Raw genomic sequence first — 115,720 nt, 5'->3', positions numbered from 1 at the left:
GCTCCAGTCCTTAATTCCAGCCTATATCTGAGCCCCAATTCTTAATCCTAAATCCCAAATCTGAGTCCCAATCCCAGCGTAAATCTGAGCCCCAATCCCTAATCTCAGCTCCAATCCTTAATCCCACCCCCAATCCTTAATCCCAGCCCAAATCTGAGCCCCAATCCCTAATCCCAGCTCCAATACTTAGTCCCAGCCTCAGGAACCCATCCCAGCCCCAATCCCTAGTCTGAGCTCCAATCCTTAATCCCAGCCCAAATCTGAACCCAATCCCTAATCCCAGCTCCAATTCTTAATCCCAGCCCAAATCTGAGCCGTTCCCAAACCCACACGGAGGCGTTTTAGGACATGGAAAAGCGCCCAAATCGCACCTCCACGCGCGGCTCCGAACGCATTCCCGGCCCCAAATCCTGAATCCCGGCCCCACGCGCGGCTCCAGTCCCAAATCTGACTCCCAGTCCCAATCCCGGCTCTGAATCCTCAATCCCACGCCTGAATCCCCATTCCCGGCTCTGAATCCTCAATCCCACCCCTGAATCCCCAATCCCGGGGGGTTCAACCTCGCGGGTTGGGATAGGGACCGTTCCGTAGGGAAAGCAAACGCCGTCCACAGGAGCAAAGAAAACCACGGAATTCTTCCAGCGCTTCCCACCAGAGGTGGGATTTGGCTGTTCCCGGGAAAGCTGTGATTGGGGAAGAGAAACACCGCCGCTCCGTGGGTCCTTCCCCCCTCTCCCTGTGTCCGGGGCCTCGGAATGCCGGGGCGGACCGGGAATGCCGGGGCAGACGAGGAGCCGGGAGCCACCGCGGGGACAGAGTCGGCACAGCCCCTCCGGCATCGCCGTTCCACCCCGGAGCCAATCTCATCCCTTCCCTTCCTCGAGGAATGGGAATCCCAGGACCCAACAGCCCTCGCGGCCCGGGACATCCGGAACCTGTCCCGTTCCCTCTGGAATCCTTCCCGAGCCCATCCCGTGTCCCAAATCCATGCTGAGTCCATCCCGAGCCCTTCCCAAATCCACAGTGACTCCAAGTCCATCCCATGTCCATCCCATGTCCATCCCGGCGCTATCTCAAGACCATCCCAAATCCCTCCCCAATCCATGTTGACTCCAAGTCCATCCTGACCACATTCCGAGTCCATCCCAAATCCATCCCGAGTCCTTCCCAAATCCATCCCATGTCCATCCTGACGCTATCTCAAGACCGTCCCAAATCCACCTCGACTCCATCCCGAGTCCCTCCCCAATCCACGTTGACTCCAAGTCCATCCTGACCACATTCCGAGTCCACCTCAAGTCCATCCCAAATCCACCTCAACTCCATCCCGAATCCACAAGTCCATCTGGAGCCCCTCCCCAATCCACGTTGACTCCAAATCCACCCCGAGTCCATCCCACGTCCATCCCGACTTCACCCTATGTCCATCCATACTCCATCCCAAATCCATCCCGAATCCACCTCCGCTCCCTCCAGAGCCTCTCCCAAATCCACAGTGACCCCAAGTCCATCCTGAGCCCATCCTGAATCCACCCTACGTCCACTCCGACTCCTTCCGACGATGCGGAGCGTCTCCTGGGCTTCTCGGCAGCCACATTCCCGGGATGCTCCGTGTGGAAGCTCCGGAGAAGGGCCGGGATAAGCGCGAGCAAAGGCTTTTTATTAGGATGTGGAAAAGCGGCTTCCGAGGAGTCCGAGCTCCGGAGCCGGAGAGGCAGTGCCGGCATGGTGGGAATTCCCAGAGGAAAGGCGGCCACCGGGATCGCTTTGGTGGGATCCGCAGGGGACACGGATCCACAAGGACACGGATCCACGGCATCGTGGGACAGGGATCCGGCGCTCCCCAAGGGATGCGGATCCGGTGCTCTGAAGGACGTGGAGCCACAAAAAACGAGGATCTGACACTCCCTGGGATCACAGGACACGGATCCGATGCTCCGGAGGGATCCACAAGGGCTGCGATCCACAGGGAACAGGGATCCCATGCTCCGAAGGATGTGGATCCGGCGCTCTGAAGAGCAGGGATCCAGAACGGACAAGGATCTGATGCTCCATGGGATGTGGATCCGGTGGTCCGATAGTGATGGATCCAGGAGGGACAGGGATTTGGTGCTCCATGGGATGTGGATCCGCTGCTCTGAAACTCCTGGATCCATAGGATGTGGATCCGATGCCCCACGGGACACAGATCTGCCGCTCCTGAAGGACGCGGATCCACAAGGGACATGGATCCGATGCTCCGAAGGTCGCGGATCCAGAAGGGACAGGGATCTGCTCCTTTGAAAGTCATGGATTCAGAAAACACATGGATCCGGCGGTCCGAGGGCCCGGGATCTGCAACGGATAAGGATCCAATCCTCTGGAAGTCAGGGATCCACAAGGGATGGGGATCCGGTGCTCTGAAGACCACGGATGCGGAACGGATGGGGATCCGATCCGCTGCTCTGAGGGACGGGGATCCAGGAGGGATGGGGATCCAGGAGGGATGGGGATCCAGAAGGGATGGGATCCAGAAGGGATGGGATCCGGTGGTGTGAAGGTCACAGATGCCGAAGAGATGGGAATCCAGAAAGAACAAGGATCCCGTCCTCTGAAGGTCACGGATGCTGAATGGATGGGGATCCGGAAGGGATGGGGATCCGGTGCTCTGAAGGTCACGGATACCAAAGGGATGGGAATCCAGAAGGGACAGTGATCCAGTGCTCTGAGGGACGGGGATCGGGAAGGGACAGGGATCCGGTGCTCCTGAAGATCACGGATGCCAAAGGGATGGGAATCCAGAAGGGACAGGGATCCGGAAGGGACAGGGATCCGGTGCTCTGAAGATCACGGATGCTGAAAGGATGGGAATCCAGAAAGGAGGGGGATCTGGTGCTCCAAAGGTCATGGATGCCAAAGGGATGGGAATGCAGAAGGGATGGGGATCCGGTGCTCTGAGGGATGGGAATCCAGAAGGGATGGGGATCCGGTGCTCCAAAGGTCACGGCTGCCGAAGGGATGGGAATCCAGAAGGGATGGGGATCCGGTGCTCTGAGGGATGGGAATCCAGAAGGGATGGGGATCCGGTGCTCCGAAGGTCACGGCTGCTGAAAGGATGGGAATCCAGAAGGGACAGGGATCCGGTGCTCCGAAGGTCACGGATGCCGAAGGCCCAGGGATCTGTTGCTCCGCAGAGTGCGGATCCGGTGCTCGGCGGGATGGGGATCGGGAAGGGACAGGGATCCGGTGCTCCAAAGATCACGGATACCGAAGAGATGGGAATCCAGAAGGGACAGGGATCCGGTGCTCTGAAGGTCACGGATGCCGAAGGGATGGGAATCCAGAAGGGATGGGGATCCGGTGCTCTGTGGGATGGGAATCCAGAAGGGACTGGGATCCGGTGCTCCAAAGGTCACAGATGCAAAAGGGATGGGAATCCAGAAGGGATGGGGATCCGGTGCTCTGAGGGACGGGGATCCGGAAGGGACGGGGATCCGGTGCTCCTGAAGATCACGGATGCCAAAGGGATGGGAATCCAGAAGGGATGGGTATCTGGTGCTCTGTGGGATGTGGATCCGGTGCTCCGAAGGTCACGGATGCTGAAGGCCCGGGGACCTGTGGCTCTGCAGAGTGCGGATCCGGTGCTCAGCGGGACGAGGATCGGGAAAGGACTGGGATCCGGTGCTCCAAAGGTCACAGATGCCAAAGGGATGGGAATCCAGAAGGGACGGGGATCCGGTGTTCCGAAGGTCACGGATGCTGAAGGGATGGGAATCCAGAAGGGATGGGGATGCAGTGCTCTGAAGGTCACAGATGCCGAAGGCCCAGGGATCTGTCGCTCCGCAGAGTGTGGATCCAGTGCTCAGCGGGATGAGGATCGGGAAGGGACAGGGATCCGGTGCTCCAAAGGTCACGGATGCAAAAGGGACGGGGATCCAGAAGGGACGGGGATCCGGTGCTCTGGAGGTCATGGATGCCAAAAGGATAGGGATCCGCTGCTCTAAGAGATGGGAATCCAGAAGGGACAGGGATCCGGTGCTCTGAAGGTCACGGATACCAAAGGGATGGGAATCCAGAAGGGATGGGGATCCGGTGCTCCGAAGGTCACGGATGCCGAAGGCCTGGGGATCTGTTGCTCCGCAGAGTGCAGATCCAGTGCTCGGTGGGATGGGGATCAGGAAGGGACAGGGATCCGGTGCTCCTGAGGATCACGGATGCCAAAGGGATGGGGATCCAGAAGGGATGGGGATGTGGTGCTCCGAAGGCCCGGGGATGCGGTGCTCCGGGGATTGGCGCTGCAGCGGCCGTCGCTATGCGGGACGGCGCGGCTCCGGCTCCGGCTCCGTCGTCTCCGTCGCCTCCGTCGGGTGCTGTGCAGGCGGTGCGCGGCGGCGCTCCGTCAGCGCCGGCATCAGCCCCACGTAGGCGCTCAGCAGCCGATGGCTCGCGCGGAGCAGCTTCCCGGCACAGCCGTCCACGCAGCGCTCCTGCCGGAACGGACCCCAACGTCCCACCGGAGCCACCGGATCCGGGACAGCCCCAACGGGATCTGCTGGGATCCGGGAGGGCCCCAGCGGGAACTGGGAAAGACTAATGGGATCCACACTGGTCCCACTGGGAACTGGGAAAGCCAATGGGACCCAGACTGGTTCCAGTAGGAACTGGGAAAGACTAATGGGATCTCCGCTCTCCCAGTGGGGTCTGGGGGGGCTGCTGGGATCCCCAGTGGGATCTGGGGGGGCTGTGGGGCTGGGGGGGTCCTGGTGGGATCTGGGGGGTCCCAGTGGGATGTGGAGGGGCCATGGGGCTCAGGAGGTCCCGGTGGGATCTGGGGGGAATGCAGGGCTTGGGGGGTCCCTGTGGGATGTGGGGTGTCCCGGTGGGATCTGGGGGGGCCGTGGGGGGTCCCGGTGGGATCTGGGGGGGCTGCAGGGCTTGGGGGTCCCAGTAGGATCTGGGGTGTCCCGGTGGGATCTGGGGGGGCCGCGAGGCTCAGGGGGTCCCGACAGGATCTGGGGGGGCCATGCGGCTTGGGGGGTCCTGGTGGGATCTGGGGAGTCCCGGTGGGATCTGGGGGGGCTGCGGGGCTCGGGGGGTCCTGGTGGGATCTGGGGGGTCCCAGTGGGATGTGGGGGGGCCATGGGGCTCAGGAGGTCCCGGTGGGATCTGCGGTGAATGCAGGGCTTGGGGGATCCCTGTGGGATGTGGGGGGTCCCAGTGGGATCTGGGGGGGCCGCGAGGCTCAGGGGGTCCCGACAGGATCTGGGGGGGGCCACGGGGCTCGGGGGGTCCTGGTGGGATCTGGGGAGTCCCGGTGGGATCTGGGGGGGCCGCGGGGCTCGGGGGGTCCCGGTGGGATCTGGGGGGGCTGCGAGGCTCAGGGGATCCTGGTAGGATCTGGGGAGTCCCGGTGGGATCTGGGAGGCTGTGGGGCTGGGGGGGTCTCAGTGGGATCGGGGGGGGTCCCAGTGGGATGTGGGGGGGCCATGGGGCTCAGGAGGTCCCGGTGGGATCTGGGGGGAATGCAGGGCTTGGGGGGTCCCTGTGGGATGTGGGGGGTCCCAGGGGGATCTGGGGGGGCTATGGGGGGTCCCAGTGGGATCTGGGGGGGCCGTGGGGCTCAGGAGGTCCCGGTGGGATCTGGGGGGCTGCGGGGCTCGGGGGGTCCCAGTGGGATATGGGGGGTCCTGATGGGATGTGGGGGTTCCCGATGGGATCTGGGGGTTCCCGACGGGATGTGGGGGTCCCCCGGGCGTCACCTCGCGGGCGCTGAGCAGGCGGTGTCCGAGGCCGCAGACGCAGCGCTGGAAGCAGAGCTGCGAGAGCTGATTGTACGCCAGCAGGAACCCCCGGAGCTGCGGGGACCCCGTCAGGAGGCACCCCAAAACCCAACCGCACCCCAAAACCCAACCCAAACCCAGCAGGAACCCCCGGAGCTGCGGGAACCCCGTCAGGCGGCACCCCAAAACCCACCCGCACCCCAAAACCCAACCCAAACCCAGCAGGAACCCCCGGAGCTGCGGGAACCCCGTCAGGCGGCACCCCAAAACCCACCCGCGCCCCAAAACCCAACCCAAACCCAGCAGGAACCCCCGGAGCTGCGGGAACCCCATCAGGCGGCACCCCAAAACCCACCCGCACCCCAAAACCCAACCCAAACCCAGCAGGAACCCCCGGAGCTGCGCGAACCCCGTCAGGCGGCACCCCAAAACCCAACCGCACCCCAAAACCCAACCCAAACCCAGCAGGAACCCCCGGAGCTGCAGGAACCCCGTCAGGCGGCACCCCAAAACCCACCCGCACCCCAAAACCCAACCCAAACCCAACAGGAACCCCCGGAGCTGCGGGGACCCCGTCAGGCGGCACCCCAAAACCCACCCGCACCCCAAAACCCAACCCAAACCCAGCAGGAACCCCCGGAGCTGCGGGAACCCCGTCAGGCGGCACCCCAAAACCCACCCGCACCCCAAAACCCAACCCAAACCCAACAGGAACCCCCGGAGCTACGCGAACCCCGTCAGGCGGCACCCCAAAACCCACCCGCACCCCAAAACCCAACCCAAACCCAGCAGGAACCCCCAGAGCTGCGGGAACCCCGTCAGGCGGCACCCCAAAACCCACCCGCACCCCAAAACCCAACCCAAACCCAGCAGGGACCCCCGGAGCTGCGCGAACCCCGTCAGGCGGCACCCCAAAACCCACCCGCACCCCAAAACCCAACCCAAACCCAGCAGGAACCCCCGGAGCTGTGCGAACCCCGTCAGGCGGCACCCCAAAACCCAACAGGGACCCCAAAACCCAACCCAAACCCAGCAGGAACCCCCGGAGCTGCGCGAACCCCGTCAGGCGGCACCCCAAAACCCACCCGCACCCCAAAACCCAACCCAAACCCAACAGGAACCCCCGGAGCTGCGCGAACCCCGTCAGGCGGCACCCCAAAACCCAACCGCGCCCCAAAACCCAACCCAAACCCAGCAGGAACCCCCGGAGCTGCGCGAACCCCGTCAGGCGGCACCCCAAAACCCACCCGCACCCCAAAACCCAACCCAAACCCAGCAGGAACCCCCGGAGCTGCGCGAACCCCGTCAGGCGGCACCCCAAAACCCAACAGGGACCCCAAAACCCAACCAAACCCAACAGGAACCCCCGGAGCTGCGGGAACCCCGTCAGGCGGCACCCCAAAACCCCAACCGCGCCCCAACATCCAACAGGGACCCAAAAAAACACCCCAAAACCCAACAGGGACCCCAAAACCCCACCCGCACCCCAACACCCAACAGGGACCCCAAAACCCACTCCAACACCCAACAGAGACCCCAAAAAACACCCCAAAACGCAACAGCCCGACCCCTACTCAGCCCCCCCAGACCCATTTCCAGCCCACAGGACCCCCATTCGGCCCCCCCAGACCCATTTCCAGCCCACAGGACCCCCATTCAGCCCCCCCAGACCCCTTTCCAGCCCACAGGACCCCCATTCAGCCCCCCCAGACCCATTTCCCGCCCCCCGGGACCCCTCAAACCCACCCACCCACCCCCCCTCAGTGCCCCCCGGGACCCCCATTTTCAGCCCCCCTCACGCTGCGGAGCTGCTGCTGCTGCTCAGCCTCCGACTCCATCGCGTGGGGGAAGAAGCCGCTTCCGCCCTCCCCGAGCCCACTTCCGGTCTCACTTCCGCCCGGCCGCGAGCCCACATCCGCCCGGTCTCGAACCCACTTCCGGTAAAGGAGCCTAAGCCGCTTCCGGTCCCCGTGGCCGACGGTAACGCCACATCCGGTCGCGGCGCTCGGGCGCTTCCGGTGGGACCCGGGCCCGGGAGCTTCGGGGGCCCCGAGGAGGTGGGGGGGGAACTGGGAGAGACTGGGGCTGAGGGGACTGGGAGGAACTGGGGGGACTGGGAGGCACTGGGAGAGGGGGGGCAGGGGGAGAGCGGGGAACTGGGGAGAACTGGGGGGACTGGGGGGGACTGGGAGAGGGGGGGCAGGGGGAGAGCGGGGAACTGGGAGGGACTGGGGAGAACTGGGAGAGACTGGGAGGAGGGGGGGCAGGGGGAGAGCGGGGAACTGGGGGGACTCGGGGGACTGGGAGGAACTGGGAGAGGGGGGGCAGGGGGAGAGCGGGGAACTGGGGGGACTCGGGGGACTGGGAGGAACTGGGAGGGGGGGGCAGGGGGAGAGCGGGGAACTGGGGGGACTGAGGTGAACTGGGGGGGACTGGGGCGAACTGGGGGGACTGGGAAGAACTGGGAGAGACTGGGAGGAGGGGGTCAGGGGGAGAGCGGGTGACTGGGGCGAACTGGAGGGACTGGGAGGAGGGGGGGCAGGGGAGGGTGGCAAACTGGGGGGACTGGGGAGAACTAGGGGGGCTGGGGGGGGCAGGGGGAGAGCGGTGAGCTGGGGGAACTGGGGTGAACTGGGAGGAGGGGGGCAGGGGGAGAGCAGGGAACTGGGGGGACTGGGGAGAACTGGGAGGGACTGGGAGGGGGGGGCAGTGGGAGAGCGGGGAACTGGGGGGAGTGGGGCGACCTGGGAGGAACTGGGGTGAACTGGGAGGGACTGGGAGGAGGGGGGGCAGGGGAGGGTGGCAAACTGGGGGGACTGGGGAGAACTGGGGAGGCTGGGGGGGGGGGGGGCAGGAGGAGAGCGGGGAACTGGGGGAGCTGGGGTGAACTGGGAGGAGGGGGGCAGGGGGAGAGCGGGGAACTGGGGCGAACTGGGAGGGACTGGGGCGAACTGGGAGGGAATGGGGTGAATTGGGAGGGGCTGGGGTGAACTGGGGGGGAATGGGGTGAATTGGGAGGGACTGGGGCGAACTGGGGGGACTGGGGAGAACTGGGAGGGAATGGGGTGAATTGGGAGGGCCTGGGGTGAACTGGGGGGGGAATGGGGCAACTGGGAGGGAAGCGGAGGAATGGGGAGAAATGGGAGAATGGAGGGAAAGAGGGGGAAGAGAGGAAAATGGGGAGAACTGGGAGGAACTGGGGGAAACTGGGGGAAACTGGGGGGATAGAAAGGAGGCGGGGGGAGGGAGGGGAGTGGGGGGAACTGGGAGAGAGCCAGGGGGCACTGGAAGGAATGGGGAGAACTGGGAGGGAATGGGGGGAACTGGGAGGAATGGGGGGAACTGGGAGGAATGGGGGGAACTGGGAGGAGTGGGAGGAATGGGGGGAACTGGGAGGGAATGGGGGGAACTGGGAGGAATGGGGCAACTGGGAGGAATGGGGGGAACTGGGAGGAACGGGGAAGAGTGAGAGGAACTGGGAGGGATGGGGGCAACTGGGAGGAATGGGGGGAACTGGGAGGAATGGGGGGAACTGGGAGGGGATGGGAGAACTGGGGGGAATGGGGAGAACTGGGATGGGAGGAACTGGGAGGAATAGGAGGAACTGGGAGGAACTGGGCCGAGCCCAGGGTGGCCCCGAGCCAGGCTGGAGCGGTGCCAGGCGGATAACGGCGCCGGATTTGGCCGGAATGCGCTCGGACCGGTCGAGGCGCGGCCGTGGCGTTGGGCCAGGAGCGGATCCCGGCGATCCCGGATCCGCCAGGGGGGCCAACGGCTGCGCCCGGAATTCCCGGTGATCCCGGATCCGCCAGGGGGGCCAACGGCTGCTCCCGGAATTCCCGGCGATCCCGGATCCGCCAGGGGGGCCAACGGCTGCTCCCGGAATTCCCGGCGATCCCGGATCCGCCAGGGGGGCCAAAGGCTGCGCCCGGAATTCCCGGCGATCCCGGATCCGCCAGGGGGCCCAAAGGCTGCTCCCGGAATTCCCGGCGATCCCGGATCCGCCAGGGGGGCCAACGGCTGCTCCCGGAATTCCCGGCGATCCCGGATCCGCCAGGGGGGCCAACGGCTGCGCCCGGAATTCCCGGCGATCCCGGATCCGCCAGGGGGGCCAAAGGCTGCTCCCGGAATTCCCGGCGATCCCGGATCCGCCAGGGGGGCCAACGGCTGCTCCCGGAATTCCCGGCGATCCCGGATCCGCCAGGGGGGCCAACGGCTGCTCCCGGAATTCCCGGCGATCCCGGATCCGCCAGGGGGGCCAAAGGCTGCGCCCGGAATTCCCGGTGATCCCGGATCCGCCAGGGGGGCCAACGGCTGCTCCCGGAATTCCCGGCGATCCCGGATCCGCCAGGGGGGCCAAAGGCTGCTCCCGGAATTCCCGGCGATCCCGGATCCGCCAGGGGGGCCAAAGGCTGCGCCCGGAATTCCCGGCGATCCCGGATCCGCCAGGGGGGCCAACGGCTGCTCCCGGAATTCCCGGCGATCCCGGATCCGCCAGGGGGGCCAAAGGCTGCGCCCGGAATTCCCGGCGATCCCGGATCCGCCGGGGGGGGCCAACGGCTGCTCCCGGAATTCCCGGCGATCCCGGATCCGCCAGGGGGGCCAAAGGCTGCGCCCGGAATTCCCGGCGATCCCGGATCCGCCAGGGGGGCCAACGGCTGCTCCCGGAATTCCCGGTGACCGGGAAGCACCAGGGGGGCCAAAGGCTGCTCCCGGAATTCCCGGTGACCGGGAAGCGCTCAGGGGGGCCGAAGGCTGCTCCCGGCATTCCCGGTGGAGGCATTCCCATCCTCTCCGTTCCCGGCAGGCCCCGAGGATGTCGGAAGGGCTCTTGGGCAAAGCGGCCACCATGGAGATTCCCATCAGCAGCAACGGCGACGCCGGGAGCCTCCCGGAGGACGACGGCTTGGAGCAGGTCGGGAAGAGCTGCCGGAACGCCGGGATGGGCTCTGCCGCGGCACCGGCACGGCCGCCATTCCCAACGGGATGCTTCTTCCCGGCAGGATCTGCAGCAGGTGATGGTGTCGGGGCCAAACCTCAACGAGACCAACATCGTCTCCGGCGGCTACGGAGGCACCGCCGAAGGCATCATTCCCACAGGATCCATCAAAGGTACGGAGCGGCGCAGCGGAGAAGGAACCCATCCCGGAGCCTCATCCCGGGAAAAAGCCGCCCCCGGGGCCGGGATCGGAGTGGGTGATCCCGGTTCCCGGGGGACGCCGGCGGCTCTGCCGGAGCACCGGGAGCACCGGCTCCAGGCGGGAGGTGCTCCAGGGGGGATCCCAGCTGGAGCGGCTCCAAAGCGGAGCGAATCCGGGGCGTATCGGAGCGGGTGGAGCTGAAGCGGATCCAAACTGGAGCAGCTCTGGAGCGGATCTGAGCCAAAGTGGATCCAAACCGGAGCAGCTCTGGAGCGGATCTGAGCCAAAGCGGATCCAAACCGGAGCAGCTCTGGAGAGGATCTGAGCCAAAGTGGATCCAAACCGGAGCAGCTCTGGAGAGGATCTGAGGCAAAGTGGATCCAAACTGGAGCAGCTCTGGAGAGGATCCGAGCCAAAGCGAATCCAAACCAGAACCGCTCTGGAGTGGATCCAAAGCGGATCCGAGCTGCAGCAGATCCGGGGCCGATCCAAACTGGAGTAGCTCCCGAGCGGATCCGAGCTGGAGCAGATCCGGGGCCGATCCAAACTGGAGTAGCTCCTGAGCGGATCCAAGCTGGAGCAGATCCGGGGCTGATCCAAACCGGAGTAGTTCCCGAGCGGATCCGAGCTGGAGCAGATCCAATCCGGATCGGGTGGGGCCCATCCGCCGCGGTGCCGTTCCCTCTTCCCGGTGTCTCTTGCGCAGCCGCTGGCGGTTCCCGTCCGGCTGCCGGGATGGGGCCGGGATGGCGGCTCTGGCGCTTCTCCCACTGCCGTCCCGACCCTCCGCCCTCACCCTCCCATCTGATCCGTCCCATCCCGGTCCCATCCCATCAATCCCGTCCCGACCCTGTCTCCACCCATCCTGTTTCCATCCATCCCATCCCCATCCCATCCCGGTCCCATCTGCATCCATCCCCATCTCCATCCCATCAGCATCCATCCCCGTCTCCATCCATCCCATCTCCATCCCCATCTCCATCCCCATCTCCATCCCATCAGCATCCATCCCATCTCCATCCCTTCCCTGTCTCCATCCCATCAGCATCCATCCCATCTCCATCCCTTCCCTGTCTCCATCCCATCTCCATCCATCCCATCTCCATCCCTTCCCCGTCTCCATCCATCCCATCCCCATCCCATCCCGGTCCCATCTCCATCCATCCCACCCCATCTCTATCTATCCCATCTCCATCTCCATTACATCTCCATCTCCATCCATCCCATCTCATCTCCATCCCATCCCATCCCATCCCCATCCCTTCCCCGTCTCCATCCATCCCATCCCTGTCCCATCCTGGTCCCATCTCCATCCATCCCATCTCATCTCCATCCCATTCCATTTCCATCCCGTCCCATCTCCATCCCTTCCCCATCTCCATCCATCCCACCCCATCTCTATCCATCCCATCCATTCCCATTTCCATTCCCATCTCCATTCCATCTCCATCCCATCCCATCTCCATCCCATCTCCATCCCATCCCATCTCCATCCCATTCCATCTCATCCCGTCCCCGTCTTCATCTATGCCATTCCGTTTCCATCCCTGTTTCCATCCCATATCTCCATCTATCCCATCTCTCTCTCCGTCCCATATCTCCATCTATTCCATATCTCCATCCCCATCTCTGTCCATCCCATATCTCCATCCACCCCATATCTCCACCCCATATCTCCATCCATCCCATCCCATATCTCCATCCATCCCATCCCATATCTCCATCCCATCCCATATTTCCATCCATCCCATATTTCCATCCATCCCATATCTCCATCCATCTCATATCTCCGTCCATCCCATATCTCCGTCCATCCCATATCTCCACCCATCCCATATCTCCATCCATCCCATATCTCCATCCATATGGTTTCCACGTTCATCTCCATCTCCATCCCCCCCCGGCTCCGCTTCCAGGCTCCCTCCTCCCTCCTCCCGCACCCCGAGGTCCGTCGGTGATTCCGAGCGCGGCGGCCGCCGGACGGATGGCGCAGCCGGACGCCATCCCAGGTACCGCGCCGGCATTCCCGGGAGCCCTAGGAGCATCCCGGCGTCAGGGGGCGGCTCTGAGATCCGGAGGGATCTCCGTCCCCGGCTGCGAATCCTCATCGCGCTCCCGGGAAGGTCGGGATGTGAGGAGACCCTCGGAGCTGGGATGGGCTCCGGGAATTCCCCACTCGGCACGGGATGCGGCCGGAGATTCTGGCTCTGGAGTGTGTTTGGGGCGGTGGAGCCTCATCCCGGACCGGGAAGCGGAGGCGGTGGGAGACGCAGCCCAGGGCTGCTCTGGAACCGGGATCAGATCCTGGCCGGGGCGGGATCCGGGATCCCTCGGGATAGACGGAGCGGAGCGGGATACGGGGATCCCTCAGGAAGCGGAGTGGGATGCGGGGATCCCCCGGGATAGAAAGAGCGGAGCGGGATATGGGGATCCTTTGGGATCGGAGTGGGATGCGGGGATCTCTCAGGATAGACGGAGCGGAGTGGGATGCAGGGATCCCTTGGGATTGGAGTGGGATGCAGGGGTCTCTCGGGATTGGAGTGGGATGCAGGGATCCCCCGGGATAGGAGTGGGATGCAGGGATCCCTTGGGATAGGAGTAGGATGTGGGGATCCCTCGGGATAGACGGAGCGGAGCAGGATATGGGGATCCTTTGGGATCAGAGTGGGATGCAGGAATCCCCCAGGATAGGAGTGGGATGCGGGGATCCCTTGGGATAGGAGTGGGATGCGGGGATCCCTTGGGATAGGAGTGGGATGCGGGGATCCCTCGGGATCGGAGTGGGATGCGGGGATCCCTCGGGATCGGAGTGGGATGCAGGGATCTGCAGGATAGAGTGAAGTGGGATGCAGGGATCCCTTGGGATAGATGGAGCGGAGCGGGATGTGGGGATCCCTCGGGATAGAGGGGATTGGAGTGGGATGCAGGGATCCCCCGGGATAGATGGGATCCTGGTGGGGTGCAGGGATCCCAGAGGATTGGAGTGGGATGCGAGGATCCCTTGGGATAGCTGGGATTGGAGTGGGATATGGGGATCCCACGGAATAGACAGGATCGGAGCGGGATGCAGGGATCCTACAGGGTGGACAGGATTGGAGCGGGATGGGGGGATCCCATGGGATAGGCAGGATGGGAGTGGGCTGCGGGGATCCTTGGGGATGGACGGGATTAGAGCGGGATGCAGGGATCCCTGGGGATGGACGGGATTGGAGCGGGATGTGGGGATCTCTGGGGATGGACGGGATTGGAGCGGGATGCGGGGATCCCTGGGGATGGACGGGATTGGAGCGGGATGTGGGGATCCCTGGGGATGGACGGGATTGGAGCGGAATGCGGGGATCCCTGGGGATGGACGGGATTGGAGTGGGATGCGGGGATCCCTGGGGATGGACGGGATTGGAGCGGGATGTGGGGATCCCTGGGGATTTACGGGATTGGAGCGGAATGCGGGGATCCGTCGGGATGGATGGGATTGGAGCGGGAATTGGTGCAGAAGTGGGAATTCCGGGGTACGTTTTGGTTCCAAAGCCGGAGGATCTTTGGCGGCAGCGGGAGATTCCCGCCGGGATGGAGGCTTTGCCGGGTTGGTTCCGGAGCTGATCCGCTGCCTCCCCGCAGGCTCCGGGCTGCTCCCGCCCCATCCCGGCTCCGGCGCCGCCGGAGAGGAGATCGTGCGCGGCATCGCCGGAGAGAAGTTTGACATCGTCAAGAAGTGGGGGATCAACACCTACAAGGTGAGAGCCGCTCCCGTCCTTCCTGGCCGATCCGGAGCCTCCGGGATGCCTCGGCCCCTTCCCGACGGATCCGTCCTCAGGGATCCTCTGGGATGCCTCGGCCCCTTCCCGAGGGATACGGAGCCTCTGGGATAGCTCGGCCCCTTCCCAAGGGATCCATCCCCACGGATCCTCTGGGACAGCTCGGCCCCTTCCCGAGGGATCCGTCCCCACGGAGCCTCTGGGACGGCTCAGCCCCTTCCCAAGGAATCCTTCCCCAGGGATGCTCTGGGATGATATTGGATCCACTGGGACAGCTCTGCCCCTTCCCGCTGGATCCAGGGGCACAACGCCGGATCCTCTGGGCCGGCTCTGCCTCTTCCCTTTGGATCCTCTGGATCCATTGGGATAATGCTGGATCCACTGGGTCGGCTCTGCTCCTCCCTCTGGATCCTCTGGATCCATTGGGATGATGCTGGATCCTCTGGGTCATCTCTGCCCCTTCCCTCTGGATCCATTGGGACAATATTGGATCCACTGGGCCACATTGACCTCTTCCCTCTGGATCCATTGGGATGATGCTGGATCCACTGGGCCACATTGACCTCTTCCCTCTGGATCCACTGGGATGATGCTGGATCCACTGAGCCGGCTCTGCCCCTTCCCTCTGGATCCACCGGGCCAGCTTGATCCGTTCCCTCTGGATCCACTGGGATGGTGCTGGAAGCACTGGATCAGCTCTGCGCCCTCCCTCTGGATCCACTGGGACCATGGTGGCTCCTCTGGGCCGGCTCTGCCCCTTCCCTTTGGATCCTCTGGGATGGCTCTGTGCATTCCCTTTGGATTCTCTGGGATGGCTCTAGATCCACTGATCCGATGCTGGATCCTCTGGATCCTCTGGGCCGGCTCTGCGCATTCCCTCTGGATCCTCTGGCATGGCTCTGGATCTATTGATCCGATGCTGGATCCTCTGGGCCGGCTCTGTCCGTTCCCTCTGGATCCTCTGGGATGGCTCTGCCTGTTCCCTCTGGATTCTCTGGGGTGGCTCTGGATCCTCTGGTCCGATGCTGGATCCTCTGGATCCTCTGGGCCAGCTTTGCGCATTCCCTCTGGATCCTCTGGAATGGCTCTGGATCCTCTGGTCTGATGCTGGATCCTCTGGATTCTTTGGGATGGCTCTGCCCGTTCCCTCTGGATCCTCTGGGCCGGCTCTGCGCATTCCCTTTGGATCCTCTGGGATGGCTCTGCTCATTCCCTCTGGATGCACTGGGATGGCTCTGGATCCACTGATCCGATGCTGGATCCTCTGGGCTGGCTCTGTGCATTCCCTCTGGATCCTCTGGGATGGCTCTGCGCGTTCCCTCTGGATCCTCTGGGCTGGCTCCGGATGCTCTGGGCTGGCTCTGTATCCTCTGGGATGGTTCGGGATCCTCTGGGATGGCTCCGGATGCTGTGGGCTGGCTCCGGATCCCGTGGGATGGCTTGGGATGCTCTGGGATGGCTGTGGATCCTCTGGGATGGCTCGGAATGCTCTGGGATGGCTCGGGATGCCGTGGGATGGCTCTGGATCCTCTGGGATGGCTCTGGATGCTGTGGGATGGCTCCGGATGCTGAGAGATGGTTCGGGATGCTCTGGGATGGCTGTGGATGCCGTGGGATGGCTCCGGATGCTGTGGGATGGCTCCGGATGCTGAGAGATGGTTCGGGATGCTCTGGGATGGCTGTGGATGCCGTGGGATGGCTCCGGATGCTGTGGGATGGCTGTGGGTGCCGTGGGATGGTTCCGGATGCCGTGGGATGGCTCGGGATGCCGTGGGATGGCTGTGGGTGCTGTGGGATGGCTCGGGATCCCGTGGGATGGCTCCGGATGCCGTGGGATGGCTCGGGATGCTGTGGGATGGCTCGGGATGCTGTGGGATGGCTCCGGATCCCGTGGGATGGCTCCGGGTGCCGTGGGATGGCTGTGGATGCCGTGGGATGGCTCGGGATGCTGTGGGATGGCTCGGGATGCCGTGGGATGGCTCCGGATGCCGTGGGATGGCTCCGGATGCTGTGGGATGGCTCTGGATGCTCTGGGATGGCTCCGGATCCCGTGGGATGGCTCCGGATGCTGTGGGATGGCTCGGGATGCTCTGGGATGGCTCCGGATCCCGTGGGATGGCTCCGGATGCTGTGGGATGGCTCGGGATGCCGTGGGCTGGCTGTGGGTGCCGTGGGATGGCTGTGGGTGCCGTGGGATGGCTGTGGATCCTCTGGGCCGGCTCCGGATCCCGTGGGATGGCTTGGGATGCTCTGGGCTGGCTCCGGATCCCGTGGGATGGCTCGGGATGCCGTGGGATGGCTGTGGATGCCGTGGGATGGCTCCGGGTGCCGTGGGATGGTTCGGGATGCCGTGGGATGGCTCCGGGTGCCGTGGGATGGCTGTGGATCCCGTGGGATGCCGTGGGATGGCTGTGGGTGCTGTGTCCCGGCAGTGCACGAAGCAGCTGCTGTCGGAGCGCTTTGGCCGCGGCTCGCGGACGGTGGACCTGGAGCTGGAGGCGCAGATCGAGCTCCTGCGCGAGACCAAGCGCCGCTACGAGTGCGTTCTGCAGCTGTCGCGGGCGCTCGCGCACCACTTCTACAGCCTCGTGCAGACCCAGCGCGCCCTCGGCGACGCCTTCGCCGACCTCAGCCAGAAGGCACCCGAGCTCCAGGTACCGCCCCGGGGGGGCGACGGAAAGGGGGAAAGGGGGGGAAACATCCCTCGGCTCCACCTTCCTCAGATCCCTCTCAGCCACAGATCCCTGGCCCCCTCCGCTCTGGATCCCTTGGCCCCCTCAGCCCTGGATCCCTTGACTCTGGATCCCTTGACTCCTTTGGCCCCCTCGGCTCTGGATCCCTTGGCTCTGGATCCCTTGGCCCCCTCGGCTCTGGATCCCTTGGCTCTGGATCCCTTGGCACCCTTACCCCTGGCCCCCTTGGCCCCCTCGGCCCTGGATCCCTTGGATCCCTTGGCCCTGGATCTCTTGACTATTTTGGCCCCCTCAGTTCTGGATCCCTTGGCCCCCTTGGCCCTGGATCCCTTGGCCCCCACGGCCCCAGATCCCTTGGATCCCTTAGCCCTCTCAGCTCTGGATCCCTTGGCACCCTCAGCCCTGGATCCCTTGGATCCCTTGGCTCCGGAGCCTTTCACTCCTTTGGTTCCCTCAGTTCTGGATTCTTTGGCCCCCTTGGCTCTGGATCCCTTGGTCCTCTTGTCTCTGGGTCCTTTGGCTCCCTTGGCCCTGGATCCCTTGGCTCCCTTGGCTCTGGATCCTTTGGCTCCCTTGGCCGTCTTGGCCCCCTCAGCCCTGGATCCCTTGGCTCTGGATCGCTTGACTACTTTGGCCCACTCAGTTCTGGATCCCTTGGTCCCCTCGTCTCTGGATCCCTTGACCCCCTTGGCTCTGGATCCCTTGGATCCCTTGGCTCTGAATCCTTTCACTCCTTTGGTCCCCTCAGTTCTGGATTCTTTGGCCCTCTTGTCTCTGGATCCTTTGGCTCCCTTGGCCCTGGATCCCTTGGCTCCCTTGGCTCTGGATCCTTTGGCTCCCTTGGCCCTCTTGGCCCCCTCAGCCCTGGGTCCCTTGGCCTCCTTGGCTCTGGATCCCTTGGCTCTGGATCGCTTGACTACTTTGGCCCACTCAGTTCTGGATCCCTTGGCCCCCTCAGACCTGGATCTCTTGGATCCCTTGGCTCTGGATCCTTTGACTCCTTTGGCCCGCTCAGTTCTGGATCCTTTGGCTCCCTTGGCCCTGGATCCCTTGGCCGCCTTGGCTCTGGATCCCTTGGCTCCCTCGGCTCTGGATCCTTTGGCTCCCTTGGCCCATTTGCCTCCGGATCCCTTGGCCCCTGCCCACTTGGATCCTGCAGTTATACCTCACTCGGATCTCTCACCCCTTCCTGCTTGGATCCGTCAGATCCCTTGGCTCCTTCCTGCTCGGACCCCTCAGTTCCAGCTCCCTCTGCCCCAGCCTTTGCCTCCGGATCCCTTGGCCCCTTTGGCTCCGGATCCCTTGGCCCCTTTGGCTCTGGATTCTTTGGCCCCTTTGGCTCTGGATCCATTGGCTCCCTCGGCTCTGGATCCCTTGGCTCCCTTGGTTCTGGATCCCTTGGCCCCTTTGGCTCCATATCCATTGGCCCCTTGGCTCCTGATTTGTTGGCCCCTTTGGCTCCGGATCCATTGGCCCCTTTGGCTCCAGCTCCCTTGGCCCCAGCTCTTGGCTCCGGATCCCTTGGCCCCTTTGGCTCCGGATCCATTGGCCCCTTTGGCTCTGGATCCCTTGGCCCCCTCGGGTCTGGATTCTTTGGCCCCCTCGGCTCTGGATCCCTTGGCTCCCTTGGTTCTGCATCCCTTGGCCCCTTTGGCTCTGGATCCATTGGCCCCAGCTCTTGGCTCCGGATCCATTGGCCCCTTCCCCTTGGATCCCTTGGCCCCGTTGTCTTCGGATCCCTTGGCCCCTTCCCCCTTGCATCCCACGGCTGCATCTCCCTCACCTCCCTCCTCCCTTTCCCTCTTGGATCCCTGCGATCCCTCGGCCCCCTCCACTCCCGCCATTCCCGGCACGGAGCGAGGGGACGATGCCCCCCCGTTGCGAGGCCCTCCCTGATCCGCCCCCGCTTCCCGGTTTCCATTCCCTCCTCTCCAGGAGGAGTTCGGATACAACGCGGAGACGCAGAAGCTGCTGTGCCGCAACGGAGAAACCCTTTTGGGCGCCGTCAACTTCTTCGTTTCGAGCATCCAAACGTTGGTGCACAAAACCATGGAGGACACTCTCATCACCGTCAAACACTACGAGAGCGCCAGGTACGGAGCCGCCCCCTCCCCTCCCCTTCCCTTCCCTTCCCTTCCCTTCCCTTCCCGGGAAGCGCCGTTCCCATCGCAGCTCCCACCGCCATTCCCGGTTCCCTTGGCCCCTTCCCCCTTGGATCCCTTGGCCCCTTCGGCTCCGGATCCCTTGGCCCCTTCGGCTCCGGATCCCTTGGCCCCAGCTCTTGGCTCCGTATCCCTTGGCCCCTTTGGCTCCGGATCTATTGGCCCCTTTGGTTCCATATCCATTGGCCCCATTGGCTCTGGATCCCTTGGCCCCTTCCCCCTTGGATCCCTTGCCCCCAGCTCTTGGCTCTGGATCCCTTGGCCCCTTTAGCTCTTGATCCTTTGGCTCCCTTGGCTCCGTATCCCTTGGTCCCTTTGATTCCGGATCCCTTGGCCCCTTCCCCCTTGGATCCCTTGGCCCCTTCGGCTCCGAATCCCTTGGCCCCTTCGGCTCTGGATCCGTTGGCCCCTTTGGCTCCGAATCTGTTGGCCCCTTTGATTCCAGATCCCTTGGCCCCTTCCCCCTTGGATCCGTTGGCCCCTTCGGCTCTGGATCCCTTGGCCCCTTCCCCCTTGGATCCCTTGGCCCCTTCGGCTCCAGATCTGTTGGCCCCTTGGGCTCCGGATCCCTTGGCCCCTTCTTCCCCCTTGGATCCCTTGGCCCCTTCTTCCCTTTTGGATCCCTTGGCCCCTTCGGCTCTGGATCCGTTGGCCCCTTGGGCTCCGGATCCCTTGGCCCCTTGGGCTCCGGATCCCTTGGCCCCTTCCCCCTTGGATCCGTTGGCCCCTTGTGCTCCGGATCTCTTGGCCCCTTTGGCTCTGGATCCGTTGGCCCCTTTGGCTCCGGATCCGTTGGCCGCTCCGCAGGTTGGAATACGACGCGTACCGCACGGACCTGGAGGAGCTGAGCGCGGGCGCGCGCGACGCCGGAGCGCTGTGCCGGATGGACGCCGCCCAGAGCCAATTCCAGAGCCACCGCGACAAATACGAGCGGCTCCGCGCCGACGTCGCCGTCAAACTCAAATTCCTCGAGGAGAACAAGGTGGGAATGGGAATGCCGCGGGAATGGTCCGGGGAGATCCGGGGAGATCCGGGGTGATCCGGGGTGATCCGGGGAGATCCCTCCCGACACGGGAAGGGCGAGGGAGGCGCTTCCGCAGGGAGATGCCGGCACGGATGCCTCCACCGTGGGTTTCCGGGAGACGATCCCCATCCCACTGCTTTTCCGGGAGATGAACCCCATGCAGTTGTTTTCCCAGGAGCTGATCCCTGTGCAGCTGTTTTCCAGGAGATGATCCCCATCCCATTGTTTTTCTGGGAGCTGATCCCCATCCCGCTGCTTTTCCGGGAGATGATCCCTCTGCGGTTGTTTTCCCGGGAGATGATCCCCGTGTGGCTGTTTTTCTGGGAGACGATCCCCATCCCATTGTTTTTCTGGGAGCTGATCCCCATCCCGCTGCTTTTCCGGGAGATGATCCCTCTGCGGTTGTTTTCCCGGGAGATGATCCCCGTGCGGCTGTTTTTCTGGGAGACGATCCCCATCCCATTGTTTTTCTGGGAGCTGATCCCCATCCCGCTGTTTTTTTGGGAGATGATCTCCATGGAGCTGTTTTTCCGGGAGCTGATCCCCATCCCGCTGCTTTTCCAGGAGCTGATCCCCATCCCATTGTATTTCTGGGACATGATTTCCATGCAGCTGTTTTTCCGGGAGCTGATCCCCATCCCGCTGCTTTTCCGGGAGATGATTTCCATGGGGCTGTTTTTCCCGGAGCTGATCCCCATCCCACTGCTTTTCCGGGAGGTGATCTCTATCCCGTTGTATTTCTGGGAGATGATTTCCATGCAGCTGTTTTCCCAGGAGCTGATCCCCGTGCGGCTGTTTTTCCGGGAGATGATTCCCATGGGGCTGTTTTTCCGGGAGATGATCCCCATCCCACTGCCTTTCTCAGAGCTGATCCCCATCCCGCTGCTTTTCTGGGAGATGATTTCCATGGGGCTGTTTTTCCAGGAGCTGATCCCCATCCCGTTGTATTTCTGGGAGATGATCCCTGTGCAGCTGTTTTTCCGGCAGCTGATCCCCATCCCACGGCTTTTTTTGGGAGATGATCTCCATGGGGCTGCTTTTCCCAGAGCTGATCCCCATCCCGCTGCTTTTCCGGGAGGTGATCTCTATCCCATTGTATTTCTGGGAGATGATTCCCATGCAGCTGTTTTTCTGGGAGCTGATCCCTGTGCGGCTGTTTTCCCGGGAGCTGATCCCCGTGCGGCTCGGCTGCTTTTCCAGGAGCTGATCCCCATCCCGCTGCTTTTCCGGGAGATGATCCCCGTGTGGTTGTTTTCCCGGGAGCTGATCCCTGCGCAGCTGTTTTCCGGGAGCTGATCCCCATCCCACTGCTTTTCTGGAAGCTGATCTCTATCCCATTGTATTTCTGGGAGCTGATCCCCATCCTGCTGCTTTTTTTGGGAGATGATCCCCATGCGGTTGTTTTCCTGGGAGCTGATCCCTGTGCAGCTGTTTTCTGGGAGATGATCCCTATCCCGCAGCTTTCCCAGGAGCTGATCCCCATGTGTGTGGCTGTTTTCCCGGGATCTGATCCCCATGTGCACAGCTCTTTTCTTCCCGGGATCTGATCCTCGTGTGTGCAGCTGCTTTCCCAGAATCTGATCCATGCATGGCTGTTTTCCTGGGATCTGATCCCTGTGCAGCAGCTGTTTTCCCAGGATCTGATCCCCGCATGTGCAGTTGTTTTCTTGGGATCTGATCCCCATGTGCACGGTTCTTTTCCCAGGATCTGATCCCTATGCATGTGGCTGTTTTCCCGGGATCTGACCCCCTCGTGCATGTGTGTGGCCATTGGCTGTTGTTTTCCTGGGATCTGATCCTTGTGTGGCTGCTTTTCCGGGATCTGATCTCCGTGCAGCAGCAGTTTTCCCGGGATCTGACCCCCTCGTGGTTGTTTTCCCGGGATCTGACCCTCTCGTGGCAGTTTTCCCGGGATCTGATCTCAGTGTAGCAGCAGTTTTCCCGGGATCTGACCCCCTCGTGGCTGTTGTTTCCCCGGGATCCGACCCCCTCGTGGCAGTTTTCCCGGGATCTGACCCCGTCGTGGCTGTTTTCCCGGGATCTGATCCCCTCGTGGCAGTTTTCCCGGGATCTGATCTCCGTGTAGCAGCGGTTTTCCCGGGATCCAACCCCCTCGTGGCAGTTTTCCCGGGATCTGATCCCCGTGCAGCAGCAGTTTTCCCGGGATCTGACCCCCTTGCGGCAGTTTTCCCGGGATCTGACCCCCTCGTGGCAGTTTTCCCGGGATCCGACCCCCTGGCGCACACACGCAGCCGTTTGGCCGTTGTCTCCCGGGGCTGTGATGGTTTCCCGTGCGGTTTTCCCATGTTTTTCCATGTTTTCCGGCTGTTTTCCCAGTTTTCCGGGTGTTCCGCAGGTGAAGGTGATGCACAAGCAGCTGCTGCTGTTCCACAACGCGGTGTCGTCGTACTTCGCGGGGAACCAACAGCAGTTGGAGCAAACGCTGAAGCAGTTCCACGTCCGCCTGAAGGCCCCCGGAGCCGAGAAGCCCTCGTGGCTCGAGGAGCAGTGACCGCTCCGCTCCGCACGGACAACCGCTCCGGAATGTCCACGGCATGGACGGAGAAAAACCCCCCCGGGATGAGGGGCGGGAGCTGCCGCTACGGAGCCCTCCGCTCCGCTCGGATCCCTCGGCCCGCGTCGCTCCGTGGGTTCCACTCGGATCCCTCGGCTCCGGATCCTTTGGCCCCGGCGAGCTTGGATCCCTCAGATCCACTCGGCCCCAGATCCCTCGGATCCCTCAGCCCCGGATTCCTCAGTTCCGCTCAGATCCCTCGGCCCGCGTGGCTCCATGGGTTCCACTCGGATCCCTCGGCTCTGGATCCTTTGGCCCTGGCGAGCTTGGCTCCCTCGGATCCCTTGGCCCCAGATCCCTCGGCTCCACTCGGATCCCTCGGATCCCTCAGCCCCGGATCCCTCGGTTCCACTTGGATCCCTCGGCCCCCGTGGCTCCATGGGTTCCACTCGGCTCCGGATCCTTTGGCCCCGGTGAGCTTGGCTCCCTCAGATCCACTCAGCCCCGGATCCCTTGGCTCCACTCGGATCCCTCAGATCCCTCAGCTCTGGATCCCTCAGCCCCGGATCCCTCAGTTCCAACTCGGATCCCTCGGCCCGCGTGGCTCCATGGGTTCCACTCGGATCCCTCGGCTCCGGATCCTTTGGCCCCGGCGAGCTTGGCTCCCTCAGATCCCTCTGCCCCGGATCCCTCAGTTCCGCTCGGATCCCTCGGCCCCGGATCCCTCGGTTCCGCTCGGATCCCTCGGCCCCAGCCCGCTTGGCTCCCTCAGATCCACTCGGCCCCGGATCCCTGAGCTCTGGATCCCTGGGTTCCACTCGCATCCCTCAGCTCCGGATCCTTTGGCCCCGGTGAGCTTGGCTCCCTCAGATCCACTCAGCCCCGGATCCCTTGGCTCCACTCGGATCCCTCGGATCCCTCAGCTCTGGATCCCTCAGCTCCGTTTGGCCCCGGATCCCTCGGATCCCTCAGCCCCGGATCCCTCAGATCCCTCGGCTCTGGATCCCTCGGTTCCGTTTGGCCCCGGATCCCTCAGATCCCTCAGTTCTGGATCCCTCGGCTCCACTCGTCCCCGGATCCCTTGGCTCTGGATCCCTCGGCTCCATTTGGCCCTGGATCCCTCGGCTCTGGATCCCTCGGCTCTGTTTGGCCCCGGATCCCTCGGCTCCATTCAGTCCCGGATCCCTCGGATCCCTCGGCTCTGGATCCCTCGGCCCCGGATCCCTCAGATCCCTCGGCTCTGGATCCCTCGGCTCCGTTTGGCCCCGGATCCCTCGGCCCCGGATCCCTCGGAACCCAGGACCAAACCCCGGAGCTCCGGGCAGATTCCGACCCCGCGCGCGGCACTTGGGCACTTTCTCCTGAGATTCCCCCCTCCGGATCGTTTTCCGTGTTAATTTAATCCCCGGTAAATCACTGTCGGATGGATTCCCTCCCCGTTCCCGGTGAAGGTCTGAGCCCCCCCCGACCTCTGTAGCTCCGGAATAAAACGGTACGGATCACCCGCGGGGGCGCAGCTCCGCATCCCTCAGCTCCGCATCCCTCGGCTCCACATCCCGCGGCTCCGCATCCCGCGGCTCCGCTCGGCTCCCTCAGCTCCGGATCCCTCGGTGCCACTCGCATCCCTCGGCTCTGGATCCCTCAGATCCCTCAGTTCTGGATCCCGCGGTTCCAGTTGGATCCCTCAGTTCCAGATCCCGCAGTTCCAGTTGGATCCCTCGGTCCCAGTCCCTCGACCCTCTCCCTGTGGATCCCTCAGTTCAGGCTCCCTCGGCCCCCTCGGCTCCGGATCCCTCGTCCGTGTCCCCTTGGATCCCTCGGCTCCGGATCCCTTGGCCCCAGCCCACTTGGCCCCCTCGGCTCCGGATCCCTCGGTTCCACTCGGATCCCTCAGCTCCGGATCCCTCGGCTCCACTGGGATCCCTCAGCTCTGGATCCTTGGTGCCACTCGCATTCCTTGGTTCTGGATCCCTCGACCATGTCCCCTTGGCCCCTTCAGCTCCGGATCCCTCAGCTCCGGATCCCTCGGTTCCGGATCCCTCGGTTCCAGTCCCTCGACCCTCTCCCTGTGGATCCCTCAGTTCAGGCTCCCTCGGCCCCATCAGCTCCGGATCCCTTGGCTCTGGATTTCTTGTCCGTGTCCCCTTGGATCCCTCGGCTCTGGATCCCTCGGCTCTGGATCCCTCGGTTCCGGATCCCTCAGCCATGTCCCCTTGGATCCCTCGGCTCCGGATCCCTCAGTCCCAGCCCACTTGGCCCCCTCGGCCTCATCCGCAGCTCTGGATCCTTCGGATCCACGTGTGGGGAAGAGGGTGAGGTCTCCCCGGCCCGGTGTCCCCATCTCCCCTCATCCCACTATCCCAGTATCCCAGTATCCCCCCAGCCCCGCATCCGCTCATCCCAGTATCCACACATCTCAGTGTTCCCGTATCCCAGTGTTCCACTATCCCCAGATCCTAGGATCCCTATATCCCAGTATCACCAGATCCCAGTATCTCCGGATCCCAGTATCCCAGTATCCCCACATCCCATTGTCCCTATATCCAGCATCCCAGTATCCCAGTGCTCCAGTGTCCCCCATCCCAGTATCCCCCATCCCAGTGTCCCCTCATCCCAGTGTCCCCCATCCCAGTTTCCCCCATCCCAGTATCCCCCATCCCAGTATCCGCAGTGCCGCTGGATCGGTGCCAGGAACAGGGGGGGGGCAGCGCCGGATACACCGTCGGACAACCGCGGCCTCCGGAGGGATCCGGGGGGAACGGAAACAACGGAGACCATGGATGGGATGGAATGGCCACGGATGGGATGGAATGGCCATGGATGGGGATGGAATGGCCATGGATGGATGGGATGGAATGGCCATGGATGGGATGGAATGGCCATGGATGGGGATGGAATGGCCATGGATGGATGGGATGGAATGGCCATGGATGGGATGGAATGGCCACGGATGGGATGGAATGGCCATGGATAGGATGGAATGGCCATGGATGGGATGGAATGGCCATGGATAGGATGGAATGGCCATGGATGGGACCGGAATGGCCATGGATGGGGTGGAATGGCCATGGATGGGGATGGAATGGCCATGGATGGGATGGAATGGCCACGGATGGGATGGAATGGCCATGGATGGGATGGAATGGCCACGGATGGGATGGAATGGCCACGGATGGGATGGAATGGCCATGGATGGGATGGAATGGCCATGGATGGGATGGAATGGCCATGGATGGGGATGGAATGGCCATGGATGGGGCCGGAATGGCCATGGATGGGATGGAATGGCCACGGATGGGATGGAATGGCCACGGATGGGATGGAATGGCCACGGATGGGATGGAATGGCCATGGATGGGATGGAATGGCCATGGATGGGATGGAATGGCCATGGATGGGGATGGAATGGCCATGGATGGGATGGAATGGCCACGGATGGGATGGAATGGCCATGGATGGGACCGGAATGGCCATGGATGGGATGGAATGGCCACGGATGGGATGGAATGGCCACGGATGGGGATGGAATGGCCACGGATGGGATGGAATGGCCACGGATGGGATGGAATGGCCATGGATGGGATGGAATGGCCATGGATGGGGATGGAATGGCCATGGATGGGATGGAATGGCCATGGATGGGATGGAATGGCCATGGATGGGATGGAATGGCCATGGATGGGGATGGAATGGCCACGGATGGGATGGAATGGCCATGGATGGGATGGAATGGCCACGGATGGGATGGAATGGCCACGGATGGGGATGGAATGGCCATGGATGGGATGGAATGGCCACGGATGGGATGGAATGGCCATGGATGGGATGGAATGGCCATGGATGGGATGGAATGGCCATGGATGGGATGGAATGGCCACGGATGGGATGGAATGGCCACGGATGGGATGGAATGGCCACGGATGGGATGGAATGGCCATGGATGGGATGGAATGGCCATGGATGGGGATGGAATGGCCACAGATGGTGCCAAAATGCCCACGGACGCTCCGGAACGACCTCCGATGGGACATCCCACTTTCCCACATTTCCCCATTCCTTGGAAATCCACTCAAGCCCTTCCTCGTCCCTCCAGGATGGGCGGGATGCTGTTGCCATGGCAACGGGCGGGGACCACGGGATGCGGGGAGCGCCCTCCCACTGCAGAGCCCCATCCTGGGCGATACCATTGCTGCGCCGGGGGGGGGGGGGGTGGGGGTGGTTTAGCCCTCACCCCAATTTTCACGGGACCCCCCCGAGGAATACAACGCTCGGGATTTTGGAAGCATCGCTTTGCGACGCTTCCAAAATCCCGAGCGTTGTATTCCTCGGGGGGGTCCCGTGGGAAATAAAAGGGGGAGATACCACCCTCACCCCCCCCCCGGCGCAGCAATGGTATCGCCCATCGGCAGCGCTGCGCAGAGCGCACAGAGGATGCGGGAGGAGAGGGGAGGGGCGGCCGAGGGGGGTGAGTGGGGGTTGGAATGGGGGTGGAATGGGGGGGTTTGGGGGGTGTTGGGGGGGGGGGTTGGGAGGGAGTGGGGATGGGGAGGAAAGGGGGGGGAAATTGGGTCCTTCCCAGTGCCACCCCAGTCCCTCCCAGTGCCTCCCCAGTCTGTCCCACTCTTCCCAGTCCCTCCCAGTCCCTTCCCAGTGCCTTCCCAGTGTCCCTCAGTCCCTCCCAGTGCCTCCCCAGTCCTTCCAGTCCATCCCAGTGCCTCCTCAGTCCCTCCCAGTCCTTCCCAGTGCCCCCAGTCCCTCCCCAGTCCCTCCCAGTGCCTCCCACTCCCCCGAGTCCTTCCCAGTCCCTCCCAGTGCCTCTCCAGTCCCTCCCAGTCCTTCCCAGTCCCTCCCAGTGCCTCTCCAGTCCCTCCCAGTCCTTCCCAGTCCCCCCCAGTCCTTCCCAGTCCCTCCCAGTCCCTCCCAGTCTTCCCAGTCTCTCCCAGTGCCTCCTCAGCCCCTCCAGTCCCTTCCCAGTGCCTTCTCACTCTCCCCAGTCCCTCCCAGTGCCTTCCCAGTGCCCCCCAGTCCCTCCCCAGTCCTTCCCAGTACCTCCCAGTGCCTCCTCACTCCCTCCAGTCCTTCCCCAGTCTTCCCAGTCCCCCCAGTCCTTCCCAGTCCTTCCCAGTGCCTCCTCAGCCCCTCCAGTCCCTCCCAGTCCCACCAGTCCCTTCCCAATGCCCTCCAGTCTCTCCCCCTCCTCCCAGTGCCCCCCCGGTCCCTCCCAGTGCCCCCAGTCTCTCCCAGTGCCCCCCAGTCTTTCCAGTCCCTCCCAGTCTCTCCCAGTGCCCCCCAGTCCCTCCCAGTGCCTCCTCAGCCCCTCCAGTCCCTCCCACTCCCCCCCCCCCGGTCCCTCCCAGTGCCTTCCCAGTGCCCCCCAGTCTTTCCAGTCCCTCCCAGTCCCTCCCAGTCTCTCCCAGTGCCTCCTCAGCCCCTCCAGTCCCTCCCAGTCCCTCCCACTCCCCTCCCAGTCCCTCCCAGTCAATGGCGGTCGGGGCGGGGCCGGGCCTGGAGCGGTGTGAGCGGAGATGGGGGCAGAGGGGCTGTGGGGCACAGGGGGAGATGTGGGGCACAGGGGGAGATGTGGGGCACAGGGGGGGATGTGGGGCAGAGGGGGGCTGTGGGGCAGAGGGGGGCTGTGGGGCAGAGGGGGCTGTGGGGCAGAGAGGGGCAGAGGGGGGCTGTGGGGCAGAGGGGGGGCTGTGGGGCAGAGGGGGGGCTGTGGGGCACGGGGGCTGTGGGGCAGAGAGGGGCAGAGGGGGGCTGTGGGGCAGAGGGGGGGCTGTGGGGCACGGGGGCTGTGGGGCAGAGGGAGATGTGGGGCAGAGGGGCTGTGGGGCAGAGGGGGGATGTGGGGCAGAGGGGGGGCTGTGGGGCAGAGGGGGGGCTGTGGGGCAGGGGGGCTGTGGGGCAGAGGGGGGGCTGTGGGGCAGAGGGGGGCTGTGGGGCACAGGGGGGCTGTGGGGCAGAGGGGGGGCTGTGGGGCAGAGGGGGGCTGTGGGGCAGAGGGGATCTATGGGGCAGAGGGGGGGCTGTGGGGCAGAGGGGGGCTGTGGGGCAGAGAGGGTCTGTGGGGCAGAGGGGGGCTGTGGGGCAGAGGGGGGGCGGTGGGGCAGAGGGGATCTATGGGGCAGAGGGGGGCTGTGGGGCAGAGGGGGGGCTGTGGGGCAGGGGGGGCTGTGGGGCAGGGGGGCTGTGGGGCAGAGGGGGGGCTGTGGGGCAGAGGGGGGCTGTGGGGCAGAGGGGGTCTATGGGGCAGAGGGGGGGCTGTGGGGCAGAGGGGGGCTGTGGGGCAGAGGGGATCTGTGGGGCAGAGGGGGGCTGTGGGGCAGAGGGGATCTGTGGGGCAGAGGGGGGGCTGTGGGGCAGGGGGGCTGTGGGGCAGAGGGGGGCTGTGGGGCAGAGGGGGGGCTGTGGGGCAGAGGGGGGGCTGTGGGGCAGAGGGGGGCTGTGGGGCAGGGGGGGCTGTGGGCTCCTGTGGGGTCACGCCGTGGGTCGCTGTGGGTCACGCTGCTCCCCAGGCTGAGGGGATGGTGTGAAGGGTGCTGTGGGTCAGCGCTGTGGGTCAGAGCTGTGGGTCAGCGCTGTGGGTCGCTATGGGTCCATGTGGGTCGCTGTCGGCAGGCTGAGGCAATGGCGGGAGGGGGGCTGTGGGTCTCTATGGGTCGCTGTGGGTCTCTATGGGTCGCTGTGGGTCTCCGTGGGTCACTGCCGCAGGCTGAGGCGATGGCGGGAGGGGGTCTCTATGGGTCACTATGGGTCAGCGCTATGGGTCTCCGTGGGTCGCTGCCGCAGGCTGAGGCAATGGCGGGAGAGGGTCTCTATGGGTCACTATGGGTCGCTGTGGGTTGATGTGTGGGTCGCTATGGGTCAGCGCTATGGGTCTCCGTGGGTCTCTATGGGTCTCTGTGGGTCTCTTGTGGGGTCTCTGTGGGGTCTCTATGGGGCTCTATGGGGTCTCTATGGGTCTCTGTGGGGTCTCTGTGGGTCTCTGTGGGTCTCTGTGGGGTCTCTGTGGGGTCTCTATGGGGTCTCTATGGGTCTCTATGGGTCTCTTGTGGGGTCTCTGTGGGTCTCTATGGGGTCTCTATGGGGTCTCTATGGGTCTCTATGGGGTCTCTATGGGGTCTCTATGGGTCTCTATGGGTCTCTTGTGGGGTCTCTATGGGTCTCTATGGGGTCTCTATGGGGTCTCTATGGGTCTCTATGGGGTCTCTATGGGGTCTCTGTGGGTCTCTATGGGGTCTCTGTGGGGTCTCTATGGGGTCTCTATGGGTCTCTATGGGGTCTCTATGGGTCTCTATGGGTCTCTATGGGGTCTCTATGGGTCTCTTGTGGGGTCTCTATGGGTCTCTATGGGGTCTCTATGGGTCTCTATGGGTCTCTATGGGGTCTCTATGGGTCTCTTGTGGGGTCTCTATGGGTCTCTATGGGGTCTCTATGGGTCTCTATGGGTCTCTATGGGTCTCTATGGGGTCTCTATGGGTCTCTGTGGGGTCTCTATGGGGTCTCTATGGGTCTCTGTGGGGTCTCTATGGGTCTCTATGGGGTCTCTATGGTCTCTGTGGGTCTCTATGGGGTCTCTATGGGGTCTCTATGGGTCTCTATGGGTCTCTGTGGGTCTCTATGGGGTCTCTATGGGTCGCTGTGGGTCGCTATGGGTCAGCGCTATGGGTCAGCGCTGTGGGTCGCTGTTGCAGGCTGAGGCGATGGCGGGAGGGGGGGCTATGGGTCTCTATGGGTCGCTATGGGTCGCTATGGGTCTCCGTGGGTCACTGCCGCAGGCTGAGGCGATGGTGGGAGGGGGTCTCTATGGGTCTCTGTGGGTCGCTATGGGTCGCTGTGGGTTGCTGTGGGTCAGCGCTATGGGTCGCTATGGGTCTCTGTTGCAGGCTGAGGCGATGGCGGGAGGGGTCTCTATGGGTCGCTGTGGGTCAGCGCTGTGGGTCTGTGTCTGCAGGCTGAGGCGATGGCGGGAGGGGGTCTCTATGGGTCTCTGTGGGTCTCTGTGGGTCAGCGCTGTGGGTCGCTATGGGTCAGCGCTATGGGTCTCTATGGGTCTCTATGGGTCTCTATGGGTCGCTATGGGTCGCTATGGGTCAGCGCTGTGGGTCGCTATGGGTCGCTGTGGGTCAGCGCTGTGGGTCTGTGTCCGCAGGCTGAGGCGATGGCGGGAGGGGGTCTCTATGGGTCTCTATGGGTCGCTGTGGGTCGCTATGGGTCGCTATGGGTCGCTGTGGGTCAGCGCTGTGGGTCTGTGTCCGCAGGCTGAGGCGATGGCGGGAGGGGGTCTCTATGGGTCTCTATGGGTCGCTGTGGGTCGCTATGGGTCGCTATGGGTCAGCGCTATGGGTCTCTGTGGGTCGCTATGGGTCAGCGCTGTGGGTCGCTATGGGTCGCTGTGCGTCGCTGTGGGTCAGCGCTGTGGGTCTCTGTCGCAGGCTGAGGCGATGGCGGGAGGGGGTCTCTATGGGTCAGCGCTGTGGGTCGCTATGGGTCAGCGCTGTGGGTCGCTGTCCGCAGGCTGAGGCGATGGCGGGAGGGGGGCTATGGGTCGCTATGGGTCTCTGTGGGTCGCTATGGGTCACTGTGGGTCTGTGTCCGCAGGCTGAGGCGATGGCGGGAGGGGGTCTCTATGGGTCGCTATGGGTCAGCGCTATGGGTCTCTGTGGGTCGCTATGGGTCAGCACTATGGGTCACTGTCCGCAGGCTGAGGTGATGGCGGGAGGGGGTCTCTATGGGTCGCTATGGGTCAGCGCTATGGGTCAGCGCTATGGGTCTCTGTGGGTCGCTGTGGGTCAGCGCTGTGGGTCTGTCCGCAGGCTGAGGCGATGGCGGGAGGGGGTCTCTATGGGTCGCTGTGGGTCGCTATGGGTCGCTATGGGTCAGCGCTGTGGGTCGCTATGGGTCGCTATGGGTCTCTATGGGTCTCTATGGGTCGCTGTGGGTCTCTATGGGTCAGCGCTGTGGGTCTGTGCGCAGGCTGAGGCGATGGCGGGAGGGGGTCTCTATGGGTCAGCGCTGTGGGTCAGCGCTATGGGTCGCTATGGGTCAGCGCTGTGGGTCTGTCCGCAGGCTGAGGCGATGGCGGGAGGGGGGCTATGGGTCAGCGCTGTGGGTCGCTATGGGTCAGCGCTGTGGGTCGCTATGGGTCAGCGCTATGGGTCACTGTCCGCAGGCTGAGGCGATGGCGGGAGGGGGTCTCTGTGGGTCTCTGTGGGTCGCTGTGGGTCAGCGCTATGGGTCAGCGCTATGGGTCACTGTCCGCAGGCTGAGGCGATGGCGGGAGGGGGTCTCTATGGGTCGCTGTGGGTCTCTATGGGTCAGCGCTATGGGTCTGTGCGCAGGCTGAGGCGATGGCGGGAGGGGGGCTATGGGTCTCTATGGGTCGCTATGGGTCAGCGCTGTGGGTCTCTATGGGTCAGCGCTATGGGTCGCTGTGGGTCTGTCCGCAGGCTGAGGCGATGGCGGGAGGGGGGCTATGGGTCTCTATGGGTCGCTATGGGTCAGTGCTATGGGTCGCTGTGGGTCAGCGCTGTGGGTCTGTGTCCGCAGGCTGAGGCGATGGCGGGAGGGGGTCTCTATGGGTCGCTGTGGGTCGCTATGGGTCAGCGCTGTGGGTCGCTATGGGTCGCTATGGGTCTGTCCGCAGGCTGAGGCGATGGCGCGGCGCGAGGCGCTGGGGGCGGTGCTGGCGTGCGGCATTTGCCGCGAGCGGCTGCGCAGCCCCAAAGTGCTGCCGTGTCTGCACTCCTTCTGCGAGAGGTGAGTCACTGCCCCACGGCGCCCCACGGCGCCCCACACATCATCACCCCATAGTGCCCCACACATCCCCCCACAGCGCCCCACACAGCCGCCCACGGCGCCCCACACAGCCCCCCACAGCGCCCCACACACCCCCCCATAGTGCCCCACACAGCCCCCCACAGCGCCCCACACAGCACCCCATAGTGCCCCACACATCCCCCCATAGTGCCCCACACATCACCCCATAGCGCCCCACGCATCCCCCCATAGCGCCCCACACATCACCCCATAGCGCCCCACACATCACCCCACGGCGCCCCACACAGCCCCCCACAGCGCCCCACACACCCCCCCATAGTGCCCCACACAGCCCCCCACAGCGCCCCACACAGCACCCCATAGTGCCCCACACATCCCCCCATAGTGCCCCACACATCACCCCATAGCGCCCCACGCATCCCCCCATAGCGCCCCACACATCACCCCATAGCGCCCCACACATCACCCCATAGTGACCCACACATCCCCCCATAGCACCCCATGGCGCCCCACACATCACCCCATAGTGACCCACACATCCCCCCATAGCACCCCATGGCGCCCCACACACCCCCCCATAGCACCCCATAGTGCCCCACACACCCCCCCATAGCACCCCATAGTGCCCCACACATCCCCCCATAGTGACCCACACACCCCCCCATAGTGCCCCACACATCCCCACAGTGCCCCACACACCCCCCCATAGTGCCCCACACATCCCCCCATAGTGCCCCACACATCCCCCCATAGTGCCCCACACATCCCCCCATAGTGCCCCACACACCCCCCCATAGTGCCCCACACATCACCCCATAGCGCCCCACACACCCCCCCATAGTGCCCCACACACCCCCCCACAGCGCCCCACACACCCCCCCACAGCGCCCCACACACCCCCCCATAGTGCCCCACACACCCCCCCATAGTGCCCCACACACCCCCCCATAGTGCCCCACACATCCCCCATAGTGCCCCACACACCCCCCCACGGCGCCCCATAGCACCCCATAGCGCCACATAGCACCCCATAGCGCCACATAGCACCCCGTACATCACCCCATAGCGCCCCACACATCATCACCCCATAGCGCCCCATAGCGCCCCACACACCCCCCCATAGCGCCCCACACATCATCACCCCATAGTGCGCCATAGCACCCCACACATCACCCCATGGCGCCCCACACATCGCCCCATAGTGCCCCATACATCCCCGTATAGCGCCCCACACATCGCCCCATAACGCCCCATAGGTCCCCACACATCCCCCCGTAGCGCCCCACACATTCTCCCACAGCACCCCACACATTCCCCCATGGCGCCCCACACATCGCCCCATAGTGACTCATACATCCCCATATAGCGCCCCACACATCGCCCCACACACCCCCCATAGTGCCCCACACACCCCCCATAGCGCCCCACACACCCCCCTATAGCGCCCCACACATCGCCCCATAGCGCCCCACACATCACCCCACAGCGCCCCACACACCCCCCACAGCACCCCACACATCCCCCCACAGCGCCCCACACACCCCCCACAGCACCCCACACATCCCCCCACAGCGCCCCACACATCACCCTATAGTGCCCCACACATCACCCCACAGCGCCCCACACACCCCCCACAGCACCCCACACATCCCCCCACAGCGCCCCACACATCACCCTATAGTGCCCCACACATCACCCCATAACGCCCCATAGTGCCCCACACATCCCCCCATGGTGCCCTACACCCCCCCTATAGTGCCCCACACATCCCCCCTCCCAGTACTCCCAGTCCCTCCCAGTGCCTCCCAGTGCCTCCCAGCCCCTCCCAGCCCCTCCCAATCCCTCCCAGTCCCTCCCAGTCCCTCCCAGTGCCTCCCAGTCCCTCCCAGTGCCCTCCCAGTGCCTCCCAGTGCCTCCCAGTGCCTCCCAGTCCCTCCCAGTCCCTCCCAGTCCCTCCCAGTCCCTCCCAGTGCCCTCCCAGTGCCCTCCCAGTCCCTCCCAGTGCCTCCCAGTGCCTCCCAGTGCCTCCCAGTCCCTCCCAGTGCCCTCCCAGTGCCCTCCCAGTCCCTCCCAGTCCCTCCCAGTGCCTCCCAGTGCCTCCCAGCCCCTCCCAGCCCCTCCCAGCCCCTCCCAGTCCCTCCCAGCGCCTCCCAGTCCCTCCCAGTGCCCTCCCAGTGCCTCCCAGTGCCTCCCAGTGCCTCCCAGTCCCTCCCAGTCCCTCCCAGTCCCTCCCAGTCCCTCCCAGTGCCCTCCCAGTGCCCTCCCAGTCCCTCCCAGTGCCTCCCAGTGCCTCCCAGTCCCTCCCAGTGCCCTCCCAGTGCCCTCCCAGTCCCTCCCAGTGCCTCCCAGCCCCTCCCAGTGCCTCCCAGCCCCTCCCAGTGCCCTCCCAGCCCCTCCCAGTGCCCTCCCAGTGCCCTCCCAGTGCCCTCCCAGTGCCCTCCCAGTGCCCTCCCAGCCCCTCCCAGCCCCTCCCAGCCCCTCCCAGTGCCCTCCCAGTGCCCTCCCAGTGCCCTCCCAGTGCCTTCCCAGTGCCCTCCCAGTGCCCTCCCAGTGCCCTCCCAGCCCCTCCCAGGCCCTCCCAGTGCCTCCCAGTGCCCTCCCAGCCCCTCCCAGTGCCCTCCCAGTCCCTCCCAGTGCCCTCCCAGTGCCCTCCCAGTGCCCTCCCAGCCCCTCCCCGCCCCTCCCAGCGGCTCCCAGTGGCTCCCAGTGCTCCCAGTTTGTCCCCGCAGGTGCCTGCAGGCCTACGTGCCGCCGCACAGCCTGACGCTGCCGTGCCCAGTGCCTCCCAGTGCCCTCCCAGTGCCCTCCCAGTGCCTCCCAGTGCCCTCCCAGCCCCTCCCAGTGCCCTCCCAGCCGCTCCCAGTGCCTCCCAGTGCCCTCCCAGTGCCCTCCCAGCCCCGCCCAGCCCCTCCCAGCGGCTCCCAGTGCCTCCCAGTGCTCCCAGTTTGTCCCCGCAGGTGCCTGCAGGCCTACGTGCCGCCGCACAGCCTGACGCTGCCGTGCCCCGTGTGCCGCCAGACGTCCATCGTGCCGGAGCGCGGCGTCGCGGCGCTGCAGAACAATGTGGTGTTGGCGCGGTTGGTGGAGGGCCCCCCCGAACCCCCCGAGAGCCCCCCGGGCGACGGCCTCCCCTGCCCCAACCACGAGGGCAAGGTGCCCACTGGGAGCACTGGGAGCACTGGGACGGGCACTGGGGGGGACTGGGAGGGGGACTGGGGGGAATGGGGGAATGGAAGGGGGACTGGGAGCACTGGGAGGGGGACTGGGAGCACTGGGAGGGGACTGGGACGGAACTGGGTGGGACTGGGAGCACTGGGACGGGGATGGGGGGGACTGGGGGGAATGGGAGGGGGACTGGGGGGGGACTGGGGGCACTGGGAGGGGACTGGGGGCACTGGAAAGGGACTGGGGCGACTGGGGGGAATGGGAGGGGGACTGGGAGGAGACTGGGGGGACTGGGGGAGGACTGGGAGCACTGGGAGGGGACTGGGGGGGGACTGGGGGGAATGGGAGGGGGACTGGAAGGGGACTGGGAGCACTGGGAGGGGGACTGGGAGGGGGACTCTTTTGGGGCTCCTTTGGGTTCTTTGGGGCTCCTTTGGGGCTCCTTTGGGCACTTTGGGGCTCCTTTGGGGCTCTTTTGGGGCTCCTTTGGGGCTCTTTTGGGGCTCCTTTGGGTTCTTTGGGGCTCCTTTGGGGCTCCTTTGGGCGCTTTGGGGCTCTTTTGGGGCTCCTTTGGGGCTCTTTTGGGGCTCCTTTGGGTTCTTTGGGGCTCCTTTGGGCGCTTTGGAGGTCCTTTGGGCTCTTTGGGGCTCTTTTGGGGCTCTTTTGGGGCTCCTTTGGGGCTCCTTTGGGTTCTTTGGGGCTCCTTTGGGCTCTTTGGGGCTCCTTTGGGCTCTTTTGGGGCTCCTTTGTGCGTTTTGGGGCTCCTTTGTGCGTTTTGGGGCTCCTTTGGGCTCTTTTGGGGCTCCTTTGGGCTCTTTGGGGCTCCTTTGGGCTCTTTTGGGGCTCCTTTGTGCGTTTTGGGGCTCCTTTGGGCACTTTGGGGCTCCTTTGGGCTCTTTGGGGCTCCTTTGGGGCTTTTTGGGGCTCCTTTGGGCGCTTTGGGGCTCTTTTGGGGCTCTTTTGGGCTCTTTTGGGGCTCCTTTGGGCTCTTTGGGGCTCCTTTGGGCGTTTTGGGGCTCCTTTGGGCTCTTTTGGGGCTCTTTTGGGGCTCCTTTGGGCTCTTCGGGGCTCCTTTGGGCGTTTTGGGGCTCCTTTGGGCTCTTTTGGGGCTCTTTTGGGGCTCCTTTGGGCTCTTTGGGGCTCCTTTGGGGCTCCTTTGGGCGCTTTGGGGCTCTTTTGGGGCCGTTCTGAGTCTCTTTTGGGGCACTTTTGGGCGTTTTGGGGCGTTTTGGGTCTGTTCTGAGTCTCTGTCTTTTGGGGCACTTTGGGGCGTTTTGGGGCGCTTTGGGTCTGTTCTGAGTCTCTTTTGGGGCGCTTTGGGGCTGTTTTGGGGCTCTTTGGGGCGCTTTGGGGCCGTTCTGAGTCTCTCTCTTTTGGGGCTGTTTTGGGGCTCTTTGGGGCGCTTTGGGGCCGTTCTGAGTCTCTCTCTTTTGGGGCTGTTTTGGGGCGTTTTGGGGCCGTTCTGAGTCTCTTTTGGGGCGTTTTGGGGCTGTTCTGAGTCTCTCTTTTGGGGCGTTTTGGGGCATTTTGGGGCTGTTCTGAGTCTCTCTCTTTTGGGGCGTTTTGGGGCGCTTTGGGGCCGTTCTGAGTCTCTTTTGGGGCGCTTTGGGGCGTTTTGGGGCTGTTCTAAGTCTCTCTTTTGGGACATTTTGGGGCTGTTTTGGGGCGTTTTGGGGCTGTTCTGAGTCTCTCTTTTGGGGCGTTTTGGGGCATTTTGGGGCTGTTCTGAGTCTCTCTCTTTTGGGGCGCTTTGGGGCGCTTTGGGGCCGTTCTGAGTCTCTTTTTGGGCGCTTTGGGGCGTTTTGGGGCTGTTCTTTGTCTCTCTCTTTTGGGGCATTTTGGGGCTGTTTTGGGGCGCTTTGGGGCCGTTCTGAGTCTCTTTTGGGGCGTTTTGGGGCCGTTCTGAGTCTCTTTTGGGGCGTTTTGGGGCCATTCTGAGTCTCTCTTTTGGGGCGCTTTGGGGCCGTTCTGAGTCTCTGTTTTGGGGCGCTTTGGGTTTGTTCTGAGTCTCTTTTGGGGCGCTTTGGGGCTGTTTTGGGGCGCTTTGGGTTTGTTCTGAGTCTCTTTTGGGGCGCTTTGGGGCTGTTTTGGGGCGCTTTGGGTTTGTTCTGAGTCTCTTTTGGGGCGCTTTGGGGCTGTTTTGGGGCGCTTTGGGGCCGTTCTGAGTCTCTTTTGGGGCGCTTTGGGGCTGTTTTGGGGCGCTTTGGGGCCGTTCTGAGTCTCTTTTGGGGCGCTTTGGGGCTGTTTTGGGGCGCTTTGGGGCCGTTCTGAGTCTCTTTTGGGGCGCTTTGGGGCTGTTTTGGGGCGTTTTGGGGCCGTTCTGAGTCTCTCTTTTGGGGCGCTTTGGGGCGTTTTGGGGCGCTTTGGGGCCGTTCTGAGTCTCTCTTTTGGGGCGCTTTGGGGCTGTTTTGGGGCGTTTTGGGGCCGTTCTGAGTCTCTCTTTTGGGGCGCTTTGGGGCGTTTTGTGGCGCTTTGGGGCCGTTCTGAGTCTCTCTTTTGGGGCGCTTTGGGGCTGTTTTGGGGCGCTTTGGGGCTGTTCTGAGTCTCTTTTGGGGCGTTTTGGGGCTGTTTTGGGGCGCTTTGGGGCCGTTCTGAGTCTCTTTTGGGGCGCTTTGGGGCTGTTTTGGGGCGTTTTGGGGCCGTTCTGAGTCTCTCTTTTGGGGCGCTTTGGGGCGTTTTGGGGTGCTTTGGGGCCGTTCTGAGTCTCTCTTTTGGGGCGTTTTGGGGTGCTTTGGGGCCGTTCTGAGTCTCTCTTTTGGGGCTGTTTGGGGCTGTTTTGGGGCGCTTTGGGTTTGTTCTGAGTCTCTTTTGGGGCGCTTTGGGGCCGTTCTGAGTCTCTCTTTTGGGGCTGTTTGGGGCTGTTTTGGGGCGCTTTGGGTTTGTTCTGAGTCTCTTTTGGGGCGCTTTGGGGCCGTTCTGAGTCTCTCTTTTGGGGCGCTTTGGGGCTGTTTTGGGGCTCTTTGGGGCGCTTTGGGGCCGTTCTGAGTCTCTCTCTTTTGGGGCTGTTTTGGGGCGTTTTGGGGCCGTTCTGAGTCTCTCTTTTGGGGCGCTTTGGGGCTGTTTTGGGGCGCTTTGGGTTTGTTCTGAGTCTCTTTTGGGGCGCTTTGGGGCTGTTTTGGGGCGCTTTGGGGCCGTTCTGAGTCTCTTTTGGGGCTGTTTTGGGACTGTTTTGGGGCCGTTCTGAGTCTCTCTTTTGGGGCGCTTTGGGGCTGTTTTGGGGCGCTTTGGGTTTGTTCTGAGTCTCTTTTGGGGCGTTTTGGGGCTGTTTTGGGGCGCTTTGGGTTTGTTCTGAGTCTCTTTTGGGGCGTTTTGGGGCTGTTTTGGGGCGCTTTGGGGCCGTTCTGAGTCTCTTTTGGGGCGCTTTGGGGCGCTTTGGGGCTGTTTTGGGGCTGTTTCTGAGTCTCTCTCTTTTGGGGCGCTTTGGGGCTGTTTTGGGGCGCTTTGGGTCCGTTCTGAGTCCGTTTTGGGGCGCTTCGGTGCGTTTTGGGGCGCCGCAGGGCCTGGAGTTCTACTGCGAGGGCTGCGAGACGGCCACGTGCCGCGCGTGCCGCGAGGGCGAACACCGCGAGCACCGCACCGTCCCCCTGCGCGATGTCCTCGAGCAGCACCGCGGCGCCCTCCGCGCCCTCTGCGACGCCCTGCGGGCACGGTCGGTACCGCACCAGTATGGACTGGGGGGCACTGGGATGGGACTGGGGGGCACCGGGATGGGCTGAGGGGGCACCAGTATGGGCTGGGGGGCACTGGGATGGGCTGGGGGGGCACCAGTATGGGCTGGGGGGCACTGGGATGGGCTGGGGGGGACCAGTATGGGCTGAGAGAGCACCAGTATGGACTGGGGGGCACTGGGATGGGCTGGGGGGCACCAGTATGGGACTGGGGGGGACCGGGATGGGCTGGAGGGGCACCAGTATGGGACTGGGGGGGCACCGGGATAGGATTGGGGTCCCAGTATGTGCTGGGAGGGCACCAGCATGGGCTGGGAGGGGACCGGGATGGGCTGGGGGGCACCGGGATGGACTGGGGGGGGACCAGCGTGGGATTGGGGGTCCCAGTATGGGATTGGGGGTCCCAGTATGGGCTGGGAGGGCACCAGTATGGGATTGGGGGTCCCAGTATGGGATTGGGGGTCCCAGTATGGGCTGGGAAGGCACCAGTATGGGATTGGGGGTCCCAGTATGGGATTGGGGTCCCAGTATGGGCTGGGAGGGCACCAGTATGGACTGGGAAGGCACCAGTATTGGATTGGGGGTCCCAGTATGGGATTGGGGTCCCAGTATGGGACTGGGAGCCAACACAGAGCCCTCTGTGATGCCCCACAAGCACTGTCAGTACGGCACCAGTATGGACTGGGAGGGCACCAGTATGGGATTGGGGTCCCAGTATGGACTGGGAGGGCACCAGTATGGGCTGGGAGGGCACCAGTGTGGGATTGGGGGTCCCAGTATGGACTGGGAGCCAACACTGAGCCCTCTGTGATGCCCCACGAGGATGGTCAGTACAGCACCAGTATGGACTGGGAGAGCACCAGTATGGGCTGGGAGAGCACCAGTATGGACTGGGAGCACCAGTATGGACTGGGAGAGCACCAGTATAGACTGGGAGGGCACCAGTATGGGATCAGTCCCAGTATGGAACGGGGCCCAGTATGGACTGGGAAGTGATCCCAGTTTGGACTGGCTCTGATGTTGTGGTCCCAGTATGCGCTGGCGTTTTCCAGTAAGGACTGGGGGGGTTCCCAGTTGGAATGGGTCCCAGTTTGGGGGTCCCGGTATGGACCGGGGGGGTTCCCAGTGTGTTCCCGGTTTGCACTGGGTTTTACTGGTCCATACTGGTCTGTACTGGTGCCAGGCTGCCGCAGCTGTTGGAGCTGAGCCGGGTGCTGGCCGGGACTGGTCCCAGTTTGGGGTCCCAGTATGGCTGGGGGGGTTCCCTGGGGGCGGTCCGTGGTCCGTACTGGTCTGTACTGCTCCGTACTGGTCCATACTGGTCTGTACTGGTGCCAGGCTGCCGCAGCTGTTGGAGCTGAGCTGGGAGTTGGCTGGGACTGGTTCCAGTTTGGGGTCCCAGTATGGCTCGGGGGGTTCCCTGGGGGCGGTCTGTTGTCCATACTGGTCCATACTGGTCCATACTGGTCTGTACTGGTCCGTACTGGTGCCAGGCTGCTGCAGCTGTCGGAGCTGAGCCGGGAGTTGGCCGGGACTGGTCCCAGTTTGGGGTCCCAGTATGGCTGGGGGGGTTCCCTGGGGGCTGTCTGCGGTCCATACTGGTCCGTACTGGTCGGTACTGGTCCATACTGGTCCGTACTGGTCCGTACTGGTCCGTACTGGCGCAGGCTGCCGCAGCTGTCGGCGGCGGCGGCGTTGGTGTCGGAGCTGAGCCAGGAGTTGGCTGCGCGCCGGGCGGCGGCGGCCGCGGACATCGCGGCGGTGTTCTCGGAGTTGGAGGCGACGCTGCGGCTGCGCCGCGCACAGCTCGAGCGCCTCCTGGACGACACCTGCGGAGCCAAACAGCAGGTGGGGAAACGCCCGGAACACCGGGAACACCGGGAACACCGGGAACCGGGGAACCGGGAAACTGGGGAACCGGGAAACCGGGAAACTGCCAAACAGCAGGTGGGGAAACGCCCGGAACACCGGGAACACCGGGACACCAGGAACACCGGGAACACGGGAACACCGGGAACATGGGAACACCGGGAAACTGGGAAACTGGGAAACCAGGAAACTGGGAAATGGGAAACTGGGAAACCAGGAAACCAGGAAATCGGGCTGACAGGAAACTGGGAAACCAGGAAACCGGGAAACCAGGAAACTGGGAAACAGGGAAACTGGGAAACTGGGCTGACAGGAAACCGGGAAACTGGGAAACCGGGAAACTGGGAAACCCAGAAACTGGGAAACCAGGCTGACGGGAAACTGGGAAACCGGGAAACCTGGAAATGGGGAAACCAGGAAACTGGGCTGACAGGAAACTGGGAAACCGGGAAACTGGGAAACCAGGAAACCATGAAACCATGAAACCGGGAAACTGGGAAACTGGGCTGACAGGAAACCAGGAAACCTGGAAACCAGGAAACTGGGAAACCGGGAAAGCAGGAAACTGGGAAACCGGGAAACTGGGAAACCGGGAAACTGGGAAACTGGGCTGACAGGAAACCAGGAAACTGGGCTACCGGGAAACCAGGCTACTGGGAAACCGGGAAACTGGGAAATGGGAGACTGGGAAACCAGGAAATTGGGCTGACAGGAAACCGGGAAACCAGGAAACTGGGAAACCGGGCTGATGGGAAACCGGGAAACTGGGGAACCAGGAAACCGGGAAACCTGGAAATGGGGAAACCAGGAAACTGGGCTGACAGGAAACCAGGAAACTGGCAAACCAGGAAACTGGGAAACCGGGCTGACAGGAAACCGGGAAACCAGGAAACCGGGAAACCGGGAAACTGGGAAACCAGGAAACTGGGAAACCAGGAAACTGGGAAACCGGGCTACCGGGAAACTGGGCTGACAGGAAACCGGGAAACTGGACTACTGGGAAACTGGGCTACTGGTAAGCTGGGCTACCAGCCTTGTGGCTACTGGGAAACTGGGCTACGAGGAAACTGGGCTGCCGGGAAACCGGGCTACCGGCCATGTGGCTACCAGGAAACCGGGCTACTGGGAAGCTGGGCTACTGGCCACCAGGCTACCAGGAAACTGGGCTGCTAAGAAACTGGGCTGCTGGGAAACTTGGCTACCAGCCACGCAGCTACTGGCCATGCGGCTACTGGGAAACTGGGCTTCTGGCCACCCAGCTACCGGGGAACTGGGCTACCAGGAAAACAGGCTACTGGGAAACTGGGCTACCAAGCCACTGGGCTTCCAGGAAACTGAGCTACTGGCCACCAAGCAGGGAAACTGGGCTACTGGGAAACTGGGCTGCTGGGCTACTGGAAAACTGGGAAACTGGGCTACCAGGAAACTGGGCTACTGGAAGCTGGGCTACGAGGAAACTGGGCTACCAGCCTTGTGGCTACCGGGAAACTGGGCTACTGGCCACCAGGCTTCCAGGAAACTGGGCTGCTGGGAAACTGGGCTGCTGGGAAACCGGGCTGCTGGCCACCGGGCTGCTGGGCCGCTGGGCCGTGGGTGGGTGCGTCGCTGTCCCTCCGTCTCCGTCCCAGCGCGCTCTGTGCTGTCCCCCCGTCCCCCTCTCCCCATTCCCCTGCACTGCATCGCTGCTCAGCGCCAGGAGAGCAGCCGGAGAGTGTCCCCCTGTCCCCCTGTCCCTGTCCCTCTGTCCCCGTCCCCCGGTGGTGGTGCCATGGCTGATGTGTGGCTTCGCCGCAGGTGCTGCAGGCGCAGCTGGAGGCGCTGCGGCAGGGCCAGGAGAGCCTGCAGAGAGTGTCCCCATGTCCCTGTCTCTGTCCCCCCATCCCTGTCCCCATGTCCCCATGTCCCTGTGTCTGTCCCTGTCCCCATGTCCCCATGGCTGACGCGGTGTCGCTGCGTTGCAGGTGCTGCAGGCGCAGCTGGAGGCGCTGCGGCAGGGCCAGGAGAGCCTGCAGAGAGTGTCCCCATGTCCCCATGTCTCTGTCCCTGTCCCCATGTCCCTGTCCCCATGTCCCCATGGCTGACGCGGTGTCGTGGCTGCATTGCAGGTGCTGCAGGCGCAGCTGGAGGCGCTGCGGCAGGGCCAGGAGAGCCTGCAGAGAGTGTCCCTGTGTCTGTCCCTGTCCCCATGTCCCTGTCCCCATGTCCCCATCCCTGTCCCTGTCCCCATGTCCCCATGTCTCTGTCCCCATGTCCCCCTCAGGTGCTGCAGGCGCAGCTGGAGGCGCTGCGGCAGGGCCGGGAGAGCCTGCAGAGAGTGTCCCCATGTCCCCCTGTCCCTGTCCCCATGTCCCCATGGCTGACGCGGTGTCACGGCTGCATTGCAGGTGCTGCAGGCACAGCTGGAGGTGCTGTGGCAGGGCCAGGAGAGCCTGCAGAGAGTGTCCCCATGTCCCCATGTCTCTGTCCCCATGTCCCCCTCAGGTGCTGCAGGCGCAGCTGGAGGCGCTGCGGCAGGGCCAGGAGAGCCTGCAGAGCAGCGTGGCGCTGGCGGAGCGGGCGCTGGGGCGCGGCTCGGCGGCCGAGGTGCTGCTGCTGCGCAAGCAGGTGGGCGAGCGGCTCGGCGAGCTGGCGGCGCGCGACTTCCCGGAGCAGCCGCAGCAGAACGCGCACCTGGACTGCGCGCTGGAGCCCGACGGCGTCCGCAAGTCCATCCTCAACCTGGGCGCCCTCGTCACCACCGACGCCGCCGCGCACAAGACGGTGGCGGCGGGCGAGGGGCTGCGGCACGCCGTGGTGGGGCAGCCGGCCTCGCTCAGCGTCACCACCAAGGACAAGGACGGGCAGCTCGTGCGCAGCGGCGGCGCCGCCGTACGCTTCCAGGTGACGGCGGGGGGGGGGGTCTCTGGTGTCCCCAGGGGGGCCCTGTGGGTGGGGGTCCCTATGAGGGAGGGTCCCACATTGGGTGATCCCAGGAGGGGTCTCTGCTGTCCCCATGGGGGCAAAGTGGGGGTCTCTATGAGTGGGGGTCTCTGGGGGAGCCCTGGGGTCCCTATGAGTGGCGGTCCCTGAAGGGTCCCTGGGGCAGAGTTGGGGTCCCTACAAGTTGGGGTCCCTATGAGTGGGGGTCTCTGAAGGGTCCCCATGGGTGCAGGGTGGGGGTCACTGGGGTCCCCATGGATGGGGGTCCCCATGGATGGGGGTCCCCATGGGCTCAGAGTGGGGGTCCCTGTGGTCGGGGGTCCTCATGGTTGGGGGTCCCCATGGGTGCAGAGTGGGAGTCCCCATGGATGGGGGTCCCCATGGGTGGGAGTCCGTGGGCACAGGGTGGGGGTCACTGGGGTCCCCATGGATGGGGGTTCCCATGGATGGGGGTCCCCATGGCTGCAGGGTGGGGGTCACTGGGGTCCCCATAGATGGGGGTCCCCGTGGGTGCAGGGTGGGGGTCCCCATGGGCTCAGGGTGGGGGTCACTGGGGTTCCCATGGATGGGGGTTCCCATTGGCACAGGGTGGGGGTCCCCATGATGGTGGTCCCCATGGGCACAGGGTGGGGGTCCCCGCGGTTGGGGGTCCCTGCGGTTGGGGGTCCCCGCGGTCGGGGTTCCCCGTGGTTGGGGGTCCCCGCGGTTGGGGTTCCCCGCGGTTGGGGTTCCCTGCGGTCGGGGGTCCCCGTGGTCAGGGGTCCCCACGGTCGGGGGTCCCCGCGGTTGGGGTTCCCCGTGGCCGGGGGTCCCCATGGGCTCAGGGTGGGGGTCCCCATGGGCGCAGAGTGGGAGTCGCCATGGGTGGGGGTCCCCGTGGTTGGGGGTCACCATGGGCACAGGGTGGGGGTCACTGGGGTCCCCATGGATGGGGGTTCCCATGGATGGAGGTCCCCGTGGGCTCAGGGTGGGGGTCCCCATAGATGGAGGTCCCCATGGGCACAGGGTGGGGGTCCCCATGGGCACAGGGTGGGGGTCCCCGTGGGTGCAGGGTGGGGTTCCCCGCGGTCGGGGTTCCCCGTGGCCGGGGGTCCCCATGGGCTCAGGGTGGGGGTTCCCCGTGGCGGGGTTGCCGGTGACGGCGTGTCGGCGGCAGGTGACGGGCGCGGACGGTGCGGCGGTGGAGGCGGAGGTTCAGGACAACAAGAACGGCACTTACGAGCTGACGTACACGCCGCGCGCCGAGGGCGACCTCCAGCTCGCCGTGGCGCTCTACGGGCGGCCCATCCGCGGCAGCCCCTTCCGCGTCCGCGCCGTCAGGGCCTGCGACGTCCCCGCCTCGCCCGACGACGTCAAGCGCCGCGTCAAATCGCCCAGCGGCGGCCACGTCCGCCAGAAGGCCGTGCGGCGCCCGTCCAGCATGTACGGCAGCGCCAAGAAGAAGGAGAACCCCATCGAGGACGAACTCATCTTCCGCGTCGGTCAGGGCCCGCGCGGCTCCCCCCGGGCCGGGGCACGGCTGGAGGGGCTCCCGGGGCGGGGGCGGTGGGGTCTCGGGGGGTCTCTGGGTCAACAGGAGCTCCTCGGGGGCTCTGTTGGGGTGGTGTTGGGGTCTTTGAGGGGTCTCTGGGTCAACAGGAGCTCCTCAGCGTGGTGGGAGCTCTTTCGGCAACTTTGGGGCTCCTCTTGGCAGCGATGGCTCCTTGGGGGTTCCCGGGGTGGTGGTGGGGAGGTTGAGGGCCTCCGGGGCTCCATTGGGGTGGTGGGAGCTCCTTGGGGGCTCCTTATCAAGGTGGGAGCTCCTTGGGATCTCCATTGGGGTGGTGGTGGCATCTTGGAGGGCCTCTGGGTCAACAGGAGCTCCTCACCTTGGTGGGAGCTCCTTGGGTGTCATTGGGGCTCCTCTTGGCAGCGATGGCTCCTTGGGGGTTCCCGAGGTGGTGGTGGGGGCCTTGAGGGCCTCAGGGGCTCTGTTGGGGTGGTGGCGTCTTGGGGGGTCTCTGGGTCAACAGGAGCTCCTCGGGGGACATTGGGGCTCCTCTTGGCAGCAATGGCTCCTTGGGGGTTCCTGGGGTGGTGGTGGAGAGCTTGAGGGTCTCCAGGGCTCCATTGGGGTGATGGGAGCTCCATGGGGGCTCCTTGGGGTGGTGTCTTGGGGGGTCTCTGGGTCAACAGGAGCTCCTCAGGGGTCACTGGGACTCCTCTTGGCAGCGATGGCTCCTTGGGGGATCCCGGGGTGGTGGTGGAGAGCTTGAGGACCTCCGGGGCTCCATTGGGGTGGTGGGAGCTCCATGGGGGCTCCTTATCAAGGTGGGAGCTCCTTGGGATCGCCATTGGGGTGGTGGTGGCATCTTGGAGGGTCTCTGGGTCAACAGGAGCTCCTCACCTTGGTGGGAGCTCCTTGGGTGTCACTGGGGCTCCTCTTGGCAGCAATGGCTCCTTGGGGGTTCCCGAGGTGGTGGTGGGGGCCTTGAGGGCCTCTGGGGCTCTGTTGGGGTGGTGGCGTCTTGGGGGGTCTCTGGGTCAACAGGAGCTTCTCAGGGGTCATTGGGGCTCCTCTTGGCAGCAATGGCTCCTTGGGGGTTCCCAAGGTGGTGGTGGGGAGCTTGAGGGCCTCCGGGGCTCTGTTGGGGTGGTGGGAGCTCCTTGGGGGCTCCTTGGGGTGGTGGTGGTGTCTTGGAGGGTCTCTGGGTCAACAGGAGCTCCTCGGTGTGGTGGGAGCTCCTCAGGGGTCACTGGGGCTCCTCTTGGCAGCGATGGCTCCTTGGGGGCTCCTGGGGTGGCGATGGGGTCTTTGAGGGTCTCTAAGTCAATGGGGGCTCCTTGGGGTGGTGGTGGTGTCTTGGAGGGTCTCTGGGTCAACAGGAGCTCCTCAGGGGCTCTGTTGGGGTGGTGGTGGGGTCTTGGGGGGTCTCTGGGTCAACAGGAGCTCCTCAGCATGGTGGGAGCTCATTGGGGGCTCCGTTGGGGTGGTGGTGGTGTCTTGGAGGGTTTCCAGGGCTCCGTTAGGTTGGTGGTGGCTCCTTGGGGCAGTGAGAGCTCCTCAGGGGTCGTTGGGGCTCCTCTTGGCAGCGATGGCTCCTTGGGGGCTCCTGGGGTGGCGATGGGGTCTTGGAGGCTCTCTGGGTCAATGGGGGCTCCTTGGGGTGGTGAGGGGTTCTTGAGGTGGTGGTGGGGGCCTTGAGGGCCTCCAGGGCTCCATCAGGTTGATGGTGTCTTCTTGGAGGGATGGGGGTCCTCAACGTGGTGGGACCTCCTTGGGGTGGTGTTGGGGTTTTGGAGGGTCTCTGGGTCCACAGGAGCTCCTCAGCATGGTGGGAGCTCCTCGGGGTCTCCGTTGGGGTGGTGGTGGTGTCTTGGAGGGTCTCTGGGTCAACAGGAGCTCCTTGGGGTCTCCTTGGGGTGGTGGTGGGGTCTTGAGGGGTCTCTGGGTCAACAGGAGCTCCTCGGGGGCTCCTTGGGGTGGTGTTGGGGTCTTGGAGAGTCTCTGGGTCAACAGGAGCTCCTCAGCATGGTGGGAGCTCCTCGGGGTCTCCGTTGGGGTGGTGGTGGTGTCTTGGAGGGTTTCCAGGGCTCCGTTAGGTTGGTGGTGGCTCCTTGGGGCGGTGGGAGCTCCTCGGGGGTCGTTGGGGCTCCTCTTGGCAGTGGTGACCCCTTGGGGGTTCCCGGGGTGCTGGTGGTGTCCCTGGGGTCCCACCAGGGCGCTGGGGGCTCATGGGGGTGATGTGGGATCCGTTGGGGGTCTCCGTGGGGTGGACATGGGCTCCTCGAGGTGATGAGGGGTCCGTGGGGGTCCCCAGGTCAGTGGGGGCTTCTTGGGGTCAACGGGGGCGCCTTGGTCTGCTGGGGGCTCCTTGGGGGTCCTCACGGCCGCGGGGGCTCCTGGGGGGCAACGGAAGGTTCTTGGGGCTCCCTGGGGTGGTGGGGACTCCTCGGGGGCAACGGGGGCTCCTTGGGGGGTCACTGGTGGCAGTGGGGGCTCCTCAGGGTTCTGGTGGGGCTCCTCGGGGCCAACAGAGGCTCCTTGGGGTGGTGGTGAGGACTCCTCGGGGCCAATGGAGGCTCCTCGGGGTGGTGGTGAGGACTCCTTGGAGCCAGCGGAGGCTCCTTGGTGTGGTGGTGTCTCCTCGGGGTGGTGGTGAGGACTCCTTGGAGCCAATGGAGGCTCCTTGGTGTGGTGGTGTCTCCTTGGCGTGGTGGTGAGGGCTCCTCGGGGTGGTGGTGTCTCCTTGGGGTGGTGGTGAGGACTCCTTGGAGCCAGCGGAGGCTCCTCAGAGCCAACGGAGGCTCCTCAGGGTGGTGGTGAGGACTCCTTGGAGCCAACAGAGGCTCCTTGGTGTGGTGGTGTCTCCTCGGGGTGGTGGTGAGGACTCCTTGAAGCCAATGGAGGCTCCTTGGAGCCAACGGAGGCTCCTTGGTGTGGTGGTGTCTCCTTGGGGTGGTGGTGAGGACTCCTTGGAGCCGATGGAGGCTCCTCGGGGTGGTGGTGTCTCCTCGGGGTGGTGGTGAGGACTCCTCGGGGTGGTGGTGTCTCCTTGGGGTGGTGATGAGGACTCCTCAGGGTGGTGGTGTCTCCTCGGGGTGGTGGTGAGGACTCCTTGGAGCTGATGGAGGCTCCTCGGGGTGGTGGTGTCTCCTTGGGGTGTTGGTGTCTCCTCGGGGTGGTGTTGGTGTCTCCTCGGGGTGGTGGTGAAGACTCCTTGGGGCCAATGGAGGTTCCTCGGGGTGTTGGTATCTCCTCGGGGTGGTGGTATCTCCTCGGGGTGGTGGTGTCTCCTGGGGGTGTTGGTGTCTCCTGGGGGTGGTGGTGGTGTCTCCTCGGGGTGGTGGTGTCTCCTGGGGGTGGTGGTGTCTCCTGGGGTGTTGGTGTCTCCTGGGGGTGGTGGTGTCTCCTGGGGGTGTTGGTGTCTCCTGGGGGTGGTGGTGTCTCCTGGGGGTTGTGGTGTCTCCAGGGCCCCCCGGGTGAGGGTCCCCCAACGCCCCGTCTCGGCGCAGGGACGCGGGGCCGCGAGAAGGGGGAGTTCACCAACCTTCAGGGCATCTCCACCTCCAGCAACGGCCGCATCGTGGTGGCCGACAGCAACAACCAATGCGTCCAGGTGGGCCCCGAGCGACTCCTCCTGCCCCCCTTCTCCAACTCCATCCTTCTCCAACTCCATCCTTCTCCCCCTCCATCCTTCTCCAACTCCATCCTTCTCCCCCTCCATCCTTCTCCAACTCCATCCTTCTCCCCCTCCATCCTTCTCCCCCTCCATCCTTCTCCAACTCCATCCTTCTCCTCCTGCCCCCCTTCTCCAACTCCATCCTTCTCCCCCTCCATCCTTCTCCCCCTCCATCCTTCTCCAACTCCATCCGCCTCCTCTTCCATCATCTCCTCTGTCCTCCGTGCCTGTCCTCCATCCATCTCCTCCTCCTCCATCTCCTCCATCCATCTCCTCCTTCTCCATCTCCTCCATCCTTCTCCATTCTCTATCCTCCATCCTTCTCCTCCATCCACCTCCATTTCCTCCTCTATCTCCTCCATTCACCTTCTCCATCCTCCATCTCCTCCTCCACCTCCTCCTCCTCCATCCATATCTCCATCCATCTCTCCCTTCATCCATCTCCTCCTTCTCCATCTCCTCCATCCTTCTCCATCCTCTGTCCTCCATCCTTCTCCTCCATCCTTCTCCTCCATCCTTCTCCTCCATCCACCTCCATCTCCTCCTCTGTCTCCTCCATTCACCTTCTCCATCCTCCATCTCCTCCTCCTCCATCTCCTCCACCTCCTCCATCCTTCTCCTCTTCCATCCACCCCTCCTTCTCCATCTTCTATCCTCCATCCTCCATCTCCTCCATCCATCTCCTCCTCCTCCTCCATCTCCTCCATCCATCTCTCCCTTCATCCCTCTCCTCCTCCATCCACCTCCTCCTCCTCCATCTTCTCCATCCTCTATCCTCCGTCCTCCTCCATCCTTCTTCTCCATCCTTCTCCTCCATCCACCTCCATCTCCTCCTGTCTCCTCCATTCACCTTCTCCATCCTCCATCTTCTCCATCCTTCTCCATCCTCTATCCTCCATCCTTCTTCTCCATCCTTCTCCTCCATCCAGCTCCACCTTCTTCTCCACCTGCTCCATCCTTCTCCTCTTCCATCCGCCTCTCCTTCTCCATCTCCTCAATCCTTCTCCATCCTCCATCCTCTATCCTCCATCCTTCTCCTCCATCCACCTCCATCTCCTCCTCTATCTCCTCCATCTCCATCCTCCATCTCCTCCATCCATCTGCTCCATCCTTCTCCTCCATCCACCTCCTCCTCCTCCATCTTCTCCATCCTTCTTCATCCTCTATCCTCCATCCTCCTCCTCCATCCTTTTCCTCCATCCAGCTCCACCTTCTCCTCCACCTCCTCCATCCTTCTCCTCTTCCATCCGCCTCTCCTTCTCCATCTCCTCAATCCTTCTCCGTCCTCTATCCTCCATCCTTCTCCTCCATCCACCTCCATCTCCTCCTCTATCTCCTCCACCTCCATCCTCCATCTCCTCCTCCATCTCCTCCTCCATCTCCACCATCCACCTTCTCCATCCTCCATATCCTCTATCCATCTCCTCCATCTCCACCATCCACCTTCTCCGTCCTCCATCTCCTCCATCTCCATCCTCCATCTCCTCCATCCATCTTCTCCTTCTCCATCTCCTTCCGCATCTCCTCCTCCATCTCCTCCATCTCCATCCTCCATCCACCTCCATCTCCATCTCCTCCATCTCCATCCTCCATGTCCATCCTCCATCCACTCCTCCATCCATCTCCTCCTCCATCCATCTCCTTCTCCATCTCCTCCTCCTCCTCTTCCATCTCTTCCTCCTCCTCCTCCTCCATCTCCATCCTCCATCCATCTCCTCCTCCATCCCTCTCCTCCATCCCTGTCCCTCCGCCCCCCCCAGGTCTTCTCCAACGAGGGGCAGTTCCGGCTGCGGTTCGGGGTGCGCGGCCGCTCCCCGGGGCAGCTCCAGCGCCCCACGGGCGTCACCGTCGACACCAACGGCGACATCATCATCGCCGACTACGACAACCGCTGGGTCAGCATCTTCTCCCCCGAGGGCAAGTTCAAGGTGAGGGTCGGGTTGGGGTCACACGGCGGGGTTGGGGTCACACGGTGGGGTTGGGGTCACACAGTGGGATTTGGGGTCCGCGGTTGGAGTTTTGGGGTCAGAGGTTTGGGTTTGGGGCTTTGGGGTTGGGTTTCTGAGTTCTGGGGTCGCTTTTGGAGGCTCTCGGGTTGGGTTTTGAGCTCAGATGCTGGAGGTTCTGGTGTCAGATGTTGGGTTTTGGGGGTCTTGAGTTGGAGTTTTGGGGTCTGGGGTTGGAGTTTTGGGGTCTGGGGTTCAGGTTTGGGCTTTGGGATTGGGTTTTGAGCTCAGATGTTGAGTTTTGGGCTTTGGGGTTGGGTTTTTGGGTTCTGGGGTCGCTTTTGGAGGCTCTCGGGTTGGTTTTTGAGCTCAGATGGAGTTTTTGGTGTCAGATGTTGGGTTTTGGGGCTCTGGAGTTGGAGTTTTGGGTTCTGGGGTTGGAGTTTTGGGGTCTGCGGTTGGGGTTTGGGCTTTGGGGTTGGGTTTTTGAGTTCTGGGGTCGCTTTTGGAGGCTCTCGGGTTGGTTTTTGAGCTCAGATGTTGGAGTTTTTGGTGTCAGATGTTGGGTTTTTGGGGTCTGGAGTTGGAGTTTTGGGTTCAGGGTTGGAGTTTTGGGGTCAGATGTTGAGTTTTGGTGTCTGGTGGTGCAGTTTTGGGGTCTGGGGTTTGGGTTTGGGCTTTGGGGTTGGGTTTTGAGCTCAGATGTTGAGTTTTGGGCTTTGGGGTTGGGTTTTTGAGGTCTGGGGTCAATTTTGGAGGCTCTGGGATGGGGTTTTGGTGTCAGATGTTGAGTTTTGGGGTCTGGGGTTGGAGTTTTGGGGTCTGGGGTTGGAGTTTTGGGGTCTGGTGGTGCAGTTTTGGGGTCAGAGGTTGAGGTTTGGGGCTTTGGGGTTGGGTTTTTGAGGTCTGGGGTCGCTTTTGGAGGCTCTCGGGTTGGGTTTTGAGCTCAGATATTGGAATTTTTGGTGTCAGATGTTGGGTTTTTGGGGTCTGGAGTTGGAGTTTTGGGTTCAGAGTTGGAGTTTTGGGGTCAGATGTTGAATTTTGGGGTCTGATGGTGCAGTTTTGGGGTCAGAGGTTGGGGTTTGGGCTTCGGGGTTGGGTTTTTTGAGGTCTGGGGTCGATTTTGGAGGGTCTGGGATTGGGTTTTGAGCTCAGATGTTGGAGTTTTTGGTGTCAGATGTTGCGTTTTTGGGGTCTGGGGTTGGAGTTTTGGGGTCAGATGTTGAATTTTGGGGTCTGGTGGTGCAGTTTTGGGGTCAGAGGGTGGGGTTTGGGCTTTGGGGTTGGGTTTTTGAGGTCGGGGGTCGATTTTGGAGGCTCTCGGGTTGGGTTTTGAGCTCAGAGGTTGGAGTTTTTGGGGTTTGGGGTTGGGTTTTTGATGTCAAATCTCGTTTTTTTTTGGTTTTAGGGTTGGTTTTTTGGGGGATGTGGGGTTGGGTTTTGGGTTTTTGGTGTAAGATGTTGGCTTTTGGGGGTTTGGGGTTGGGGTTTCGGGGTCAGAGGTTGGGTTTCGGGGTCAGTTGTTGGATTTTGGGGGTCAGAGGTTGGGTTTCGGGGTCAGTTGTTGGATTTTTGGGGTCAGAGGTTGGATTTTGGGGGTTTGGGGTTGGGGTTTTTTGGACCCGACTTTGGGTTTTGGGTCTCAGAGGTTTTGGGGTTGGGTTTCAGGGTGTGAGGTTTGGTTTGGGGCGGCGGTGCCGATCCGTCCCCCCCATCTCCATCCGCAGACCAAGATCGGGGCGGGGCGGCTGATGGGCCCCAAAGGCGTCGCCGTCGACCGCAACGGCCACATCATCGTGGTGGACAACAAGGCGTGCTGCGTCTGCGTCTTCCAGGCCAACGGCAAGCTGCTCACCAAGTTCGGCAGCCGCGGCACCGCCGAGCGCCAGTTCGCGGGTACCAGGGCGGGGGTGGCGTCGGAACTTGGGGTTTGGGGGTCGGACAGTGGCGTTTGGGGTCTGGGATTGGGCTTTTGGGGTCTGGGGTTGGGTTTTGGGGTCTGGGATTGGGCTTTTGGGGTCAGAGGTTGGGTTTTTGGGGGTCTGGGGTTGGGTTTTGGGGGTCTGGGGTTGGGTTTTGGGGTCTGGAGTTGGCGTTTTGGAGTCTGGGATTGGGTTTTTGGGTGTCTGGGGTTGGGTTTTGGGGTCTGGGGTTTGGGTTTGGGGTCTGGGGTAGGGTTTTGGGGAGTCTGGGATTGGGTTTTGTGGTCATAAGTTGGGTTTTGTGGAGTCTGGGGTTGGGTTTTGGGGGTCTGGGGTTGGGTTTTGGGGTCTGGGGTTGGGTTTTGGGGTCTGGGATTGGGCTTTTGGGATCACAGGTTGGGTTTTTGGGGGTCTGGAGTTGGCGTTTTGGAGGCTGAGATTGGGTTTTTAGGGTCTGCAATTGGGTTTTGGGATCACAGGTTGGGTTTTTGGGGGCCTGGGGTTGGGTTTTGGGGAGTCTGGGGTTGGGTTTTGGGGTCAGAAGTTGGGTTTTGGGGTCTGGGATTGGGTTTTTGGGGTCAGAGGTTGGGTTTTGGGGGTCTGGGATTGGGTTTTGGGGTCTGGGGTTGAGTTTTGGGGGTCAGAGGTTGAGTTTGGGGGTCAGAAGTTGGGCTTTTGGGGTCTGGGGTTGGGTTTTGGGGTCTGAGGTTGGGCTTTTGGGGTCTGGGGTTGGGTTTTGGGGTCTGAGGTTGGGTTTTGGGGTCAGAAGTTGGGTTTTGGGGTCTGAAGTTGGCGTTTTGGGGTCTGGGGTTGGGTTTTGGGGTCAGAGGTTGGGTTTTGGGGAGTCTGGGGTTGGGTTTTTGGGTGTCTGGGGTTGGGTTTTGGGGAGTCTGGGGTTGGGTTTTTGGGTGTCTGGGGTTGGGTTTTGGGGTGTCTGGGGTTGGGTTTTGGGGGTCTGGGAATGGGTTTGGGATCAGAGGTTGGGTTTTGGGGTCTGTTGTTGGGTTTGGGGGTCAGATTGGAGTTTGGGGGTCTGGGGTTGGGTTTTAGGGTTAGAGGTTGGGTTTTGGGGTCTGAAGTTGGCGTTTTGGGGTGTGGAGTTGGGGTTTTGGAGTCTGGGATTGGGTTTGGGGTCTGGAGTTGGGTTTTGGGGTCAGAGGTTGGGGTTTTGGGGGTCTGGGATTGTGGTTTTGGGGACTGGAGGTGGCTTTTTGGAGCCTGGGTTCGGGGCTCGGGGCTGGGGCTCAGTTCTGGGTTTGGGTTCTGGATTCAGGTTCTGGGCTCAGGTTTTGGTTCTGGGACTGAGTTCTCTGTCGAGGTCCTGGCTCTGAGTTTGGGTTCTGGAGTTGAGAGTTGGTTGTGGGTCCGGGTTTGGGCTCAGGTTCAGCTCTGGGCTCGGGTTCAGCTCTGGGCTCGGGTTCCGGGTTTGGGCTGAGGTTCCGGGTTTGGGCTCAGCTTCAGCTCTGGGCTCAGGTTCCGGGTTTGGGCTGAGGTTCCGGGTTTGGGCTCAGCTTCAGCTCTGGGCTCAGGTTCCGGGTTTGGGCTGAGGTTCCGGGTTTGGGCTCAGGTTCAGCTCTGGGCTCAGGTTCCGGGTTTGGGCTGAGGTTCCGGGTTTGGGCTCAGCTTCAGCTCTGGGCTCAGGTTCCGGGTTTGGGCTCCGGTTCCGGGTTTGGGCTCAGGTTCCGGGTTTGGGCTCGGGTTCCGGGTTTGGGCTCCGGTTCCGGGTTTGGGCTCCGGTTCCGGGTTTGGGCTCAGGTTCCGGGTTTGGGCTCAGGTTCCGGGTTTGGGCTCGGGTTCCGGGTTTGGGCTCAGGTTCCGGGTTTGGGCTCGGGTTCTGGGTTTGGGCTCGGGTTCCGGGTTTGGGCTCAGGTTCCGGGTTTGGGCTCAGCTTCAGCTCTGGGCTCAGGTTCCGGGTTTGGGCTCCGGTTCCGGGTTTGGGCTCAGGTTCCGGGTTTGGGCTCAGGTTCCGGGTTTGGGCTCGGGTTCTGGGTTTGGGCTCAGGTTCCGGGTTTGGGCTCAGGTTCCGGATTTGGGCTCAGGTTCCGGGTTTGGGCTCAGGTTCCGGATTTGGGCTCAGGTTCCGGGTTTGGGCTCAGGTTCCGGGTTTGGGCTCAGGTTCCGGGTTTGGGCTCAGGTTCCGGATTTGGGCTCAGGTTCCGGGTTTGGGCTCAGGTTCCGGGTTTGGGCTCAGGTTCCGGATTTGGGCTCAGGTTCCGGGTTTGGGCTCAGGTTCCGGGTTTGGGCTCGGGTTCCGGGTTTGGGCTCGGGTTCTGGGTTTGGGCTCGGGTTCCGGGTTTGGGCTCAGGTTCCGGGTTTGGGCTCAGGTTCCGGGTTTGGGCTCAGCTTCAGCTCTGGGCTCGGGTTCCGGGTTTGGGCTCGGGTTCCGGGTTTGGGCTCGGGTTCCGGCTCTGGGCTCAGGTTCCGGGTTTGGGCTCGGGTTCCGGCTGTGATTCAGGGTTTGGGTTCTGGGCTCAGGGGTTGGGGTTTGGTTCTGGGCTGCGGTTCTGGAATCTGTGCCGGGTTCGGGTTTGGGCTCTCGGCTGAGGTCAGCGTCCGGGCTCGGGTTCCAGTTCTGGGCTGGGGTTCAGGTTCTGGGCTCTGGTTCTGGTTTGGGTTCCAGACTGGGGTTTGGGCTCTGGATTCAGCTCCTGGGGGGTCGGGGCTGAGTCGGGGCTCGTTCTCGGTTGGTTCTGCTCTGGTTCTGGGTTGGTTCTGGGTTGTTCTGGACTGGGTGGTTCTGGGCTGGTTCTGCTCTGGTTCTGCTCTGGTTCTGGGTTGTTCTGGGTTGTTCTGGGTTGGTTCTGGGTTGTTCTGGACTGGTTCTGGGTTGTTCTGGGTTGTTCTGGGCTGGTTCTGGGTTGTTCTGGGTTGTTCTGCTCTGGTTCTGGGTTGTTCTGGACTGTTCTGGACTGGGTTGTTCTGGGCTCTGACCCCCCCCAGGTCCCCACTTTGTGGCGGTGAACAACAAGAATGAGATCGTGGTCACCGACTTCCACAACCACTCGGTGAAGGTGAGGCTGCCGGGCACCGCGCGGCCCTCGGCGGGCGCCGTTGGGGCCATTGGGTGCCATTGGGTGCTGTTGGGTGCCGTTGGGGCCATTGGGTGCCATTGGGTGCCGTTGGGTGCCATTGGGCGCCATTGGGTGCTGTTGGGGCCATTGGGCGTTGTTGGGTGCCATTGGGGCCATTGGATGCCATTGGGGCCATTGGGTGCTGTTGGGGCCATTGGGTGTTGTTGGATGCCATTGGGGCCATTGGGTGCTGTTGGGGCCATTGGGTGCCATTGGGGCCATTGGGTGCCGTTGGGTGACATTGGGTGTCATTTGGCATTGTTGAGTGCCATTGGGTGCCATTGGGTGCCGTTGGGTGCTATTGGGCATTGTTGGGTGCTGTTGGGGCCATTGGGTGCCATCGGGGGCCATTGGGTGCCATTTGGGCCATTGGGCATTGTTGGGTGCTGTTGGGTGCCATTGGGGCCATTGGGTGCCATTGGGTGCCATTGGGCATCATCGGGTGCCATTGGGTGCCGTCGGGTGCCATTGGGTGTCATTGGGTGCCATTGGGGCCATTGGGTGCCATTGGGCATTGTTGGGTGCCATCAGGCACCATTGGGCGCGATTGGGTGCCATTGGGCACCATCAGGTGCGGTTGGGGGCCATTGGGGGCCATTGGGTGCCATTGGGCACCATCGGGTGCGGTCGGGTGCCATTGGGGGCCATTGGGTGCCATTGGGTGCTGTTGAGTGCCATTGGGGCCATTGGGTGCTGTCAGGCACCACTGAGTGCCTTTGGGTGCCATCGGGTGCCGTTGGGTTCCATTGGGCTTTGTTGGGTGCCATTGGGCGCCATTGGGGCCATTGGGTGCCGTTGGGCGCCATTGGGTGCCGTTAGGTGCCATTGGGGCCATTGGGGCCATTGGGTGCCGTTGGGCGCCATTGGGTGCCGTTAGGTGCCATTGGGTGCCGTTGGGTGCCATTGGGGCCATTGGGCATTGTTGGGTGCCATTGGGGCCATTGGGTGCCGTTGGGCGCCATTGGGCGCCATTGGGTGCCGTTGGGTGCCATTGGGGCCATCGGGTGCCATTGGGGCTGTGGTTGAGTATGGTGGGCGCCACTGGAGCCGCGGTGGGTGCGGTCGGGGTGGCGGTGGGTGTGGTGGCGGCGGTGCCGGCGTGGCGGTGCGCAGCGGGTGCGTTGGGTGCCGTTGGGTCGGCGGTGCCGTCGTTGCGCAGTGGGTGCGTTGGGTCGGCGGTGGGCGCGGTTGGGGCGCTGTTGGTGGGTGCGGTGTTGGCGTTGTGTTGTGCAGCGTTGGGTGCCGTTGGGTCGGCGGTGGGCGCGGTTGTGCTGGTGTTGCTGTTGTTGCGGTCATTGCGCAGCGGGTGCGTTGGGTGCTGTTGGGTGCCGTCGGTGCGCATCGGGTGCGTTGGCACAGGTGTACAGCACGGACGGGGCGGTGTCGGTGCCGTTGGGTGCCGTCGGTGCGCATCGGGTGCGTTGGCGCAGGTGTACAGCACGGACGGGGCAGTGTCGGTGCCGTTGGGTGCCGTTGGGTGCTGTTGGGGTGCCGTTGGGTGCCGTGGGTGCACATGGTGTGCGTTGGCGCAGGTGTACAGCGCGGTCGGTGCTGTTGGGGTGCCGTTGGGTGCCACGGCGGTGCCGTCGGTTGGCAGTGTGTGCGTTGGCGCAGGTGTACAGCGCGGTCGGGGCGGTGTCGGTGCCGTTGGGGTGCTGTTGGGGTGCTGTTGGGGTGCTGTCGGTTCACAATGGGTGCGTTGGCGCAGGTGTACAGCGCGGTCGGGGCGGTGTCGGTGCTGTTGGGGTGCTGTTGGGGTGCTGTTGGGGTGCCGTCGGTTCACAATGGGTGCGTTGGCGCAGGTGTACAGCGCGGTCGGTGCCGTTGGGGTGCCGTTGGGTGCCGTGGGTGCCGTTGGGTGCCATGGGTGCACAGTGTGTGCGTTGGCGCAGGTGTACAGCGCGGACGGGGCGGTGTCGGTGCCGTTGGGTGCTGTTGGGGTGCTGTTGGGGTGCCGTTGGGGTGCCATGGTGTGCGTTGGCGCAGGTGTACAGCGCGGTCGGGGCGGTGTCGGTGCTGTTGGGTGCCGCAGCGGTGCCGTTGGGTGCCGTGGGTGCACAGTGTGTGCGTTGGCGCAGGTGTACAGCGCGGTCGGGGCGGTGTCGGTGCCGTTGGGTGCTGTTGGGGTGCCGTTGGGGTGCTGTTGGGGTGCCATGGTGTGCGTTGGCGCAGGTGTACAGCGCGGACGGGGCGGTGTCGGTGCCGTTGGGTGCCGCGGCGGTGCCGTGGTTGCCATCGGTTGGCATCGGGTGTGTTGGCGCAGGTGTACAGCGCGGTCGGGGCGGTGTCGGTGCCGTTGGGTGCCGTTGGGGTGCTGTTGGGGTGCCATGGTGTGCGTTGGCGCAGGTGTACAGCGCGGACGGGGCGGTGTCGGTGCCGTTGGGGTGCCGTTGGGGTGCCGTTGGGGTGCCGTTGGGGTGCCATGGTGTGCGTTGGCGCAGGTGTACAGCGCGGACGGGGCGGTGTCGGTGCCGTTGGGTGCCGCGGCGGTGCCGTGGTTGCCATCAGTTGGCATCGGGTGTGTTGGCGCAGGTGTACAGCGCGGTCGGGGCGGTGTCGGTGCCGTTGGGGTGCCGCGGCGGTGCCGTTGGGGTGCCGTTGGGGTGCCATGGTGTGCGTTGGCGCAGGTGTACAGCGCGGACGGTGCCGTTGGGGTGCTGTTGGGGTGCTGTTGGGTGCCGCGGCGGTGCCGTGGTTTCCCATGGTGTGCGTTGGCGCAGGTGTACAGCGCGGACGGGGCGGTGTTGGTGCCGTTGGGTGCTGTTGGGGTGCCGTTGGGGTGCTGTTGGGGTGCCATGGTGTGCGTTGGCGCAGGTGTACAGCGCGGACGGGGAGTTTCTGTTCAAGTTCGGCTCCCACGGGGAGGGCAATGGGCAGTTCAACGCCCCCACCGGCGTCGCCATCGACGCCAACGGAAACATCATCGTCGCCGATTGGGGCAACAGCCGCGTCCAGGTGCCGGGGGGGGGGGGGGCCCCAGGGGGGCGCGGGAGGGTCCCCTTTTGGGAGTCCCTATGGGTGGGGGTCCTATGTTGGGGGTACCTGTGGGTGGGGGTCCCATGTTGGCGTCCCTATGGGTGCAGAGTGGGGGTCCCCGTGGGTGGGGGTCCCATGTTGGGGGTCCCCATGGGTGGTGGGGGTCCTTCTGTGCAGTGTTGGGGGTCCCCATGGGTGGGGGTTCTAAGTTGGGGTCCCGATGGGTGAGGGTCCCCGTGGGTGGGGGTCCCATGTTGGGGTCCCCTTTTGGGGGTCCCTATGCGTGAGGATTCCTCTGTGCAGTGTTGGGGTCCCCGTGGGCGGGGGTCCCATGGTGGAGGTCACATGTTGGTGGGGTCCCCATGGGTGGGGGTTCCCATGGGTGGGGGTCCCCTTTTGGGGGTCCCCGTGGGTGGTGAGGGTCCTTCTGTGCAGAGTGGGGGTCCCCATGGCTGGGGGTCCCATGTTGGGGTCTCCATGTTGGGGTCTGTATGGGTGGGGGTCCCTGTGGGTGCAGAGTGGGGGTCCCTATGGGCAGAGGTCCTATGTTGGGGTCCCCATGGTGGGGGGGTCCCATGTTGGGGTCTGTATGGGTGGGGGTCCCCATGGGTGCAGAATGGGGGTCCCTATGGGCAGAGGTCCTATGTTGGGGTCCCCATGGTGGGGGGGTCCCATGTTGGGGTCTGTATGGGGTGGGGTCCCTGTGTGGGGGTCCCCATGGTGTGGGGGTTCCCCTTTTGGGTTCCCTTTTGGATTTCCCCTTTGGGGTCCCTTTTGGGTTCCCCTTTTGGGGTTCCCTCTGGGGTCCCTGTTTGGGTTCCCCTTTTGGGGTCCCCTTTTTGGGTTCCCCTTCGGGGTTCCCTTTTGGATTTCCCTTTGGGGGTTTCCCTTTTGGGGTTCCCCTTTGGGGGTTCCCCTTTGGGTTCCCTCTGGGGTCCCCTTTTGGATCCCCTTTTGGGGTCCCTTTTGGGTTTCCCCTCTGGGTCCCCTTTGTGGGTCCCCTTTGTGGGTCCCCTTTGGGTTTCCCTTTTGGGTTTCCCCTCTGCTTTTCCCCTTTTGGTTTCCCCCTGGGGTCCCTTTTGGGGTTCCCTTTTTGGGGTTCCCTTTTTGGGTTCCCTTTTTGGGTTTCCATTTTGGTTTCCCCCTGGGGTCCCTTTTGGGTTCCCCTCTGTGGGGTCCCTTTTGGGGTTCCCTTTTTGGGTTTCCCTTTGGGGTTCCCTTTTGGTTCCCCTTTTGAGTTCCCTTTTGGGGTTCCCCTTTGGGATTCCCCTTTCGGGGTCCCCTTTGGGGTTCCCTTTTTGGGTTCCCTTTTGGATTTCCCTTTTAGGTTCCCCCTTTGGTTCCCCTTTTGGGTTCCCCTTTTGGGTTTCCCCTCTGCTTTTCCCTTTTGGGGTTCCCCTTTTGGGTTTCCCTCTGGGGTCCCCTTTTGGTTTCCCTTTTGGGGTTCCCCTTTGGGGGTTCCCCTTTTGAGGTCCCCTTTTGGGTTTCCCTTTGGGGTTTCCCTTTTGAGGGCCCCTTTTGGGTTTCCCCTTTGGGGTTCCCCTCTGGGATCCCTTTTGGGGTTCCCCTTTGGGGGTTCCCCTTTGGGTTTCCCTTTTTGGGTTTCCCCTCTGCTTTTTCCTTTTGGGGTTCTCCTTTGAGGTTCCCCCTGGGGTACCCTTTTGGTTCCCCTTTTGGGGTTCCCTTTTTGGTTTCCCTTTTGGGGTTCGCTCTGGGGTCCCCTTTGGGGTTCCCTTTTGGTTTCCCTTTGCGTTCCCCTTTTGGGGTTCTCCTTTGAGGTTCCCTCTGGGGTTCCCTTTTGGGTTTCCCCTCTGCTTTTCCCCTTTGGGATTCCCCTTTTGGGGCTCCCCTTTGGGGGTTCCCCTTTGGGGGTTCCCCTTTGGGGGTTCCCTCTGGGGTCCCCTTTTGGTTTCCCTTTGGGGGTTCCCCTCTGAGTTCCCCTTTTGGGTTTCCCCTTTGGGGGTTCCCTTTGAGGTTCCCCTCTGTGGGTTTCCCTTTGAGGTTCCCCTTTGGGTCCCCTCTGAGTCCCCTTTTGGTTCCCCTTTGGGTTCCCCTTTTGGGGTTCCCCTTTGGGTTCCCCTCTGGGTCCCCTTTTGGTTCCCCTTTGGGGTTCCCCTTTTGGTTTCCCTTTGGGGGTTCCCCTCTGAGTTCCCCTTTTGGGTTTCCCCTTTGGGTTTCCCTTTGAGGTTCCCCTCTGGGTCCCCTTTGGGGTTCCCCTCTGTGGGTCCCCTTTGGGGTCCCTTTGGTCCCCCCCCGTTGTTGCTGAGGCGGTGCCGCGCAGGTGTTTGACGGCGCGGGCTCCTTTCTGTCGTACATCAACACGGGCGCCGATCCCCTCTATGGCCCTCAGGGCGTTGCGCTGACGCCCGACGGCCACGTCGTCGTCGCCGACTCCGGCAACCACTGCTTCAAGGCCTACCGCTACCTGCAGTAGCCACCGGGCCACCGACGGGCCACCACCGGCACCGCCGCGGCCACCAACGCCCCCTACGTGGCCACTGCCACAGCCGAGAGGACACTGAGTGTGCCGTGATGGCCACCATCGCCGGGGCTGCTGCAATGGCCACCATCACCACCGCTTTGGCTACTGCCATGGCTGCGAGGACGCTGAGTGTGCCACGGGGCCACCATCGCCAGGGCTGCTGCAATGGCCACCATCGCCCCCTCCGTGGCTACCGCCATGGCTGCGAGGACCATGGGTGTGCTGCGATGGCCACCATCGCCCTCACTGTGGCTATGAGGACGCTGGGTGTGCCATGGGGCCACCATCACCCCACTGTGGCTGCTGCAATGGCCACCGCTGCCCCCTCCGTGGCCACTGCCATGGCTGTGAGGACGCTGAGTGTGCTGCGATGGCCACCGTCGCCCCCTCCGTGGCTACTGCCAAAGCCAAGAGGACGCCGGGTGTGCCACAGGGCCGCCATCGCCGGGGCTGCTGCAATGGCCACCATCACCCTCACTGTGGCTATGAGGACGCTGAGCGTGCCATGTGGCCACCATCACCCCCTCCGTGGCCACTGCCATGGCTGGGAGGACACCATGTGTGCCGTGATGGCCACCATTGCCAGGGCTGCTGCAATGGCCACCATCACCCTCACTGTGGCTATGAGGACGCCAGGTGTGCCATGGGGCCACCATCACCCCCACCGTGGCTACTGACAAGGCTGTGAGGATGCTGAGCGTGCCGCGGGGCCACCATCGCCGGGGCTGCTGCAATGGCCACCATCGCTGCCAATATGGCTACTGCCACAGCCATGAGGACACCGGGTTGCCATGGGGCTACCATCACCCCCACTGTGGCTACTGCTATGGCCACGAGGATGCTGAGCGTGCCATGGGGCCACCATCGCCAGGGCTGCTGCAATGGCTACCATCACCACCACCGTGGCTACTGCCATGGCCACGAGGACCATGGGTGTGCCACAGGGCCACCATCGCCGGGGCTGCTGCAATGGCCACCATCACCCCCACCGTGGCTACTGCCACAGCCACGAGGATGCTGAGCGTGCCGCGGGGCCACCATCGCCGGGGCTGCTGCAATGGCCACCGTCACCACCGCTTTGGCTACTGGGATGGCCCCAAGGACGCCGGACCTGCAGTGCGGCCACTGAGCCTCCACCGCTGTGGCCACCGTCGCCACCGCTGTGGCTCCCGCGATGGCCACCAGGACGCAGGCCGGGCCGTGGGGCCACCGTCGCCATTGCTGGGGCTACTGGGATGGCCACCACCACCGTGGCCACCGCGACAGCCCCCGTGGCCACCACCGCGGCTGCTGCGATGGCGGCAGCGATGCCGGGCCAGCAGTGTGGCCACCACGAGCACTGCCACGGTGGCCACGCGGACGCTGGACCCGCAGCACAGCCGCGAGCCACGGCCACCGCGATGGTGGCCACAGCGGCCACTGTCCCCATGGCCACCGCGGCGGCGGCCACAGTAGCCACGGCCACCACACGGGCGGCCACGGGGACACCGGGACTGCGGCAAAGCCCCCCCCGGCCGTGGCCACCAACAGCACCGCTGTGGCCACTGCGATGGCTGCGAGGCCACTGGGCCCCCACAGCACTGTGGCCGCGGCCGTCGTCGCGGTGGTCCCCGCGGTGGCCACTGACCCCGTGGCCGCCACCACGGCCGCCGAACCATCCGCGAGGACTGCTGTGGGGCCACCAACGGCGCCGCCGTGGCCACCGGGACGGGGGCAGCGATGGCGCCGCGCTTGGGGGTCGCGGGGGCCCCTCCTGCCCCACAGCGCCAACGCAGCCCCACGGCCACGGGGGCGGCACTTGTGGGGCAGCCGTGGGGCAGCCGTGGGGCAGCCGCTTTCCTGCCCCACAGCGGGGGCTCTGTGGGGCTCTATGGGGCTCTGTGGGGCACTATGGGGGTCCCTTGCCCCATGGTGGGGGCGCTATGGGGCTCTGTGGGGCGCTATGAGGGTCCCCTGCCCCATAGTGGGGGCTCTATGGTGGTCCCCTGCCCCACAGCGATGGCTCTGTGGGGCGCTATGGGGCTCTGTGGGGTGCTACGGGGGTCCCCTGCCCCACGGTGGGGGCTCTGTGGGGCGCTACAGGGGTCCCCTGCCCCACAGCGAGGGCTCTGTGGGGCGCTATGGGGCTCTGTGGGGCGCTATGGGGGTCCCCTGCCCCACGGCGGGGGCGCTATGGGGCACTATGGGGGTCCCCTGCCCCATGGTGGGGGCTCTGTGGGGTGCTATGGGGGTCCCCTACCCCACAGCGGGGGCGCTATGGGAGTTCCCTGGTGCTCTGTGGGGCTCTATCGGGGTTCCCTGCCCCACAGCGGGGGCTCTGTGGGGCTCTGTGGGGCACTATGGGGGTCCCCTGCCCCACGGTGGGGGCTCTGTGGGGCACTACGGGGGTCCCCTGCCCCACTGTGGGGCGCTATGGGGCTCTGTGGGGCGCTATGGGGGTCCCCTACCCCACTGTGGGGCGCTATGGGGCTCTGTGGGGCGCTATGGGGGTCCCCTACCCCACTGTGGGGCACTATGGGGCTCTGTGGGGCGCTATGGGGGTCCCCTGCCCCACGGTGGGGGCTCTGTGGGGCGCTATGGGGCTCTGTGGGGCTCTATGGTGGTCCCCTGCCCCACAGCAGGGGCTCTGTGGGGCGCTATGGGGCTCTGTGGGGCGCTATGGGGGTCCCCTGCCCCACGGCGGGGGCGCTATGGGGCGCTATGGGGCAGCTGCCCCACATGTCTGTACACAATAAAGTATTCTGCCATCAGCTGAGGCTGCAGCCCCACAGCCGGGGGGGACCCTCGTCCCGGGGGTGAGGCCAAACTGGGCCGAACTGGGACAAACTGGGCCGAACTGGGCCAAACTGGGCCAAAACAGGGACTGAACGGGGCAAAAACCGAGCCTATACTGGGCCGGACGAGTGGCCTGAAGTGGGTGGAACTGGGTGAAAGCAGGGCCCATGTGGGCCAAACTGGGCAAACCCAGGGCACAACTGGGCCGAACTGGGCCAAAGTGGGCAGAAACTGCATAAGAACTGGGTCAAAGTGGGCTGAACTGGGCAAAACATGAACAAATACTGGGCCAAACTGGGCTGAAGGGGGCAAAAACTGGGCCAAACCTGGTTGAGGTGGGACTAAACTGGGCCACATTGGGCTAAAGGGGTCCAAACTGGGTAAAAACTGGGCCAAAGTGGGCAAAAAATGGCCAAACTGGGTAGAAACAGCATAAGAAATGGGTCAAAGTGGGCTGAAGTGGGAAAAAAATGAACAAATACTGGGCCAAACGGGGCAAAAACTGGGCCAAACGTGGTTGAAGTGGGACAAAACTGGGCTAAAGGGGCCCGAACTTGTCCAAACTGGGTAAAAACTGGGCCAAACTGGGTAGAAACAGCATAAGAACTGGGTCAAAGTGGGCTGAACTGGGCAAAACATGAACAAATACTGGGCCAAACTGGGCTGAAGGGGCCCAAACTTGTCCAGACCGTGTAAAAACTGGGCCAAAGTGGACAAAAAATGGCCAAACTGGGTAGAAACAGCATAAGAAATGGGTCAAAGTGGGCTGAACTGGGCAAAAAATGAATACTGGGCCAAACTGGGCAAAAACTGAGCCAAACTTGGTTGAAGTGGGACAAAACTGAGCTAAAGGGGCCCGAACTTGTCCAAACTGGGTAAAAACTGGGCCAAAGTGGGCAGAAACCGCATAAGAACTGGGTCAAAGTGGGCTGAACTGGGCAAAACATCAACAAATACTGGCCCAAACTGGGCTGAAGGGGGACAAAACTGGGCCAAATTGGGCTAAAGGGGTCCAAACTTGTCCAAACCGGGTAAAAACTGGGCCAAAGTGGGCAAAAAATGGCCAAACTGGGTAGAAACAGCATAAGAACTGGGTCAAAGTGGGCTGAACTGGGCAAAAACTGAGCCAAACTTGGTTGAAGTGGGACTAAACTGGGCCAAATTGGGCTAAAGGGGCCCAAACTTGTCCAAACCGGGTAAAAACTGGGCCAAAGTGGGCAAAAAATGGCCAAAGTGGGCAGAAACCGCATAAGAACTCCACCAAAACGGCCGAACGGCGTCAGTGAACCCCCGTTGTTGGTCCCTGTTGGGGCTCCCGGTGTCCCCACAGCCCCTCCCCGAGGTCCGTGTGGAGGCGCCGCAGCCACGGGGGTCTCTCAGCGTTTATTGCCCCGGAGGGACCCCTCCCCGCCCCAATCCCATCTCACCACCCTCATCTCCATCCCATCGTCTCCACCCACACCTCATCCCACCCTCACCTCTGTCCCCCCACACCCTGATGGAGCCCCATCCCATCCCCATCCCAACGCCATCTCCATCCCATCCCATCCCACCTCCGCCCCGGTCACAGCAGAGCTGCGCTGTGCCCCACACCTGATGGAGCCCCATCCACATCCCATCTTCATCATCTCCATCCCCAATTCCATCCCCATCCCATCCCATCCCCAACTCCTACCCATTCCCATCCCCATCCCTGTGTCCAGGTGATCCCCAATTCCATCTCTATCTCCACCCCCATCCCCATCATCTCCATCCCCATCCCACTCCCATCTCCATCCCATCCACATCTCCATCCCATTCCCATCCCCATCCCGATCTCCATCCCATCCCCAACTCCATCCCCTTTGCATTCCCATCTCCATCCCATCCCAGTCTCCATCCAATCCCCAATTCCATCCCCAACTCTGTCCCCATCCCACTCCCATCCCATCTCCATCCCGATCCCCATCCCCACCTCCATCCCCTTCCCATCTCCATCCCATCCCAGTCTCCAGCCGGTCCCCAATTCCATCCCCATCCCCATCTCCATCCATTCCCATCCCATCTCCACCCCATCCCAATCTCCATCATCTCTATCCCATCCCAATCCCATCCCTATCCTCACCATCTTGATCTCCATCCCATCCCCAACTCCATTCCCATCCCACTCCCATCTCCATCCCATCATCCCCATCCCAATCATCTCCATCCCATCATCCCCATCCCAATCATCTCCATCCCATCATCCCCATCCCATCCCACTCCCATCTCCTTCCCATCTCCATCCCATCCCATCCTCCATCTCATCCCATCATCCCCATCCCATCCTCCATCCCATCCCAATCATCCCCATCCCAATCATCTCCATCCCATTCCATTTCCCTCCCCATCCCCATCTCCATCCCATCCCATCCTCCATCCCATCCCATCATCCCCATCCCAATCATCTCCATCCCATCATCCCCATCCCAATCATCTCCATCCCATCCTATTTCCATCCCCATCACCACTCCCATCTCCAACCCATCCTCCATCCCATCCCATCATCCCCATCCCATCCTCCATCCCATCCCATCATTCCCATTCCAATCATCCCCATCCCAATCATCTCCATCCCATCCCAATCATCTCCATCCCCATCCCAATCATCTCCATCCCCATCCCATCCCATCCCCATCCCACTCCCATCCCCATCATTCCCATCCCATCCTCCATCCCCATCCCCATCCCAATCATCTCCATCCCATCATCCCCATCCCACTCCCATCTCCATCCCCATCTCCATCCCCATCCCCATCCCATCCCACCCTCCCCGCCCCCCGGGCTCTCTCAGCAGAGGGCGGCGGTGCCGGCGCCGTTCCCTCGGTCGGGGCTCGGCGTTGCCGGGCAGAGCCGCGGGTCGGCGGCGCGGGCGGTGCGGAGGGCGCAGAGGACGGCGCGGCGGCAGGCGTCGGCGCAGGGCGCGGCCGGCGGGTGCCCCTTGTGCCGCAGGAACCAGAACCGCTGGAAGAGGCCATCGTCGTCGCGCAGGCGGCGCCGCAGCTGCTCCCAATCCTCCGGGAAGGCGCCGCGCATTCCGTAGGCCTCGCGCGCGCCGTAGAGCCGCAGCCACCGCGGCCGCAGCGCCGGAGCGGCGTTGGCCTCCGTCAGGTTCAGGATGAACGTCTCGTGGTCCAGGACGGACGCGGAGCTGCCCTCGTAGGAGCCCGCGACCGTGTAGACGCGGAACCCTGCGGAGGCGGCCCACGGCGGGAATGGCGGGAATGGGATGGGATGGGATGGTGGGAACGATGGGAATGGGATAGGGATAGTGGAGATGGTGGGAATGGGATGGGGATGGTGGAGATGGTGGGAATGGGATGGGGATGGTGAGAATGGAATGGGGATGGTGGGAATGGTGGGGATGGTGGAGATGATGGGAATGATGGGAATGGGATGGGGATCGTGGGAATGATGGGAATGGGATGGGGATGGTGGGAATGGGATGGGGACGGTGGAGATGATGGGAATGGGGATGGTGGGAACAATAGGAATGGGATGGGGATGGTGGGAACAGGATGGGGATGGTGGAGATGATGGGGATGGGATGGGGATGGTGGAGATGATGGGGATGGTGGAGATGGGATGGGGATGGTGGGGATGATGGGAATGGGATGGGGATGGTGGAGATGGTGGGAATGGGATGGGGATGGTAGGAATGGGATGGGGATGGTGGGAATGATGGGAATGGGATGGGGATGGTGGGAATGGTGGGAATGGGATGGTGGAGATGATGGGGATGGTGGATATGATGGGAATGGGGATGGTGGAAATGGTGGGAATGGGATGGGGATGGTGGGAATGGGGATGGTGGGAACGATGGGATGGAGATGGGGATGGTGGGAATGGTGGGAATGGGATGGGGATGGTGGAGATGATGGGGATGGGAATGATGGGGATGGGATGGGGATGGTGGGAATGATGGGAATGGGATGGGGATGGTGGAGATGGTGGGAATGGGGATGGTGGGAATGGGATGGGGATGGTGGAGATGATGGGATGGGGATGGTGGAAATGATGGGAATGGGGTTGATGGGTATGGTGGAGATGGTGGGATGGAGATGGGGATGGTGGGGATGGTGGGAATGGGATGGAGATGGCAGATATGATGGGGATGGTGGGAACGATAGGAATGGGATGGGGATGGTGGGAATGGGATGGGGATGGTGGGAATGATGGGAATGGGAATGGTGGGAACAATGGGAATGGGATGGGGATGGTGGGAATGATGGGAATGGGATGGGGATGGTGGGAATGGGATGGGGATGGTGGAGACGATGGGGTTTATGGAGATGGAGAAAGATAAGGATGGAAAAGATAGAGGAGGATGGAGGATGGGGAAAGAGATAATGGAGATGGACGTAGAGAGGGTGGAGATAGGGATGGGCTGGAGATGAGGGAGATGATGGAAACAAGGATGGAGATAGAGATGGGACGGGGATGGCAGAGGTGGTGGAGGTGGAGGTGGAAGAAGCGATGGAGAAGGAGAAGATGATGGCGAACGGAATGGGATGGAAATGGGGATGACGGAGATGGGGATGGAGAAGGATAAGGATGGAGAGGATGGAGGAGAATAAGGAATGAGATAATGGAAATGGACATTGAGAGCACAGAGATGGGGATGGAGATGGGGATGGGATGGAGATGGGGATGGGGAAGGGGATGGGATGGAGATGGGGATGGGGATGGAGATGAGGATGGGGATGGAGATGGGGATGGAGATGGGGATGGAGATGGGATGGAGATGGAGATGGGATGGAGATGGGGATGAGGATGGAGATGGAGATGGAGATGGTGTGGGATAGAAACGGAGACGGTGTGGGACGGATGGGGAGGATGGAGATGGAAGGGATGGGGAAGAAGGTGGGGATGGAGCCGGAGCTGCCGGGGCCGCGCCGCGCTCGCACCGGGGTTGAGGTCGATGTAGGTGGTGACGCTCGGCGCCACGAAGGCGACGGAGAGCGGCCGCGACAGCGTCTCCTCATCGTAGAAGATCTCAAACTCATCCACGTGGGTGTGGCCGAAGAACTGCGCCGCGATGGTGCCCTCAAACCTGCGCCGCCACCGCCCGTCACGGCACCGGGAACCCCCAACGTGGCACCGGGAACCCCAACCCCCAACGGGAACCCCCAACGGGCACCGAGAACCCCCAATCGGCACTGGAAACCCCAACGTGGCACCAGGAACCCCCAACCGGCACTGGGAACCCCCAAACAACACCGGGAACCCCAACCCCCAACGGGAACCCCCAACGGGCACCGAGAACCCCCAATCGGCACTGGAAACCCCAACGTGGCACCAGGAACCCCCAACCGGCACTGGGAACCCCCAAACAACACCGGGAACCCCAACCCCCAACGGGAACCCCCAACGGGCACCGAGAACCCCCAACCCCCAACGGGAACCCCCAACCGGCACTGGGAACCCCAACCCCCAACGGGAACCCCCAACCGGCACCGGGAACCCCCAACCGGCACTGGGAACCCCAACGTGGCACCAGGAACCCCCAACCGGCACCAGGAACCCCAATCGGCACCGGGAACCCCCAAACAACACTGGGAACCTCCAACCGGCACCGGGAACCCCAACCGGCACCAGGAACCCCCAACGTGGCACCGGGAACCCCAACCGGCACCGGGAACCCCAACCCCCAACGGGAACCTCCAACCCCCAACGGGAACCCCCAACCGGCACCAGGAACCCCAACCGGCACCGGGAACCCCCAACGGGGCACCGGGAACCCCAACCGGCACTGGGAACCCCCAACCCCCAACGGGAACCCCCAACCGGCACCAGGAACCCCAACCGGCACCAGGAACCCCCAACCTGGCACCGGGAACCCCCAATGGGCACCGAGAACCCCCAACCTGGCACTGGGAATCCCCAATCAGCACCGGGAACCCCCAACCGGCACCGGGAACCCCAACATGGCACCGGGAACCCCCAATCAGCACCGGGAACCCCCAATGGGCACCAAGAACCCCCAACCGGCACTGGGAATCCCCAATCAGCACCGGGAACCCCCAACCGGCACTGGGAACCCCCAACCCCCAACGGGAACCCCCAACCGGCACCGGGAACCCCAACGTGGCACCGGGAACCCCCAACAGACACTGAGAACCCCCAACCAGCACCGGGAACCCCAATCGGCACTGGGAACCCCCAAACAGCACCGGGAACCCCAATCAGCTCCGGGAACCCCCAAACAGCACCGGGAACCCCAATCGGCACTGGGATTTGGGGGTTTGGAGGTGCTCGGATGCTGTAATTTGCGGGTACCGAGGATTGGGGGTTCCGGGTTTTGGGGTTCAGGGTTTTGGGGTTCAGGCTTTGGGGTGCAGGTTTTAGGGGTGCCAGGTTTTGGGGTTCAGAGTTTGGGGATGCCAGGCTTGGAGCGCAGGGTTCGGGGCGCCGGGTTTGGGGGTGCTGGGTTGGGGGGTGCCGGGTTTGGGGGTGCAGAGTTCAGGGGTGTGAAGTTAAGGGGTGCCAGGTCTGGGGGTGCCAGGTTTGGGGTGCAGGGTTTGGGGGTGCTGAGTTTGGGGGTGCTAGATTTGGAGGGTGCCGGGTTGGGGGCGCAGGGTTTGGGGGGGATTCCGGGTTTGGGGGTGCCGAGTTTGGGGGGTGCAGGGTTTGGGGGTGCAGGGATTAGGGGTGTTCCAGGTTTGGGAGTGCCAGGTTGAAGGGTGCTGGGTTGGGTGTGTCGGGTTTGGGGATGCTGAGTTTGGGGGTGCAGGGTTAGGGGGTGCCGGGTTTGGGGGTGTTGGGTTTGGGGGCGCCGGGTTGGGGGGTGCCGGGTTGGGGGTTGCCCGGTTTGGGGGTGCAGGGTTTGGGGGATGCCGTGTTTGGGGGGTGCAGGGTTTGGGGGTGCAGGGTTGGGGGGTGCCCGGTTTGGGGGGTGCAGGGTTTGGGGGGTGCCCGGTTTGGGGGGTGCCCGGTTTGGGGGGTGCCTGGTTTGGGGGTGCAGGGTTAGGGAGTGCCAGGTTTGGGGCTGCTGGGTTTGGGGGTGCCTGGTTGGGGGGTGCCGGGTTTGGGGGTTCCAGGTTTGGGGGTGCCGGGTTGGGGGTGCCTGGTTTGGGGGGTTCCAGGTTTGGGGCTGCCGGGTTTGGGGGTGCCCGGTTTGGGGGGTGCCGAGTTGAGGGTGCCCGGGTTGGGGGGTTCCAGGTTTGGGGGTTCCAGGTTTGGGGGTGCCCGGTTTGGGGGTGCAGTCAGACCTGTTGACGATGCGGTAGTAGTTCCAGCTCCAGGCGCGCAGACAGTGTCCGGGCGGGATGTGTCCGATGATGTGAACCTGGGGGGGGCAGAGGTTTTGGGGGGACGGAACCCCCCTCACCCCCTCCCCATCCCCCCAGGATCCCCTGTCCACCCTTTTCCCCCTCCCCATCTCCCCAGAACCCCCCAGGACCCCTCCATCCCCCCATTTTCCCCCTCCCCATCCCCCCAGGACCCCCCCCAGGACCCCTCCATCCCCCCCCCATCCCCCCCTTTTCGCCCTCCCCATCCCCCCAGGACCCCTCCATCCCCCCCATTCCCCCCCTTTTCCTCCTCCCCATCCCCCCAGGACCCCTCCATCCCCCTCTTTTCCCCCTCCCCATCCCCCCATTTTCCCCCTCCCCATCCCCCCAGGACCCCTCCATCCCCCCCCTATCCCCCCCCTTTTTCCCCCTCCCCACCCACCCAGGACCCCCCCATCCCCTCCATCCCCCCCTTTTCCCCTTCCCCATCCCCCCAAGACCCCCCCCAGGACCCCTCCATCCCCCCCTTTTCCCCCTCCCCATCCCCCAGGACTCCCCAGGACCCCACCATCCCCCCCTGTCTCCCCATTTTCCCCCTCCTCATCCCCCCAGGACCCCCCCAGGACCCCTCCATCCCCCCCTTTTCCCCCTCCCCATCCCCCCAGGACCCCTCCATCCCCCCCTTATCCCCCTCCCATCCCCCCAGGGCCCCCCAGGACCCCTCCATCCCCCCCCGTCCCCCCCTTTTCGCCCTCCTCAGCCCCCAAGGACCCCCCCAGGACCCCTTCATCCCCCCTATCCCCCCCTTTCTCCCCCTCCCCAGCCCCCCAGGACCCCTCCATCCCCCCATTTTCCCCCTCCCCATCCCCCCAGGACCCCTCCATCCCCCCCCGTCCCCCTCTTTTCCTCCTTCCCATCCCCCCAGGACCCCTCCATCCCCCCCATTCCCCCCCTTTTCCTCCTCCCCATCCCCCCAGGACCCCTCCATCCCCTCCATTCCCCCTCCCCATCCCCCCAGGACCCCTCCATCCCCCTCCGTCCCCCTGTTTTCCCCCTCCCCACCCCCCCAAGGCCCCCCCAGGACCCCTCCATCCCCCCCTTTTCCCCCTCCCCATCCCCCCATCCCCCCCCGGACCCCCCCGTACCTTCTCCCCGCGGGCCTCGGCGCGGGCCAGGACCCCCCCGAGCCACCGCAGTTGCCCCCCGGGGTCGCTGCTGTTGACCAGGAGCCAGAAATTGGCTCGAGAGCAGAAATTCATGTTGAGGGACACGAGGCGCAGCCCCGGCCAGACGGGAGCCGTGTAGAAGCCCCCCGTCCTGCCGGCACGGGGGGGTCAGCGGGACGCTCCGGACCCTTCCGACGCTCCTCACGCGCTTCCCACCCACTTTACCCCCTTCTCTCCTCGTTTTACCCCTCTTTGCCCAATTTCACTCCATTTTGCCCCATTTCCCTTTATTTTACCCCTTTTACCCCCCATTTAACTCCCATTTCCTCCCATTTCCCCTTCATTTCCTCCCATTTCCCCTTCATTTCCTCCCATTTCCCCTTCATTTCCCTCCCATTTCCTCCCCATTCTCCACCAATTTTGCCCCATTCCACCCACTTCTGCCCCATTCTCCCATTTCTCCCCACTTCCTCCCCATTTCCGCTACAATTTCCTCCCATTTTACCCTTTTCTCCCCATCCTACCCCATTTCCTCCCCATTTCCGCTACAATTTCCTCCCATTTTACCCTTTTCTCCCCATCCTACCCCATTTCCTCCCCATTTCCTCCCCATTTCCGCTACAATTTCCTCCTGTTTTACCCTTTTCTCCCCATCCTACCCCATTTCCTCCCCATTTCCTCCCCATTTCCGCTACAATTTCCTCCTGTTTTACCCTTTTCTCCCCATCCTACCCCATTTCCTCCCCATTTCCGCTACAATTTCCTCCCATTTTACCCTTTTCTCCCCATCCTACCCCATTTCCTCCCCATTTCCGCTACAATTTCCTCCCATTTTACCCTTTTCTCCCCATCCTACCCCATTTCCTCCCCATTTCCTCCCCATTTCCGCTACAATTTCCTCCCATTTTACCCTTTTCTCCCCATCCTACCCCATTTCCTCCCCATTTCTCCACAATTTCCTCCCATTCTACCCTTTTCTCCCCATCCTACCCCATTTCCTCCCCATTTCTGCTACAATTTCCTCCCATTTTACCCTTTTCTCCCCATTCTACCCCATTTCCTCCCCATTTCCTCCCCATTCCCCCAATTTCCTGCCGTTTTACCCTTTTCTCCCCATCCTACCCTATTTCCTCCCAATTTCCTCCCCATTTCCTTCCCATTTCCGCTACAATTTCCTCCCGTTTTACCCTTTTCTCCCCATCCTACCCCATTTCCTCCCCATTTCCGCTACAATTTCCTCCCGTTTTACCCTTTTCTCCCCATCCTACCCTATTTCCTCCCAATTTCCTCCCCATTTCCTTCCCATTTCCGCTACAATTTCCTCCCGTTTTACCCTTTTCTCCCCATCCTACCCCATTTCCTCCCCATTTCCGCTACAATTTCCTCCCATTTTACCCTTTTCTCCCCATCCTACCCTATTTCCTCCCATTTTGCCCCATTTTCTTCCCAATTTACCCCATTTTACTCCATGTTTACCCCATTTTTGCCCCATTTCTGCCACGTCTTCCCCCGTTTTACCCATTTTCTCCCCGTTTTGCCCCACTCCCCCCCAGTTCTGCCACATTTCCCCCACGTTTTACTCCTTTATCTCCCCATTTTACCCCATTTCTCCCCATATTCTCCATTTTGCCGCATTCTACCCCATTTTCCACCAATTTTACCCCATTCCCCCCATTTCTGCCCCATTTTCTCCCCATTCCTCCCCCTTCTGCCACATTTTCCCCGCACTTCACCCCTTTTTCCTCCCCATTTCACCCCCATTCTACCCCCTTTTCCCCCAATTTTGCCCCATTTCCTCCCATTTTTGCCACAATTCCTCTCATTTTCCCCCATTTCACTCTCATCTCCTCGTTTAACCCTATTTCCTCCCATTTTCCCCCCATTTTACTCCTTTTTCTCCCCATTTCACCCCACTTTACCCCCATTCTACCCCATTTCCTCCGCATTTTGCCCCATTTTATCCCATTTCCCACATTCCCTCCCAGTTCTGCCCCTTTTCTCCCTCATTTCCTACCCGTTTTATCCCATTTTCCACCAGCTTTGCCCCATTTGCTCCTCATTTTGCCCCGTTTCCCACCACTTTCCTCCGCATTTTGCCCCATTCTCCCCATTTCCTCCCAACTCCCCCCAATTTCTGACCCCATTTCCTCCCCATTCCGCCCCATTTCCCACCAATTTTGCCAAATTTCCTCCCATTTCACCCCATTCTCCCCATTTTGTCCCATTTCCTCCCCATTTCCCCCAGTTTCTGCCCCCACTTCCTCCCATTCCCATTCCTACCCCCATTTCCTCCCCATTCTACCTCATTTCCCACCAATTTTGCCCAATTTCCTCCCATTTTGCCCCATTCTCCCCATTTCCTCCCAACTCCCCCCAATTTCTACCCCCATTTCCTCCCCATTCTGCCCCATTTCCCACCAATTTTGCCAAATTTCCTCCCATTTCACCCCATTTTGTCCCATTTCCTCCCCATTCCCCCCAGTTTCTGCCCCCATTTCCTCCCATTCCCATTTCTGCCCCCATTTCCTCCCCATTCTGCCCTATTTCCCACCAATTTTGCCCAATTTCCTCCCATTTCGCCCCATTCTCCCCATTTCCTCCCCATTCCCCCCAATTTCTGCCCCCATTTCCTCCCATTCCCATTCCTACCCCCATTTCCTCCCCATTCCGCCTCATTTCCCACCAATTTTGCCAAATTTCCTCCCATTTCGCCCCATTTTGTCCCATTTCCTCCCCATTTCCTCCCCATTCCCCCCAATTTCTGCCCCCACTTCCTCCCATTCCCATTTCTACCCCCATTTCCTCCCCATTCTGCCCCATTTCCCACAAATTTTGCCCAATTTCCTCCCATTTCACCCCATTCTCCCCATTTCTTCCCCATTCCCCCCAATTTCTGCCCCCACTTCCTCCCATTCCCATTCCTACCCCCATTTCCTCCCCATTCCGCCTCATTTCCCACCAATTTTGCCCAATTTCCTCCCATTTCGCCCCATTCTCCCCATTTCCTCCCCATTTCCTCCCCATTCCCCCCAATTTCTGCCCCCACTTCCTCCCATCCCCATTTCTACCTCCATTTCCCCCCCATTCCGCCTCATTTCCCACCAATTTTGCCCCATTTCCTCCCATTCCCCCCATTTCCTCCCCATTTCCTCCCATTTCCCCCCATTTCCTCCCCATTTTATCCCATTTCCCCCCGATTCCGCCGCACCTCCTCCCCGTTCTGCCCCCCGTTTCCCCCCGTTTTCCCCGCACCGGAGCGTGGCGAGGGCGCCGGGGGGCAGCCATTGCCGCCACGCCTCGGCCATGGCGTCGTAGAGCCACGACGCCGACTGGTTGCCGGTGACGAAGGGCGGCGGGAACGCGTTGACCGGCGTGGCCTCGTGGTTGCCGACGGCGGGGAAGACGGGGACGCGGCCGAGGCGGCGCCGCAGCAGCTCCGTGACGGTGCCGAGCGCCTCGAGCTGGTCGCGCCGGCTCTGCTCCCACACGTTGTGCGCCGGGATGTCGCCCGTCCAGTAGACGGCGTGGATGGGCGGCGGCACCTGGTCCAGCAGCGAGGCCACGGTGCGCAGCGGCAAATCGCATTTGCCGTACGACCCCCAGAAGCCGGCCTTGGCCGCGCCGGCCGTGGCGTTGCCGCGGCAGCACAGGGGATCCGGGCAGGCGACGTCGGCGCCGGCCGCGTAGCGCCGGTCCCAGTGGATGTCGGTCAAGAAGAGCACGCGGGCGGTGGGCGCGGCGGGCGGCGGTGGCTGCGGCGGCCGCACCGGCGGTTTGGGCACGTCGGGCAAGGAGACGTTCCAGTCGGCGTAGATGTCCCAGCGGCCGCAGGCGTCGCCGAGCAGGAGCCCGCAGGCCTCGCCGGGGCGCAGGACCGAGCGCGTCCACGCCGACACCACGTCGCGCTGGAAGAGCTGCACCGCCTGCTGGCAGATCGCCGGGCGCGCCAGGCGCAGGTCCTGGCACAGCCGCGACGCCACGCGTCCCACGCGCGCCACGTTGGGCTCCAGCTGTGGGATGGGGCACCGCGTCGGCAACCGGGGCCACCAGCGCCTCCCAGTCCGTCCCAGTGCGTCCCGGTCCATCCTTGGTCAACCCGGCACCTTCCAGTCCATCCCGTCCCAGTTCAATTCCATCCCATCCCATCCCATTCCATCCCTATCACTCAAGAGTCGAGCTCCCAGCCCATCCCAGCCTATCCCAGTCCATCCCAGTCCATTCTAGATCAACCCGGCACCTTCCAGTCCATCCCATCCCAGTTCAATTCCATCCCACCCCATCCCATCCCATTCCATCCCACCCCATCCCATCCCATCCCAATCACTCAAGAGTCGAGCTCCTGGCCCATCCCAGTCCATCCCAGTCCATCCCAGTCCATTCTAGGTCAACCCAGCACTTTCCAGTCCATCCCATCCCATCCCAGTTCAATTCCATCCCACCCCACCCCACCCCATCCCATCCCATCCCACCCCATCCCATCCCATCCCACCCCACCCCATCCCATCCCATCCCACCCCACCCCATCCCATCCCATCCCATCCCATCCCATCCCATCCCATCCCTATCACTCAAGAGCGGAGCTCCCAGCCCATCCCAGCCCATCCCAGTCCATCCCAGTCCATTCTTGGTCAACCCAGCACCTTCCAGTCCATCCCATCCCAGTTCAATTCCATCCCACCCCATCCCATCCCATCCCATCCCAGTTCAATTCCATCCCATCCCAGTTCAATTCCATCCCACCCCATTCCATTCCATCCCTATCACTCAAGAGTCGAGCTCCCAGCCCATCCCAGTCCATCCCAGTCCATCCCAGGTCAACCCAGCACTTTCCATCCCATCCCAGTTCAATTCCATCCCACCCCATCCCATCCCACCATATCCCATCCCATCCCATCCCTATCACTCAAGAGTCGAGCTCCTGGCCCATCCCAGCCCATCCCAGTCCATCCCAGTCCATTCTAGGTCAACCCAGCACTTTCCAGTCCATCCCATCCCAGTTCAATTCCATCCCATCCCATCCCAGTTCAATTCCATCCCATCCCATCCCACCCCTTCCCACCCCATCCCATCCCATTCCATCCCTATCACTCAAGAGTCGAGCTCCCGGCCCATCCCAGTCCATCCCAGTCCATTCCAGGCCAACCCAGCACTTTCCAGTCCATCCCACCCCAGTTCAATTCCATCCCACCCCATCCCATCCCATCCCAGTTCAATTCCATCCCACCCCATCCCACCCCATCCCACCCCATCCCATCCCATCTCTATCACTCAAGAGTCGAGCTCCCGGCCCATCCCAGACCATCCCAGTCCATCCCAGCCCATCCCAGTCCATTCCAGGCCAACCCAGCACTTTCCAGTCCATCCCATCCCAGTTCAATTCCATCCCATCCCATCCCTCTCACTCAAGAGTGGAGCTCCCGGCCCATCCCAGTCCCTCCCAGTATGCCGCAGCCCATCCCAGTCCATCCTAGATCAACCCAGCACCTTTCAGTCTATCCCATCCCAGTCCATCCCATCCGTCACTCAGGAGTGGAGCTCCTTGACCATCCCAGCTCAACCCAGTTCGTCCCATCCCAGTACATCCCAGTCTATCCTAGGTCAACCCAGCACCTTCCAGTCCCTCCCATCCCAGTTCAATCCCATCCCAGTCCCTCCCATCCCAGTTCAATCCCATCCCAGTCCATCCCATCCCAGTCCATCCCATCCCAGTTCACTTCAACACCATCCCATCCCATCCCATCCCAATCACTCAAGAAAGGAGCTTCTGGCCCATTCCAGCTCAACCCAGTTCATCGCAGCCCATCCCAGTACATCCCAGTCTATCCTGGGTCAACCCAGCACCTTCCAGTCTATCCCATCCCAGTTCAATTCAATCCCATCCCAGTCCAGCCCATCCCTGTCAGTCAAGAGTGGAGCTTCCGGCTCATCCCATCCCATCCCATCCCATCCCAGTCTACCCTGGGTCAACCCAGCACCTTCCAGTCCCAGTCCAGCCCATCCCAGTTCTATTCAATCCCCGTCACTCAAGAGCGGAGCTTCAGTCCCTCCCAGCACATCCCATCCTTGTCCCTCAAAACAGAGCCTCTGGCCCATCCCAGTCCGTCCCAGTCCATCCCAGCATGTTCTAGCCCATCCCAGTCCATCCCAGCACATCCCATCCTTGTCCCTCAGAATAGAGCCTCTGGCCCATCCCAGTTCGTCCCAGTCCATCCCAGCACATTCTAGCCCATCCCAGTCCATCCCAGCACATCCCATCCTTGTCCCGCAGAACAGAGCCTCTGGCCCATCCCAGTCCGTCCCAGTCCATCCCATCCTTGTCCCTCAGAACAGAGCCTCTGGCCCATCCCAGTCCGTCCCAGTCCATCCCAGCATGTTCTAGCCCATCCCAGTCCGTCCCAGTCCATCCCAGCATGTTCTAGCCCATCCCAGTCTGTCCCAGTCCATCCCAGCATGTTCTAGCCCATCCCAGTCCATCCCAGCACATCCCATCCTTGTCCCGCAGAACAGAGCCTCTGGCCCATCCCAGTCTGTCCCAGTCCATCCCAGCATGTTCTAGCCCATCCCAGTCCATCCCAGTCCATCCCAGCATGTTCTAGCCCATCCCAGCCCATCCCAGTCCATCCCAGTCCATCCCAGCATGTTCTAGCCCATCCCAGTCCATCCCAGCACATCCCTGTCACTCAGGAGCAGAGCCTCTGGCCCATCCCAGTCCCTTCCAGTCCATCCCAGCACATCCCTGTCCCCTAGAGCAGAGTCACTGGTCCATCCCAGTCCATCCCAGCTCAACCCAGTCCATCCCATCCCATCCCATCCCAGTCTATCCTGGGTCAACCCAGCACCTTCCAGTCCCTCCCATCCCAGTTCAACTCACTTCCATCCCAGTCCATCCCAGCCCAACTCATCCCATCCCAGTACATCCCACTCCATCCTTGTCTCTCAGAACAAAGCAACTGGCCCGTCCCAGTCCGTCCCAGTCCATCCCAGTCCCATCCGTGTCACTCAAGAGCGCAGCTCAAGGCCCATCCCAGCTCATCCCAGTCCATCCCACTCCACCCCAGCCCACGCTGTCCCCTAGACTGGAGGAACTGGCCCGTTCCAGTCCATCCCAGTTCAACCCAGTCCATCCCAGCTCAACTCGTCCCAGTGCATCCCCTGTCTCTCAGAATGAAGCCACTGGCCCATCCCAGTCCATCCCAATTCGTCCCAGTTCAGCCCATCCCGGTCCATGCCAGCTCATCCCTGTCACTCAATGGAGCTTCTGGCCCATCCCAGTCCCTCCCAGTATGCCGCAGCCCATCCCAGTACATCGCAGCTCTTCCCAGTCCCCAGAGCGGAGCCACCGGCCCATCCCAGTGCATCCCAGCATGTCCCAACACATCCCAGTCTGTCCCAATCCCTCTGAGTGGAGCCGCCGGCCCCTCCCAGCCCGTCCCAGTCCATCCCAGTACACCCCCGTCCCCAGAGCGGAGCCACTGGCTCCTCCCAGTCCATCCCAGCCCGTCCCAGTCCATCCCAGCACACCCCCGTCCCCAGAGCGGAGCCACTGGCTCCTCCCAGTCCATCCCAGCACGTCCCAGTCCATCCCAGCACATCCCAGCACGCCCCAGTCCCACAGCGCGGAGCCATTGGCCCCTCCCAGTTCCTCCCAGTCTGTCCCCATCCCAGTCCCGTGCTGGTCCCGAGCTCACACACGTCCCATCCCGCGGGGCGCTGTCACGAGATCCCAGTCCAATCCCATCCCATCCCAGTCCACCCCAGTACTGATCCCAGTCCAGATCCATTCCAGTCCTGATCCCAGTTCAGTCCTGATCCCATCCCAGTTCCATCCCAGTCCTGTCCCAGTCCCAGTTCGGATCCATCCGAGTCCTCATCCCATCCCTGCTCCCAGTATCCCATCCCTGCTCCCAGTATCCCATCTCTGCTCCCAGTATCCCATCCCATTCGTGCTCCCATTCCCTTCCGCTCCATCCCAGTCCCATTCCCCATCCCAGCCCATCCCATTCCAGCTCCCGGTTCCCCTCCCACTCCTATTCCTGCTCTCATTCCCATTCCCAGTCCATCCCAGTCCCACTCCCATCCCCACCCCAGCTCAACCCACTCCACCCCAGTTCCCTAGAGGAAAGCCGCTGGCCCATCCCAGTCCCTCCCAGTCCGTCCCAGTCAGTCCCAGTCCCCTAGAGCAGAGCCCCTGGCCCATCCCAGTACATCCCAGTCTGTCCCAGTCCATCCCAGTCCCCCAGAGCAGAGCCGCTGGCCCACCCCAGTCCCTCCCAGTCCCTCCCAGTCCATCCCAGTCCCCTAAAGCAGAGCCGCTGGCCCACCCCAGTCCCTCCCAGTACGTCCCAGTATGTCCCAGTCCATCCCAGTCCCCTAGAGCAGAGCCACTGGCCCATCCCAGTCCCTCCCAGTCTGTCCCAGTCCATCCCGGTCCCCCAGAGCAGAGCCCCTGGCCCCTCCCAGTCTGTCCCAGTCTGTCCCAGTCCATCCCAGTGCCCTAGAGCAGAGCGGCTGGCCCACCCCAGTCCCTCCCAGTCCCTCCCAGTCCATCCCAGTCCCCTAAAGCAGAGCCGCTGGCCCACCCCAGTCCCTCCCAGTATGTCCCAGTCCATCCCAGTCCCCTAAAGCAGAGCCCCTGGCCCATCCCAGTCCCTCCCAGTCTGTCCCAGTCTGTCCCAGTCCATCCCAGTGCCCTAGAGCAGAGCGGCTGGCCCACCCCAGTCCCTCCCAGTCTGTCCCAGTCCATCCCGGTCCCCCAGAGCAGAGCCCCTGGCCCCTCCCAGTCCCCCCCGGCCCCCCCCGGTCCCCCCCGCACCTGCAGCGCGAGCCCCAGCGCCCCGAACAGGGCGTGGCAGGCGGGGCAGGACACGTTCCGCCACCCGCGGAGCTGAGGCGGCTCCGGTCCGGGCGGGGCCGGCGCGGGGGGGACCCGCGGCCACACACTGACGCACAGCGGCAGCCACAGCGCCGCCAGCAGCGCCCGCGACCGACCCCGCGCCGCCATGGCCGGGAGCGCGCGGGCCGCGGGGCGGGGCCAGAGCGGGGAGGGCGACGATTGGCCGAGAACGCGGAAGCAGCGGCGATTGGCGGCTCAGAGAGCCAATGGGAGAGGAGGGGGCGGTGCTGCAGGGAAAGGCAGCACGTGGGGGCGGGGCGAGAGAGGAACTCGCACTCTGATTGGTGGAGAACGCGGAAGTGATGGTGATTGGCAGCTCAGAGAGCCAATGGCAGAGGAGGGGGCGGGGCGACAGGGAAAGGCAGAACGTGGGGGGCGGGGCGAGGGCGGGGCCGCTGCCAGGGCGGTGCTGCTGCTAATGGCAGCGAGTGAGGGGGCGGGGCGGGGGCGGAGCTCACGCTCTGATTGGTGGAGAACACGGAAGTGGCGGTGATTGGCAGCTCAGAGAGCCAATGGGAGCGCGGGGAGAGGAGTGGGCGGTGCGGCTGTTAAAGGCAGAGAGTGAGGGGGCGGGGCGGGGGCGGAGACCGCGCTCTGATTGGCCGCGAACGCGGAAGAGACGGTGATTGACAGCTCGGGGAGCCGTCAGGGAGCCAATGGGAGCGCGGGGAGAGGAGCGGGCGGCGCGGCTGTCAAACACGGAGCACGATGGGGCGGGGCGAGAGCACTTCGCACGTTCTGATTGGCCGCCAACGAGGAAGGGGAGGTGATTGACAGCGCGAGGGGCCAATGGGGAGAGGGCGGCAGCGCCGCTGTGACGGGCAGAGCACGATGGGGCGGGGCGAGAGCACTTCGCACGTTCTGATTGGCCGAGAACGAGGAAGCGGCGGTGATTGGCGGCTCCAGGAGCCAATGGGAGCGCGGGGAGAGGAGTGGGTGGTGCTGCTCTTACAGGCGGAACGTGAGGGGCGGGGCGAGGGCGGAGCGCACACTCTGATTGGCCGCGAACCGGAAGTGGCGGTGATTGACAGCGCGAGGAGCCAATGGGGAGAGGGCGGCGGGGCTGCGCTACAGGCAGTGTGTGAGGGGGCGGGGCGAGGGCGGAGCGCTCGCTCTGATTGGCCGAGAACGCGGAAGCGGCGGTGATTGGCGGCTCCGGGAGCCAATGGGAGCGCGGGGAGCGGAGTGGGCGGTGCGGCTCTTACAGGCAGTGTGTGAGGGGCGGGGCGAGGGCGGAGCGCGCGCTCTGATTGGCTGCGAACGCGGAAGCGGCGGTGATTGACAGCGCGAGGAGCCAATGGGGAGCGAGAAGCGTGTAAAGACGGACCAGCACGAGCGGGGGGACCCCAGAGCCGCGGGGGGACCCTCGGGGGACGGTCCGACCCCCGATCCATGGTGGGACCCTCAGAGCCTTGTGGGACCCCCACGTCCGTGGTGTCACCCCCGGATCCATGGTGGGACCCTCCAGGTCCATATTGGGACCCCCACGTCCGTGGTGGCACCGCAGGTCCATGTTGGGAACTCCAGATCCGTGGTGTCACCCCACATCCATGGTGTCACCACAGATCCATGATGTCACCTCAGGTTCACGGTGTCACCCCAGATCCGTGGTGTCACCCCAGATCCACGGTGTCACCCCTGATCCATGCTGGGACCCCATATCCATGGTGTCACCCCAGATCCGTGCTGTCACCCCAGATCCACAGTGTCACCCCAGATCCATGGTGTCACCACAGATCCGTGGTGTCACCCCAGATCCGTGGTGTCACCCCAGATCCATGCTGGGACCCCAGATCCATGCTAGGACCCCAGATCCGTGGTGTCACCCCAGATCCGTGCTGGGACCCCAGATCCGTGGTGTCACCCCGGATCCGTGCTGTCACCCCAGATCCACAGTGTCACCCCAGATCCATGGTGTCACCCCATATCCGTGGTGTCACCCCATATCCATGGTGTCACCCCAGATCCGTGCTGTCACCCCAGATCCACAGTGTCACCCCAGATCCATGGTGTCACCCCATATCCGTGGTGTCACCCCATATCCGTGGTGTCACCCCAGATCCACGGTGTCACCCCTGATCCATGCTGGGACCCCATATCTGTGGTGTCACCCCAGATCCACGGTGTCACCCCTGATCCATGCTGGGACCCCAGATCCATGGTGTCACCCCGGATCCGTGGGGCCCTGGTGGGGTTGGGGCTTTGGTCTCTGGTTGGGTCCCTCGGTGGCAGCCGAGGTCGGGGTCACCCGGGGACCCCCCAAGGACGGAGCGGCTCTGGGGGCACTGGGAGGGCTGGGACTGGGAATACTGGGGGACGGGGGGGCACTGGGGGTCCTGGAACTGGGGGTACTGGGAGCATGGTGGTTTGGGGCTGGGGGCACTGGGCGTCCTGGAACTGGGGGGACTGGGGGTGATGGAACTGGGGGGACTGGGAGTGTGGTGGTTTGGAACTGGGGGCACTGTGTCCTGGAACTGGGGGTACTGGGGGCAGAGTGGTTTAGGGCTGGGGGTCCTGGAACTGGGGGGGGGGGGGACACTGGGGGTGATGGAACTGGGGATACTGGGGGTGATGGAACTGGGGATACTGGGAGAGCAGTGGTTTGGAGCTGGGGACACTGGGGGCCCCGGGACTGGGAGGCACTGGGACGGATGGGATTGGGGGGCACTGAGGGTCCTGGAATGGGGGCACGGGGGTCCCAGAGCTGGGGGACACTGGGGGTACTGGGACTGGGGGCACTGGGCACAGGGTGGTTTGGGGGGCACTGGGGTGCTGTGGTGGTGGAGGACCTGGAGCAGATGGGATGGGGGGCACTGGGGGTCCTGTAGCAGGTGGGGTGGGGGGCACCGGGGGGTGTTGGGGGGCACTGGGGGGCACTGGGGTCCTGGAGCGTGTGGGATGGGGGACACTGGTGAGCACTGGGGGGCACTGGGGTCCTGGGGCTGGTGGGTTGGGAGACACTGGGGGGCATTGGGGGGCACTGGGAGGTGCTGGGAGGCACTGGGGGGCACTGGGGGGCGCTGGGGGGCACTGGAGGGCACTGGGAGGCACTGGGGGGCACTGGGGGGCACTGGGAGGCACTGGGGTAGGTGGGATGGGGGGCACTGGGAGGCACTGGAGGGCACTGGGTGGCACTGGGGGGCACTGGGGGGCACTGGGGGGGCACTGGGTGGCACTGGGGGGCTCTGGGGGGCACTGGGGGGCACTGGGAGGCACTGGAGGGGCACTGGGGGGGCACTGGGAGGCTCTAGGAGGCACTGGGGGGCACTGGGAGGGCACTGGGGGGGCACTGGGGGGCGCTGGGAGGCACTGGGGGGGCTCTGGGGGGGCACTGGGAGGCACTGGAGGGCACTGGGAGGGACTGGGGAGGCACTGGGGTAGGTGGGATGGGGGGCTCTGGGAGGCACTGGGGGGTGCTGGGGGGCACTAAGGGGCACTGAAGGGTCCTGGGGGGTGCTGGGAGGCACTGGGGGGCACTGGAGGGCACTGGGGGGCTCTGGGAGGCATTGGAGGGCACTGGGAGGCACTGGGGGGCACTGGGGGGCACTGGGAGGTACTGGGGGGGCACTGGGAGGCACTGGGGGAGCACTGGGGGTCCTGGGCAGGTGGGGTGGGGGGCATTGGGGGGCATTGGCGGGCACTGGGGGGCACTGGGAGGCGCTGGGAGGCACTGGGGGGCACTGGGAGGCACTGGGGGGGCACTGGGGGGCACTGGGAGGCACTGGGGGGCTCTGGGGGGCACTGGGGGGCACTGGGAGGCACTGGGTGGCACTGGGGGGGCACTGGGGGGCACTGGGAGGCACTGGGGTGCACTGGGGGGGCGCCGGGGGGCTGTGGGTCAGGAGGGCCGGTGTCCCCTCTCGGGGGTTCCCCGTCAGGGCGCCCCGAGGCTGCTGACGGTGGTGTAGCTGAACTTGGAGAGCGATGCGGCGGCGGCGGCGTTGGGGTCGGCGTGGGGCGCGCGGCGCGGGCAGGCGCGGCGGCAGCCGTCGCACGACGCCAGGAAGGCCGCGCGGAAGCGTCGGTTCATGAAGCAGTAGATGAGGGGGTTGGCGCAGGCGGAGGTGTAGGAGAGGAGGTGGATGAAGGAGATGGGCGCCCCCGAGAGCGCCCGCTGCGCCGCCGCCGGCGAGAAGGCCTTCCACGTGTTGGCGGTGAAGACGGGCAGCCAGCAGAGGAAGAACATGGCCACGATGACCACCAGCATGCGGATCACGCGCCGCTTGGCCACCAGCTTGGCCTCCGAGCTGTTGATGCGCGCCCGGTCCTGCTGCGCGCCCAGCGCCCGCAGCGCCAGCGCGGAGCCGCCCGGCCGCCACGCCTGCAGGTAGCAACCGTCGCCGTCGTCGCAGGGCGGCTCCGCGCTGACGCTGCGCTGGGCTGCGGGAACGAGGGAACGACGTCACGGACGCGGCACGTGGTGATGGCATCGCCACCATCCAGGTGGTGGTTGAGGCACCACCAAGGCCCACGTCACACCAGGAGAACATCGTGGTTGTGGCATCACCACGATCCAGGTGGTGGTTGTGGTACCACCAGGGCCCACGTCACACCAGGAGAACATCGTGGTTGTGGCATCACCACGATCCAGGTGGTGGTTGTGGTACCACCAGGGCCCACGTCACACCAGGAGAACATTGTGGCTATGGCATCACCACGATCCAGGTGGTGGTTGTGGTACCACCAGGGCCCACATCCCACCAGGAGAACATCGTGGTTATGGCATCACCACGATCCTCGTGGTGGTTGTGGTACCACCAAGGCCCACATCACACCAGGAGAACATCATGGTTATGGCATCACCACAATCCGTGTGGTGGTTGTGGTACCACCTGGACCAATGTGATGTTCATGACATGACCACGACCCACCCACATCATGGTCGTGGCATGACCAGGACCCACATCCCACCAGGAGAACATCGTGGTGATGGCATCACCACGATCCAGGTGGTGGTTGAGGCACCACCAGGGCCCACATCCCACCAGGAGAACATCATAGTCATGGAACCACCAGGACCCACATTGTGGTCATGGCTCCATCAGGACCCACATCCCACCAGGAGAACATTGTGGTCGTGGCACGACCAGGACCCACATTGTGGTCATGGAACCACCAGGGCCCACATCCCACCAGGAGAACATCATAGTCATGGAACCACCAGGACCCACATTGTGGTCATGGCTCTATCAGGACCCACATCCCACCAGGAGAACATTGTGGTCGTGGCACGACCAGGACCCACATTGTGGTCATGGAACCACCAGGACCCACATCCCACCAGGAGAACATCATAGTCATGGAACCACCAGGACCCACATCCCATCAGGGGAACATCATGGTCATGGAACCACCAGGACCCACATTGTGGTCATGGCTCCATCAGGACCCACATCCCACCAGGAGAACATCATAGTCATGGAACCACCAGGACCCACATTGTGGTCATGGCTCCATCAGGACCCACGTCCCACCAGGAGAACATCATAGTCATGGAACCACCAGGACCCACATTGTGGTCGTGGCTCCATCAGGGCCCACATCCCACCAGGAGAACCCATGGTCGGGCCCAGGGGGTCTCACCCCAGAACTGCAAGACCTTCAGGTCTTGTTCTGGAGCCGTGAGGACCCAAAGGTCCCATCCCACCGCCAGCCCCGCCCCTCACCTCCAGGGTCCCCCTTGATGTCCAGCTCGAAGCGGATCCCCCGGTAGAGCTCGCGGGAGATGAGTCCGTAGGCCACGATCATCACCACGCCCGGGATGAAGAAGAGGATGAGGAGCAGCAGGATGTACCTGGAATCGTGGCGTCGTCAAGGTTGGAGAAGACCTCCGAGCTCCTCCAACCCCACCCCACCACGTCCACACGTGTTTTGGAGCCCTCCAAGGGTGGAGACTCCACCACCACCACCCTGGGCGGCCTCTGCTGGGGCTTCCCTGCTCGCTCCATGAGGGAACTTCTCCCCGGATCTTCTCCAACCTCAACGTCCCGAGGTTTCTTCCCACGCCGCCCCCCGTGGTGCCCGTGGTGGGGGTCCCGGAGGTGGGCGGTGGACTCACCAGGCCTGGCGGACGCGGTCGCTGGGCCAGTGGTGGGAGCACTGTGTGCCGGGCGGGCGGGTGGTGCTGTAGACGGCGTAGGGCAGCATGAGGAGCGCCGAGAGGAGCCACGTGCCGGCGATCACCCGGCAGGCGTGCGACCGCGTCTGCCACGAGCGCGACTGCAGCGGTTTGCAGATGGCGCTGTAGCGCTCGATGGCGATGGCCACCAGGCTGAAGGTGGAGACCGAGACCGAGACGCCTGCGGAACCGACCGGGAACCGCGCGGTGAGGGGACCGCCGAGACGTGGAACCATGGATGGAACCGTGGGGTGAGGGAACCGCGGGGTGAGGGAACCGCCGAGACGTGGAACCATGGATGGAACCGTGGGGTGAGGGAACCGTGGGGTGAGGGAACCACCGAGACGTGGAACCATGGATGGAACCGTGGGGTGAGGGAACCGCCGAGACGTGGAACCATGGATGGAACCGCGGGGTGAGGGGACCGTGGGGTGAGGGAACTGCCGAGACGTGGAACGATGGATGGAACCGTGGGATGGGGATGGAACCGTGGGATGATGGATGGAACCGTGGGGTGATGGATGGAACCGTGGGGTGAGGGATGGAACCGTGGGGTGATGGATGGAACCGTGGGGTGATGGAGGGAACCGTGGGGTGATGGAGGGAACCGTGGGATGGGGATGGAACCGTGGGGTGATGGATGGAACCGTGGGGTGAGGATGGAACCGTGGGGTGATGGATGGAACCGTGGTATGGGGATGGAACCGTGGGGTGAGGGATGGAACCGTGGGGTGATGGATGGAACCGTGGGGTGATGGAGGGAACCGTGGGGTGATGGAGGGAACCGTGGGGTGAGGGAACCGCCGAGACGTGGAACGATGGATGGAACCATGGGATGGAGGTGGAACCGTGGAGACGTGGGGTGATGGATGGAACCGTGGGATGGGGATGGAACCGTGGGGTGAGGGAACCGCCGAGACGTGGGGTGATGGATGGAACCGTGGGATGGAGGTGGAACCGTGGAGTCATGGGGTGATGGATGGAACCATGGAATGGTGGATGGAACCATGGGATGGGGATGGAACCGTGGGGTGAGGGAACCGTGGAGCCATGGAATGATGGATGGAACCGTGCAATGGGGATGGAACCATGGAGCTATGGAACCACGGATGGAACCATGGAATGGAGATGGAACCGTGGGGTGATGGAACCGTGGAGCCATGGGGTGATGGATGGAACCATGGGGTGAGGGAACCGTGGGGTGAGGATGGAACCATGGAGCCATGGGGTGATGGATGGAACCGTGGGATGGGGATGGAACCGTGGAGCCATGGGGTGATGGATGGAACCGTGGGATGGGGGTGGAACCATGGAGACGTGGGGTGATGGATGGAACCATGGGATGGGGATGCAGCCGTGGGGTGAGGGAACCGTGGACCCATGGAATAATGGATTCAACCATGGAATGGGGATGGAACCGTGGAATGGGGATGGAACCATGGGGTGATGGAACCGTGGAGCCATGGAATGATGGAGCCATAGAATGATGGACTGATGGAACTGTGGCATGATGGAACCATGGAACCATCGAATCATAAGAATGTGGAGCCATGGAATCATGGAAAAGTGGAACCATGGAATCACAGAACCGTGAGACCACAGAATCATGGAACCATGGAATTGTGGAACCATGGAATCGTTGCGGTTGGAAAAGCCCTCCACGTGCAGATCCCGGCACTCAGCCTGGTTGAACCTCATCCCATGGGCCTTGACCCATGGATCCAACCTGGCCGGAGCCCTCGTCAGGGCCTTCCCACCCTCCAGCAGATCCACACCCAACTCGGCATCGTCTCCAAACCGACCGAGAGGAATTGGTCCACCTCGTTCGGATCGTGGATAAAGATGACGCTTGGGGAGGCCCTGTCCTGGTCTGCCCAGGGGAGCTGTGGAGGGGTTCCAGGCCAGCTTGGATGGGGCTCGGAGCCCCTGATCCGGTGGGATGTCCCTGCCTGTGGATCTGGGTGGGCTTTGAGGTCCCTTCCAACCCATTCCATGAGTCCCTCATCATGGCCACGTGGAGCAGAGCGGACAATTGGCCCGAGCCACGTCCACCGCGGGAGCAGCACCCACTCACGGCTTTCCAGCTGCTTTTCCACGTGTTCTCCAAGGGTTCCGCGCCCATGGAACATCGGCACGGAATGGCGCTTCCCATCCCCACGTACCCATCAGGTATGCCATGAGCTTGCAGACGACCTCTCCGAAGACGAAGGTGCCCATGAGGTTGGGGATGAGGGTGAAGGGCATACAGCAAAGCGCCAACATGAGGTCGCTGAGCGCCAGCGAGAGGAGGAAGGAGTTGGTGACGGTGCGGAGCCGACGGTTGAGGAGCAGCACGGCCACCACCAGCGCGTTCCCGCAGAGGCTCAGCACGAAGATCACCGCGTAGAGGAGGACGCGGACCATCAGGTCCAGGTCTGCGGGGGGCAAGAGGTGACGCCTGGTGGCAACCAGGAGGGGCCAACAAACAACCCGGCACGGCCCAGGCACCGGGGATCCCGGCAGGAAACCGGGCAACCGGGGCCGGTGCGGTGGTGGCCACCGAAATGGACGTAGGAGCGAATGGCGGCGCTGGAGGGGGTGCCGGAATGCGGCCACCGCTGGGCCACTGTCCACCCAGTGCGCTGGGATGGAGGGCGAGATGGACTGGGATGGACTGGGATGGACTGGGACACAGGTGGGATGGACTGGGATGGACTGGGACACAGATGAGATGGACTGGGATGCGCTGGGACACAGGTGGGATGGACTGGGATGGACTGAGACACAGGTGGGATGGACTGGGATGGACTGGGACACTGGTGGGATGGACTGGGATGCACTGGGACACAGGTGGGATGGACTGGGACACTGGGACACAGGTGGGATGGACTGGGATGGACTGGGACACAGGAGGGATGGACTGGGATGCGCTGGGACACAGGTGGGGTGGACTGGGATGGACTGAGACACAGGTGGGATGGACTGGGATGGACTGGGACACTGGTGGGATGGACTGGGATGCACTGGGACACAGGTGGGATGGACTGGGACACTGGGACACAGGTGGGGTGGACTGGGACACTGGGACACAGGTGGGATGGACTGGGACACTGGGACATGGAGTGGGATGGGCGGGAATGGAGGGCAGGATGGACTGAGATGCGCTGGGATGGAGCGGGCACGGAGGTGAGGGCACTGGGATGCACTGGGACACGGAGTAGAATGAACTGGGATGCAGGGCAGGGGGGACTGGGATGTATTGGGACACAGGTGGGATAGACTGGGATGGACTGGGACACAGGTGGGATGGACTGGGATGGACGGAGACACAGGTGAGATGGACTGGGATGCACTGGGACACAGGTGGGGTGGACTGGGATGGACTGGGACACAGCTGGGATGGACTGGGACACTGGGACATGGAGTGGGATGGGCGGGAATGGAGGGCAGGATGGACTGAGATGCGCTGGGATGGAGCGGGCACGGAGCCGAGGGCACCGGGATACACCGGGACACGGAGTAGGATGAACTGGGATGCAGGGCAGGGAGGACTGGGATGCATTGGGACACAGGTGGGATAGACTGGGATGTACTGGGACACAGGTGGGGTGGACTGGGATGGACTGGGATGGACTGGGACATGGAGTGGGATGGATGGGAATGGAGGGCAGGATGGACTGAGATGCACTGGGATGGAGTGGGCACGGAGGTGAGGGCACTGGGATGCACTGGGGTGGAGGGCGAGGTGGACTGGGATGCACCGGGACACGGAGTAGGATGAACTGGGATGCAGGGCAGGAGGGACAGGGATGCATTGGGACACAGGTGGGATGGACTGGGACACAGGTGAGATGGACTGGGATGCACTGGGACACAGGTGGGATGGACTGGGATGGACTGGGACACAGGTGAGATGGACTGGGATGCACTGGGACACAGGTGGGATGGACTGGGATGGACTGGGACATGGAGTGGGATGGATGGGAATGGAGGGCAGGATGGACTGAGATGTGCTGGGATGGAGCGGGCACGGAGCCGAGGGCACTGGGATGCACTGGGACACGGAGTAGGATGAACTGGGATGCAGGGCAGGAGGGACTGGGATGCATTGGGACACAGGTGGGATAGACTGGTATGTACTGGGACACAGGTGAGATGGACTGGGATGCACTGGGACACAGGTGGGATAGACTGGGATGTACTGGGATACGGGGCAGGATGGACTGAGAGGCACTGGGACACAGGTGGGATGCACTGGGATGCACTGGGATGCACTGGGATGGAGGGTTAGATAGACTGGGTTGGACTGGGGTGGAGTGGGAATCACTGGGATGAAGGAGAAGCACCAGGATGCACTGGGATGGGGTGAGGAGCACTGGGATGCACTGGGATTCACTGGGATGCACTGCGGTGGGGATCTCAGGCTCCGTGTGGGATGTGCGGGTTCCCGTTTCCCCCCGTTCCCCCCGTTCCCTCATTTCCCCCTTTCTCCCCTTTCCTCCCTTTCCCACCCTTTTCCCTCTGTTTCCCCCATTTCCCCCCGTTTTCCCCATTTTCCTCCATTCTCCTATTTCCCCCTTCCCCACATTTCTCCCATTTCTCCCTGTTTCCCCCAGTTCCCCCATTCCCCCCGTTTCTCCCACCCCCCCAGTTCCCCCCGTTTCCCCCGTTCCCCCATTTCTCCCATTTCCCCCCTCCTCCCCGTTTTCCCCCGTTCCCCCCCGTTTCCCCCCTGTTTCTCCCGTCCCCCCCATTTCCTCCCATTTCCCCCCATTCCCCGTATTTCTCCCATTTCTCTCATTTCCCCCCATTTCCCCCGTCCCCCATCCCTCCCATCCCCCACATTTCCTCCCATTTCCCCCCGTTGCCCCCATTTTCCCCCACTCCCCTCTTTCCTCCCATTCCCCCCCTTTCTCCCCATTTCCCTCCTTTTCCCCCCTCTCCCCCATTCCCCCTCTTTTCCCCCCATTCCCCCATTTCCTCCCATTTCCCCCCATTTCCCCCCATTTCCCTCCTTTTCCCCATTTCCCCCATTCCCCTCATCCCCCCCTTTCCCCCCATTCCCCCTCTTTTCCCCCCATTCCCCCCTTTTTCCCCCATTTCTCCCATTTCCCCCCTCCTCCCCGGTTCCCCCCGTTTCCCCCCGTTCCCCCCCGTTTCTCCCATTTCCCCCCTCCTCCCCGGTTCCCCCCCGGTTTCCTCCCCGTTTTTCCCCCCCGGTGTCACCTCCCGTCCCCGTTCCGCCCCGGCCGCTCCTGCCGGGGATGTCGCAGCCGTTCCCGGTGCCGTTCCCGTTCCCGGGGCAGAGGAGGGACCCGTTCGGGCGCCGCGGGTCCATGGCGGCGCCGTCACCGGAGCATCCCGTGTTTCCCGGTGTTTCCCGAGCTCCCGGTTATCCCGGTGCTCCCGGTGTTCACGGGGTTCCCACCACTCCCGGTTATTCCGGTGCTCCCGGAGCTCCCTCTGCTCCGCTGCCGGGGCTCCCGGTTATCTCGGTGCTCCCGCTGCTCCCGGTGTTCTCGGTATTCCCACCGCTCCCGGTGCTCCTGAAGCTCCCGGTGTGCTCCCGGTGTTCACGGGACTCCCGGTTATCCCGGTGCTCGCGGTGTTCACGGGGTTCCTGCTGCTGCCGGTGCTCCCGGTGCTGTGATCCCGGAGCTCCCGGTGCTCCCAGTTATTCCGGTGATCCCGGAGCTCCCTCTGCTCCCGTCCTGCAGCTCCCGGTGCTCCCGGTGTTCCCGGAGCTCCCGGTTATCTCAGTGTTCCCGGTGCTCCTGGTGCTGTGATCCCGGAGCTCCCGCTGCTCCCGGTAATCTCGGTGTTCCCACTGCTCCCGGAGCTCCCTCTGCTCCGCTCCTGCAGCTCTCGCTGCTCCCGGTGCTCCCGGAGCTCCCGGTGTTCACTGGGTTCCCACTGCCCCCGCTGCTCCCGGTTATTCCGGTGCTCCCGGAGCTCCCTCTGCTCCCGGTTATTCCGGTGCTCCCGGAGCTCCCTCTGCTCCCGGTTATCTCGGTGTTCCCGGTTATTCCGGCGTTCCCGCAGCTCCTCGGTGCTCCCGGTGATCTCTGTGTTCCCGGTGCTCCGCTCCCGCCGCTCCCCGAGCTCCGGTTATTCCGGTGCTCCCCGTGTCCTCTCTGCTCCAATCCTGCGGCTCCCGGAGCTCCCAATTCTCCCGGTGTTCCGATCCCGGTGTTCTCTGCTCCAGTCCTGCAGCTCCCGGAGCTCCCGGTGTTCTCGGTGTTCCCGGTGCTCCCGGTTATCCTCGGTGCTCCCAGTGGTCCCGGTGTTCCGATCCCGCCGCTCCCGGTATTCCCGGTGCTCCGCTCCACTCCCGATACACCTGATCCTCCCGGGGCTCCGATCCCACCGCTCCCGGCTCACCCGGTGCTCCCGGGGCTCCCGATGCACCACTCCGCTCCCGGTTCTCCCGGTGCTCCGATCCCGCGGCTCCCGGGGCTCCTGGGGCTCTCGCTGCTCCCGGTGCTCCGCTCCCGGTTCCCCCGGTTCTCCTGGGGCTCCGATCCCGGTTCTCCCTGTTCTCCCGGTGCTCCGCTCCCGGTTCCCCCGGTTCACCCGGTGCTCCGATCCCGGGGCTCCCGGTTCTCCCGGGGCTCCGATCCCGGTTCTCCCGGAGCTCCCGCTGCTCCGATCCCGGGGCTCCTGGGGCTCTCGCTGCTCCCTGTTCTCCCGGTGCTCCGATCCCGGTGCTCCCGGTTCTCCCGGTGCTCCGATCCCGGTGCTCCCTGTTCTCCCGGTGCTCCGATCCCGGTGCTCCCGGTTCTCCCTGTTCTCCCGGTGCTCCGATCCCGGTTCTCCCGGTTCTCCCGGTGCTCCGATCCCGGTTCTCCCGGTGCTCCCGCTCCGCTCCGGAGCCGCGGGGCGAGTGAAGCGGGGGCGGTGCCGGGGGCGGTGCCGCGGGGATCCATCCCATCCCATCCCATCCCGGTCCTGATCCTGATCCTACTCCTTGGCCCATCCCATCCCATCCCGATCCCAACCCCCTCTCCATCCTTGTCCTCTGATCGCGATCCCGATCCTGGTCCCAAACTCTGCTCCATCCTTGTTCTCATCCTGGTTCCAATCCTGATCCCTCTTCTATTCCCTGTCCCTGCCCCGTCCTTGTCCTCATCCCGATCCCGATCCCGATCCCAATCCTGGTCCCAATCCCTGCTCCCAATCTCTGCTCCACCTCTGTCCCCATCCTGATCCTCATCCCGATCGTTTTCCCTCCCATCCCATCCCAATCCCGATCCCAATCCCGATCCCATCCCAATCCCGATCCCAATCCCGATCCTGGTCCCAATCCCTGCTCCACCTCTGTCCCCATCCTGATCCTCATCCCGATCGTTTTCCCTCCCATCCCATCCCGATCCCGGTCCCGATCCCATCCCGATCCCGATCCCATCCGGATTAAGGTTACGGCGCGGTTTTGATTCATGAACGGCTCTCATTGTTACCGAGCGACGGTTCTCGGTGTTCCCTGGAAACGGCCGGCACCGTTCCCTGGAAACAGCCGGCACCGTTCCCTGGAAACAGCCGGCACCGTTCCCTGGAAACAGCCGGCACCGTTCCCTGGAAACAGCCGACACCGTTCCCTGGAAACAGCCGACACCGTTCCCTGGAAACAGCCGGCACCGTTCCCTGGAAACAGCCGGCACTGTTGCCTGGCAACGGCTGTCAGTGCTCCCTGGCAACGGTTGTCATGGTTACCCTCAGCGCCGGGGATGCGGCCCCCCTGCACCCCGCATCCCAGGGGGACCCCCCATCCCTGCACCCCGCATCCCAATGGGACTCCCCATCCCTGCATCCCCAGTCCCAGGGGGACCCCCCATCCCGACACCCCGCATCCCACTGGGACTCCCCATCCCTGCACCCCGCATCCCAGGGGGACCCCCCATCCCCGCACCCCGCACCCCAGGGGTACCCCCAATCCCTGCACTCCGCACCCCAGGGGGACCCCCCATCCCTGCACCCCGCATCCCAGGGGGACCCTGCGGCCCTCTCCCCTGAATCCTGGGGGGACCCCTCATCCCTGCACCCCGCATCCCACTGGGACCCCCCATCCCGGGGGGACGCTGAGCCCTGGGAGGACCCTGTACCCCTGCACCCCGCATCCCGGGGAGATCCCGCATCCCGGAGGGTCCCTGTACCCCTGCATCAGACATCCCTGCACCCCATATCCCTGCACTCTGCACCCTACTGGGATCCCGCATCTTGGGGGAACCCTGCATCCCTGCATCCCGCATCTTGGGGGGACCCTGCACCCCTGTATCTCGCATCCCTGCATCCCGCATCTTGGGGAGACCCTGCAACCCTGCATCCCTCATCTTGGGGGGACCCTGCACCCCTGTATCTCGCATCTCTGCGTCCCGCATCTTGGGGGGACCCTGCACCCCTGTATCTCGCATCTCTGCGTCCCGCATCTTGGGGGGACCCTGCACCCCTGCATCCCTCACCCCTGTATCCCTCATCTTGGGGGGACCCTGCATCCCTGTATCCCGCATCTTGGGGGGACGCTGCACCCCTTTGTCCCGCACCCCGGGGTGACCTTGATGCTCGTGGGGTCCCCTCCGCGCCCCTCCTGCCCTGGGGTGCCGCGGGGCCTCGAGGCGCTGGAGCCGCAGCGCCATCTTGAAGGCGTTGGCCTCGAGCTGTGCCGCCGCCCGCGCCGCCCGCGCCCGCAGCGCCTCCAACCGCGCCCGCAGCGCCCGCGCCCGCCGCTCGGCCTCCGCCGCCGCCGCCTCGGCGCCCGCGTCCCAGCGCCCGGCGCGCAGCAGCAGCCGCCGCCCTTTGGCCTCCAGCGCCGCGCGGGCGCCGGGGAACTGCGCCAGCACCTCGCCCAGGTCCGCCTTGGCCAAGCAGAAGAGGTCCGAGTGGCCCAGGCTCACGATGTCGGCCGTGCGGCGGTTCCCAAACGGGTTCCCTGCGGAACCGGGCGACGCCGTGGGGCGGAAGGGGCCACCATGGCGTCAGGAGGCCACCATGGGGCCGTGGAGGCCACGATGGGGCCATGAGGGCCACGATGGCGTCAGGAGGCCACCATGGGGCAGAAGAGGCCACCATGGGGCCGTGGGGGTCATGATGGGGTCAGGGGACCACCATGGGGCAGAAGATGCCACCATGGGGCCGTGGGTGCCAGGATGGGGTCAGGGGACCACCATTGGGCAGAAGATGCCACCATGGGGCCGTGAGGGCCATGATGGGGTCAGGGGACCACCATTGGGCAGAAGATGCCACCATGGGGCCGTGAGGGCCATGATGGGGTCAGGGGACCACCATGGGGCAGAAGATGCCACCATAGGACCTTGGGTACCACCATGGGGCAGAAGATGTCACCACGGGGTCAGGGATGCCACGATGGGGCCTTGGGTACCAGGATGGGGCTGAGGGAACCATGATGGTGTAGAAGATGCCATGATGGGACCATGGGTGCCACCGTGGGGCCGAGGGTGCCGGGATGGGGCTGAGGGGACCACCACGGGGCAGAAGATGCCACGATGGGGCCATTGGGTGCCGGGATGGGCCAACGGGTGCTGGGATGGGCCAACGGGTGCCGTGACGGGGCCACGGGGGCCGCGGCGATGCCGGGGTTGCCGCGATGCCCGTGGTGGCCTCTCACCTTTGATGTTGATGAGGCTGATCTCGCCGAAGTAGAGCCCCTGGCCCAGCACGGCGAGGTGGGTGACGCCGTCGTCGGCCACCACGGCCAAGCGTCCCTCGCGGATGAAATACATCTCGCGGCCGACGTCGCCGCGGCGGCACACGAACTCGCCGGGGCCGAAGACCTGCGGGCGCAGGCGCAGCACCAGCTGCCGCAGCACGCCCGGCTCCCAGCCGCGGAAGAGGTCGACGCGGCGCAGCGCCGGCAGGTGGACGCTGGCCACCACCTCGGCCTGCAGCGCCGGCGGCAGGTACCGCAGCACCGCCCGCTCCGCCGGCAGCTTGCGCTGCGCCCGCAGGTGGTGGTGCCACGAGGCCACGCGCCGCACCAGCCGCCCGCACACCCCCTGCGACCGCAGGTAGCGCCGGACCGGCTCGGCGTCCGGGTAGAAGGCGGCATCGGCGGCGTTGATGTTGGAGATGACGGCGCTGAGGAAGCAGAGGGTGGGGAGGGTTGGGTTGGGGTGGGATGGGTTGGGTTGAGATGAGATGGGTTGAGATGGGTTGGGGTGGGTTGGGTTGGGTTGGGTTGAGTTGGGATGGGTTGGGTTGGAGTGGGGTGGGTTGGGTTGAGATGGGTTGGAGTGGGTTGAGATGGGTTGGGGTGGGTTGGGATGGGTTGGGGTGGGGTGGGGTGGGTTGGGGTGGGGTGGGGTGGGTTGGGTTGGGTTGGGGTGGGGTGGGTTGGGTTGAGATGGGTTGGGGTGGGTTGGGTTGGAGTGGGTTGGGTTGGGGTGGGTTGAGATGGGTTGGGTTGAGATGGGTTGGGGTGGGTTGGGTTGGAGTGGGTTGGGTTGGGGTGGGTTGAGATGGGTTGGGGTGGGGTGGGTTGAGATGGGTTGGGTTGGAGTGGGTTGGGTTGGGTTGAGTTGGGTTGGGTTGAGTTGGGTTGAGATGAGTTGGGTTGAGTTGGGTTGGGTTGGGATGGGTTGGGTTGAGATGGGTTGGGTTGGGTTGAGATGGGTTGGGTTGAGTTGGGTTGGGTTGAGATGGGTTGGGTTGAGATGGGTTGGGTTGGGTTGGGTTGGGTTGAGATGGGTTGGGTTGAGTTGGGTTGGGTTGAGATGGGTTGGAGTGGGTTGGGTTGGGTTGGGTTGAGATGGGTTGGAGTGGGTTGGGTTTGGTTGAGTTGAGATGGGTTGGGTTGAGATGGGTTGGAGTGGGTTGGGTTGAGTTGGGTTGAGATGGGTTGGGGTGGGTTGGGATGGGTTGAGATGGGTTGGAGTGGGTTGGGTTGGGGTGGGGTGGGTTGGAAGGACCTCGAAGGCCACCCGGTCCCCGCCTGCCATGGGCACCTCCCACGGGCTCAGGGCCTCCAAGCCCCATCCAGCCCGGCCTGGGACACCTCCGTGATCTTTAGGTCCCTTCCAACACAACCATTCCGTGATCCCATGATCTTTGAAGCCCATTCCAACCCAGGCCATCCCATGATTTCTTCATTCCATGACCTTTAAGATTCCTTCCAACCCCGCTCAATGATTCCCTGATCTTTGAGGCCCTTCCAACCCAACCGTTCCGCGATCCCACGGTCCTCGAGGTCTCTTCCAACCCAAAGCATCCTCTGTTTCTATGATGTTTGTAGTCGCTTCCAACTCTACTCATTCCATGATTCCCGGATCCTGAAGGCCCCATTCCATCATTCCTTGGTTCTTGATCTTTAAGACCCTTCCAACCCAACCCATTCCGTGATGTTCGAGGTCTCTTCCAACCTAACAAATTCCATCATTTCTTGATTTTCTCATCTATAAGATCTTCCAATTCAACCCATTCCATGGTTCCATGACTCCATGATTCCATGATCATTAAGGGCCCTTCAAACTCAACCCATTCCTATAGTCTCTGATTCTTTGGTCTTTAAGGTCCCTTCCAATCCAACCTATTCCATAATCCCATCATCTTTCACATCCCTTCCAACCCAACTATTCCATGATCTTTGAGGTCCCTTCCAACCCAACCATTCCATGATTCTAAGATCTTTAAGTCCCCTTCCAACCCAACTATTCCATCATCCCATGACCTTTAGGGTCCTTTCCAAACCAACTCAATGATTCCCTGACCTTCGAGGCCCTTCCAACCCAACCGTTCCCTGATCCCATGATCTTTGATGTTCCTTCCAACCCAACCGTTCCATGATCTTTAAGATCCCTTCCAACCCAACTGTTCCATGATTCCATGATCTCATGGTCACAAAGGTCCCTTCCAACCCAACCATCCCATGGTCACAAAGGTCCCTTGCAACCCAACCATTCCATAATCTTTAAGGTCCCTTCCAACCCAACCATTCTATGATCTTTAAGATCTCTTCTAACCCAACTGTTCCATGATCCTATGGTCACAAAGATCCTTTCCAACTCACCCATTCCATGACCTTTAAGATCCCTTCCAACCCAACCGTTCCCTGGTCCCATGATCTTTGATGTTCCTTCCAACTCAACCGTTCCATGAGCCCATGGTCTTGAAGGTCCCTTCCAACCCAACCATTCCATGATCTTTAAGATCCCTTCCAACCCAACTGTTCCATGATCCCACGGTCACAAAGGTCCTTTCAAACCCAACCGTTCCCTGATCCCATGATCTTTGATGTTCCTTCCAACCCAACCATTCCATGAGCCCATGGTCTTGAAGGTCCTTTCCAACCCAAACACTCCATGATCCCATGGTCACAAAGGTCCCTTCCAACCCAACCATTCCATGATCCCATGGTCACAAAGGTCCCATTCCATGTTCTTTAAGGTCCCCTCCAACCCAACCATTCCATGATCTTTAAGATCCCTTCCAACCCAACTGTTCCATGATCTTTAAGGTCCCTTCCAACCCAACCATCCCACGGTCACAAAGGTCCCTTCCAACCCAACCATTCCATGTTCTTTAAGATCCCTTCCAACGCAACTGTTCCATGATCCCACGGTCACAAATGTCCCTTCCAACCCAACCACTCCATGATCTTTAAGGTCCCTTCCAACCCAACCATTCCATGATCTTTAAGGTCCCTTCCAACCCAACCATTCCATGATCTCACGGTCACAAAGGTCCTTTCCAACCCAACCGTTCCATGATCCCATGATCTTTGATGTTCCTTCCAACCCAACCGTCCCATGAGCCCATGGTCTTGAAGGTCCTTTCCAACCCAAACACTCCATGATCCCATGGTCACAAAGGTCCCTTCCAACCCAACCATTCCATATTCTTTAAGGTCCCTTCCAACCCAACCACTCCATGATCTTTAAGATCCCTTCTAACCCAACTGTTCCATAATCCCATGGTCACAAAGGTCCCTTCCAACCCAACCATCCCATGATCTTTAGGGTCCCTTCCAACTCAACCATTCCATGATCCCACGGTCACAAAGGTCCCTTCCAACCCAACCATTCCATGATCCCATGATCCCAAAGGTCCTTTCCAACCCAACCATTCTATGATCTTTAAGGTCCCTTCTAACCCAATCGTTCCATGATCCTATGGTCACAAAGATCCTTTCCAACTCACCCATTCTATGATCTTTAAGATCCCTTCTAACCCAACCGTTCCATGATCCCATGGTCACAAAGGCCCCTTCCAACCCAACCATTCCATGATCTTTAAGGTCCCTTCCAACCCAACCGTTCCATGAGCCCATGGTCACAAAGGTCCTTTCCAACTCAACCATTCCATGACCTTTAAGATCCCTTCCAACTCAACTGTTCCATGATCCCACGGTCACAAAGGTCCCTTCCAACCCAACCATTCCATGGTCACAAAGGTCCCTTCCAACCCAACCATTCCATGATCTTTAAGGTCCCTTCCAACCCAACCATCCCACGATCACAAAGGTCCCTTCCAACTCACCCATTCCATGACCTTTAAGATCCCTTCCAACTCAACTGTTCCATGATCCCATGGTCACAAAAGTCCCTTCCAACCCAACCCTTCCATGATCTTTAAGGTCCCTTTCAACGCAACCACTCCACGTTCTTTAAGGTCCCTTCCAACCCAACCATTCCATGACCCCACGGTCACAAAGGTCCCTTCCAAACCATCCATCCCCGATCCCACCATCGCGGCGCCGCCGCCGCCGCCGCGGGCTACCTGACGCTGCCGGTGATGGTGGCGAAGCCCAAGACGGCCAAGAGGTATCCGACGGTGAGGAAGAGGAACTCCTCGTGGCGCCGCGGCTCGGGAGTGTCGCCCACGGTGGTGAGGATGAGGGTGGCGAAGTAGAGGCTGTGGAGGTACTGCCGGCGCGGTCGGGCGAAGGCGGTGCCGTTGGGGCAGACCCACGCGTCGGTGCCGAGGCCGAGGCGGCGCGAGAGGCCGAAGTAGGCGCAGGCGAGGCCGTGGATGGCGGCGAAGACGTAGAGCAGCAGCTTTGCGGCGCGCAGGGCGTTGGGGCGCGGCGCCCGCGTCTCCCAGCGCGCGAAGGCCTCGGGCAGGCGGGCGGCGCGCAGGCAGCGGTTGGCGCGCGCCCACGGCGACGCCGGCGCCAGCAGCTCCGCCGGCAGCACCGACGCCGCGTCCCACCAGAACCACCGCGACCGCAGGTACCGGCGGCGCACGCGGCCCAGAGACGGCACCGCGGCCCCCGACTCCGGGAAACCTGCGCGGCAACGGGGGGGACTGGGGGGGACTGGGAGGGAAACTGGGGGGGAAACTGGGGGGGAAACTGGGGGGGACTGGGAGGGAATGGGGGGACTGGGGGGGACTGGGGGGAAACTGGGGGGAAACTGGGGGGGAACTGGGGGGGAAACTGGGGGGAAACTGGGGGGGAACTGGGGGGAAAACTGGGGGGGACTGGGGGGGAATGGGGGGAATGGGGGGAACTGGGAGGGACTGGGGGGGACTGGGGAGACTGGGGGGGAAACTGGGGGGGACTGGGGGGGACTGGGGGGCATTGGGGGGGACTGGGGGAACACTGAGATAACCGGGAGCGGAGGGAGCTCCGGGAGCACCAGACTGGGGGTAAATGGGGGGACTGGGAGGGGAATAGGAGGGACTGGGGGGGACTGGGGCGAAACTGGGGGGACTGGGAGGGGACTGGGAGGGGAATGGGAGGGACTGGGAAGGACTGGGAGGGACTGGGAGGAACGGGGGGAACTGGGACAAGTGGGGGATGAGGGAGGGCCAAAGCAAAGGGGGGTGCGTGTCAGGGCGTGTTCTTGACATGTCCTTGGCGTGTCAGAGCGTGTCTGTGCGTGTCAGGGCGTGTCCCCTCCTGTCCCCCGTGTGTCAGAGTGTGTCGCTGCGTGTCTTTGGTGTGTTGGGACGCGTCCTGTCCTGTCCTTAGCGTGTCAGTGGCGTGTCAGTCACGTGTCATAGTGTGTCATGGTGTGTCGTGGTGTGTCGGTGGCATGTCATGGTGTGTCATGGTGTGTCATGGCATGTCGTATGCGTGTTGGTGGAGTGTTGGTGGCATGCCAGTGTCATGTTGTATGCGTGTCGGTGGCACGTAGGTGGCGTGTCATGGCGTGTCATGGCGTGTTGGTGGTGTGTCATGGCGTGTCGCTGGCATGTCGTATGAGTGTCCGTGGCGTGTCGGTGGTGTGTCGGTGGCGTGTCAGTAGCGTGTCATGGCGTGTCATGGCATGTAGGTGGCGTGTCATGCAGTGCCTGTGGCGTGTCGGTGGCGTGTCGGTGACATGTCGGTGGCGTGTCAGTTGCATGTTGTTGGCGTGTCATGGCGTGTCATGGCGTGTCAGTGGCGTGTCGGTGGCGTGTTGGTGGCGTGTCAGTCGTGTGTCACGGTGTGTCATGGCATGTTGGTGGCCTGTCAGTGGCGTGTCAGGGCGTGTCGGTTGCATGTCATGGCGTGTCGGTCGCGTGTCGTGGCGTGTTGGTGGCATGTTGGTGGTGTGTCATGGCGTGTAGGTAGAGTGTCTGTGGCGTGTCGGTGACGTGTCATGGTGTGTCGTGGCATGTCATGGCGTGTCATGGCGTGTTATGGCATGTCATGGCGTGTCAGTGGCATGTTGGCGTGTCGGTGGTGTGTCGGTGGCGTGTCATGGTGTGTCAGTGGCGTGTCATGGCGTGTCGGTGGCGTGTCGGTGGCATGTTATAGCGTGTCGGTGGCGTGTCAGTTGCGTGTCAGTCACGTGTCATGATGTGTCATGGCGTGTCATGGCGTGTTATGGCGTGTCATGGCGTTTTATGGCATGTCATGGCGTGTCGGTGGTGTGTCGGTGGTGTGCCGGTGGCATGTCATGGCGTGTTATAGCATGTCAGTGGCGTGTCGGTGACATGTCATGGTGTGTAATCGCGTGTCTTGGCGTGTCGGTGGCGTGTCGGTGGTGTGTTGGTGGCATGTCAGCGGCGTGTCAGTGGCGTGTTGGCGTGTCGGTGGCGTGTCATGGCGTGTCATGTCATGTCAGTGGCGTGTCAGTGGCGTGTTGGCGTGTCAGTGGCGTGTCAGTGGCGTGTCATGGCGTGTCATGGCGTGTCATGGCGTGTCGGTGGCGTGTCGGTGGCGTGTCGGTGGCATGTCACTTGCGTGTCATGGCGTGTCGGTGGCGCGTTTGTGGCGTGTGCGTGGCGTGTTGATGGCGTGTCATGCCATGTCATGGTGTGTCGGTGGCGTGTCATGGCGTGTCGGTTGCGTGTCTTGGCATGTCATGGCATGTCATGGCGTATCGATGGCGTGTTGATGGCGTGTCTTGGAGTGTCAGTGGCGTGTCGGTGGCATGTCACTCGCGTGTCATGGCATGTCGTTGGCATGTCGGTGGCTGTCGGTGGCGTGTTATAGCGTGTCGGTGGCGTGTCGGTGGCGTGTTGGTGGCGTGTCGGTGGCGTGTTGGTGGCGTGTCGGTGGCGTGTCGGTGGCGTGTCGGTGGCGTGTCATGGTGTTTCAGTGGTGTGTCATGGCGTGTCATGGCATGCCGTTGGCGTGTCGTGGCGGTGCCGTACCCGTGTGCATGCGGACGCCGATGTCGGCCACGTAGACGGCGTCGCTGAGCGCGTCCAGAGCCGTCCAGAGAGCCCCAAACTGCCGCACCGCCGGGAACGCCGCCCTGGGGCGCCCGCAGCGCTGCACCCCAGAACCCCCAAAACCGCCCCAGGAACCCAATACCCCCCTGGACCCCCCCCGGACCCCCAGAGACCCCCCCGGACCCCCCAAAACACCCCAGGAAACCGCCCCCCCCGGACCCCCAGAGACCCCCCCGGACCCCCCAAAACCGCCCCAGGAACCCGACCCCCCCCCGGACCCCCAGAGACCCCCCCGGACCCCCCAAAACCGCCCCAGGAACCCGATAACCCCCCCGGACCCCCCCAAACCACCTCAGGAAACACCTCCCCCCAGGATCCCCCAGGACCCCCAAATCCCCAGAGACCCCCCCCGGGCCTCCCAAACGCCCCTGGAAGATCCCAGGACCCCCCAGGAGCCCCCAGGAGCCCCCAAAACCACCTCAGGAACCCGCCCACCCCCCCCCCGGACCCCCCCCAGAGACCCCTCGGACCCCCAAAACCACCCCAGGAAACACCTTCCCCCCAGGACCCCCCCCCCAGTTACGCCAAAGCCCCGGAGACCCTCCAGGACCTCCCAACCCCCCCCGGAAGATCCCAGGACCCCCCCCCCAGGACCCCCCAAAACCACCCCAGGAACCCTCCCCGGATCCCCCCAGACACCTCAGGATCCCCCAAACTCCCCCAAACCCCTCAGGATCTCCCCCCCCCCCCCCCCCCCGATGCTCCAGGACACCCTAAATTCCCCCAAAGTCCCCCCCAAACCCTCCAGGACCCCCCAAATCCTCCCACCCCCTCAGGACCCCCCAAACCCCTCCAGGACACCCCCAGGACCCCCAGAACCCCCAACCCCTCCCAAACCCCCCTGGACCCCCCAATTTCCCCCAACCCCCCCCCTCCCGACCCCTTAGGACCCCCCAGAGCCCCAGGATCCCCCAACCCCCCCTGGACACGCCGGGACCCCCTAAATTCCCTCAAAGCCCCCCAAACCCTCCAGGACCCCCCAAATCCCTCCAGGATCCCCCAAACTCCTCCAGGACCTCCAGGATCCCCAGAACCCCCAACCCCCCCGGACCCCTAGACCCCCCAAATGCCCCAGGACCCCCAGGATCCCCAGAACGGCCCAGAGACCCCCCAGGACCCCCCAAACTCCTCCAACCCCCCCCCAACCCCCTCCGAACCCCCCAAACCCCCCAGGACCCTGCAGGAACCCCCAAACCCTCTCAAACCCTGCCAACACCCCCCCTCCGTACCCCCTGACCCCCCCGAACCCCCCAGACCCCCCCGGACCCCCAAACCCCCCCAGACCCCCAAACACCCCCGGACCCCCAGACCCCCCGTCCCACCTGCAGGTGAGGCCGAGGCAGTTGTAGATCACCGGCAGCGCCGCCAGCGCCATCCACCGCGCGTGCCACGCGCCCCCCGCCTCCAGCACCCAGCGCCCCGAGCTGCGGCACCGAACCCCATCACCGAACCCCATCAGCGAACCCCATCACTGAACCCCATCACCGAACCCCATCACCGAACCCCATCACTGAACCCCATCACCGAACCCCATCAGCGAACCCCATCACCAAACCGCATCACTGAACCCCATCACCAAACTCCATCACTGAACCCCATCACCGAACCCCGGCACTGAAACCCATCACCGAACCCCATCACCGCACCCCCGCACCGAACCCCATCACTGAACCCCATCACCGAACCCCATCACCAAACCCCATCACCGAACCCCGGCACTGAACCCCATCACCAAACCCCATCACTGAACCCCATCACCGAACCCCATCACCGAACCCCCGCACCGAACCCCATCACCGAACCCCATCACCGAACCCCATCACTGAACCCCATCACCAAACCCTGGCACTGAACCCCACCATTGAACCCCGGCACCAAACCCCATCACCGAACCCCAGCACCAAACCCAATCACCAAACTGGGTCACAGAGTCACAGAATCCCCAGGTTGGAAAGGACCCATTGGATCATGGAGTCCAACCATTCCTAACACCCCCTAAACCATGTCCCTCAGCACCTCAGCCACCCGTCCCTTAAACACCTCCAGGGAAGGTGACTCAACCACCTCCCTGGGCAGCCTGTTCCAGTGCCCAGTGACCCTTTCCGTGAAAAATTTTTTCCCGATGTCCAGCCTGAACCTCCCCTGGCAGAGGTTGAGGCCATTCCCTCTTGTCCTGTCCTCTGTCACTTGGGAGAAAAAGCCAGCTTCCTCCTCTCCACAACCTCCTTTCAGGTAGTTTTAGACAGCAGTAAGGTCTCCCCTCAGCCTCCTCTTCTCCAGGCTAAACAACCCCAGCTCTCTCAGCCGCTCCTCGTCAGACGTTCTCCAGCCCCCTCACCAGCTTCGTTGCTCTTCTCTGGACACGCTCCAGAGCCTCAACATCCTTCTTGTGGTGAGGGGCCCAGAACTGAACACAGTACTCAAGGTGCGGCCTCACCAGTGCTGAGTACAGAGGGAGAATAACCTCCCTGGACCTGCTGGTGACCCCATTTCTGATACAAGCCAAGATGCCATTGGCCTTCTTGGCCACCTGGGCACACTGCTGGCTCATGTTCAGTCGGCTGTCAACCAGCACCCCCAGGTCCTTCTCTTCTGTGCAGCTCTCCAGCCATTCTTCCCCCAGTCTGTAGCACTGCACAGGGTTGTTGTGCCCCAAGTGCAGGACCCGGCATTTGGCTTTGTTAAACCTCATCCCATTGGTCTCGGCCCAGCAGTCCAGCCTGTCCAGATCCCTTTGCAGAGCCTCCCTACCCTCGATTAGATCCACGCTTCCTCCCAGCTTAGTGTCATCTGCAAACTTGCTGAGGGTGCACTCAATGCCTTCATCCAGGTTATTGATAAAGACACTGACCAGAGCCGGACCAGCACCGAGCCCTGGGGAACCCCACTTGTAACTGGCCTCCAGCTGGAGTTAACTCCGTTTACCACCACTCTCGGGGCCATCCAAGCAGTTTTCAAGGCAGGAGAGTGTGCGCCTGTCCAGGCCAGAGACAGACAGTTTCTGAAGCAGAATGCTGTGAGAAACTGTGTCAAAGGCTTTACTGAAGTCCAAGAAGACTCCATCCACAGCCTTTCCCTCATCCGGTAGTTGAGTCACTTTGTCATAGAAGGTGATCAGGTTAGTTTGGCAAGACTTGCCTTTGGTGAACCCGTGTTGACTGGGCCTGATCACCCGGTTCTCTTGCATGTGCTTCATGATAGCACTCAAGATCACCTGGGACAGTCACGGAACCCAATCGCCAAACCAAACCCTGGCAACCAAACACCAAACCCATCACCAAACCCCATCACCAAACCTCATCACCAAACCCCATCACCAAACCCCATCACCAAACCTCATCACCAAACCCATCACCAAACCCCATCACCAAACCCCATCACCAAACCCCATCACCAAACCCCATCACCAAACCTCATCACCAAACCCCATCACCAAACCCCATCACCAAACCCCATCACCAAACCCCATCACCAAATGCAATCACCAAACCTCATCACCAAACCCCATCACCAAACCTCATCACCAAACCCCATCACCAAACCCCATCACCAAACCTCGTCACCAAACCTCATCACCAAATCTCATCACCAAACCCCATCACCAAACCCCATCACCAAACCCCATCACCAAACCTCATCACCAAACCCCATCGCCAAACCCCATCGCCAAACCCCATCGCCAAACCCCATCGCCAAACCCCATCGCCAAACCAAATCCTGGTAACCAACCACCAAACCCCACCACCAAACCCAACCACTAACCCCAATCACCAAACCCAATCGCAAATCCAATCCTGGAACCAGATCCTGGCAACCGATCACCGAACTGGACCCCAACCCGATCACCAAACCCAGTCCCGGCACCGGATCCCGGCACCAATCCTGACAATCACCAAACCTGATCACCAACCCCAGTCCTGGCAAACAGTCACCAAACCCAACCCCAACCCCAGTCCTGGACCCGGATCCCAGCCCTGATCCTGGGATCCACTCCCAGCACTCAATCCCAGCACCCGATCCCTGACCCCCACCCCGATCCCGGCATCGGTCCCGGTGCTGAGCTGCCACTGGCAGCACCGGATCCCGGTCAGGATGGGGCCCTGGGTGCCGGTGACCCTCGGATCAGGTGGTCCCGGCCTGGAATCCTGGCTCACCTCCCGCCGGCGATGCCGATGGATCCACAGGGCCAAATCCGGCAGCGGGAGAGGAGGGAGCGCAGCCCCGGCATCCTGTGCCGGAGGGGCGGCGCTGAGCCCAGACTGAGCCCAAATCCCAACACCCGATCCCAGAACTCGATCCCAACACCTGATCCCAGCAACCGATCCTGGGACCCAACCCAGCCTCAGCACCCGATCCCCGCACCCGATCCCGATCCTGGTTCTGGATCCCGATCCTCACACTCAATCCCAGCTCCCTGTCCCGGCACTGAATCCCAGGACCCGATCCCAGCACCCGATCTCAACCCCAAACCTGATCCTGATCCCGATTCTGGTTCCCAATCCTGGTGCCCAATCCCAACACTGGATCCTGATCCCGATTGTGGTTCCTGATCCTGGTGCCCAATCCCAGCGCTGGATCCTGATCCCGATTCTGGTGCCCAATCCCAGCGCTGGATCCTGATCCCGATCCTGGTGCCCAATCCCAGCGCCGATCCTGATCCCGATTCTGGTTCCCAATCCTGGTGCCCAATCCCAGCGCTGGATCCTGATCCCGATTCTGGTTCCCAATCCTGGTGCCCAATCCCAGCGCCGGATCCTGATCCCGATTCTGGTTCCTGATCCTGGTGCCCAATCCCAGCGCCGGATCCTGATCCCAATTGTCGTTCCTGATCCTGGTGCCCAATCCCAGCGCTGGATCCTGATCCCAATCCTGGTGCCCAATCCCAGCGCCGGATCCTGATCCCGATTCTGGTTCCCAGTCCCGGTGCCCAAACCTGGCACCCAGTCCCCGAGCCAGATCCTGGGGGACCCAATTCCATCACCTGATCCTGGGACCCGATCCCCAAATCCCATCCTGGCTCCCGATCCCAGCCCTGGCACCCGGCACTGATCCCGGCGCCCGCTCCCGGCGCCCGCTCCCCAGCCCTGGTCCTGGTCTCCAACCCCAATCCCAGTCCCTGGATCTGACACCCAATTCCCAACCTGATCCCAAATCTGATCCCAGCACCCAATCCCCAAATCCAGTCCCTGAACCAGATCCCGGGATCCAAACCTGATCCCAGCACCCAAATCCTGCACCGGATCCCAGCTCCCAATCCCCAAACTCGATCCCGGTGCCCGGTCCCAGCTCCTGATCCTGATCCCAGCACCGGATGTGACCCAACACCGGAGCCCAGCACCCGCTCCCTGAACCGGATCCCGGGACCCGGTCCTGATCCTGAACCCAGCACCCACAACTGATCCCGGCTCCCAGTCCCGGTACGCAATCCGGAACCTGATCCCGGCACCTGATCCTGCACCGGCTGCCAGAACCTGATCCCAGAACCTGAATCCAGTACCTGATCCTGGGACCCAATCCTGATCCTGAACCGAGCACCCAACCCGGATCCTGGCTCCCGATCCCAGCGCCCGATCCCAGCACCCAACCCGGATCCTGACTCCTGATCCCAGCACCCGATCCCAGCACCCAACCCAGATCCTGGCTCCAGATCCCAGCACCCGATCCCAGCACCCAACCCGGATCCTGGCTCCCGATCCCAGCACCCGATCCCAGCACCCAACCCGGATCCTGACTCCTGATCCCAGCACCCGATCCCAGCACCCAACCCAGATCCTGGCTCCAGATCCCAGCACCCGATCCCAGCACCCAACCCGGATCCTGGCTCCCGATCCCAGCACCTGATCCCAGCACCCAACCCGGAACCTGTTCCCAGAACTTGAATCCAGTACCTGATCCTGGGACCCAATCCTGATCCTGAACTGAGCATCCCGTGCCCAATCCTGCACCCGATCCCAGCTCCCAGTCCCCAAACTTGATCCCGGTGCCCAGTCCCAGCCCCCAAGCCCAGCACCCGATCCTGATCCCTGTTCCCAGCACCTGCTCTCCGAACCGGATCCTGACACCCAATCCCAGCATGTGATCCCAATCCCAGCACCCACACCTGACCCCGGCACCTGATCCCAGATTCCAGTCCTGCACCCGATCCTGGGACCCAACCCAGAACCTGATCCCAGCACCCGATCCTGCACCTGGAATCTGATCCCCAAACCCGATCCTGGGACCCGATCCCCAAACCTGATCCCCAAACCCGATCCCGACGCTCAGCACCTGGATCCGACACCCAATCCCAGCCCCGGCTCCTGATCCTCAAACCTGATCCTGATCCCGGGACCCGATCCTGGCTCCTGATTCCCAAACCCGATCCCGACGCTCAGCACCTGGATCCGACACCCGATCCCCAAACCTGATCCGGATGCGACACCCGATGCGATGCCCGCGGTCCCTGGGCTCCCGGCACGCGCAGCTGGCAACGCGGGCGCAGCCGGGCAACCGCGGCACCCAGGGGAGCGCAGGCTGGGAACTGGGGGCACTGGGAGCACTGGGGGAACTGGGAGCACTGGGGGCAATGGAGGAACTGGGGGCAATGGAGGAACTGGGGGCACTGGGAGCACTGGGGGCAATGGAGGAACTGGGGGCACTGGGAGCACTGGGGGAACTGGGGGCAATGGAGGAACTGCGGGCACTGGGAGCACTGGGGGCAATGGAGGAACTGGAAGCACTGGGAGCACGGGTGGCAATGGGGGTACTGGGAGCACTGGGGGCAATGGAGGAACTGGGGGCACTGGGGGCACTGGGAACAATGAGGGACACTGGGGAACACTGGAGGCACTGGGAGCACTGGGGGGACTGGGTAACTGGGAGCACTGGGAGCACTAGGGACAATTGGGGAACTGGGAGCAATGGGGGAACTGGGGGACACTGGGGGTCACTGTAGGCAGTGGTTATACTGGCGGCACTGGTTATACTGGGGGCACTGGCTGTAACGGGGCACAGTCCCGTAGTGGTCATACTGGGGGCACCGGCGGCACTGGGGCAGAGGCGGCACTGGGGCAGAGGCGGTACCGGTCATACTGGGGGCACCGGGGCAGAGGCGGTAACGGTCATACTGGCGGCACCGGCAGCACTGGGGCAGAGGCGGTACTGGTTATACTGGAGGCACCGGCGGCACCGGGGCAGAGGCGGTAATGGCGGCCCCGCCCTCTCCCGCTCGGACCCTGTGGGGGGGGCAGTTGCCGCCCTCCCGTGACGTCACTTCTGCCCATTCCACTCAGTGCCGTCGCGGTTTGGGCGGAAATGCCTCGCCTCCCCGTGTAGCCACTTCCGCCCTCGCAGGCGCTACCTATACCGAGGAGTGCCCCGCCTCGCAGTGACGTCACTTCCGTTTCCCCTCCCCTTTAGGCGCCGCCGCGTGCCGTTTCTCCCCTTTCCGCTCCGCGCGCGCCAAGATGGCGGACACGCAGGTGGGCGCTGCGCGAGGCCCGGGCCGGGGCCACCCCGGGATCACAGGGGACCCTGGGACCCTGCCGAGACCCCCCACCCCCCAACCGGGACCACCCACCCCAGGACCCCCCATATCAGAGGGCCTCCCCTAACCGGGCCTCCCAGATCACAGCTTCCCCCCAAAACAGGGCCCCCAAACTCCACCGAGAACCCCCCAGCAGCGCGGGACTCCCCCCCGGGACCCCAAACGGGACCCTCCCACCACCCCGGGACCCCCAAATCACAGTCCTCGTCCCTGACCAGGACCCCCAAAGTCCGCATAGAACCCCCGAACACCGCGGGACCTCACCTGGGAGCCTCAGCATCACGGGGACCCCAAACGGGACCCTCCTCAAACGGGATCCCACACCCCGGGGCCCCTAAATCACAGTTTCCCCCCCAAACCAGGAGCCCTGAACTCCCCTAAGATCCCCATAACACCGTCAGACACCCCCCGGGAGCCCCAGATCACAGGGACCCCCCAAACAAGGACCTCCCACTATCAGGAGCCCCAGATCACGGGGACCCCCCAAACCAGGATCCCTCAACTCCATTAAGAGCTCTCCAAACACCTTGGGACCCCCTCCTCTGGGAGCCCCAGCATCATGGGGACTCCCAGATCACAGCCTCCCCCCAAACCAGGACCCCTAAACTCCATTAGAGCCCCCCAACACTGTGGAAACTCCCCTCCGGGAGCCCCAGCATCACAGGGACCCCCAAACGGGACCTTCCTCCCCACCCCCGGGATCCCCAAATCACAGCCTCCCCCCAAACCAGGACCCCCAAACTCTGGGAATCCCCCCTCAAGACCCCCAATCTTCCCGCAGGACCTCCCAGCCAGGACCCGCAGAATCAAAGGGACCCTAAACAGGACACACACACCCCGGGACCCCCAAATCACAGCACCCCCCAAACTCCCTAATAACCTTCCAACACCACGGAACCCTCAGCATCATGGGGAACGCAACCGGACCCCCAAATCACAGGGACACTCCCCCCTGACCCCTCTAACCTCACAAGGGACCCCCAGGGACCCAAACATCACCAGGACCCCCTCTCAACGTCCCAGGGAACCCCTTGGGACCCCCAGCATCACTGGCACCCCCCTCAGAAGTGCCAGGACCCCCGACATCAGAGCCTTCGTCCCCAGCCTCCTCATCCCAGGACCTCTAAGATCAGAAGGATCTGCCCCAAAACCACCAGGAGCATTTCCCAAACCTTGGACCACCCCCAGACCCCCCTAAACACTCCTGGGACCATCCCCAAACTCCCCTGGAGCCCATTTGACGCCCTCCAATTTGCCCAGACCGCCCTCCCTTGGGACTCCCAGGACATCCCAAACTCCCCAGACCCCCTGGGAGCACTCCTGGATCCCCCAAAACTACTCTGGGACCCCCAGGACTCCCCCAGAGCCCCTGGGATGACCCCCCAGACCCCCCCCAAATTCCCCTAGGGACCCCCAGGACACCCCAGACGGGAGGCACGCAGGTGCCCCGCGCTCCGGCAAGGGGCTGTGGGCAGTTCCGGGGGGTCTCTGGGTGCCGGCGGTGCCCAGCTCTGGTGACTCCGGTGCTATCATGTGTCTCGGCAGACGGAGCGCGCCTACCAGAAGCAGCCGACGATCTTCCAGAACAAGAAGCGGGTGCTGCTGGGTGAGGGTGGCAAAGAGAAGCTCCCGCGCTACTACCGCAACATCGGCCTCGGCTTCAAGACCCCCAAGGAGGTGAGCACGGCCGTTGCCGGGCCTGGCGCCGTCTCCTTGGAGCGCCGGCTGCGGCGTCACCGTCCCTTTGTCTTCCATAGGCCATCGAGGGCACCTACATCGACAAGAAGTGTCCTTTCACCGGCAATGTCTCCATCCGCGGCCGCATCCTCTCTGGTGAGTGCTCGTGGCCCCCGCTGGATGCGATCCGGCCGAGAGGCTGCGGTGCTGGTCCCGGAGCTGCAGATGATGCCGATATCTCACGATGGTCTGCCGAGTCCCGCGAGGCTCTGACGACAACGCCACATGTGGCTTTGCTGATGCCGGCTCCGAGGACCAGCTGCTGGCAGTTTTCCTGCCTGGATCATGCGGGGAATGTGGGAAGCGTCAGCTCCGGGATCACAGGGCGTAAAAAAAAGAGAAGGAACGGGGTTTGGGATTGAGGTTTGGGTGTTGGTGCAGCTCAGATGGTGCATGGGGAGCATTCTCCCTCTGGAAAACCTCTCCCGGGGAGAATTCCTGCTGATGGGTGACATGAACGAGGAGGAATCCCGGGAATTAGGGGTCAGCGGCTCGATGTCCGGGTGAGGTGGGTGACAAGTGGTGGGACCAGCACTGTCTGAGGTCTTCGTCAATAGTGAAGTTGACACCAAGCTGAGCAGGACGGTTGTCACACCAGGAGGGGATGGGATTGAACTGGGGTGGGAGGGACTGGAAGGGGCTGGGTTGGCCTGGGATACACTGGGATGGGTGTGGGAGAACCTCGTGACGTTCAGCCAGGGTCAGGTCCTGCACCAGGGCAACCCCAAACAGCTCCAGGCTGAGGGAGGAATTGGGAGCAGCCGGAGGAGAAGGAATTGAGGTGCTGGAGAGGAGAAGCTCCACGTGAGCTGCAACGTGCGTTCACACCCAAAAACCAACCGTGTCCTGGGCTGCATCCAAAGCCGTGGGACCAGCAGGGAGGGACGGGATTCTGCCCCTCTGCTCCGCTCTGGTGAGACCCCACCTGGACCCTGCATCCAGCTCTGGAGTCCTCAGCACAGGAAGGACATGGAGCTGTTGGAGTGAGTCCAGATGAGGCCACGGAGATGATGTGAGGGCTGGAACACCTCCTATATGAGGACAGGCTGAGAGAGTTGGGGTTGTCCAGCCTGGAGAAGAGAAGGCTGCAGGGACACCTTAGAGCAGCTTCCTGTGTGGAAAGGGGCTCCAGGAAAGCTGGGAAGGGGCTCTGGATCAGGGAGTGCAGGGATGGGACGACGAGAATGGTTTTGAGCTGAAAGAGGGGAAATTGAGATAAGGTCTTGGGGAGAAATGTTCTCCTGTTCAGGTGGGGAGGGACTGGAACAGGTTTCCCAGAGCAGTGGTGGCTGCCCCATCCCTGGAAGGGTTCCAGGCGAGGTTGGATGGGGCTTGGAGCCCCTGATCCGGTGGGAGGTGTTCCTGCCTACGGCAGGGGTGGGACTGGATGTTCTTTGAGGTCCCTTCCGACCCAAACCATCCAATGCTTTGGGCCGATGCTGCCTTCAGGTGTCGAATTCCGCTCATCTTGGTGGGCGCCTCTCCCAAAATGCTCCGTTCCTGCCGATTCCGACCCCAACCTCCAGCCAGAATGGCGGTCGGCAGGTGCCAGCCCTCACCGCCGTGTCCCCTCTGTGTTTTCCAGGCGTGGTGACCAAGATGAAGATGCAGCGGACGATCGTCATCCGCCGGGATTACCTCCACTACA

The 115,720-nt window shown here is 63.1% G+C and overlaps 8 protein-coding genes and 1 non-coding gene across 11 annotated transcripts in view; 4 read left to right on the top strand and 5 right to left on the bottom strand.

Moving 5' to 3' along the window:
* Window positions 1–4,289: 4,289 nt before the first annotated feature.
* Window positions 4,290–7,660, bottom strand: TIMM10B (translocase of inner mitochondrial membrane 10B). Its single transcript, XM_054081445.1, has 3 exons — window positions 7,559–7,660; window positions 5,739–5,834; window positions 4,290–4,466 (listed from the first exon to the last, which is right to left on the bottom strand). The coding sequence occupies exons 1-3, from the start codon at window positions 7,595–7,597 to the stop codon at window positions 4,290–4,292; spliced, it is 312 nt and encodes a 103-aa protein (XP_053937420.1). The 5' UTR covers window positions 7,598–7,660.
* Window positions 7,661–7,694: 34 nt separating this feature from the next.
* ARFIP2 (ADP ribosylation factor interacting protein 2) lies at window positions 7,695–23,153 on the top strand. Of its 2 annotated transcripts, XM_054078920.1 has the most exons (9): window positions 7,695–7,816; window positions 10,567–10,674; window positions 10,763–10,871; window positions 12,817–12,909; window positions 14,519–14,634; window positions 17,088–17,309; window positions 19,284–19,441; window positions 20,318–20,492; window positions 22,891–23,153. In XM_054078920.1, the coding sequence occupies exons 2-9, from the start codon at window positions 10,576–10,578 to the stop codon at window positions 23,044–23,046; spliced, it is 1,128 nt and encodes a 375-aa protein (XP_053934895.1). In that variant the 5' UTR covers window positions 7,695–7,816; window positions 10,567–10,575; the 3' UTR covers window positions 23,047–23,153. The 2 variants fall into 2 exon arrangements, with proteins under 2 accessions (XP_053934895.1, XP_053934900.1); XM_054078925.1 differs by lacking the exon at window positions 12,817–12,909 and having other exon boundaries at window positions 7,696–7,816.
* A 4,310-nt stretch (window positions 23,154–27,463) lies between these two features.
* On the top strand, window positions 27,464–61,967 carry TRIM3 (tripartite motif containing 3). Of its 2 annotated transcripts, none has more exons than XM_054078886.1 (13): window positions 27,464–27,514; window positions 32,699–32,811; window positions 35,790–35,985; window positions 39,495–39,646; window positions 41,333–41,513; window positions 44,016–44,414; window positions 45,610–45,934; window positions 49,449–49,552; window positions 51,376–51,543; window positions 53,292–53,460; window positions 56,427–56,497; window positions 59,372–59,512; window positions 61,815–61,967. In XM_054078886.1, exons 2-13 carry the CDS (start codon window positions 32,708–32,710, stop codon window positions 61,965–61,967), a joined length of 2,163 nt encoding a protein of 720 aa, XP_053934861.1. In that variant the 5' UTR covers window positions 27,464–27,514; window positions 32,699–32,707. The 2 variants fall into 2 exon arrangements, with proteins under 2 accessions (XP_053934861.1, XP_053934870.1); XM_054078895.1 differs by lacking the exon at window positions 27,464–27,514 and adding an exon at window positions 28,540–28,562.
* Window positions 61,968–67,573: 5,606 nt separating this feature from the next.
* SMPD1 (sphingomyelin phosphodiesterase 1) lies at window positions 67,574–82,242 on the bottom strand. The gene is made up of 6 exons (XM_054076866.1): window positions 82,019–82,242; window positions 76,459–77,216; window positions 73,186–73,357; window positions 72,020–72,096; window positions 69,716–69,861; window positions 67,574–67,999 (listed from the first exon to the last, which is right to left on the bottom strand). The coding sequence occupies exons 1-6, from the start codon at window positions 82,205–82,207 to the stop codon at window positions 67,599–67,601; spliced, it is 1,743 nt and encodes a 580-aa protein (XP_053932841.1). The 5' UTR covers window positions 82,208–82,242; the 3' UTR covers window positions 67,574–67,598.
* Window positions 82,243–85,887: 3,645 nt separating this feature from the next.
* On the bottom strand, window positions 85,888–93,766 carry CCKBR (cholecystokinin B receptor). The gene is made up of 5 exons (XM_054080773.1): window positions 93,423–93,766; window positions 90,380–90,631; window positions 88,158–88,398; window positions 87,766–87,893; window positions 85,888–86,479 (listed from the first exon to the last, which is right to left on the bottom strand). Exons 1-5 carry the CDS (start codon window positions 93,532–93,534, stop codon window positions 85,974–85,976), a joined length of 1,239 nt encoding a protein of 412 aa, XP_053936748.1. The 5' UTR covers window positions 93,535–93,766; the 3' UTR covers window positions 85,888–85,973.
* A 1,864-nt stretch (window positions 93,767–95,630) lies between these two features.
* On the bottom strand, window positions 95,631–106,266 carry CNGA4 (cyclic nucleotide gated channel subunit alpha 4). Its single transcript, XM_054080841.1, has 6 exons — window positions 106,133–106,266; window positions 104,730–104,833; window positions 101,922–102,429; window positions 97,816–98,285; window positions 96,397–97,119; window positions 95,631–95,722 (listed from the first exon to the last, which is right to left on the bottom strand). The coding sequence occupies exons 1-6, from the start codon at window positions 106,264–106,266 to the stop codon at window positions 95,631–95,633; spliced, it is 2,031 nt and encodes a 676-aa protein (XP_053936816.1).
* Window positions 106,267–109,152: 2,886 nt separating this feature from the next.
* LOC128853730 (fibroin heavy chain-like) lies at window positions 109,153–111,361 on the bottom strand. The gene is made up of 2 exons (XM_054080786.1): window positions 111,188–111,361; window positions 109,153–111,077 (listed from the first exon to the last, which is right to left on the bottom strand). Exon 2 carries the CDS (start codon window positions 110,734–110,736, stop codon window positions 109,153–109,155), a length of 1,584 nt encoding a protein of 527 aa, XP_053936761.1. The 5' UTR covers window positions 110,737–111,077; window positions 111,188–111,361.
* A 782-nt stretch (window positions 111,362–112,143) lies between these two features.
* RPS11 (ribosomal protein S11) overlaps window positions 112,144–115,720 on the top strand; it is a 6,043-nt gene continuing 2,466 nt past the window's right edge. Inside the window, exons 1-4 of the mRNA XM_054073207.1 lie at window positions 112,144–112,270; window positions 113,881–114,012; window positions 114,093–114,168; window positions 115,658–115,720. The exon at window positions 115,658–115,720 is cut by the window's right edge and continues 67 nt beyond it. Coding sequence (XP_053929182.1) covers window positions 112,256–112,270; window positions 113,881–114,012; window positions 114,093–114,168; window positions 115,658–115,720 — 286 coding nt within the window. The 5' untranslated portion in view covers window positions 112,144–112,255. The remainder of the gene's footprint in view (window positions 112,271–113,880; window positions 114,013–114,092; window positions 114,169–115,657) is intronic.
* LOC128851033 (small nucleolar RNA SNORD35) lies at window positions 114,233–114,321 on the top strand. The gene has a single exon (XR_008448322.1). It is a non-coding gene; the product is annotated as a small nucleolar RNA SNORD35 (small nucleolar RNA).

Source organism: Cuculus canorus, chromosome 1 (genome assembly GCF_017976375.1).
Source record: "Cuculus canorus isolate bCucCan1 chromosome 1, bCucCan1.pri, whole genome shotgun sequence".
Lineage (NCBI taxonomy): Eukaryota > Metazoa > Chordata > Aves > Cuculiformes > Cuculidae > Cuculus > Cuculus canorus.
This window is presented reverse-complemented; position numbering and strand designations above follow the sequence as displayed.

Coding starts and splice junctions, on each gene's coding strand:
- TIMM10B (XM_054081445.1), bottom strand. CDS start 7,597: ATGGAGTCGGAGGCTGAGCAGCAGCAGCAGCTCCGCAGC. Junction 5,835..7,558: donor AGCAGCAGCAGCTCCGCAGC/GTGAGGGGGGCT, acceptor GGGTCCCCGCAG/CTCCGGGGGTTCCTGCTGGC. Junction 4,467..5,738: donor GCCTGCTCAGCGCCCGCGAG/GTGACGCCCGGG, acceptor CCGTTCCGGCAG/GAGCGCTGCGTGGACGGCTG.
- ARFIP2 (XM_054078920.1), top strand. CDS start 10,576: ATGTCGGAAGGGCTCTTGGGCAAAGCGGCCACCATGGAGATTCCCATC. Junction 10,675..10,762: donor AGGACGACGGCTTGGAGCAG/GTCGGGAAGAGC, acceptor TCTTCCCGGCAG/GATCTGCAGCAGGTGATGGT. Junction 19,442..20,317: donor AAACACTACGAGAGCGCCAG/GTACGGAGCCGC, acceptor GCCGCTCCGCAG/GTTGGAATACGACGCGTACC.
- TRIM3 (XM_054078886.1), top strand. CDS start 32,708: ATGGCGCGGCGCGAGGCGCTGGGGGCGGTGCTGGCGTGCGGCATTTGC. Junction 45,935..49,448: donor CGAACTCATCTTCCGCGTCG/GTCAGGGCCCGC, acceptor GTCTCGGCGCAG/GGACGCGGGGCCGCGAGAAG. Junction 49,553..51,375: donor GCAACAACCAATGCGTCCAG/GTGGGCCCCGAG, acceptor CGCCCCCCCCAG/GTCTTCTCCAACGAGGGGCA.
- SMPD1 (XM_054076866.1), bottom strand. CDS start 82,207: ATGGCGGCGCGGGGTCGGTCGCGGGCGCTGCTGGCGGCGCTGTGGCTG. Junction 77,217..82,018: donor CGCTGGGGCTCGCGCTGCAG/GTGCGGGGGGGA, acceptor CCCATCCCACAG/CTGGAGCCCAACGTGGCGCG. Junction 68,000..69,715: donor CTACATCGACCTCAACCCCG/GTGCGAGCGCGG, acceptor CCGCCTCCGCAG/GGTTCCGCGTCTACACGGTC.
- CCKBR (XM_054080773.1), bottom strand. CDS start 93,534: ATGGACCCGCGGCGCCCGAACGGGTCCCTCCTCTGCCCCGGGAACGGG. Junction 90,632..93,422: donor GGGCGGAACGGGGACGGGAG/GTGACACCGGGG, acceptor TGCCCCCCGCAG/ACCTGGACCTGATGGTCCGC. Junction 88,399..90,379: donor GCTCATGGCATACCTGATGG/GTACGTGGGGAT, acceptor TCGGTTCCGCAG/GCGTCTCGGTCTCGGTCTCC.
- CNGA4 (XM_054080841.1), bottom strand. CDS start 106,266: ATGGGGTTCGGTGATGGGGTTCGGTGCCGCAGCTCGGGGCGCTGGGTG. Junction 97,120..97,815: donor CAGCCTCATCAACATCAAAG/GTGAGAGGCCAC, acceptor CCGGTTCCGCAG/GGAACCCGTTTGGGAACCGC. Junction 95,723..96,396: donor CCCCAAGATGCGGGATCCCA/GTAGGGTGCAGA, acceptor GGCTGTTTCCAG/GGAACGGTGCCGGCTGTTTC.
- LOC128853730 (XM_054080786.1), bottom strand. CDS start 110,736: ATGCTCAGTTCAGGATCAGGATTGGGTCCCAGGATCAGGTACTGGATT.